Genomic DNA, 144,179 nt, shown 5'->3' on the forward strand with positions numbered 1-144,179 from the left:
GGGTTGGCACGAATCGAGACTGGGATTTGTCACTCCGTATGACGGAGAGGTATCTCTGGGCCCACTCGGTAATGCATCATCATAATGAGCTCAATGTGACCAAGTTTTTGGTCACGGGATCATGCATTACGGTACGAGTAAAGTGACTTGCCGGTAACGAGATTGAACAAGGTATTGGGATACCGACGATCGAATCTCGGGCAAGTAACGTACCGATTGACAAAGGGAATTGTATACGGGATTGATTGAATCCTCGACATCGTGGTTCATCCGATGAGATCATCGTGGAACATGTGGGAGCCAACATGGGTATCCAGATCCCGCTGTTGGTTATTGACCGGAGAGTCGTCTCGGTCATGTCTGCATGTCTCCCGAACCCGTAGGGTCTACACACTTAAGGTTCGGTGACGCTAGAGTTGTAGAGATATTAGTATGCGGTTAACCGAAAGTTGTTCGGAGTCCCGGATGAGATCTCGGACGTCACGAGGAGTTCCGAAATGGTCCGGAGGTAAAGATTTATATATGGGAAGTCCTATTTTGGCCACCGGAAAATGTTCGGGATTTTCGGTATTGTACCGGGAAGGTTCTAGAAGCTTCTGAAGTGGGGCCCACCTGCATGGGGGGACCCACATGAACGTGGGTAGTGGGGGCAAGGCCCCACACCCCTGGTCAAGGCGCACCAAGATCCCACCTTAGAAGGAATAAGATCATATCCTGAAGGGATAAGATCAAGATCCCTAAAAAAGGGGATAACAATCGGTGGGGAAGGGAAATGATGGGATTTCTTTCCCCCACCTTTGCCAACGCCCCAATGGACTTGGAGGGCAAGAAACCAGCCCCCTCCACCCCTATATATAGTGGGGAGGCGCATGGGAGCAGCACCCCAAGCCCTGGCGCCTCCCTCCCTCCCGTGACACCTCTTCCTCCCCGCTTGCGCTTGGCGAAGCCCTGCCGGGATCCCGCTACTTCCACCACCACGCCGTCGTGCTGCTGGATCTCCATCAACTTCTCCTTCCCCCTTGCTGGATCAAGAAGGAGGAGACGTCCCCGCTCCGTACGTGTGTTGAACGCGGAGGTGCCGTCCGTTCGGCGCTAGGATCATCGGTGATTTGGATCACGACGAGTACGACTCCATCAACCCCGTTCTCTTGAATGCTTCCGCTCGCGATCTACAAGGGTATGTAGATGCACTCTTTTCCCTCTCGTTGCTAGAAGACTCCATAGATTGTTCTTGGTGATGCGTATAAATTTTTTTAATTTCTACAACGATCTCCAACAGTGGCATCATGAGCCACGTTTATGCGTAGTTTCTATGCACGAGTAGAACACAAACTTGTTGTGGGCGTAGATGTTGTCAATTTTCTTGCCACTACTAGTCTTATCTTGTTTCGGCGGCATCGTGGGATGAAGCGGCCCGGACCGACCTTACACGTACGCTTACGTGAGACAGGTTCCACCGACTGACATGCACTAGTTGCATAAGGTGGCTAGCGGGTGTCTGTCTCTCCCACTTTAGTCGAATCGGATTCGATGAAAAGGGTCCTTATGAAGGGTAAATAGAAGTTGGCATATCACGTTGTGGTTTTATGTAGGTAAGAAATGTTCTTGCTAGAAACCTATAGAAGCCACGTAAAAACTTGCAACAACAATTAGATGACGTCTAACTTGTTTTTGCAGCATATGCCGTGTGATGTGATATGGCCAAAAGGATGTGATGAATGATATATGTGATGTATGAGATTGATCATGTTCTTTTAATAGGAATCACGACTTGCATGTCGATGAGCATGACAACCGGCAGGAGCCATAGGAGTTGTCTTAATTTATTTATGACCTGCGTGTCAACATATAACGTCATGTAAATTACTTTACTTTATTGCTAAACCGTTAGCCATAGTAGTAGAAGTAATAAATGACGAGACAACTTCATGAAGACACGATGATGGAGATCATGGTGTCATGCCAGTGACAACGATGATCATGGCGCCCCGAAGATGGAGATCAAAAGGAGCAAAATGATATTGGCCATATCATGTCACTATTTTATTGCATGTGATGTTCATCATGTTTTACATCTTATTTGCTTAGAACGACGGTAGCTTAAATAAGATGATCCCTCACAATAATTTCAAGAAAGTGTTCCCCCTAACTGTGCACCGTTGCGAAGGTTCGTTGTTTCGAAGCACCACGTGATGATCGGGTGTGATAGATTCTAACGTTCGAATACAACGGGTGTAAGCCAGATTTACACACGCAGTACACTTAGGTTGACTTGACGAGCCTAGCATGTACAGACATGGCCTCGGAACACGGAAGACCGAAAGGTCGAGCATGAGTCGTATAGAAGATACGATCAACATGAAGATATTCACCGATGTTGACTAGTCCGTCTCACGTGATGATCGGACACGGCCTAGTTGACTCGGATCATGTTTCACTTAGATGACTAGAGGGATGTCTATCTGAGTGGGAGTTCATTGAATAATTTGATTAGATGAACTTAATTATCATGAACTTAGTCTAAAATCTTTACAATATGTCTTGTAGATCAATTGGCCCATGCTAATGTTGCCCTCAACTTCAACGCGTTCCTAGAGAAAACCAAGCTGAAAGATGATGGCAGCAACTATACGGACTGGGTCCGGAACCTGAGGATCATCCTCATAGCTGCCAAGAAAGATTATGTCCTAGAAGCACCTTTAGGTGACGCACCCATCCCAGAGAACCAAGACGTTATGAACGCTTGGCAGCAGCGTGCTGATGATTACTCCCTCGTTCAGTGCGGCATGCTTTACAGCTTAGAACCGGGGCTCCAAAAGCGTTTTGAGCAACACGGATCATATGAGATGTTCGAAGAGCTGAAAATGGTTTTCCAAGCTCATGCCCGGGTCGAGAGATATGAAGTCTCCGACAAGTTCTTCAGTTGTAAGATGGAGGAAAATAGTTCTGTCAGTGAGCACATACTCAAAATGTCTGGGTTACACAACCGCTTGACTCAGCTGGGAGTTAATCTCCCGGATTACGCGGTCATTGACAGAATCCTTCAGTCGCTTCCACCGAGCTACAAGAGCTTTGTGATGAACTTCAATATGCAGGGGATGGAAAAGACCATTCCTGAGGTATATTCAATGCTGAAATCAGCGGAGGTGGAGATCAAAAAGGAACATCAAGTGTTGATGGTGAATAAAACCACTAAGTTCAAGAAAGGCAAGGGTAAGAAGAACTTCAAGAAGGACGGCAAGGGAGTTGCCGCGCCCGGTAAGCCAGTTGCCGGGAAGAAGCCAAAGAATGGACCCAAGCCTGAGACTGAGTGCTTTTATTGCAAGGGAAGTGGTCACTGGAAGCGGAACTGCCCCAAGTACTTAGCGGACAAGAAGGCCGGCAACACCAAAGGTATATGTGATATACATGTTATTGACGTGTACCTTACCAGCACTCGTAGTAGCTCCTGGGTATTTGATACCGGTGCGGTTGCTCATATTTGTAACTCAAAGCAGGAGCTGCGGAATAAACGGAGACTGGCAAAGGACGAGGTGACGATGCGCGTCGGGAATGGTTCCAAGGTCGATGTGATCGCCGTCGGCACGCTACCTCTACATTTACCTACGAGATTAGTTTTAAACCTCAATAATTGTTATTTAGTGCCAGCTTTGAGCATGAACATTGTATCAGGATCTCGTTTAATTCGAGATGGCTACTCATTTAAATCCGAGAATAATGGTTGTTCTATTTATATGAGAGATATGTTTTATGGTCATGCCCCGCTGGTTAATGGTTTATCCTTAATGAATCTCGAACGTAGTGTTACACATATTCATAGTGTGAGTACCAAAAGATGTAAGGTTGATAATGATAGTCCCACATACTTGTGGCACTGTCGTCTTGGTCACATTGGTGTCAAGCGCATGAAGAAGCTCCATGCTGATAGACTTTTAGAGTCTCTTGATTACGAATCATTTGACACGTGCGAACCATGCCTCATGGGTAAGATGACCAAGACTCCGTTCTCTGGAACAATGGAGCGAGCAACCAAATTATTGGAAATCATACATACTGATGTGTGCGGTCCAATGAGTGTTGAGGCTCGCGGTGGCTATCGTTATGTTCTCACTCTCACTGATGACTTGAGTAGATATGGGTATGTCTACCTAATGAAACACAAGTCTGAGACCTTTGAAAAGTTCAAGGAATTTCAGAGTGAGGTTGAGAATCAACGTGACAGGAAAATAAAATTCTTACGATCATATCGTGGAGGGGAATATTTGAGAACGAATTTGGCACACACTTACGGAAATGTGGAATAGTTTCACAACTCACGCCCCCTGGAACACCTCAGCGAAATGGTGTGTCCGAACGTCGTAATTGCACTCTATTGGATATGGTGCGATCTATGATGTCTCTTACCGATCTACTGCTCTCATTTTGGGGCTATGCTTTAGAGACTGCCACATTCACTTTAAATAGGGCTCCGTCGAAATCCGTTGAGACGACACCGTATGAATTATGGTTTGGGAAGAAACCTAAGCTGTCGTTTCTAAAAGTTTGGGGATGCGATGCTTATGTCAAGAAACTTCAACCTGAAAAGCTCGAACCCAAGTCGGAAAAATGCGCCTTCATAGGATACCCTAAGGAAACCATTGGGTATACCTTCTACCTCAGATCTGAAGGCAAGATCTTTGTTGCCAAGAACGGGTCCTTTCTAGAGAAAGAGTTTCTCTCAAAGAAGTAAGTGGGTGTAAAGTGGAACTTGATGAAGTACTACCTCTTGAACCGGAAAGTAGCGCAGCTCAGGAAGATGTTCCTGTGGTGCCTGCACTGACTAGAGAGGAAGCTAATGATGATGATCAAGGTACTTCGGATCAAGTTACTACTGAACTTCGTAGGTCCACGAGGACATGTTCCACACCAGAGTGGTATGGCAACCCTGTCCTGGAAATCATGTTGTTAGACAACGGTGAACCTTCGAACTATGAAGAAGCAATGGCGGGCCCAGATTCCGACAAATGGCTAGAAGTCATGAAATCCGAGATAGGATCCATGTATGAAAACGAAGTATGGACTTTGACTGACTTGCCCGATGATCGGCGAGCCATAGAAAATAAATGGATCTTTAAGAAGAAGACAGACGCGGATGGTAATGTGACCATCTATAAGGCTCGACTTGTCGCTAAGGGTTATCGACAAGATCAAGGGGTTGACTACGATGAGACTTTCTCACCCGTAGCGAAGCTGAAGTCTGTCCGAATCATGTTAGCAATTGCCGCATTCTATGATTATGAGATATGGCAAATGGACGTCAAAACGGCATTCCTTAACGGCTTTCTTAAGGAAGAATTGTATATGATGCAGCCGGAAGGTTTTGTCGATCCTAAGAATGCTAACAAGGTATGCAAGCTCCAGTGCTCCATCTATGGGCTGGTGCAAGCATCTCGGAGTTGGAACATTCGATTTGATGAGATGATCAAAGCGTTTGGGTTTACACAGACTTATGGAGAAGCCTGTGTTTACAAGAAATTGAGTGGGAGCTCTGTAGCATTTCTCATATTATATGTGGATGACATATTGTTGATGGGAAATGATATAGAATTCTTGGGAAGCATAAAGGACTACTTGAACAAGTGTTTTTCAATGAAGGACCTTGGAGAAGCTGCTTATATATTAGGCATCAAGATCTATAGAGATAGATCAAGATGCCTCATTGGTCTTTCACAAAGTATGTACCTTGACAAGATATTGAAGAAGTTCAATATGGATCAGTCCAAGAAGCGGTTCTTGCCTGTATTGCAAGGTGTGCAGTTGAGCACGGCTCAATGCCCGACCACGGCAGAAGATGAGTGTCGTCCCCTATGCCTCGGCCATAGGGTCTATTATGTATGCCATGCTGTGTACCAGACCTGATGTAAACCTTGCCGTAAGTTTGGTAGGAAGGTACCAAAGTAATCCCGGCATGGAACACTAGACAGCGGTCAAGAATATCCTGAAGTACCTGAAGAGGACTAAGGATATGTTTCTCGTTTATGGAGGTGACGAAGAGCTCGTCGTAAAGGGTTACGTCGATGCTAGCTTCGACACAGATCTGGATGACTCTAAGTCACAAACCGGATACGTGTATATTTTGAATGGTGGGGCAGTAAGCTGGTGCAGTTGCAAGCAAAGCGTTGTGGCGGGATCTACATGTGAAGCGGAATACATGGCTGCCTCAGAGGCAGCACAAGAAGCAATCTAGGTGAAGGAGTTCATTACCGACCTAGGAGTTATTCCCAATGCATCGGGCCCGATGACTCTCTTCTGTGACAACACTGGAGCTATTGCCCTTGCCAAGGAGCCCAGGTTTCACAGGAAGACCAGGCTATTCAAGCGTCGCTTCAACTCCATTCGTGAAAATGTTCAAAATGGAGACATAGATATTTGTAAAGTACATACGGACCTGAATGTAGCAGATCCGTTGACTAAACCTCTCCCTAGAGCAAAACATGATCAACACCAGAACTCTATGGGTGTTCGATTCATCACAATGTAACTAGATTATTGACTCTAGTGCAAGTGGGAGACTGTTGGAAATATGCCCTAGAGGCAATAATAAAATGGTTATTATTATATTTCCTTGTTCATGATAATTGTCTATTGTTCATGCTATAATTGTGTTATCCGGAAATCGTAATACATGTCCGAATACATAGACCACAACATGTCCCTAGTGAGCCTCTAGTTGACTAGCTCGTTGATCAACAGATAGTCATGGTTTCCTGACTATGGACATTGGATGTCATTGATAACGGGATCACATCATTAGGAGAATGATGTGATGGACAAGACCCAATCCTAAGCATAGCACAAGCTCGTGTAGTTCATTTGCTAGAGCTTTTCCAAATGTCAAGTATCATTTCCTTAGACCATGAGATTGTGCAACTCCCGGATACCATAGGAGTGCTTTGGGTGTGCCAAACGTCACAACGTAACTGGGTGGCTATAAAGGTGCACTACGGGTATCTCCGAAAGTGTCTGTTGGGTTGGCACGAATCGAGACTGGGATTTGTCACTCCGTATGACGGAGAGGTATCTCTGGGCCCACTCGGTAATGCATCATCATAATGAGCTCAATGTGACCAAGTGTTTGGTCACGGGATCATGCATTACGGTACAAGTAAAGTGACTTGCCGGTAACGAGATTGAACAAGGTATTGGGATACCGACGATCGAATCTCGGGCAAGTAACGTACCGATTGACAAAGGGAATTGTATACGGGATTGATTGAATCCTCGACATCGTGGTTCATCCGATGAGATCATCGTGGAACATGTGGGAGCCAACATGGGTATCCAGATCCCGCTGTTGGTTATTGACCGGAGAGTCGTCTCGGTCATGTCTGCATGTCTCCCGAACCCGTAGGGTCTACACACTTAAGGTTCGGTGACGCTAGAGTTGTAGAGATATTAGTATGCGGTTAACCGAAAGTTGTTCGGAGTCCCGGATGAGATCCCGGACGTCACGAGGAGTTCCGGAATGGTCCGGAGGTAAAGATATATATATGCGAAGTCCTATTTTGGCCATCGGAAAATGTTCGGGATTTTTCGGTATTGTACCGGGAAGGTTCTAGAAGGTTCCGAAGTGGGGCCCACCTGCATGGGGGGACCCACATGAACGTGGGTAGTGGGGACAAGGCCCCACACCCCTGGTCAAGGCGCACCAAGATCCCACCTTAGAAGGAATAAGATCATATCCCGAAGGGATAAGATCAAGATCCCTAAAAAGGGGGATAACAATCGGTGGGGAAGGGAAATGATGGGATTTCTTTCCCCCACCTTTGCCAATGCCCCAATGGACTTGGAGGGCAAGAAACCAGCCCCCTCCACCCCTATATATAGTGGGGAGGCGCATGGGAGCAGCACCCCAAGCCCTGGCGCCTCCCTCCCTCCCGTGACACCTCTTCCTCCCCGCTTGCGCTTGGCGAAGCCCTGCCGGGATCCCGCTACTTCCACCACCACGTCGTCGTGCTGCTGGATCTCCATCAACTTCTCCTTCCCCCTTGCTGGATCAAGAAGGAGGAGACGTCCCCGCTCCGTACGTGTGTTGAACGCGGAGGTGCCGTCCATTCGGCGCTAGGATCATCGGTGATTTGGATCACGACGAGTACGACTCCATCAACCCCTTTCTCTTGAATGCTTCCGCTCGCGATCTACAAGGGTATGTAGATGCACTCTTTTCCCTCTCCTTGCTAGAAGACTCCATAAATTCTTTGCACCAAGTAGAGATACTACTTGTGCTTCCAAATATCCCTTAAACCCAGTCTTGCCATGAGAGTCCACCATATCTACCTATGGATTGAGTAAGATCCTTCAAGTAAGTTGTCATCGGTGCAAGCAATAAAAATTGCTCTTTAAATATGTATGACTTATTAGTGTGGGAGAAAATAAGCTTTATACGATCTTGTAATGTGGAAGAAATAAAAGCGACGGACTACATAATAAAGGTCCATATCACAAGTGGCAATATAAAGTGGCGTTCTTTCGCATTAAGATTTTGTGCATTCAACCATGAAAGCGCATGACAACCTCTTCTTCCCTCTGCGGAGGGTCTATCTTTTACTATTATCTTCTACCTTATGCAAGAGTCATGGTTATCTTCACCTTTCCTTTTTACATTTTATCCTTTGGCAATCATAGTGTGTTGGAAAGATCCTGATACATATAGCCAATTGGATGTAAGTTAGCATGAACTATTATTGTTGAAATTACCCTTGAGGTAAAAGGTTGGGAGGCAAAATTATAAGCCCCTATCTTTCTCTATGTCCGATTAAAACTCCGTAACCACAAGTATTGCATGAGTGTTAGCAATTGTGAAAGACTAAATGATGGTTGAGTATGTGGACTTGCTGAAAAGCTCTTATATTGACTCTTTCTGATGTTATGATAAATTGCAATTGCTTCAGTGACTGAGATTGTAGTTTGTTAGTTCTCAATGAAGTTTCAGATTCATAATTGACATTATGAATAGATTATTACTTAAGCATAAGAAATCATATGACGATATCCATATATGTTGCTGTTATAAGAATGATCATGATGCCCTCATGTCCGTATTTTATTTTATCGACACCTCTGCCTCTAAACATGTGGAGATATTTATCGTTATCGGCTTCCGCTTGAGGACAAGCGAGGTCTAAGCTTGGGGGAGTTGATACGTCCATTTTGCATCATGCTTTTATATCAATATTTATTGCATTATGGACTGTTATTACACATTATGTCACAATACTTATGCCTATTCTCTCTTATTTTACAAGGTTTACATGAAGAGGGAGAATGCCGGCAGCTATAATTCTGGGCTGGAAAAGGAGCAAATATTAGAGACCTATTCTGCGCAACTCTAAAAGTCCTGAAACTCCACGGAAGTTATTTTTAGAAATAATAAAAAATATTGAGCGGAAGAAATACCAGAGGGGGCCACCCACTAGGCACGAGGGTGGGGGGCGCGCCCCCGTGCCTCGTGGGCCACCTGGTGGCCCTCCGGTGGCCATCTTCTGCTATATGAAGTCTTTCGTCCGAAGAAAAATCATAAGCAAGCTTTCGGGACGAGACTCCGCCGCCACGAGGCGGAACCTTGGCGGAACCAATCTAGGGCTCTAGCGGAGCTGTTTTGCCGGGGACACTTCCCTCCGGGAGGGGGAAATCATCGCCATCGCCATCACCAACGCTCCTCTCATCGGGAGGGGGCCAATCTCCATCAACATCTTCACCAGCACCATCTCCTCTCAAACCCTAGTTCATCTCTTGTATCCAATTCTTGTCTCCGAGTCTGGGATTGGTACCTGTAGGTTGCTAGTAGTGTTGATTACTCCTTGTAGTTGATGCTAGTCGGTTTATTTGGTGGAAGATCATATGTTCAGATCCATTATGCATATTAATACCCCTCTGATTATGAACATGAATATGCTTTGTGAGTAGTTACGTTTGTTCCTGAGGACATGGGAGAAGTCTTGCTATTAGTAGTCATGTGAATTTGGTATTCGTTCGATATTTTGATGAGATGTATGTTGTCTCTCCTCTAGTGGTGTTATGTGAAGGTCGACTACATGACACTTCACCATTATTTGGGCCTAGAGGAAGGCATTGGGATGTAATAAGTAGATGATGGGTTGCTAGAGTGACAGAAGCTTAAACCCTAGTTTATGTGTTGCTTCGTAAGCGGCTGATTTGGATCCATATGTTTCATGCTATGGTTAGGTTTACCTTAATACTTCTTTTGTAGTTGCGGATGCTTGCAATAGGAGTTAATCATAAGTGGGATGCTTGTACAAGTAAGGACAGAACCCAAGCACCGGTCCACCCACATATCAAATTATCAATGTACCGAACGCGAACCATATGAACGTGATGAAAACTAGCTTGACGATAATTCCCATGTGTCCTCGGGAGCGTTTTCCTTCATATAAGAAATTGTCCAGGCTTGTTCTTTGCTACAAAAAGGATTGGGCCACCTTGCTGCACTTTATTTACTTTTTTTACTTGTTGCTCGTTACTAATTACCTTATCACTAAACTATCTGTTACCTATAATTTTAGTGCTTGCAGAGAATACCTTGCTGAAAACCGCTTATCATTTCCTTCTGCTCCTCGTTGGGTTCGACACTCTTACTTATCGAAAGGACTATGATAGATCCCCTATACTTGTGGGTCATCAGAGGTCTATCGTTCCGGTGCCATAAAAATCAACAACTTTGAAGGCGCAAATCCGAAGGTGATAAACGGTCAAAGAATCAAACATTATATCTCAGGTAATCCCATAAATATTGAAACTAATGTTATTGAAACCGTAACACCGGAGGAATACATAAGAGACACTTTCCAGAACGTTTCAGACTCCGAAAAGGAATAGGTATGTGGTACGGTAAGTAAACCGACTCCAAAACAGTTCTAATGGCAACTTTTCTTCGTTTTGGAATATTAGAAAAATAGGAAAATAAGAAGCAGCCCGGGAAGGACACGAGGCCTCCACGAGGGTGGAGGGCGCGCCCTACCCCCCTGGGTGCGCCCCCCTGCCTCTTGCGCACCTCGTGCACTCTCCGGACTCCGTTTTCTTGCACGATACTTCTTTCGGCCGGTAAAAATTCATTATATAATCTCCCGAAGGTTTTGACTCCTGTATCACACAAATATCCTCTGTTTTCGTTTCGAGCTGTTTTCCTGACAGATCTAGATCATCATGACGTCTCCAAGCGCCCCCAAGGACAAGTTCTTCAAGAAGGTCATCAACCCCTACCTCGCGGAAGTGCTGCAACACCCTCAAACCATTGAGATGCGTGATGGGTTGCTGCACATCCGTGATGTTGAGGGACCAAGGAGGACCGGAAGCGTGGAGACGAGGCTCAAAGCAATGGAGCAACAAGTTTTCAAGTGCCAGGGGATGGTGGAACGTGGACTCAACGCCAACCACATGATGATCGCGGAGTTCACCAACAACCACAAGCTGGATGCCAATAACATTGGGGACACCATCTTCAAGCTTCACGAGAAGATCGAGCATCTCCAAGCCCAAATCTATGACCTGCAAAACCAAAACTGTGAGTATGAATATAGATTCAAGAGGATGAGTTTGGCTGCAGATTTGAGGATCCCGGAGACTCGATCATCCTTCTATGATGGTGAGCCTATGCCTTGGAAGATGGACGACAAGCCCACATCATCAACAACTCCACCATCTTCTTCACCAGCAAAGGAGATATAATCACATGGGTATGGGCACTCCCCTTGGCAACTGCCAAGCTTGGGGGAGGTGCCCCGGTATCGTATCACATCACATCTCTATCTTTACCGTTTTTCTTAGTTCGATCCTTTTAGTAATATCTTGATCTAGTAGAATAAAGTTTCAGTATGATTTAGCTTTGAGTTTTGAGTTTTGCTTTATGACCCCTCTATGTAATTGAGCCCGTGAGCTATACATAATAAAGATTAGTGTTGAGTCAAGGGCTTGATTATCTTGCTATGATCTTGAGTGAATAAAAGAAAAAGAAAGAATAAAAAGAAACAAAGAGATCATATTGATCTTATGGAGAGTAATGACTTCACATATAAAGAGTACGATGGTTAAAAGTTGTTGAGAGATTGACAAACATAGTTTTGGTCATCGTTGCAATTAATAGGAAGTAACAAAGAAAGAGAGGTTTCACATATAAATATACTATCTTGGACATCTTTTATGATTTTGAGCACTCATTAAAGTATGACATGCTAAAGAGTTGATGTTGGACAAGGAAGACAACGTAATGGGTTATGTTTTCTCATATCCAAAATAAAGTATATTGTCATGGATCATCCAACATGTTGAGTTTGCCTTTCCCCCTCATGCTAGCCAAATTCTTTGCACCAAGTAGAGATGCTACTTATGCTTCCAAATATCTTTAAACCAAGTTTTGCCATGAGAGTCCTCCATATCTACCTATGGATTGAGTAAGATCCTTCAAGTAAGTTGTCATTGGTGCAAGCAATAAAAATTGCTCTCTAAATATGTATGAGGACAAGCGAGGTCTAAGCTTGGGGGAGTTGATACGTCCATTTGCATCATGCTTTTATATCGATATTTATTGCATTATAGACTGTTATTACACATTATGTCACAATAGTTATGACTATTCTCTCTTCTTTTACTAGGTTTACATAAAGAGGGAGAATGCCGGCAGCTGGAATTCTGGGCTGGAAAAGGAGCAAATATTGGAGACCTATTCTGCACAACTCCAAAAGTCCTGAAACTCCACGGAAGTTATTTTTGGAAATAATAAAAAATACTGAGCGAAGAAAATACCAGAGAGGGCCCACACCCTGGCCACGAGGGTGGGGGGCGTGCCCTAACCCCCTGGGCGCGCCCCCTGCCTCTCGTGGTCCCCCTGGTGGCCCTCCGGTGCCCATCTTCTGCTATATGAAGTCTTTCGTCCGAGAAACAAATTGAAGGAAATATGCCCTAGAGGCAATAATAAAGTTATTATTTATTTCATTATTTCATGATAAATGTTTATTATTCATGCAAGAATTGTATTAACTGGAAACATAATACATGTGTGAATACATAGACAAACATAGTGTCACTAGTATGCCTGTACTTGACTAGCTCGTTGATCAAAGATGGTTATGTTTCCTAGCCATAGACATGAGTTGTCATTTGATTAACGGGATCACATCATTAGGAGAATGATGTGATTGACTTGACCCATTCCGTTAGCTTAGCACTTGATCGTTTAGTATTCTGCTATTGCTTTCTTCATGACTTATACATGTTCCTATGACTATGAGATTATGCAACTCCCGTTTACCGGAGGAACACTTTGTGTGCTACCAAACGTCACAACGTAACTGGGTGATTATAAAGGTGCTCTAAAGGTGTCTCCAAAGGTACTTGTTGGGTTGGCGTATTTCGAGATTAGGATTTGTCACTCCGATTGTCGGAGAGGTATCTCTGGGCCCACTTGGTAATGCACATCACTATAAGCCTTGCAAGCATTGTGACTAATGAGTTAGTTACGAGATGATGTATTACGGAACGAGTAAAGAGACTTGCCGGTAACGAGATTGAACTAGGTAGAGATACCGACGATCGAATCTCGGGCAAGTAACATACCGATGACAAAGGGAACAACGTATGTTGTTATGCGGTTTGACCGATAAAGATCTTCGTGGAATATGTGGGAGGTCATCGAGTTGAACGTGTGCAGAACTCGGAGGTGCCGTGCGTTCGGTACTTGATCTGTCAGATCATGAAGACGTACGACTACATCAACCGCGTTGTGCTAACGCTTCCGCTGTCGGTCTACGAGGGTACGTGGACACACTGTCCCCTCTCGTTGCTATGCCTCACCATGACCTTGCGTGTGCATAGGAATTTTTTTGAAATTACTACGTTCCCCAACAGTGGCATCCGAGCCTGGTTTTATATGTAGATGTTATATGCACGAGTAGAACACAAGTGAGTTGTGGGCGATACAAGTTATACTGCTTACCAGCATGTCATACTTTGGTTCGGCGGTATTGTTGGATGAAGGGGCCCGGACTGACATTACGCGTACGCTTACGCGAGACTGGTTCTACCGACGTGCTTTGCACATAGGTGGCTGGCGGGTGTCAGTTTCTCCAACTTTAGTTGAACCGAGTGTGGCTACGCCCGGTCCTTGAGAAGGTTAAAACAGCACTAACTTGACGAACTATCGTTGTGGTTTTGATGCATAGGTAAGAACGGTTCTTGCTCAGCCCGTTGCAGCCATATACAACTTGCAAACAACAAAATAGAGGACGTCTAACTTGTTTTTGCAGGGCATGTTGTGATATGATATGGTCAAGACGTGATGAGATATAAGTTGTTGTATGAGATGATCATGTTTTGTTGAAGTTATCGGCAACTGGCAGAAGCCTTATGGTTGTCTCTTTATTGCATAAGATGCAAGCGCCAAATAATTGCTTTACTTTATCGCTATGCGATAGCAATAGTTGCAAGAGCAATAGTTGGAGAGACGACCATGTGAAGACACATTGATATAAGATCAAGATGATGGAGATCATGGTGTCATGCCGGTGACGATGGAGATCATGACGATGCTTTGGAGATGGAGATCAAAGGCACAAGATGATGATGGCCATTTCATGTCACATATTTTGATTGCATGTGATGTTTATCTTTTATGCTTCTTATCTTGCTTTGATTGACGATAGCATTATAAGATGATTTCTCACTAAATTATCAAGGTATAAGTGTTCTCCCTGAGTATGCACCGTTGCGAAAGTTCTTTGTGCTAAGACACCACGTGATGATCGGGTGTGATAGGCTCTATGTTCAAATACAACGGGTGCAAAAAAGTTGCACACACGGAATACTCAAGTTAAACTTGACGAGCCTAGCATATGCAGATATGGCCTCGGAACACTGGAGACTGAAAGGTCGAGCGTGAATCATATAGTAGATATGATCAACATAGTGATGTTCACCATTGAAAACTACTCCATTTCACGTGATGATCGGACATGGTTTAGTTGATTTGGATCACGTGATCACTTAGATGATTAGAGGGATGTCTATCTAAGTGGGAGTTCTTAAGTAATATGATTAATTGAACTTTAATTTATCATGAACTTAGTCCTGATAGTATTTTGCAAATAATGTTTTAGATCAATAGCTCGCGTTGTTACTTCCCGATTAATTTTTATATGTTCCTAGAGAATACTAAGTTGAAAGATGTTAGTAGCAATGATGCGGATTTGATCTGTGATCTGAGGTTTATCCTCATTGTTGCATAGAAGAATTATGTCCTTGATGCACCGCTAGGTGACAGACCTATTGCAGGAGCAGATGCAGACGTTATGAACGTTTTGACAAAAGCTCGATATGATGACTACTTGATAGTTAAGTGCAGCATGCTTTACGGCTTAGAACCGGGACTTCAAAAATGTTTTGAACGCCACGGAGCATATATGATGTTCCAAGAGTTGAAATTGGTATTTCATACTCATGCCCGTGTCGAGAGGTATGAGACCTCTGACAGTACTTTGCCTACAAGATGGAGGAGAATAGCTCAACTAGTGAGCATGTGCTCAGATTTTCTGGGTACTACAATTGCTTGAATCAAGTGGGAGTTAATCTTCCAGATAAGATAGTAATTGACAAAGTTCCCTAGTCACTATCACCAAGTTACTAGAACTTCGTGATGAACTATAATATGCAAGGGATGGCGAATCAATTCCCAAGCTCTTCGCGATGCTAAAAACAGCGAAGGTAAAAATCAAGAAAAACATCAAGTGTTGATGGTTGACAAGACCACTAGTTTCAAGAAAAAGGGCAAAGGGAAGAAGGGGAACTTCAAGAAGAACGGCAAGCAAGTTTCTGCTCAAGTGAAGAAGCCCAAGTCTGGACCTAAACCTGAGACTAAGTGCTTCTACTGCAAAGGGACTAGTCACTGGAAGCGGAACTACCCCAAGTAATTGGCGGATAAGAAGGATGGCAAAGTGAACAAAGGTATATTTGATATACATGTTATTGATGTGTACTTTAGTAGTGTTTATAGCAGCCCCTCGGTATTTGATACTGGTTCAATTGCTAAGAGTAGTAACTCGAAACGGGAGTTGCAGAATGAACAGAAACTAGTTAAGGGTGAAGTGACGATGTGTATTGGAAGTAGTTTCAAGATTGATATAATCATCATCGCACACTCCCTATACTTTTGAGATTAGTGTTGAACCTAAATAAATGTTATTTAGTGTTTGCGTTGAGCATGAATATGATTTGATCATGTTTATTGCAATACGGCTATTCATTTAAATTAGAGAATAATTGTTGTTCTGTTTACATGAATAAAACCTTCTATGGTCATACACCCAATGAAAATGGTTTGTTGGATCTCAATCGTAGTGATACACATATTCATAATATTGAAGCCAAAAGATGCAACGTTAATAATGATAGTGCAACTTATTTGTGGCACTGCCATTTAGGTCATATTGGTGTAAAGCGCATGAAGAAACTCCATGCTGATGGGCTTTTGGAATCATGTGATTATGAATCACTTAATGCTTGCAAACCATGCCTCATGGGCAAGATGACTAAGACTCCGTTCTCCGGAACAATGGAGCGAGCAACTGACTTATTGGAAATAATACATACTGATGTATGCGGTCCGATGAGTGTTGTGGCTCGCGGCAGGTATCGTTATTTTCTGACCTTCACAGATGATTTGAGCAGATATGGGTATATCTACTTAATGAAACATAAGTCTGAAACATTTGAAAAGTTCAAAGAATTTCAGAGTGAAGTGAAAAATCATCGTACCAAGAAAATAAAGTTTCTATGATCTGATCGTGGAGGGGAATATTTGAGTTACGAGTTTGGCCTTCAGTTAAAACAATGTGAAATAGTTTCACTACTCACGCCACCTGGAACACCACAGTGTAATGGTGTGTCCGAACGTCGTAACCGTACTTTATTAGATATGATGCGATCTATGATGTCTCTTACCGACTTACCACTATCGTTTTGGGGTTATGCATTAGAGACAGCTGCATTCACGTTAAATAGGGCACCATCTAAATCCATTGAGACGACACAGTATGAACTGGTGTTTGGCAAGAAACCTAAGCTGTCGTTTCTTAAAGTTTGAGGTTGCAATGCTTATGTGAAAAAGTTTCAACCTGATAAGCTCAAACCCAAATCGGAGAAGTGCGTCTTCATAGGATACCCAAAAGAAAATGTTGGGTACACCTTCTATCCCAGATCCGAAGGCAAGATATTCATTGCTAAGAATGGATCCTTTCTAGAGAAGGAGTTTCTCTCGAAAGAAGAGAGTGGGAGGAAAGTAGAACTTGATGAGGTAACTGTACCTGCTCCCTTATTGGAAAGTAGTTCATCACAGAAACCGGTTCCTGTGACACCTACACCAATTAGTGAGGAAGCTAATGATGATGATCATGAAACTTCAGATCAAGTTACTACCGAACCTCGTAGGTCAACCAGAGTAAGATCCACACCAGAGTGGTACGGTAATCCTGTTCTGGAGGTCATGTTACTTGACCATGACGAACCTACGAACTATGAGTGATGATGAGCCCAGATTCCGCGAAATGAATTGAGGCCATGAAATCTGAGATGGGATCCATGTATGAGAACAAGGTATGGACTTTGGTTGACTTGCCCGATGATCGGCAAGCCATAGAAAATAAATGGATCTTCAATAGGAAGACGAACGCTGATAGTAGTGTTACTATCTACAAAACTAGACTTGTCAAAAAAAGTTTTTTGACAAAGTTCAAGGTGTTGACTACGATGAGACTTTCTCACTCGTATCGATGCTTAAAGTCTGTCCGAATCATATTAGCAATTGCCGCATTTTATGAAATCTGGCAAATGGATAACAAAACTGCAATCCTTGATGGATTTATTAAAGAACAGTTGTATATGATGCAACCAGAAGGTTTTGTCAATCCTAAAGGTGCTAACAAAATGTGCAAGCTCCAGCGATCCATCTGTGGACTGGTGCAAGCATCTCGGAGTTGGAATATACGCTTTGATGAGTTGATTAAAGCATATAGTTTTATACAGACTTGCGGTGAAGCCTATATTTACAAGAAAGTGAGTGGGAGCACTACAGCCTTTCTGATAAGTATATGTAAATGACATATTGTTGATCAAAAATGATGTAGAATTTTCTGGAAAGCATAAAGGAGTATTTGAAAGGAGTTTTTTAAAGAAAGACCTCAGTGAAGCTGCTTACATATTGAGCATCAAGATCTATAGAGATAGATCAAGACGCTTGATAAGTTTTTTCAGCAAGTAAAGACCTTGACAAGATTTTGAAGTAGTTCAAAATGGAATAGTCAAACAAAGAGTTCTTGCCTGTGTTACAAGGTGTGAAATTGAGTAAGACTCAAAGCCCGATCACGGCAGAAGATAGAAAGAGAATGAAAGTCATTCCCTATGCCTCAGCCATAGGATCCATAAAGTATGCCATGTTGTGTACCAGATCTATTGTATACCCTACCACTGAGTTTGGCAAGGGAGTACAATAGTGATCTAGGAGTAGATCGCTAGACAGCGGTCAAAATTATCCTTAGTGGAATAAGGATATGTTTCTCGATTATGGAAGTGACAAAAGGTTCGTCGTAAAGGGTTACGTCGATGCAAGTTTTGACACTGATCAAGATGACTCTAAGTCTCAGTCTGGATACATATTGAAAGTGGGAGCAATTAGCTAGAGTAGCTCCGTGCAGAGCATTGTTGACATAGAAATTTGCAAAATACATACGGATCTGAATGTGGCAGACCCGTTGACTAAACTTCTCTCACAAGCATAACATGATCACACCTTAGTACTCTTTGGGTGTTAATCACATGGCGATGTGAACTAGATTATTGACTCTAGTAAACCCTTTGATTGTTGGTCACATGGCGATGTGAACTATGGGTGTTAATCACATAGTGATGTGAACTATTGGTGTTAAATCACATGGCGATGTGAACTAGATTATTGACCCTGGTGCAAGTGGGAGACTGAAGGAAATATGCCCTAGAGGCAATAATAAAGTTATTATTTATTTCCTTATTTCATGATAAATGTTTATTATTCATGCTAGAATTGTATTAACCGGAAACATAATACATGTGTGAATACATAGACAAACATAGTGTCACTAGTATGCCTCTACTTGACTAGCTCGTTGATCAAAGATGGTTATGTTTCCTAGCCATAGACATGAGTTGTCATTTGATTAACGGGATCACATCATTAGGAGAATGATGTGATTGACTTGACCCATTCCGTTAGCTTAGCACTTGATCGTTTAGTATTCTACTATTGCTTTCTTCATGACTTATACATGTTCCTATGACTATGAGATTATGCAACTCCCGTGTACCGGAGGAACACTTTGTGTGCTACCAAACGTCACAACGTAACTGGGTGATTATAAAGGTGCTCTACAGGTGTCTCCAAAGGTACTTGTTGGGTTGGCGTATTTCGAGATTAGGATCTGTCACTCCGATTGTCGGAGAGGTATCTCTGGGCCCACTGGGTAATGCACATCACTATAAGCCTTGCAAGCATTGTGACTAATGAGTTAGTTACGAGATGATGTATTACGGAACGAGTAAAGAGACTTGCCGGTAACGATATTGAACTAGGTATTGAGATACCGACGATCGAATCTCGGGCAAGTAACATACCGATGACAAAGGGAACAACGTATGTTGTTATGCGGTTTGACCGATAAATATCTTCGTGGAACATGTGGGAGCCAATATGAGCATCCAGGTTCCGCTATTGGTTATTGACCGGAGACGTGTCTCGGTCATGTCTACATAGTTCTCGAACCCGTAGGGTCCGCACGCTTAAAGTTCGATGACGGTTATATTATGAGTTTATGTGTTTTGATGTACCGAAGGTAGTTCAGAGTCCCGGATGTGATCACGGACATGACGAGGAGTCTCGAAATGGTCGAGACATGAAGATCGATATATTGGACGACTATATTTGGACACCGGAATGGTTCCGGGTGAGATCGGGATAATACCGGAGCTCCGGGAGGTTATCGGAACCCCCCGGGAGGTATATGGGCCTTAATGGGCTTTAGTGGAAAGGAGGGGAAAGGAGCACGGGAGGGCCCACCCCAAGCCCAATCCGAATTGGGAAGGGGGCCGGCCCCCCCTTTCCTTCCTCCCTCCTTCCTCTTCCTTCCCTCTCCCTCTCCAAATAGGAAAAGGAGGAGTCCTACTCCCGGTGGGAGTAGGACTGCCCCCTTGGGCGCGCCACCTCTCCCTGGCCGGCCCTCTCCTCCCCTCCTTTATATACGGAGGAGGGGGCACCCCATAGACACAAAAAATTGATCCTTGATCTCTTAGCCGTGTGCGGTGCCCCCCTCCACCATAATCCACCTTGATAATATCGTAGCGGTGCTTAGGCGAAGCCCTGCGTCGGTAGAACATCATCATCGTCACCACGCCGTCGTGCTGACGGAACTCTCCCTCAAAGCTCGGCTGGATCGGAGTTCGAGGGACGTCATCGAGTTGAACGTGTGCAAAACTCGGAGGTGTCGTGCGTTCGGTACTAGATCGGTCGGATCGTGAAGACGTACGACTACATCAACCGCGTTGTGCTAACGCTTCCGCTTTCGGTCTACGAGGGTACGTGGACACACTCTCCCCTCTCGTTGCTATGCATCACCATGATCTTGCGTGTGCGTAGGATTTTTTTTGAAATTACTACGTTCCCCAACAAAAATCATAAGCAAGCTTTCGGGACGAGACTCCGCCGCCACGAGGCGGAACCAATCTAGGGCTCTGCCGGAGCTGTTCTGCCGGGGACACTTCCCTTCGGGAGGGGGAAATCATTGCCATCGTCATCACCAACGCTCATCTCATCGGGAGGGGGCCAATCTCCATCAACATCTTCACCAGCACCATCTCCTCTCAAACCCTAGTTCATCTCTTGTATCCAATTCTTGTCTCTAAGTCTAGGATTGGTACTTGTAGGTTGCTAGTAGTGTTGATTACTCCCTGTAGTTTATGCTAGTTGGTTTATTTGGTGGAAGATCATATGTTCAGATCCTTTATGCATATTAATACTCCTCTGATTATGGACATGAATATGCTTTGTGAGTAGTTACGTTTGTTCCTGAGGACATGGGAGAAGTCTTGCTATTAGTAGTCATGTGAATTTGGTATTCGTTCGATATTTTGATGAGATGTATGTTGTCTCTCCTCTAGTGGTGTCATGTGAACGTCGACTACATGACACTTCACCATTATTTGGGCCTAGAGGAAGGCATTGGGAAGTAATAAGTAGATGATGGGATGCTTGCAATAGGAGTTAATCATAAGTGGGATGCTTGTCCAAGTAAGGACAGAACCCAAGCACCGGTCCACCCACATATCAAATTATCAAAGTACCGAACGCGAATCATATGAACGTGATGAAAACTAGCTTGACGATAATTCCCATGTGTCCTCGGGAGCGTTTTCCTTCATATAAGAAATTGTCCAGGCTTGTCCTTTGCTACAAAAAGGATTGGGCCATCTTTCTGCACTTTATTTACTTTTGTTACTTGTTACCCGTAACAAATTACCTTACCACAAAACTATCTGTTACCGATAATTTCAGTGCTTGCAAAGAATACCTTGCTGAAAACCGCTTATCATTTACTTCTGCTCCTCGTTGGGTTCGACACTCTTACTTATCGAAAGGACTATGATAGATCCCCTATATTTGTGGGTCATCACCAGGACAGCTACCTGGTCCAAGGGAGGCGCACGTCTCTTCGTCAGCTAGATTCTTCCACGACGCCCGCAAGCTGTTCGATGGTTTGCCCCCAAGATACAAATGGAATCCGCCAACGAGTTGTTTTTCCACAATTCCCCTGCGACTCATATGATTCCTTATCCGATGATGAGGAGATGGTGGTTGCTGTGTTGGTTGACCAGGACCATCTTAGTAAGAAGCGGCTGTTGTTCCAGGGCTTGATCTCGGGGCACACTCCGGCGTTGAATCGCAACCGAGAGAGCGGCCATTTCCTTCTTTGGAAGGACTACTCTGAGACACCCAACCCGTTCTTCAAACATCATCAATTTTGCTGCTGTTTCCGTATAGCTAGGCACGTTTTCAACTATATTCGGGAGGGGGTGGTCCGATATGATAAGTATTTCGAATGCAAGGAGGATGCCCTTGGAAAGATTGGCTTCTCCTATTATCACAATGCACTGCAGCTGTCCGGATGCTTGCATCTCATTGATGAGTACATCCGTATGAGCCATTCTACGTGCCTAGACTCCATGTACAAGTTCTGCAAGGCTATGATTGCAATGTTTGTCCCGGAACACTTGAGAGAGCCAAATGCTGAAGATATAGCCCGCTTGTTGGCGATGAATGCCATTAGGGGCTTCCCAGGGATGCTTGGTAGCATAGGTTGTATGCACTGGGAGTGGAAGAACTGCCCTTCTAGTTGGCAAGGGCAGTATAGGGGCCATGTCAAGGCTTGCACTATCATTCTTGAGGTCGTGGCCTCGCAAGATCTCTCGATCTGGCAATCTTTCTTCGGCAAGGCCGGATCGCACAATGATATCAACGTGCTTCAACGCTCGTCGGTGTTTGCAAGGCTTGCCGAAGGCAACTGCCCGCCGGTGAACGTTAACATCAACGGCCACAACTAGAGCAAAGGCATGTCTCTATCCTCAGTGGACTACTATTGTGAAGGTAATCTCCAACCCTATAGGAGAGAAGAGCTGGAAATTTGCACAAGAGCAAGAGAGTGCTAGGAAGGATATCAAGTGTGACTTGGGTGTTCTTCACTCTCGATGGGGCATCGTTCGGTTCTGCTAGAACTTGGAGCACCAAGAAGTTATGGGAGGTGATGACTGTTTGTGTGATCATGCACAGTATGATCGTAGAGGATGAGCGCCCGGAATGTATCTAGGACCAAGGGTTTCAGTTCCAGGCTGAAAATGTTGTGCCTAAGCATGGAGCGACAACGTTTGCACAGTTCACCTAATTTCATCATCAAATGTGTGATTGGAAAATTTATATTCAGCTGCAAGATGAGTTGGTTGAGCATATGTGGGCTCACATTGTCAACCAATAGATGTATCTTTTTTAAATCTATTTGAGACAATTTAATTTTTGTTTGGCTTGTAAACTATTATTTGGCTTGTGAAACTATGTAAAATCTTTGTATTTTATTTGAATTATGTCTGAAAAACGACGGCAAGCCGGCCGCGTTAGCAAAAATGGGTCCGCGCGGTGGGCGCACTGCCGACTCAAATGAAAAAACGGGCGAACGGCGAGCGGACAGCCAACCCAAACGGAAAGTGTACGTCCGTTTGGGTCGGCGCGTTGGAGTTGCTCTAAGTGTTTCCCAAACCTATATGTGTATCAGCATTTGTTCAATGCTTCCTTTCTTTTAGTGGTGTAATCAATGCTTTCATATTTGCACATTTTTTTGGACAAAGAGAATATGTTAATATCGCGAAGATATTCGTATTTGCACATACATGCCTTGGTTTTAAGGTTCTAATGCTTAGGTGAAATTTTCAGTAATATTTACAATTCTTGTCTTATAAGTCTATATGTAATGGGAAGCAAAGGTGAAAATGAAGTACAATTTTGTACAAAAGATTGATTTAGTTCTAAAGCATTGTTTTTTCAGGAATACGCAAAGCTTGCTTATCATTGCATTGATAGGATAAATTAGAATGAGTACATACGGTTTCTCGCAAAATAAGATAAAGAATGATTACAGAAGGTGGTACAACATATGACACGGACGCATGGGGCATGAAAATGGTGCCCAAAAAAGAGAAAGACACATAAGATACTCAACCCAAACAAAGAAAAACACCGCTAAACTACCCGACCAGAGAAACAATCCAACCAACAACTGACAACCAAAAACTCTAAAGCCGGCATCATGGACGCCGCGAGCAACCAAGACAACACCTTCAAGAAGGAGAATGACGCTGAGATGCTATATATCGTCGTCTGTTCCAGAAAACCAGACCTTGGGTTTCCCCTGATACTCGAAGAGGGGCCCACAAAACGGCCATGGCAGCACCTCCAAGAAGGGAACGACATTTGCGGGTGTCGCTGCTGCCAGCGTAAGGTGCGGGGATTTCACCATGTTCAATTCCAAGCAATACCAAGCCGTCTGAGCATGAATCGAAGAGGAGGTCGTCGGTCGTAGGATGGAGTTGCGACTATAGGAAGCGGAGCCGCGCGCGACGCCGAAGGAGGCATCGGGCTCCATCGGACGTGCAAACTCCAGGGGAAGGCGAAGTTGCGTGGTTACGCGGAGTGAGAGGCGGGGATGATGTCTGTAGCCCCAGATGAGCCAAAATCTGGGATGGATCGCAGATAAGGGACTAGAGCTGCAAGGGCGTCGATAGGCCTAGGGAGCTGGAAGGGGAAGCAGCTCCCGGAGTGTGCCGGAGACAAGGATGCAACGGGATGGACGGCCAACCAAAGCACCAATAGGTATGCCACCGTGGCTAAAATAAATGACCATTCCCCACCATAAAAAATGTTTGGCATGCCTCTGACTTGCCTTAAATCCTCAATTGGATACTTTATTATTGTTGGGTATGTCTAGGGCATATCTAGCTGTGCTCTAGTTATTGCACATATAAGTGACTCAATCAAAATAGAATGAAAAGGAAAAAAGATAAAATAATTTTTTTTGCACGAGTCTTAGCGTAAAATCAATGACATATGACTTAGATGTGCAATACTTAGAGCGCATCTAGATGTGCTTTAGGAAAGCTGATTATTTGTTCTACAAATCAAACTTTTGATTGTATGACTAAAGTTATTTGAATTTTCTCAGCATGATTATGTTCTTAACTAGAAAAAGAAAGTCTTGACCTGAAACAACTTTTATTCAATGCTTTAGAACTGTATTATGTTTATCTACTTTTTTAAGCAATTAAGAAGAAAGATTACACAAATGCATCAGAATTCTACACACATGTACATTATTGTGTTGGTCTTTTTTCGGAATGGAGGATTACCCTCGGCCTCTGCATCAAAATGATGCATACATCCATCTTTATTCATTATTCAACAAGGTCTTACAAAATAAATACACAGATCAATCCAAATCCACTTTCTGGCGAAAACTATGGCCCTACCTACAAGCTGACGATGTGCCCTGACCGGGCTCCACACACACAAAGAAATCCGGTGGCCTCACCAAGCCTCCCGCTGGCTAGCCAGGAGCACCAACCGGTATAGCAGACCCTGAGCTAGCGTGCACCGCATTCACACACGGAAGAATCCGTCACCACGTTCTTCCACAATCCAATCTCCAGGAACAATCAATGCACTGATCTTGCTAGACCGGTCTACCGTCGACGCCAACACGATGTCAGAGAGCAACAAGCTCCTGCGCACGGCCATCAAACGGTATCCAGCGTCGAGACACCGCTGCACCTTGCCATCAAAACTCGCCATCGTCAATACTTTAGATGGCACACCGCTTGACCTTGCTCATTGCATGAGAAACAAGCGGAGACCTCCGCCCAGCCACCCCACTAGCCAGTAGGTGCTCCAAAACGATGTCCCCAGGATGTAGAACGACGCCGAACGTCGCCATTGTCCGATCCGGGAGGCCCAGATGTAGCGTTTCCCCTGGAGCAGCCCGAGGGAAGAGACAAGAGCTGCACCGATGATGCCTTCAGTATAATCATCATCTCCTTGGATGTAACTTAGAGTGTGAAGTGTGAACTACAACACCAGCTAGTAGCATGTTTTACAAAAGTAGTTCAAATTGCCATGATAAAAAAAATCTATCAAGTTTCTGCACTCTTTGCATAGCGTTTGTATAAGTGTATGCATGATAAAAAATGATGTTCCATTTGTAGTTTTCTTTTTCCCTTGGAAGAATTTGCAATTATAACTTCAATCGGTTGGGTGCAGGCGCTGAAAGTTGATCCTTCTTATTTCAAGATGCTCGAGAGCCGGAGCCACTGTTGGCTTCACCTAAGCGACGAAACAAAGCGTCGAAAGATGCAAACAAATGCAAGAGTAGGTATGTAAAGCTAAAGTTGCATTTTAATTATAAACCACAACATTGTCGGCTTTCCACAGCATTTGGTTGACCATGCATGCACACGTGACGAATTGTGTCCATTTCAGTAGCATGAGTAAGTTTGGGAGTCGTCGGGTGGGCTCGAGCGCGACTAACTGAGTTACCATAAAAGTCACAAAGAATTCTACATGGGAAAAGTCACAAAGAATTCTACATGGGAAAAAATGCCATGGGCGCTGGTTACCATAAAGACATGAGCGATTGGAAGGAATAGATATGTGATCGAAATATGAATATGAATAGGGATATGGATATGACCTGTTTTTATATAATCGGATGTAAGTTCCTTATTTGTTTGGATCGATGTCTTGTAAGACGGTAAAAAGAATCCAGAGCCTTATGAATGTCGGTAGGCGCCGAAAATTTAGATGGGTTAAAGAATGCCAAGGGGAAGCCAAATCCCGGATATGAGTATGGATATGATCTTGTAAGCTGAAGTGATCCCATGCTCCGATTCCAATGGTTGCTTCCATCTAATGAACTATTTATACGCATGATCTAGGCTGGTTCGTTTGCATCAACACAACATTGTCCATCCATCGTTTGTCTTGGTCCAAGTCCAAGTCCAACAATGGCATCATCATCGTCCCAGTTCGCATTCTCCCTGCACGACGGCAGCCTCACCGTTGGCGGAACCGTGCTCCTCTCCGGCGTGCCGTCCAACGTTGCGCTCTCCCCATTCCAGTTCGACCCGTCGTCCTCTGACGCGCCGGCACACCTTCTCGAGCAGGCCACGGCCGCCGCAGGCCGCGGCGCCTTCCTCGGCTTCACGGCCCCGGCCGCCACCGACCGCGCGCCGTGCCGCATCGGCCTGTTGGCCGGCCGGAGGTTTCTCAGCGTGTTCCGCTTCAAGACGTGGTGGAGCACCATGCGCGCCGGCGACCGCGGCCGCGACGTGCAGCCGGAGACGCAGTGGGTGCTCCTCGACGCCCCTGAGCTCGGCCCCGGCGGGTGTGTCTTCGTGCTCCCGCTCGTGCAGGGCAGCTTCCGCTCCGCCATCTTCCCCTCCGAGGACGTCGAGGACGGACTCGTGCTTTGCGCCGAGAGCGGATCGCCGGCTGTCACCGGCTCGGACTTCCGGCGCATAGCCTACGTGCACGCCGGCACCGACCCATACAAGGTCATGCGCGAGGCCTACGTTGCCGCCCGGGTGCACCTCGGCACCTTCAAGCTCATCGAGGAGAAGGCCCTTCCTCCCATGGCGGAGCGGTTCGGGTGGTGCACCTGGGACGCGTTCTACCTCACCGTAGACCCCGCCGGCGTCTGGCAGGGCGTCGCGGAGTTTACCGACGCCGGCGTGCCGCCCCGCTTCGTCGTCATCGACGACGGCTGGCAGAGCGCGAACCGTGACGACGACCCGCCACATGCCGACACGCCGGGGCTCGTCCTCTGCGGCGAGCAGATGACAGCACGCCTCTACGGCTTCGACGAGGGCGAGCGGTTCCGCCGGTATCGGGAGGGCGATCTGTTGCGGTGCCCGCCGGAGCTCTTCTACGACAAGAACCTGCCCAAGACCGTCGTCCGCAAGGCCTGCGAGATCGAGGGCATCGTCAACGCCAGGAAGAAGGCGGCGGCCACCGAGATGTCAAGCTTGGACGCCAAGCTCGAGCAGCTGCGGCGGGAGCTGGAGCAGCTGCTCGCCAAGAGCGCGGACGTCCTCGAGAAGCTCCGCAACCGCGATGGCGGCGACGGCGGTGAGGTGGGGCTCAAGGCGTTCCTCAAGGACATGAGGCAGAAGTTCCCCTCACTGGACGACGTGTACGTGTGGCAGGCGCTCTGCGGCGCGTGGGGCGGCGTGCGTCCGGGCACGGCGGCACTGGACACCGTCGTCGAGGCCGCGCGTCTCTCCCCTGGCCTGGCGGGCACCATGGACGACCTGGCCGTGGACCGCATCGTGGAGGGCGGCATCGGGCTGGTGCAGCCGCAGCACGCCGGCAAGCTGTACGACGCCATGCACTCGTACCTCGCCGGCGCCGGGGTGACGGGCGTGAAGGTGGACGTGATCAACACGCTGGAGTACGTGTGCGCGGAGCATGGCGGCCGCGTGGAGCTCGCCAAGGCCTACTACGGCGGGCTCTCTGATTCCATCGCCGCCAACTTCGAGGGCACGGGCATCATTGCCAGCATGGAGCAGTGCAATGACTTCTTCTTCCTGGGGACGAGGCAGGTGGCCATGGCGCGCGCCGGCGATGACTTTTGGTTGGGCAACGGCGACGACGCCTACTGGCTGCAGGGCGTGCACATGGTGAACTGCTCCTACAACAGCCTGTGGATGGGCCAGTTCGTGCGCCCGGACTGGGACATGTTCCAGTCGGACCACGTGTGCGCCGCCTTCCACGCCGCCTCCCGCGCCGTCTCCGGCAGCCCCATCTACGTCAGTGACTCCCTTGGCTGCCATGACTTTGCCCTGCTCAAGACCCTCGTGTTCCCCGATGGTACCCTTCCGCTCTGCCTCCATTATGCATTGCCCTCTTCAAGAACCCTCTCTCGGATCAGGAGACTGTCCTCAAGATGTGGAACCTCAACAAGGTACGAAATTATATTTCAGTTAATTTTGATTTTCAATTGATTACAACATCAAATTTTAATTTTGCCACGGCAACCGCACTTGACATTAATTTAAGTTAATTGTTATGCCATGGCATCCAAACTTGTGTTAGAATTAAATCTTGACATGTGTGCATTATTGCATGTTAGTGGTCAGAGATGGCCGTAGTCGTTGAGTCACTTGTGTAGTACTAGCGTGAGTCTAGGAGTTTGTTAGTGGAGTAGTTCAAGTACTCTGCCTTTTCATTATAGTAGGGAGAAAACTGTACAAAGCTGTTCTACCACTCCGTAGTTGTTAGCTGCATGTGCATGCATGGTTTTGGTCTGGTCGTGGTGTCTAGCAGAGCGATTCTAGCAGAATATCAAGTCAAGTTGATAGCTGAACACGGCTGGGTAGTGTTCGGCCGTTGAGGAATAGTGAGCAGTGTTGGACATAGGCGTACGGGCATGTGTTAGTGGTGTTAATTGGAGTAATGAGAGAAAAGGGGCCGTGAGGGCTAGTTTGCTCCATGGTGAACGTGTGTACGTGTGGGTTTCTCGTCATGAGAGAAAAAAACAGAGTTGTGTGAGGCAACCAAGAGGTAGAAGAGGAGGCGATTTGTATCTAAATTATTCTGAAGCAAGTGTATAACTGAATTATGCCATGGTGTTATACATTCCATTTTGACTTAATTATGCCATTGAGTTTTCAGTTTGTTTGTATCTGAATTACCTAAAACTTTGCGTGTTTTTTTTTTGCAGTTTGGAGGTGTGATTGGGGCGTTCAACTGCCAGGGAGCAGGATGGGACCCGGCAGAGCGCCGCATCCGAGGCCACGCGCACTGCTACAAGCCGGTCTCCGGCGAGGTCCACCCAACTGATGTCGAGTGGGGGCAGAGGGAAGAGACGGCAGCCATGGCCGACGCGGCGGAGTTCGCCGTGTACAAGCACCACTCCGGGGAGCTGGTCCTGATGACCCCTCAGTCGGAGCCCATCCACTTCACCCTGCAGCCATCCTCGTACTCTTCACATTTGCTCCGGTGACGATGGTGGCAGGTGGGGCCGCCCAGTTTGCGTCTCTTGGCGTGGTCGACATGCTCAACTGCGGTGGCACCATTGCTGATGTTGTCGTCGGGGCCGATGGCGCGGAGGTGATGGTCAAGGTGAAGGGGGCGGGGAGGCTCGAGGTCTACTCGTCGACGAGGCCGGAGAGGTGCACGGTGGACGGGTCTGAGGCTGCGTTCGAATGGGGAGTTGGCGGGAAGCTGGAGGTTGCTGTGTCTTGGAACAAGGACAAGGAGGGCGTCTCTGAAGTGGTCTTCTCCTACTAGCCACAATAAATAATGAATAATGTTTGCTATTGTGCTGTGTGATGAGCGCACGCACGCACGCAGTATTAGTACAAGTTTGTTTTCACTCTAGATATATCACATTTTGAAGCTGCAACTGCAACTATATTATTGGTTGAAAAGATGGTTATGTTTGGGTTGATGAGAATTTACTTGTGTTATGGTCTTATGTCACTGCAGCCTTGACTAGCACACTTTGTTTTCCAGCTCACTACTGCAACTGTCTCACTTGATCTGAAAAAAAGAAACTCCCTTCGTCCACAAATAGATGATGTATAAACTAAGTTAAAATTTTAGCAAGCCGTCATATCAATATCACTATATATATCCACCATTAGATATATTTTCATATTGTATTTGGTTCAACACAGTAGTTGTTAGTTTTTGCTATGAGTCTGGTCCAACTTAAAATATTATGCTTTCTAACTTCGGAAACCTTGTCCAAGCTGGGTGGAACTCAAAAACTTAAAAAACGCTCTTATATTATGGGACGAAGGAAGTTTACTCCCAATCGGTTCGCATGGCTAACTCACATCTCACGTCTTTTTTATTTTGTTCTTGTTTTGTCCTTGTCTTCTCTCATCATAGACGCGGGCAAGACCAATTTCACTACAACAAGAACATACATACACCAACGCATCGTTAGCAACGGAGAGACAACATGTGTTGTTGGGCCGTGGCCTCAACCTCTGCCACCTCCCCACGAATAGCTAACCTCCTCCCCCAACTCAAAAAAAAAAAAAAAGCTAACCTCCTCCCCTTCCTCCACCTGCTTATCCTGGAGCAAGGTACTGAGATGCAGGGTCGTGAAAGGAATAAGAAACGCCAGCGGAAGCCCCTCACCCAAATCTTTCTCGCAGGAAATTTTGGATCTGATTTCCATGGTACCTGGTGGTGCCACCGGTGACCATGATCTGGGGGGACGGCGAGGACATCTTGAACACTGACCTATCAAAGTTTGAGATCCGGCCCAGATTCGTGTCTGGTACGCCGTCCGCAACAGCCGTGAAGATGGTGTGCCAGTTCAAGCGCAGCCTTCGAGGTCTCCCTCCTCCTCCGCCACCAAAACATCATCACCATACCTACTGTAATACTCCTCTTTTCTCAGTCCAACATTTTCTCAGCCGCCATCTTCATCGATCAGATCCACCAGAGTGGCCTGGCGAACGTGTCCACGTTTCTCTGTTGGATCCTCTAGTTCTTAGTCTATTTATTATTTCAGTATATGCACTAGGATTTTCCTCTATGGTGTTGTGGAGCACGGAAGGCCCAAACATCCGCTTCTCCATTCTAAGAGTTTCAGTTTTAGGGCATGCCTCTTTAAAAAAATTCTATCAGTTCGCCATGTGCAGGTTGTTGCTTCTAAGCTGACTGGTTTACATATATGCGACCATGGATACCTTTGTTAATTTACGAAGAATATTTGCATCCTCTTTTTCTAACAAACTGTTTCTTGTGATGCATTAGATTTTTTATTTCTTGCTGCTATGTAGGTGAGTAATCAATCAATATTTTCAAGTGAAGTTGATCATCACAGAACCGTTCAATTAGGTACCAATATTATCTCAGATTTATCCTAGCTAGGACCATGTCATCAAAGAGCATTCCATCACATATCAATAGGTCAACACTATTAACATCACCTTATTAGTGTTATGGATGTTCACTAATTTCACTGACACACTTTGTACTAAAGGAATGAGCCCCACATACACATGTTATCTTGTCCTCTAGGTTCTGTATGTTTCCTGTGTCGTCCCAGTTCTCACCTATTTGGTGTCCGCATCATCAGTAGACAATTACACCAATACCATCCATCTGGTTACACTTCCAGCCGTCCACCATGATAGGTTTTTTGGGTTAGAATTTGGTTTAGGTGTCAACGTGCAAGTCAGGGACGATAGCTCCTTGATGGACAGTAGCGGTGTTAGGTGCGGCTCCCTGATCTGCAATAGTGGCTCGGCTGCTCTGTGCTGAATATCATGCAAGATGCAATAGTTAGAAGTTATACTGATATATGGTGTACTTGCAGCTACTGATTTAGTACTGTTAACTGTTTGGCAAAGGAGGTAAAGTTCTGCACGTACGGGTACTAGGCAAATCAAAATGATTAACTTCCTGGATCTTTTTTCTGCAATTCCCATCTCATTTATCAATGTACTTGAAACTGATTGCAGAGTATTCTACTTTGCACCAATTTTTTGGTTCAAACAACACTAATTGTTACTGAAAAAAGCAGTTTGCAAATTAGGATAGTAATCATTTACGTGAAATATTGAACCATGTCCCTTTACAATGTTTGTTTATTTCTTAAATATATTTTCAGCATACTAACATCACTTCCTCATTATTTTAGATTAACTCAGAGTTCATATTCAGTATACAATAAATTAGAAAATGAGATGAACAATTTGGGCTTGTGACCAGTGTATGAATAATGATGTATTGACGACTCGCAACCAGTCTACATTGTGTTTTGTAAGTCTAGAACTTAATTTTGTTTGTCCAATTCACTAAGTTTGTTATTGGCTTATGAAAGTTAAAAAAAATCCGATCGAGCAAACTTAATGTTAGCATACATATATTGTACAGGTTTCTGGTCTTCTAAATTACAAATTCTTTTGTTAAATCTGCAGGTTACAGAAACTGGATATATAATCTGCGTACCGAGCTACTATGGTGCCCCTCGTTTATATTTTGCCTCCTCTATTAACCTGATTTTTTATTGTAATTTACTCACCTCATTTTGTTGTTGTTGTGGATTGCAAGCTAAGTTGACGATTCACGGCTAAGATGTTGATTGCAAGGTCGAGAAAGAGGCTACTACTAGATAATTAGAATGTCATTTCCAGGGCCAATGTTTCAAACCTTGTTGTAGATTGCAAGGTCTAAAACTGGGCTACTACTAGATAGTTTTACATTTTGTAATCTTTGGATCACGATCTTTGTATTGCAACACAATCGATTTAATTTATGAATCTTTCTGTTTATTATATTGTGGCTCCTATTCACTATCGGTGTTGACCTAATAATTCTGGATGGAATATAGAAAATGCCATTAATTGTTCATACTACCTAACAAAGTTCAATTTGAAATTCTTCCTAAAAAAAGTTCCATTTGAAAATCTTTTTGTGCATGGTAGCCAACAATGCATGTGGTTTGTTGTTAGGCTCTAGATCTATGCGTTGCTATCTTACAACACATCTACATGCCGTTTACCAACGCATGCATATACGTTGTTGTAGACCCTTGCAACGCCACCAACGACAACGCATTCTAATCCGTTGGTGTAAACCTTAGCAACGAATATATGGACATACAACAACACATCAATGCGTTGCTAAAGGGGGGTTCTTGTTGTAGTGTTTTAAGATGGATGTGATGTAGACTTTGTAAAAAAGCAAGTGCAACAGGTACAAGATTTGTTTTTTTACAATTCAGTGCCCCGGCCTCTCCCGCATAATGATGCAGAAAACAATGTTTATACTTAGTACGGTTGCTAAAACTCAGAGCTGCCAAGTTTTCTCATTCACGCTGCCGAGATCTGAAGGCGCAGAGATTCATGCGGGTTGTTTGTTCCTGGTTCTCGGGTTATGGGCTGGTGTTAGTCGATTATGACCCTTTTCCTCTTTTTTTGGTTTACTAGGTAAGTGCCTGTGGGTTGCAACGGGACACGTATATTCTATTGACTCAACGCTAATTGTGGGTAACATATACATGTAGAATCTGTGTGCACATTAGATGACAGTGTCGTCCTTTTTACCGCTAGCATGAGATGACACTGTCGGTTTTTTTCTTATCGCTAGATCACTTTCCTTCTTCCTCCTCGACCCACTATCTCCGTCATACAAATCTAAAGTGTACCACCTTTGACAATGGTGTAGGCAGCTCACAATCGCCCTTCCACTTCACCATACAGTTGTTTAATTTATCCTTGTTCTCGTCTTAGCAAATCTCTCTCTCCCTCTAAGCTCTAATAAACATGCAAGGGTAACCGTAGATAGAGATTTCCTTTGCTCATCCTTGTTAGGAGGCAACTATTTAAAATTCTCGAAGGGTGATAGTGTAGACATTTCTTTGTTCCCATGACAAAAACAAATTAAATAGAACAGAGTGTAAGAGCATCTCCAACAGCGGCGGCAAAAAACCCCGCGCGCGGTTGCAAATTTTTCACGCGCGGGACGTTTTCGCGCGGTCCAGCGGAGGCGGGAAACTAGGGCGCGCGGGAACCGATTGCGCGCGCGGTGAGAAAAGCAGGAGGTCTTGCGCTAGATTTGGCACACCGCTTCCGGCGCGCCTATAAATTACGGCGCCCGCCACGCGGCCTCCCATCGCTATCCACATTGCCACGCGCTCTCTCCCCGCTTCCTCTGCCGCTTCCTCGCCTCGCCACCGACGCGCCACCATGCCGTCGGGGATCTTCGGGCTACCGTGGCGTCCGCCAGCGCCTTCTACGCGAAGATTAGGTCCGGCGACGTCCGCCTCGGCCTCAGCATGTTTGAGACCACGCACGAGGCTGACCGCGCTTATGACGCGGCGGCGTGGCGCCTCCAGAGGCCTCGCGCGCAGATGAATTTCCACGACGTCTGAACGCGCGAGCAGGCGCAGTCCGTCGCCCCTCCGCCTCGTCTTATAACAGACCAGGACCGTGAGGAACACCGTCGGCGGCTGCGCCGCCTCCTTATCACCGAGGAGGACGAGCGAGTCTTGGCGGAGTGGCCCCGACGCTACCCGCAGGACGTCGCCGACGAGAACGCCTTCTGCGCGGCGAGGACGGAAAGGCGCCACGCGGAGCGGGCGGACAGGCGTCAGTTGAAGGCACTCGCGGAGGCGCAGTGCGATCTCGTTAACGTAGGTGGGGAGTCGTTCTTCGACTCAGACGATCCTCGTTGGGAAGATGCGTGGCTCTCTACCTCGGACGACACCAGCAAGAATGATGATGACGACTCGGAGTAGGTTCTATTTGCACCGTAGTTTTTATCTATCTATGCTATGATGAACTATGTAAGCATTGTGAAATATCTATGTATCATTTTCTTATCTATTTTATCTATGCATATGTTTTTTTAATATTAGTTCGGAGTGCATATGTTGTTTGTGCGAGAGCGCGCGCGCAGTATTTTTGCAGCGCTTGCTGGAGCTACTCACGCGCGCTAAAGTTTACAACGGCCGCTGGAGCCAGCGCTCTGCGCCGAACAAAAACAGGCGTTGTGCGCGCTGCAAACGCTTTTTTAGCGCGCCGCGCGTTGGGCGGCTGTTGGAGATGCTCTACGGGAAAGAGTTTATTTGTTCCGATGACAAATGAATTAAATATAATATAGTGCAAGGGAAAGAGTTTATTTAGGAATAGCCCGTAGGCAAGTGTTGTAATCGTGAATTGCAAGGGAAAGAGTATATTTAGGAATAGCAACTATGCTCGTATGAAACAATTGTTCCAATAAGTTGAATTGTATGAATGTGTATCCGAACTATATAAACAGACCTTCATTGTGACACTTTTTTTTACGACGATAACTGCCGCACGTGTGAGCGTTAAGGAGTCTGCCCACACGTTTTGTGTGGTGCCTAAAAGGACTAGCCCACACGTCTACGTGTGGGCAAAACAACTAGCGCCCACACGCCTTTTTTTTTCTTTGTGGTCCCTCTCACACATCTACGTGTGGGCAAAATGCATCACACCCACACAACCTCTCTCAGCCACCTACCTCATGGTCCCGCACACCCCGCGTGACAGTCATCACGCGTCCCCGCAGTTGCCATGGTCCGGGCCCTATTCAATGTCCGTTTAACTGCAGTTGTCATGTCGCTGAATCACAGTTGCCATGCCGGACAGCTACAGTTGCCATGGTTGCTCAACTGCAGTTGCCATCTCGGGTCAAGTGCCAGATGCCATTTTGGACAATTGCAGCTATTGCCATGTATAGTCTGGTTTACTATAGTTGTCATGATTTGAAAACTTTAGAGGTTGCCACCTACTAACACTAAGCAGTTGCCATGTATGGTCTGGTTTACTACAGTTGCCATGATTTGAAAACCTTAGGAGTTGCCACCTACTAACACTAGGCAGTTACCGTGTAGCGCTACAAAAAGACATGGCAAAACAACATGTTCGGGTAAAAGAGAGAGTTGTCATCTGCTTACAAGCACACTAGGGCAGTTGCCGTACGTGTATCCTGCAAAACACATGGCAACTGACATGTTCGGGTAAAAAAAAAAGAGTTGTCATCTGCTTATAAGCACACTAGGGCAGTTGCCATATACACTGCAAAACACATGACAACTGGCAGCTTGGATGTGGGAGAGGAGACGGGCGTGTGCGCGAGATGACAAATGCCCACACACCAGCCCTTGTGCGTGAGTGAAAACTGGCGTGTGGGCGAACTGCTAAAGGCCCACACACCGACCCCTCCGTGTGGTGAAACGGACATGTGGGTGACCGGGTTAATGCCCACACACCAGTCCAGTCCTACGTGGCACCACAAATATGGCAAGATTCGTGCACCCACAAACGGATGCGGATCCACACGTGTGGGCGAGATGCAAACGCCCACACGTGTGGGCGTTAGTGTTTCCGTTTTTTTTCATTGTGACAATTTCTTCCCAAATAAGTTAGCTTAGTGGAAGAAGAGCGACAGACATTCATTGTGGCACTCTTTTGCATTCAAATTATAAAGAAGAAACCACATTAAACAGATGCAGCTAGCTCAGAAGTGAAGCAATATGTGATTTATGAAATAAGCTGCAACCTCTGATCTAGATCGTTTCATATGAGTGAGGCCCTCTAGCTGCCAGTAACCAATACACCTAGCATAGGTGCAGCAAAAAATGTTAGACAAATAGAATCACGAGCCATATATCGAATTCAGTATAGTGGCACGCTAGTTGGCTAAATAGAATGCACATGTAGTTTAATCTACTGTACAAAAGCTGCAGACTACAGAATGAGGCTAAACTGCTAATAGAGCTCTTCAGGTAAATTAACTGAACTAGTCGTCAACCCGTGCATTCGCACGGGCTAGTGTGTGTGTAGTTTCTTATACAAACTGAATTATAAAAAACCAATTGCATAAAACACATACTCCAAAAAGCTGTTATGTCTTCATATCAAAAACACTTCCCAAGTAGTACCACATAATGATGCTCTATATTACATAAATCACCTAATGTTAGTTACTTCACATACATTTCAAAGGTAGCAACGATTGTTCACAATTTTTTTTGTGGTTGGCTCAGATACTTAATATCTTATTTGTTATAGAATTAGTTATAAGCACCAAGTGATAACATATTTAACTATAAGCACTAAGTAATAACATAGTTAACTATATAGTAACAATTAACAAACATAATATCTTATCAGTCTCAATAAATGCAGAAGTATACTCACTAATGGCATGTAAGGTATATTGCCAGATCTAATCGTAATCTTATTGAGAGTAAGCAACAACTTGTGAACTGATATGCTGACAATAATGTGGTGTGTTGTAATCTAGTGTGCCTAAAAATTGCATGAAAATATTTAATATAGGTATAAAATAGGTACAATAGCTAGGCTCCCATGTAGGTGATGCCTATATACTAACCGCTAGGCTTTTGAGGTTATTCTACAATATATTTTGCAACCACCAAGATTTGATGTACATACTCATGTTATGTGTCCTCTTTTGAAAGCAAGTTAATATCCACCGTACCTATCGTGCATGCCATTTTTTATTTAAGTAAGGGCTCCCCCACTTACCCTTATAACATGTTGTGAAGCAGTTTTAGCACAATCAGTTTTGTGATATGAGTGCCTTGCCATGGAGTCCCAGAAGTCATGTCTTTTAAATCAAGAAATACATGCAACAACGATTAGAAACCTCAATGAAAAACACAGGTAAGATATATCAAAAGGCCAGATCTTACATTTTCCAATAGGATAATTCGATGGGATAAAGAGTTCAATTACAACCCACATATATAAAGGCAAATAATGGTTACAACATCCTCTGCTGCAAAATCCGTCTTTTTTGGCAGCTCTGGGATAATCCATCTTAGGACACCAAGAACAAACGGGCATGCAATCATGAAGTCTAATAGAATTTCAAGTCTGTAGATCTTGTAGTCCTTTGCATCAACAAAAAAAATATTAGCTTCCACTGGAATCTAAATCCGAACAATTTTCTATTATTATCTAAGTGCATGAATGGATTTAGCGATTCAAAGTCATACGATTTCTCATAGATATTACCTTCTAGACTAAAACCCATCTAAGATACTGGGTGCCATCATGTATCGTGGTCGTCGTAAAAATTTGCATGGAAAGATTGGCTAGGTTCGTCAAATCTAAAATGCTTGAGAAGAACAACTAATGAAGGTATATGGGAAACCTCAAGGGGCAACATCTTATATCTTACAATTGGAAAGTAAATTGGGAAAAAAAGTACACTTACAACCCTCATATATGAAGGCGAACAATGGTGACAGCATCCTCTCTTAGATAATCCATATTTTGTTGTTGACAACTCTTTGATATTCCATACAACATAATGGGCAAAACGGTTCAACATGTAAAGCGTGTAGTGAATTAGGACTGCAAGTTTGTAAAACCTGCGGCCTTTTGCATCAAGAAAAATACTATATTAACCTCCATTGGAAGTTGGAAACCAAATCCAAACAGCAAATAATAATAATAAATCTAAGTTCATGGAAATTGACTATCAGATTCAAAGCAACATGATATTTCTCACATAAACATTAGTAGTTTATAAAGTTGAGGAGAACAATAATATAAACCTCATTGTGAAACTACGTAAATTGTACAATTATAAATTTACCTGGGAAAGAATATCTACTTACAATCCACATATACGGCAAAGAAATAAGGGTGAGTAAATCCTCTCTTGGAAGTTCAATCCTTTTTTTGGCAGCTCTGTGATGTTCCATCTTATACGACATAAATAGCAAAACAACACTTACATGCAAGGCGTGCAGTCAAATAGCAACATATCCGCAGGTCCATGGCAGCAACTCCTCCTCATCATGAGAACCTAGCATGCGAGCCCCAGTCACCTCTCGTAACACACAGATCAGTAGAAAATCGTGAAGGAAATATGCCCTAGAGGCAATAATAAAGTTATTATTTATTTCCTTATTTCATGATAAATGTTTATTATTCATGCTAAAATTGTATTAACCGGAAACTTGATACATGTGTGAATACATAAACAAACATAGTGTCACTAGTATGCCTCTACTTGACTAGCTCGTTAATCAAATATGGTAGAGTTTCCTAGCCATAGACATGAGTTGTCATTTGATTAACGGTATCACATCATTAGGAGAATGATGTGATTGACTTGACCCATTCCGTTAGCTTAGCACTCGATCGTTTAGTATGCTGCTATTGCTTTCTTCATGACTTATACATGTTCCTATGACTATGAGATTATGCAACTCCCGTTTACCGGAGGAACACTTTGTGTGCTACCAAACGTCACAACGTAACTGGGTGATTATAAAGGTGCCCTACAAGTGTCTCCGAAGGTACTTGTTGGGTTGGCGTATTACGAGATTAGGATTTGTCACTCCGATTGTCGGAGAGGTATCTCTGGGCCCTCTCGGTAATGGACATCACTTAAACCTTGCAAGCATTGCAACTAATGAGTTTGTTGCGGGATGATGTATTACGGAACGAGTAAAGAGACTTGCCGGTAACGAGATTGAACTAGGTATTGAGATACCGACGATCGAATCTCGGGCAAGTAACATACCGATGACAAAGGGAACAACGTATGTTGTTATGCGGTCTGACCGATAAAGATCTTCGTAGAATATGTGGGAGCCAATATGAGCATCCAGGTTCCGCTATTGGTTATTGACCGGAGACGTGTCTCGGTCATGTCTACATAGTTCTCGAACCCGTAGGGTCCGCACGCTTAAAGTTCGATGACAGTTATATTATGAGTTTATATGTTTTGATGTACCGAAGGTTGTTCGGAGTCCCGGATGTGATCACGGACATGACGAGGAGTCTCGAAATGGTCGAGACATGAAGATTGATATATTGGAAGCCTATGTTTGGATATCGGAAATGTTCCGGGTGAAATCAGAATTTTACCGGAGTACCGGGAGGTTACCGGAACCCGCCGCGGACTTAATGGACCATAGTGGGCCTTAGTGGAAGAGAGGAGAGGCGGCCAGGGCAGGGCCGCGCGCCCCTCCCCCCTAGTCCGAATAGGACAAGGAGAGGGGGGCGGCGCCCCCCTTTCCTTCCTCTCTCCCTCCTCTTTCCCCCTCCACTCCTAGTCCAACAAGGAAAAGGGAGGGCCCCTTGCTCCTTTATATACGGGGGCAGGGGGCACCCCTTGGAGACACAACAATTGATCGTTTGATCTTTTAGCCGTGTGCGGTGCCCCCCTCCACCATAGTCCACCTCGATAATACTGTAGCGGTGCTTAGGCGAAGCCCTGCGTCGGTAGAACATCATCATCATCACCACGCCATCGTGATGACGAAACTCTCCCTCAACACTCGGCTGGATCGGAGTTCGAGGGACGTTATCGGGCTGAACATGTGCTGAACTCGGAGGTGCCGTGCGTTCGGTACTTGATCGGCCGGATCGTGAAGACGTATGACTACATCAACCGCGTTGTGCTAACGCTTCCGCTTTCGGTCTACGAGGGTACGTAGACAACACTCTCCCCTCTCATTGCTATGCATCACCATGATCTTGCGTGTGCGTAGGAATTTTTTTGAAATTACTACGTTTCCCAACAAATCAAGAGGAGACTATAACAGAGACACTTGCACAGACAGTACAGGCCACACACAGAGACATTCATTCGTCGATCTTGCTGCGACAAACACGTGTTGTTGGTGGAATGGTGGTTCCCGCGCAGCTCGTGTTCAGTAGCAAGGCTAGTGCGAACCCTAGTGGCATCAGCAGCTCCCTACCCGGCCTTGCCGGAGCTACCAGGAATCCGGTGGCAGCGACGCCTGTTTTGGCCATGGAACAGCAGGAACAATCGGGCCTCCGGTGGCAGCGGAGTCTATTGCGGCCAAGATGGCGATTGCTGCCAGTTAGATTTCCATCACAACACGGCTCTCGATGGTGCGTCAGAGAAGAAGAGATATGGAAACAACTCCACCTCATTACCGATCTTGATATAGGCTTAGTTGTGTTGTTGGTCTATGGCGTAGCCTTTGAATAAAATCTTTTCTCCAAATTAGCCCAGGTTTTCCCATTAGAGATCGCCTCGCCAATCGGAGTCTTGCGGTTGCGGCCAGGGTACTGAATTATTCTCAACTTGATTTTCTCCACTGCATCGTTCAACGTCAATTTCTGTTTCGTCGGGGCATAGAAGCTGAGGCGATTGAAGGACCTCCTCCTTAGCCAACATGAATTGCATCGTCGTTGGGGACTTGGGATAGAGGAGATGCATACGGTAGTAGAAGAAGGAGATTGGGAAGAGGCTGGTTGGATCCCATTAGATGATTGTTTCATCAAGACTGCAGATGGGACAAGAGGAGGACTCCAATGAGGTTGAGCGCTGGGGCTCTCTCTAATGGCAGACGGGAGAGGAGGAGGAGGAACGATGAGGAGGAGGAGTGCTAGGACTATCTTCAATCGGGGGGAGGAAGAAGTCTCGTAGGGAGATGTTTTTTTTTTCATAAAAGAGCTGAATGTGGGACAACGACCTAGGACTCCTATGATAGCTCATCCAATGGCTGTAGGTAATTAATTTGGAGATGAACGGCTTGTAAATTCTGATTAACATGATAATTTTTTAGGAGTCCGTAATTAGTATAGGTAGGTATATAGAATAGATAAATAGATGAACAGGTTACAGCCTACCATGGAACTAACGGAGAATTACTCAAGGAAAACCAGCCAAAGGCCACACTGACGCTAACTTCTTGTTTTGTCTGTGAATGCATCACCGTGGAAGTGGCAACGCCATCCTCCATTTCCACCCAGCCCGATGCGCCGTGGCATTCACGCAGGCCCTCGTAGTCGTCCTCGCAGTAGCTGGCGCGTGATCTCCACACCAACCCCATCGGCCATCGTCTTCGTCATCTGCGCCTGGTCTCTCGCCGCCCAGGTGCCGATGACGTCAATGTCACACAGGCCGGCGAAGCAGTCGTCCACGATGTAGCCCTCCATGATGAATGCCCTTGCCAGCGGCTGTGGTCGGTGGGGATGAGTTGAATATTAGAGAGTCATAGTTTTAAATAGCGCGCTAAGCCTCTTAGCGGCGGACCTCTTCTAAATGCTGTAGCGTGCTATAGCGAAGCTATTTAAAATGTTTGTTCATTTGTTTGGACCAAAGTCTCTGGGCTCATGCCCTTGGTCCTATTGGACCATGTCGTGTGCTGGTGGATCGTCTATCTCCTGCCTCCCAAGCTAATGGGCCCCCTTTCTACATGGTCATGATAGGTTTACTCGGCGTCCAATCAGGAGATGTGTCAAGCACGTTTCTTGGCTGACACACCTAGATTTCAACATGTATGGCGCTACTACAAGCATTCATCAGACAGTGGTTACCAATCCGTACACCTCTCCTAGCACAACTAGAATTTCCATCTTCTCATATCCCAAACATGGCTCACACTATCCCTATCCCCAATCTTTGTCACATTTTGTTCCCCTAGGAGTCTAGGACCCATGGCCATGGGAGTTGGAGGGGTAGCATAGTAGATGAGGAGTTTGTGTTGGGTCTTAGCTACCAGAGTGGTCGACCATGGCTCAAGGTAAGGCATTCACTATGGGTTCAAGGCCCATGGACGTTGCAGATGTGCAAGAATCAAGACGATGGGAAGTCAGGAAAAAAAGCCGATGTTGGCATGTACCATCATGCAACATCACACCATGTGAAGGACACAATGGTGAAATGGAATATGGAGTTGGTCATACTGGGGCCCTATCCAAGATGGGGAGTGGTGGGAAGTGGGATCAATTGCCTAATGATTGGTGCGGCCTGAGGTACTATATGGATGATGAAGGTGGTGAACCTTGGTAGTTGGAAATATGATGGAGGGACACATGGGAATGGGACCTCGAAGACGTGTGAAACGCCATGAGCATGAAGAAGAGGAAGAGCGCTTCCCAATTGTAGTTGCAGAAAAACTCATCGATGCTAGTAAGGGAAATTCTCTGTCATTACTCCAGGTAAAACATCACTTTCCGGCACTTGATATCTACTGGACTAGCAGTGTCGAGTGCTGCCCTAAATCTAGCCATGATTTTGCGCTTGAAAATGAGGTTGTTTTTGTCACTGGCCTCGTAGGTCAGGTTAAAATCAGAACCAGCCATAGTTCAGACAATGGTGGAGGCAACCTAGGTAGCTCGGCCAGCAAATGATCTTTTCTCGCATCGTCGACAGGACAGTAAACTGTGGATAGCCAGAAGCCTGTTGATTGCCTTAACAATGTTACTTTTTTCATGGTCGCAAAAGAGCGTGGGAGACAATGATGGCTACATCTTTGTTCCAGAAGATTACATCTCCTCCGCTCGAGCCGATGTCCGGAAGGACAATGCATGTCGTCGTGCATGCACCTTCGACCTCCCTAACTAAGCTTCCTGACCATACATTGATTATAGTTTCCTGAAGACAGAGGATTGCAACTTTTTGCGAGGCAATGATCTTGCACACAACCACACACTTCGCAGGTATATTCATTCCATGCACATTCCATCTCATAATCGGATAGGGGGGATCACTCATGGGGAAACAGGAAGATACTCCAATGACTAAATGATTAAATACCCTAGTGCCCAGGAAGTTCACCACCAACCTAACAGGGGCACATCAACATCCACCAATAGGCCCCAAAGCATGCCAGCATGAATCTAACAACCATAGAGAACATGTATGATAAAAAATAACACCAAACTCGAACCGTCAGCATGCCTGCACCAACTGAGACTAATGCAAAGAGTAGCTAACATTACTGATCCCTAGCCTCCTCGGCAGCTCCATGAGGCCAAGCAAGGCCAGTGGTGTCGTGCAGTGCATCCTTGTCGGGGCGCATGAGCTTCACAATTGCAGCGATGTCTTTGTCCATTAGCAACGCAACGAAACGGTGAAGCAATGCCTCAACCACCTCCGCCATCATCTTCTCTTTTGGTCCAAGCAGTCCCAGCTCCTTGGTGATGCATAGTGAGGCATGCTGCATGATCGGGAACTTGGATGTGTTTGCAACTTGGCGAGCACTGTAGTGAACTAGTACCGAAGCGGTGCGTGACTTGGGTGGGGTCAAGGGGCGATGAGGTTGTGTGTTGCCGAAGATTCGAGACAGGGCATTGCGGCAGACACGGTGAGGCATTTGGGTTCCTTCCTTGTCGGCGATCTCTAGCTAGCTGACATGGTGGTTGACAGCACCCAACTGCACCTCCATTATGCGTGCAACAGATGGTGCGTGGTGGCTGAACTAGTCCGGGCTGGAGTCTGGGCCAGACAGTATTGGTCGAAACACATCAAGCTGCCCCATCAGTCCCACGTTCTCCTTTTGTTGACCATTGTCGAAGAACAGGGGTGCTACCACCATGGCGTCCACTGTGGCATGCAGCTCGGCCGCTAGGTAGTTAGCAGCACCCTTCGCCGATAGTGGCTTCTTTGCAACAGCTAAAAACTCATCCACTGGGTCGATGTTGGTGCCGCCAACATCCACGACAGTCGTCTTCGACAGCGCCGCCTGTGGGGGATGCGGTGGAGGTGTGACTGGGCGTTGACAGAAGGGTGCAGTCGCCTTGCTCAAACGCCGTGCGTCGTGTTATCGTCCTGTGAAGGAACTGGAGTGGCGACAGCCTAGAGGTGAGTGGTTGCGCTGCTATGCACCCGACGAGCCCTCGGATACGTCCATTTTGCATCATGTTTTTGTAATGTTGTTTATTATGTTTTTGATTGTTATTTAACTTTATGATGCAATTCTTATGCCTTTTCTTTATTATTTTGCAAGTTTCACATGAAGAGGGAGATTACCAGTAGCTAGAATTCTGGACCGAAAAAGGCTACGGCAAAGATAGCTATTCCACACAACTTCAAATGACCTAAAAAATTACAGATAATTGTTCTGGAATATATAAAAAATATTGGCGTAATAAATACAAGGAGAGAGCCCACCAGGGAGGAACAAGCTCAGGCGGCGCGCCTTACCCCCCCTGGGTGTGCCCTGTAAACTTGTGGGCCCCCTGGCAGGCCTCCGTTGTTCATCTTCTGCTATATGAAGTCATTTTCCCTAGAAAAAAAAATAAGGAGAAGACGTTCAAGACGAAGCGCCATCGTCTTGAGGCGGAACCTGGGCAGGAGCACTTTTGCTCTCGGAAACTTCCCTCCGGGAGTGGGAAATCGAAACCATCGACATCACCAATGATCTTCTCATCACGGGTGGACCAATATTCATCAACATCTTCACCAGCACCATCTCATCACAAACCCTAGTTCATTTCTTGTACTCAATCTCTGTCACGAAACCTCAGATTGGTACATGTGGGTTGCTAGTAGTGTTGATTAAATCTTGTAGTTGATACTAATTGGTTTATTTGGTGGAAGATTAAATGTTCAGATCCTTAAGCATATTCAATACCCCTCTGATCTTGAACATGAATATGATTTGTGAGTAGTTACTTTTGTTCTTGAGGACATGGGAGAAGTCTTGTTATAAGTAATCATATGATGTTGGTATTTGTTTGATATTTTGATGATATGTATGTTGTTACTTCCTTTAGTGGTGTCATGTGAATGTCGACTACATGACACTTCACCATACTTGGGCCTAAGGGAAGGCATTGTGGACTAATAAGTAGACGATGGGTTGCCAGAGTGACAGAAGATTAAACCCTAGTTTATGCATTATTCCTAAGGGTCTGATTTGGATTCATATGTTTCATGCTATGGTTAAATTTATCTTAATTCTTCTTTCGTGGTTGCGGATCCTTGCGAAAGGGGATAATCATACGTGAGTTGCTTATTTAAGTAAGAACATCACCCAAGCACCGGTCCACCCACATATCAAATTATCAAAGTAGCGAACGCGAGTCAACTAAACATGATGGACGTGAGTAGTGTGTCCTCGAGAGCACTTTGCTTTATATAGGAGAACTTTACGTCTTGTCATTTGCTATAAAAAGGATTGGTCCACCTTGCTACACCTTTGCTACTATTGTTACTTGTTACTTGTTACGAATTATCTTACAACAAAACTATCTATCACTATTATTTACAACACTTGTAGAGAATACCTTACTGAAAACCGCTTGGCATTTCCTTCTGCTCCTCGTTGGGTTCGACACACTCTTACATACCGAAAGGACTAAGATTGATCCCCTATACATGTGGGTCATCACACTCCTATGATGCCTATTGTGCCGGTGTGCGTCCACGCCCCAGACAATATCCTTCCAGGACCTGTGGTGGCCGCCGCCCTCGCCATCGTGGTCACAACGCGTGCCATCCCGGGGCATGCCGCGGCAGCTAGCATGTGCCATGGGCACGCGTGCCTAGCATTGATGATGCTCCGTGCGCTGGCCACCCTCGACCTCCATCATCCACGTTCACAATATCACCTGAGGGAATGGGGCATCATCTTGGACGTAGTCCGATGATGGCATGCCACTGTTCGTTGAATGTGATGAGTGTGGGGAGGTGGGCATCCAATCTTCCACCCGGTTGACGTGGATCAGCATGTCGTACGGCGTGGCGCCTGGCCGCAGTGCGACATGGTGGTCTGACAGGAAGTAAGCTTGTATCTCCTGCATCCTTCCAGCGCCGCGGAGGAGCACCCAGAACGTATGCTTGGTTGGGATGTGGACGATGTCCTAGGCCCAAAGCCAGCAGGCGAACGTCTTGGTGTGGCCGTGCTCCAGTGTCTAGCTTTCAAGGCGGTCCACGTGCACCTTGCGCCCGAGGATGTCCTTCACATCTTCCAGAGACCAATACTGCATCGACACCTTCACGATGACGACCCTGACGTGGAAGTTGAATATGTCGAAAGCCACGTGGTCTTGCTCGTGCCACAATGCGATCTTGAAGACGATGTCGTCGACCCGAATGGAGCCATGCCTGACGGCGTTGTCATGATGTGCCGGCTGGTTGAAGAAGATGAAGTAGTGTTCCGGGTGATACGCCGTCACCCACAGCTGGTGTCGGGGCACACACAACTCTGACCCGAGAGCCCTTCCCATCGCCACGGGTTATGTCGCGTATACTCCATCCACAACGCGCATGGTGCTGGCTTGGTGGCGCAAGAAGAAGATGGCCTACCCAGCCACCGAGGAGGTCATGGCCACCTTGTGGCTGGAGCGCGGACGGCAGGCAGGGTCGACTTGGTTGAGCATGGTCGAGAACGGAGCAGGCACGGTCAAAGCGGCATGAGGCGCAGGGAAGCGAAGGCGGTCACACACGGGAAGAGCCAAGGGAAGCACTGGGCGGAGCCTATTCTTAGCACTACCACCCGGCACTGATTTCTGGGATTTTGGGGCCATTCCTTGCCGAAATGGCCCGGTAGCTCGCAGATGATGCAGTGGATGGGGTCGCGGCAATCCTTCCGGTAGAGGTGCTTGATGAGGCATCTGATGCAGCGCCCTCTGAAGCGGCTTAAGAAAGTGTTGTGGCCTGGATCTGCATTGAAGCTCCTATAACTAGATATTGACTCTTTCTAAAATAGGATTTTATCATGCCTAAAATGTTAAACCAACTAGAGATATACACAACAGATATGTTTATTCACGTGCTAATTAAATTTTAGAAAGCATATCTTCACCCCCACAACTTGTAGATGTACAACCTACGAGTACTACATATCTTGGGCATGGACGCATGGTGGCCAACATCAATCTCACTCCATACACATCTTCTTTAGACCCAACCTACATCGTGACGTCGATGCTACCATCAATCTCGACCTCAGTAGTGACAGGCACTGTCATTTCTCCCTCCTCCGTGCCATCGTGCCCGATTGAGAGCCCCTTGTGGTGCAGCCGCAGCAGCACGCCGTCGAGTATGCCTACCACCCGCGTCGGCGCGACGAGCTGGGGAAAGTGCCCAACGGACTCGACAATCTCCACGGCCACGTCTGTGCATGCCTTCGTCATTCTCCGCTCCATGTACTCGGCCACGACCGGCGGTGCGGCAAAGTCATGGCGCACCCCAACGATGGTGCACTGTGCTGGCACGGCGTCGAGGGCCGGGCGCTGGTCGCCGAGGAAGATCATCCTGGCCACCCCGAGAGCCACGGCCGGGTCCATGGCCAGGAAGCTACGCTCCAGGGGCTCCACAGTTGCGGCCGCCATGTCGTCGGCAGCGCCACCGGCGGCGTTGGGGACGAAGCCCTTGACCCAGGCTTGGAAATCGGACTCCATGGCCCTCAACATGCCGTGGATGGCCGCCCCCTCGAAGCCCCCCACGTACCCTTCCTCCTCCGAGTTGATGTACCTGAAAGGCATTGAAAACGAATTTCTCATTTTCTCACTTAAATACGCCGAGAGTTCATTCAGATAGACTCTGTCACGAAACCAGCATCCACAGCAGTTGAAAGTCCAACCATGCAAGCACAACGGGTAGTCACAGTTTTCTCAGGGTAAATAGATCTTTTGTTGCTAATTCTAAATCACCATATAAACTTTTAAGTCCATATAGATTTCTTAATAGACAAATACATTTCTAGTTTAATGAAAAGTACTACAACTCACGGCACCTTTTAGAATCGATTTAGACATAGAAGAACTCAGTGGACTTATTTAGACGTAGGTAGACTCAAATGGATATACTCCTAGCTGGTACTAACCTTCGTCTTCAAATGTAAGACGTTTTTGTATGCTAGCACTAGATATTTTTGAGCGACATGTGTTGCCATGCCACGTCCCAATCGACTGTAGTTATTGGGCGGCCGGCACCCGGCGGTGATGTCCACAATTTGGCGCCATGAGGGGGGAGATGAGTGGATAGAAAAGATTTCCCCGTGGCTACGGCGATCGTGACTTATGCATGTAGGCTCGCCGACGTGGACGGCCAGCCTCACGTCTCGCGTCTCGCCGCTACCGGCGAGACGCATCGGTCGATCTCCGGCGGTGGATGTATGATGTGCCGCATGCATGCATGGATGACGCAGAGTCGACGTAGGTACGTACCTTGGGGAGGCGCAGAGGAGGAGGAGGTGCGCGAAGAGGTCGGGTCGGCGGGCGGCGGCGATGCAGCCGACCATGGCGGACATGGAGTGCCCCACCAGCACCGCGCCGAGGACCTCCCTCTCGTCCATCAGCGCGATCAGGTCGTCCGCGAACCGGCCGAACGTGTACCTCGCCTCGTCGTCGTCGTCCTCAGCGCCCTCCGCGCCGGCGGTGAAGTCCCAGTCGAAGAGGAGCACCTGTGTCCAGAGGCCGGCCGGTCAGCTGCCGATTTACCGACGTAGGCACCACATGTGCATGCGTGTGTACGAACGTACCTTGTTTGCTTTGGTGATGGAGGGCAGGATCTTGTCCCATGACGCCTGGTCCATGCCGTAGCCGTGCGCGAGCACCACCGTCGGCCCCTCGCCGCCGGCGACGACCACCTCCCTCGCGTTCGCGCACCACGGCCGCATCCTCGCCTCCCTGAACTCAACCTCCAACTCACTAGATTCCACTCGCGTCTCCTCTCGTGCGCACATGTGGGGAGAAGGAGATCCATCGGTGGTGCAACTTATAGAGGTAGACCACGCGTCCCCATGTGGATGTGGTGGGTGATGTGCGCGTCAGCGTGTGTATACAAAATCCGCTGGGTCTGCCCCGACCGGCAGCCAGAGCCAGGCAGGCACCATCCAGAAGAACGGTAGGAAAATGGAGATTCCGTTCACTAGCCTGGAAAGTGCTTCTTTGTCGTCTATCAGACCTGGCACGAACGCATCGTTGGTTGGTACAAAGTCGTACTCTCCTACACGTACATGTCATCCTCCGACGACAATTGACACAACAGAAATCTAGTTAATCAGATTCGGGTGGAAATTTGCACTTTACTTTGTGTAGTTTGGAACAGTCAAACCGGACCAAAATTCTATGTTTTGTAAGTTATCTTCATCAAAACCCTAAGCTATATTCATACATGGTCATTACTTTGCAAACAGGGTGGGGCGCCCATTCTTTGTGCAACTGATGGGAAATGATCTCTCAGGATTTGTTCGACCGATTTTGGTTCACGGCCTACTAGTAGGATTTGGCATTATTTACTACTTTTTCTTTTCTTTTGGAAGCCTCTATTCATAGGTAACTGGAAAAACTTATGAACCGTCTGATCTTCATTCAACTGCCCCAAGCAAATCTAGTATTGTTCATCTTCAACCTCCCTTCCTTCTTCCTCCTCCCGATCCCCCAGCCTACCCTGCCCCATCCGCCGGTCTCCAGCGCCCCCCTCCCCACCCCCCGCCCGCGGGCACTACCGCTCGTCGCGCCGCCCTCCCCTCGACCTCCCCCCCCCCCCCCTCCCACCTTTGTTGCTGGCCGCCACCCTGGCCATCTCTTTAAACCCCGCCACACCAATGGAGAACTCCCGCGATCCCCTGCACCCCAACCCTAAGATAGATAATGGGGCCATTACTTCACCCAAAATAGATGGTGGGGCTTCCTCTTCTCGGGCAAGCTTGTTTCGTCTCCAGCGAGGTCTGGCCAACAGGGAAGAAAGAAGGAGAAGGAAGGAAGAAGGAGAAAAGTGACTGCGTGAAACGGAATTGCAGGCACATGAGAAATAGCAAATCCATTTTCTCTTTTATTGCCATTGAGGCAACCATGTGTGCCAGTTTATCTTATGAACTATATTGCACTTGGATAATCAACTTTGAAATAATCAATAAAAGGCAGCGTGCATCGCGATGCAGACGGCGAAAGGGTTGCCATCTTTTTGTAAGGAAAAAAATCAAGATTATCAAGGTTTCATCTAGTAATTAAGAGAAACCGCCGTCCAGTGCTGCTGACTGACATTGAGGTACCAACCGATGATCACTGTTTTTGTGGGTATGATGAGCGATGGATCGAGCCGTTTCAATTCTAAAAGTATAGACGATGTGCCTAGCTAACCAACCGAGAAAGTGACCATTAATTAACCAACTGGTAATTGATTTCAAAAGTTGAACAGGACCGGGCTCACAATCGTACTAACACTTTTTGTTTAAGGATCATCAGCTAATCTCTAGAGACAAATTAAGAAGGAAGATAATCGATGGATGTGCATCCGTGAGACAAAGAGGAGGAAAGGGTATGCACCCGTCAAATCAGCAATCAATAGCTAGCTAGCTGATTAGTTGTTGAGTATGGAGATAAGAGTCTCGTACAGCCACATAAATTAGATTACAAAAGCTGGAGAGAGTGGACGTTGGAGAACATGCGAGAGATATGGTGGATCAAGTCCTGTCTGTATGTCACCGCAAGTTGCCAAGTTGTTGCCGTCGTCTATCCAGCTGATGCATGCTCGTCCAAAACTAAACTTTTCGTGCATTAAAGAGGCGCCGGCCGGCAGGCCAGCGTTTTTTGTCGCAATCATACAACAGTCGTATATATACATTTTGGTTGACGGTTGAAGAATTGCAGTAGTGCTAGTGCTCAATCATGCATCCTCCCAACCACCATGGGCGTCACGACTTAATCGTGCCTGATTTTCGTGGTGATTTTTTTGTAGTCTCTATCACGAGTAATGAGCTTTTTTGAGTTTTTGCATGATAATGGACAACTTCAACAATTTTTTTTCCGTATAATAGGCCTAGACACCCTAGAAGCTTAGCGAAATGATCTGTGGCATGGAAATATTTTACGCGAGAAACACGAAATAGAAATCCTAAATGCTCATCAATATACTTTTGCATGATATAATAGGGGTATATAAATTTCAAAAATCACGACGCATACAATAATATGGCTTATATCTGATTAATAACTTCTCGGTCTAGACACGGACGGCTAAATGCAGCACCGCAAAATGAAAGATGAAATCACAACAAATATTAAACTATTTCGGGGCCTGGGTAGGGGTAAGTCAACTCAAAACCAATTTGGGTCACTTGATTTTTTCTGAATAGTTAGCAAACTGGTCTTGTTCCACCTTCCGCCCTCTTCTGTTTATCGTCTTTCCCAAACTAGCCACGACCACCGGCTGAACTCTGTCAACCTCCGTCACCCGTGCTCCTGCGCCAACCTCGCCGCCCCGTCCTCCCCTCATCACCGCCCATCAACGTGTTGGCGCTACCCCTGGCGATCCCTTTAAACCGGCGCACCACCAGATTTTTCCGACGAGCCGGCCTGCCCCCCTCCAGCCCCCATTACCCAAACTGCCAACCTTTGTACTTTCCTCCACCAGCTCGCCGCTGGCTACGGCTTTGGCGGCCTCGGTGCTATGCCTCATCGTCTACTACCTTCTCCGTTTAATCAACCAAAACAAATTAAAAAAAGCAAGCAACTTGAATTTTGCTAGACTGATTAGTCTGACACCCTAATATCGTGAGAAATATACCATCCTGCTAGGCGTCCATCCAACAGGTGGGTTGGGTTCTCCATGCGTGTGATTAGTTTCAATCATGCACACAACTACTACCTCTATCTGAAATTACTTTTCGCTTAAATAGATGTATCTAGCACTATAATACGTCTAGATACTATGATGACTAGGTAATAGGTCAAACCGCTATATAGCTCCACTTGCATGCCCGATCCATACGTTGTTTTCCACGTACGACTATATAGTGCAAAGGTCAAAACGCTATATAGTTCACTGTTTACACGAGGAGAGGGATGGTTGCGTGTGTGCATGCGTGCGTCCCATTGATTTTGATGACTGCTCGATCGAGCATTAGCGCCCGAGCAGATGCATGTGTACACGTACGGAGCACGTACGGCGCAGTTATGCGACGGCGGCAGCGGCGGCGAGACGACACACGCGCTCGCCGGAGCCAGCTAGCGTACACATGCATGTGCTTCTAGAATCTTCATTTTGTGCCCGTGGTGTAAACGTACATGGAAGGCTGGCAGGAGCTGGGCTGGGGCCTTCCTGCCAGACCGTGTGGCGCGGCGAGCTCTCTGCGTCGTCGTCGCCGTTGCCGTCGACGTCGCTCGAGTCATTCATTTCTCGGTTGGTCCAAAGCCATCCATGGCTAGCTGGCGCCGGCCAACGTCTCTACCATGGCACGTCCGTGCGTGCGCCGGCCTTCCCGTTGTCCCCGTCGACGTCCGTCCTCTGGCCAAGGCTAGCTCAATGCCGCCGATCCTGCTTTCGCACGCACGAGCCTGGCACGGAAGATTTTTTCGGCACAGGATCTCAACGAGTCATCGATCGATGGCTACGGCGCAGGATCCATCGTTCGGTCGGTCGGCTTGCATGCATGCGTTTTTGTATGATTGTTAATTGCACCGATGACCGTAGAACAAGTGTCAAGTATTTCCGAACGGATGTAATATCTGATAAGATGTGGGTTTGAAAATATTAATGTTTTTCCTCGAAAGTACAAATTCGAATGACTTTATGATTCAGCTTGATTCGACTCGACGAAGCATGCTCTGATTTTTTTTTAGGCAAAAACATGCAAAGCTTTTATTTAGACGCCACAATGTTTATTGGGACAAAGACAAGATCACCAGGTTGGTCTAACCAGACATGGTGGCCGACCCCTAAAACTTAAGCGTGCTTAGCAAGACTATGGGCCTTCACATTTGAGGTCCTGAATTCATAACAAAAAAATCATGAAGATAAAAGACCAATGTGATATTTCATGTATCACTGCACCATAAGTAGATGCACTTCCCTCTTTATAGCATCGATCACCACCTTGCAAATCGAAGCGACGAATATCCTCTGGATATAGAGATCATGAGAGAAAATCATGCGGACACCAACATTCAAAGAAAACTTTGCGAAAACCATGTTTGTAAATTAAAAAAATCTAAAAATATCTGGGTTGTTAACAGGATGAAGTTCTATTGTCGTGTGAAATTTCAAGTAAAAACATATTGCGGGATGCGGGCTATAAAAAGACAAATTCAGCAATGAATAGTGTCGTTACTTTTTGGCACTATTTAATGCTGATTTTGTATTTTTAATAACTCACATCCCACAATGCATTTGAACTTGAAATTTAGCATGGAAATAGAACATCACCTTCTTAACATCACTTTTTTTTAAGGTTCTTTTAGAAGTTCAAAACATCGTTTTCACGTGGTTTTCACCGGTTTCCACCGAATGTTGGTTTCCGTATGATGTTCTTCCTAGAGATCATGGTGGTGGTGCATGCATGCATCCATGCGCTTTATTCTCTTTTTGTTAAACTGTCAGCCCTTATTCTTGTTCTAGGCCGATGAAAGAAGAAGTAACGGGCCATCGGCCTAGCAACGTTTGAGTCTAGGAGAAGTTATTAGTTACACCTGAAAGAAAGACCAGGTGAAGGTTCACTTTCAAATTTTGATAATAACAAGGACACATCATAGCGAACTACCTTTGCCGGTCTTGCTCTTTCTTATTGTTGCCTTATTCATTTTTCCTAGTTATAAGGCATCGAACGGACAAGGCGACGCTGAGGCGAGCGCAATTAGTTGGCCAGTAAGTGTGCTACCTTTGTTTCTGTAACCATCGAGGGTTGGACAGGTTTTTTGTCGGTTTATTCATTTTTATTTGGGTTTATAATTTTTTTTCTTATTTTCATGCACACAATTTTTAATACACAAAAATGAATTTGTATTTCAAGAAAATGTTGAACGTGTATTAGAAATGTTCACTTTATTTTTTAAAATTGTTCAACATGTATTGAAAAATATTCGCCGTAAATTAAAAAGTTCATCATGTATTAAAAAAGTTCAACAATGTGTATTAAAAAGTTCACCATATATTTGAAAAATCTTCATCATGTTTAATAAAAAAATTCACTATGTATTCAAAAAAGTATTGACCATGTTCATAGAAATTGTTTGCCATGAATTAAAATTTTGCTTACCATGTATTGCAGAAATGTTCACCATGTATTAAAATAATGTTCGCCGTGCATAATAGAACTGTCACCATGTATTAAAAATAAAAAGAATGGAAAAGTAAATTTTGGAAGGAAAAAATAGAAAACAGTAAATCAAAAAAACAAAGCTGGAAAAAATCACAAGAAGAAGGAAAAAATGTCGAAGCAGCACAACAAATGAAACTTTGGGAGAACACCAAAAACAAAAGACCAGAACAATAATTTAAACAAGAGTGCAACAAACAAAATTGCAGGAAAACCCGAAACAAAATCAACAAGGAATAACCAAAAACAATGCTTCAAAAGTGTAGCAAACGAAACAAACACCAAAGTGGGCTATGAAGGAAATATGCCCTAGAGGCAATAATAAAGTTATTATTTATTTCCTTATATCATGATAAATAATTATTATTCATACTAGAATTGTATTAACCGGAAACATAATACATGTGTGAATACATAGACAAACATAGTGTCACTAGTATGCCTCTACTTGACTAGCTCGTTGATCAAAGATGGTTATGTTTCCTAGCCATAGACATGAGATGTCATTTGATTAACGGAATCACATCATTAGGAGAATGATATGATTGACTTGACCCATTCCGTTAGCTTAGCACACGATCGTTTAGTATTCTGCTATTGCTTTCTTCATGACTTATACATGTTCCTATGACTATGAGATTATGCAACTCCCGTTTACCAAAGGAACACTTTGTGTGCTACCAAACGTCACAACGTAACTGGGTGATTATAAAGGTGCTCTACAGGTGTCTCGGAAGGTACTTGTTGGGTTGGCGTATTTCGAGATCAGGATTTCTCACTCCGATTGTCGGAGAGGTGTCTCTGGGCCCACTCGGTAATGCACATCACTATAAGCCTTGCAAGCATTGCAACTAATGAGTTAGTTGCGGGATGATGTATTACGGAACGAGTAAAGAGACTTACCGATAACGAGATTGAACTAGGTATTGAGATACCGACGATCGAATCTCGGGCAAATAACATACCGATGACAAAGGGAACAACGTATGTTGTTATGCGGTCTGACCGATAAAGATCTTCATAGAATATGTGGGAGCCAATATGAGCATCCAGGTTCCGCTATTGGTTATTGACCAGAGACGTGTCTCGGTCATGTCTACCTAGTTCTCGAACCCGTAGGGTCCGCACGCTTAAAGTTCGATGACGGTTATATTATGAGTTTATGTGATTTGATGTACCGAAGGTAGTTTGGAGTCCCGGATGAGATTGGGGACATGACGAGGAGTCTCGAAATGGTCGAGACGTAAAGATCGATATATTGGACGACTATATTCGGACATCGGAAAGGTTCCGAGTGATTCAGGTATTTTTCGGAGTACCGGAGAGTTACGGGAATTCGCCGGGGAGTATATGGACCTTATTGGGCTTCAGGGGAAAGAGAGAGGAGAGGCTGCGCGCCCCCCCAAGGCCTAGTCCGAATTGGACTAAGGGGACTCCTACTCCTACTACTTGGAAGGGGGGAATCCTACTCCCGGTGGGAGTAGGACTCCTCCTAGGGCGTGCCATAGAGAGGGCCGGCCCTCCCCCTCCTTCACTCCTTTATATACGGGGAGGGGGGCACCCCTTGGAAACACAACAGTTGATCTCTTGATCTCTTAGCCGTGTGCGGTGCCCCCCTCCACCATAATCCACCTCGATAATATCATACCGGTGCTTAGGCGAAGCCCTGCGTCGGTAGAACATCATCATCGTCACCACGCCGTCGTGCTGACGGAACTCTCCCTCAAAGCTCGGCTGGATCGGAGTTCGAGGGACGTCATCGAGCTGAACGTGTGCTGAACTCGGAGGTGCCGTGCGTTCGGTACTTGATCGGTCGTATCGTGAAGACGTACGACTACATCAACCGCGTTGTGCTAACGCTTCCGCTTTCGGTCTACGAGGGTACGTGGACAACACTCTCCCTCTCGTTGCTATGCATCACCATGATCCTGTGTGTGCGTAGGAAATTTTTGAAATTACTACGTTCCCCAACAGTGGCATCCGAGCCTGGTTTTATGCGTAGATGTTATATGCACGAGTAGAACACAAGTGGTTTGTGGGCGATATAAGTCATACTGCTTACCAGCATGTCATACTTTGGTTCGGCGGTATTGTTGGATGAAGCGGCCCGGACCGACATTACGCATACGCTTACGCGAGACTGGTTTACCGCCGTGCTATGCACACAGGTGACTAGCGGGTGTCAGTTTCTCCAACTTTAGTTGAACCGAGTGTGGCTACGCCCGGTCCTTGTGAAGGTTAAAACAGCACCAACTTGACAAACTATCGTTGTGGTTTTGATGCGTAGGTAAGAACGGTTCTTGCTCGGCTCGTAGCAGCCACGTAAAACTTGCAACAACAAAGTAGAGGACGTCTAACTTGTTTTTGCAGGGCATGTTGTGATGTGATATGGTCAAGGCGTGATGAGATATAAGTTGTTGTATGAGATGATCATGTTTTGTTGAAGTTATCGGCAACTGGCAAAAGCCTTATGGTTGTCTCTTTATTGCATAAGATGCAAGCGCCAAATAATTGCTTTACTTTATCGCTATGCGATAGCAATAGTTACAAGAGCAATAGTTGGCGAGACAACCATGTGACGACACATTGATATAGATCAAGATGATGGAGATCATGGTGTCATGCGGAGACGATGGAGATCATGACGATGCTTTGGAGATGGAGATCAAAGGCACAAGATGATGATGGCCATATCATGTCGCATATTATGATTGCATGTGATGTTTATCTTTTATACATCTTATTTTGCTTAGTTCGGCGGTAGGTTTATAAGATGATCTCTCACTAAATTTCAAGGTATAAGTGTTCTCCCTGAGTATGCACCGATGCGAAATTTCTTCGTGCTGAGACACCACGTGATGATCGGGTGTGATAGGCTCTACGTTCAAATACAACGGATGCAAAACAGTTGCACATGCGGAATACTTAGGTTAAACTTGACGAGCCTAGCATATAACAGATATGGCCTCGGAACACTGAGACCGAAAGGTCGAGCGTGAATCATATAGTAGATATGATCAACATAGTGATGTTCACCATTGAAACTACTCCATCTCACGTGATGATCGGACATGGTTTAGTTGAAATGGATCACGTGATCACTTAGAGGATTAGAGGGATGTCTATCTAAGTGGGAGTTCTTTAAGTAATATGATTAATTGAACTTTAATTTATCATGAACTTAGTCCTGATAGTATTAGCATATCTATGTTGTAGATCAATAGCTCGTGTTTAGCTCCCCTGTTTTATTTTTGATATGTTCCTAGAGAAAGCTATGTTGAAAGATGTTAGTAGCAATGATGCGGACTTGGTCCATGATCTGAGGATTATCCTCATTGCTGCACAGAAGTATTATGTCCTCGATGCACCGCTAGGTGACGGACCTATTGCAGGAGCAGATGCAGACGTTATGAACGTTTGGCTAAGCTCAATATGATGACTACTTGATAGTTTAGTGCACCATGCTTAACGGCTTAGAATCGGGACTTCAAAGACGTTTTGAACGTCATGGACCATATGAGATGTTCCAGGAGTTGAAGTTAATATTTCAAGTAAATACCCGAGTTGAGAGATATGAAGTCTCCAACAAGTTCTATAGCTAAAAGATGGAGGAGAATAGCTCAAGCAGTGAGCATGTGCTCAGATTGTCTGGGTACTTGAATCGCTTGAATCAAGTGGGAGTTAATCTTCCAGATAAAATAGTGATTGACAGAATTCTCTAGTCACCATCACCAAGTTAGTAGAACTTCGTGATGAACTATAGTATGCAAGGGATGATGAAAGTAATTCCCGAGCTCTTCGCGATGCTGAAATCGACGAAGGTAGAAATCAAGAAAGAGCATCAAGTGTTGATGGTTGACAAGACCACTAGTTTCAAGGAAAGGGCAAAGGGAAGAAGGAGAACTTCAAGAAGAACGGAAAGCAAAGTTGCTGCTCAAGTGAAGAAGCCCAAGTCTGGACCTAAGCCTGAGACTAAGTGCTTCTACTGCAAAGGGACTGGTCACTGGAAGCGGAACTGCCCCAAGTATTTGGCGGATAAGAAGGATGGCAAAGTGAACAAAGGTATATTTGATATACAGATTATTGATGTATATTTTACTAGTGTTCGTAGCAACCCCTCGGTATTTGATACTGGTTCAGTTGCTAAAGAGTAGTAACTCGAAACGGGAGTTGCAGAATGAACAGAGACTAGTTAAGGGTGAAGTGACGTTGTGTGTTGGAAGTGGTTCCAAGATTGATATGATCATCATCGCACGCTCCCTACACTTTCGGGATTAGTGTTGAACCTAAATAAGTGTTGTTTGGTGTTTGCGTTGAGCATGAATATGATTTGATCATGTTTATTGCAATACGGTTATTCATTTAAGTTAGAGAATAACTGTTGTTCTATTTACATGAATAAAACCTTCTATGGCCATACACCCAATGAAAATGGTTTGCTGGATCTCGATCGTAGTAATACACATATTCATAATATTAAAGCCAAAAGATGCAAAGTTAATAATGATAGTGCAACCCATTTGTGGCACTGCCGTTTAGGTCATATTGGTGTAAAGCGCATGAAGAAACTCCATGCTGATGGGATTTTGGAATCACTTGCTTATGAATCACTTGATGCTTGCGAACCATGCCTTATGGGCAAGATGACTAAAGACTCCGTTCTCCGGAACAATGGAGCGAGCAACTGACTTATTGGAAATAATACATACTGATGTATGCGATCTGATGATTGTTGAGGCTCGCGGCGGGTATCATTATTTTCTGACCTTCACAGATGATTTGAGCAGCTATGGGTATATCTACTTGATGAAACATAAGTCTGAAACATTTGAAAAGTTCATATAATTTCAGAGTGAAGTGAAAAATCATCGTAACAAGAAAATAAAGTTTCTACGATCTGATCGTGGAGGAGAATATTTGAGTTATGAGTTTGGTCTTTATTTCAAACAATGCGGAATAGTTTCGCAACTCACGCCACCTGGAACACCACAGCGTAATGGTGTGTCCGAACATCGTAACCGTACTTTATTAGATATGGTGCAATCTATGATGTCTCTTACCGATTACCACTATCGTTTTGGGGTTATGCATTAGATACAGCTGCATTCACGTTAAATAGGGCACCATCTAAATCCGTTGAGACGACACCTTATGAACTTTAGTTTGGCAAGAAACCAAAAGTTGTCGTTTCTTAAAATTTGGGGTTGTGATGCTTATGTGAAAAAATTTCATCCTGATAAGCTCAAACCCAAATCGTAGAAATGTGTCTTCATAGGATACCCAAAGGAGATAGTTGAGTACACCTTCTATCACAGATCTGAAGGCAAGATATTCGTTGCTTATAATGGATCCTTTCTAGACAAGGAGTTTCTCTCGAAAGAAGTGAGTGGGAGGAAAGTAGAACTTGATGAGGTAACTGTACCTACTCCCTTATTGGAAAGTAGTTCATCACAGAAATCTGTTCCTGTGACTACTACACCAATTAGTGAGGAAGTTAATGATGATGATCATGTAACTTCAGATCAAGTTACTACCGAACCTCGTAGGTAAACCAGAGTGAGATCCGCACCAGAGTGGTACGGTAATCCTGTTCTGGAGGTCATGTCACTTGACCATGACGAACCTACAAACTATGAGGAAGCGATGATGAGCCCAGATTCCGCGAAATGGTTTGAGGCCATGAAATCTGAGATGGGATCCATATATGAGAACAAAGTATGGACTTTGGTTGACTTGCCCGATGATCGGCAAGCCATAGAAAATAAATGGATCTCAAGAGGAAGACGAACGCTGATAGTAGTGTTACTATCTACAAAGCTAGAATTGTCGCAAAAGATTTTCGACAAGTTCAAGATGTTGACTACGATGAGAGTTTCTCACTCGTATCTATGCTTAAGTCTGTCCGAATCATGTTAGCAATTGCCGCATTTTATGAAATCTGGCAAATGGATAACAAAAACTACAATCCTTAAATAGATTTATTAAAGAAGAGTTGTATATGATGCAACCAGAAGGTTTTGTCAATCCTAAAGGTGCTAACAAAATATGCAAGCTCCAGCGATCCATCTATAGACTAGTGTAAGCATCTCGGAGTTGGAATATACGCTTTGATAAGTTGATCAAAGCATATAGTTTTATACAGACTTGCGGTGAATTCTGTATTTATAAGAAAGTGAGTGGGAGCACTACAGCATTTCTGATAAGTATATGTGAATGCCATATTGTTGATCAAAAATAATGTAGAATTATTCTGCAAAGCATAAAGGAGTGTTTGAAAGGAGTTTTCAAAGAAAGACCTCGGTGAAGCTGCTTACATATTGAGCACCAAGATCTATAGAGATAGATCAAGACGCTTGATAAGTTTTTTCAATGAGTACATACCTTGACAAGATTTTGAAGTAGTTCAAAATGGAACAGTCAAAGAAAGAGTTCTTGCCTGTGTTACAAGGTGTGAAATTGAGTAATACTCAAAGCCAGACCACGGCAGAAGATAGAAAGAGAATGAAAGTCATTCCCTATGCCTTGGCCATAGGTTCTATAAAGTATGCCATGCTATGTACCAGATCTATTGTATACCCTACACTGATTTTGGCAAGGGAGTACAATAGTGATCTAGGAGTAGATCACTGGACAGCGGTCAAAATTATCCTTAGTGGAATAAGGATATGTTTCTCGATTATGGAGGTGAAAAAAAGGGTTCGTCGTAAAGGGTTACGTCGATGCAAATTTTGACACTGATCCAGATGACTCTAAGTCTCAATCTGGATACATATTGAAAGTGGGAGCAATTAGATAGAGTAGCTCCGTGCAGAGCATTGTAGACATAGAAATTTGCAAAATACTTATGGATCTGAATGTGACAGACCCGTTGACTAAAATTATCTCACAAGCAAAACATGATCACACCTTAATACTCTTTGGGTGTTAATCACATAGCAATGTGAACTAGATTATTGACTCTAGTAAACCCTTTGGGTGTTGGTCACATGACGATGTGAACTATGGGTGTTAATCACATAGTGATGTGAACTATTGATGTTAAATCACATGGCGATATGATCTAGATTATTGACTCTAGTGCAAGTGGGAGACTGAAGGAAATATGCCCTAGAGGCAATAATAAAGTTATTATTTATTTCCTTATATCATGATAAATAAATGTTTATTATTCATGCTAGAATTGTATTAACCTGAAACATAATACATGTGTGAATACATAGACAAACATAGTGTCACTAGTATGCCTCTACTTGACTAGCTCGTTGATCAAAGATGGTTATGTTTCCTAGCCATAGACATGAGTTGTCATTTGATTAACGGAATCACATCATTAGGAGAATGATGTGATTGACTTGACCCATTCCGTTAGCTTAGCACACGATCGTTTAGTATTCTGCTATTGCTTTCTTCATGACTTATACATGTTCCTATGACTATGAGATTATGCAACTCCCGTTTACCAGAGGAACACTTTGTGTGCTAGCAAACGTCACAACGTAACTAGGTGATTATAAAGGTGCTCTACAGGTGTCTCGGAAGGTACTTGTTGGGTTGGCGTATTTCGAGATCAGGATTTCTCACTCCGATTGTCGGAGAGGTGTCTCTGGGCCCACTCGGTAATGCACATCACTATAAGCCTTGCAAGCATTGCAACTAATGAGTTAGTTACGGGATGATGTATTACGGAACGAGTAAAGAGACTTGCCGATAACGAGATTGAACTAGGTATTGAGATACCGACGATCGAATCTCGGGCAAATAACATACCGATGACAAAGGGAACAACGTATGTTGTTATGCGGTCTGACCGATAAAGATCTTCGTAGAATATGTGGGAGCCAATATGAGCATCCAGGTTCCGCTATTGGTTATTGACCAGAGACGTGTCTCGGTCATGTCTACCTAGTTCTCGAACCCGTAGGGTCCGCACGCTTAAAGTTCGATGACGGTTATACTATGAGTTTATGTGATTTGATGTACCGAAGGTAGTTTGGAGTCCCGGATGAGATTGGGGACATGACGAGGAGTCTCGAAATGGTCGAGACGTAAAGATCGATATATTGGACGACTATATTCGGACATCGGAAAGGTTCCGAGTGATTCAGGTATTTTTCGGAGTACCGGAGAGTTACGGGAATTCGCCGGGGAGTATATGGACCTTATTGGGCTTTAGGGGAAAGAGAGAGGAGAGGCTGCGCGCCCCCCCAAGGCCTAGTCCGAATTGGACTAAGGGGACTCCTACTCCTACTACTTGGAAGGGGGGAATCCTACTCCCGGTGGGAGTAGGACTCCTCCTAGGGCGTGCCATAGAGAGGGCCGGCCCTCCCCCTCCTTCACTCCTTTATATACGGGGAGGGGGGCACCCCTTGGAAACACAACAGTTGATCTCTTGATCTCTTAGCCGTGTGCGGTGCCCCCCTCCACCATAATCCACCTCGATAATATCATACCGGTGCTTAGGCGAAGCCCTGCGTCGGTAGAACATCATCATCGTCACCACGCCGTCGTGCTGACGGAACTCTCCCTCAAAGCTCGGCTGGATCGGAGTTCGAGGGACGTCATCGAGCTGAACGTGTGCTGAACTCGGAGGTGCCGTGCGTTCGGTACTTGATCGATCGTATCGTGAAGACGTACGACTACATCAACCGCGTTGTGCTAACGCTTCCGCTTTCGGTCTACGAGGGTACGTGGACAACACTCTCCCCTCTCGTTGGTATGCATCACCATGATCCTGTGTGTGCGTAGGAAATTTTTGAAATTACTACGTTCCCAACAGGCTAGCCCAGTTTGCCTGATACGTGGGCGTTGGGACACCTAGAGCTTTCATGTTTTCTCACAAAAAAAAACTAGAGCTTCTATGTGACGGGCTTTGCATCGAATCTTCCGAAATCACTGGTTAAGGGATACCCATTGCAAAGGTCATCCCATCTTCCTAAATCACTTGTCACAACCTGGTCATTTTCTTTTTTTTCGTAAGTTCGTTTATTCAAAATATTTAACTCTTGAACCGTGCGTCCAAATACTGAATCGTCTTCACTGTGTATTTCTCGCATGAAGATCTTTGAAAATATATCCCATGTTAATAGATTTCGACGAATGTTTTTTAATAAAAAAACAAAAACAAAAAAATGAATACCGAAAAAACTATTTCGCCAATAAAAGAAAGAAGAAAACCGGAGCCTGAAAGTATAGTTGTGGTTTTTCACTTTTTTGGAGCGAAAGAAAATCTTGTTTCTCGCGGAAGCTTTTTTTTTAGAGAAACACAGCTGTGCTTCTCGCTAAAGCAAATCTTGCACCGTTATGGTGGTCGGTCGGTTGATCGACATGCGAGCTTTGTCTGATTTTGCACCGTTGCGGCATACAAAAATTGTACAGAAGATGTCGTAAGGGTAGATTCCAAACTACATCACTTACGACATTTTCTCATCCGACTCTTGTACGAGTAGAAATTCAACGCTATGCTACTCTTCAGTCTGACCTACGGATGGCTTAATATGTAGCGACGTAAAAAAAAAATTGAACAGAAGATGCCGTAGGTGTAGCATGATTCCGAATTTATCAACATGAGTGAGAAATGGGTTATCAAACAATTTGTGATTCATCTCGATCGAGGTAGGACACCTAGGGGATTGGACTCGAAGAAGCATATGTGTCCGTGGGAATATCCTATTTGAGGCTTAAGGCGTCAAATAGTTCTTTTTTTGTGCACACCCGAATCGCTCCTTCTTCATCAAACAGACTGGCCCATATAACATATAGTTATCCAGGTTTTCGGAACATTTCAGAATTTTCTATTGCCTAGTTTTTTCTTATTCATTTTCTTTTGGTGTTTTTTATTCACGGCTTCCCTGGTTTTATATTTCTGGTTTTCTTTGTTGTTTGTTTTTTCTTTTTCTCTTTTGTTTTATTTTTTATTTTTCATTTGCTTTTCAAAATTTATCAGCATTTTGAAAATTTGTGAACTTATATTGAAATCCTCTAATTCATAAAAATATCTAGATTTTTCTATATTCACAAATATTTTAAAGTTCAACGTGTAATGAATTAATAAGTTAGCTAATTAGTGAACATTTTTTTAATTCGTGAATAATTTTTAATCATGAGTAAGTTTTAGTCCGTGAACATTTGCTAAATTCGTGAATACTTTTTCAGCCAATAGTCGATTGTTTAAACCAGTAGTTGCATGTTTGTTAGAGGAACAAGAGGGGGTTACTAAGTGATGGTAATCAGCACCTTAAGAGGACATTGGTATCTCCATCCCACCAGTGTTTAAGTCCTGATGCTCGCATTATTTCTAAATTTATTTTAGGATTTTCGGCGATGCTCGTTCAGTGCGAGGAGACGTTCCAGTCGACTACAAGGCGCCTGTGGTGACTTCGTCAATCTCAAGATGATATGGCGGCTCAGTCTCTCTGAGATGCATGCTTACAAGGGCAGGGTCTGCATGTGGGTTTTCATAAAGAGGAGTGTATGCGTGTATATATGAGCATCTGCATCTGTACTGTGTTTTAAAAAAAGTGTTTTATAGGAGGTCCCGTGCACACGTGGTATTCCCTATTCGGTGCTTATGCAAAAGTAGTTCTTTTTTTCTTAAAAAACTAATGCCCACACGTGTGGCATCTTGCACATCACCCACACGCCTCCACCATCACTCATTTTGTCATGTATGAACAGATGACATCAACAGGAATCTTTTTGGTTTTCGGCTTAAAAATGTTTTATCTCCAAATTAAAAAATCGAATTAAAAATTTGTTTTCACCATTAAATCCTTCTCGACGAGATCTTCAAAACTAGACCCCATGTTAATATGTTGCAACGGAATTTTTTTTTTGCCCAAAAGTTGCCATGATGTTTACATTGTAGTTGCCATAGTGCTTAAACTAAAGTCGCCATGTGGCAATTTTAGTTTGTAGAACATGGCAATTTTAGTTTTTTGATGATGGCAATTCCAGTAGTTTGATCATGAAAATTATTTTTTGTATGAACCATGGCAATTTTAAGTGCATGTATCATGGCAATTTTAGTTTCTGGTTCATGGCGAATCTAGTTTCTTAGTTTTCCGTTTTATAATATGTCAAAATTTACTTTTAAATGTAGAAGAAAATAGCTGAAACATATCATGTCAAATTCAGTGTAAACATCATGACAATTCATGTGCAATAGACATGGCAACTTTTAACCCAAAAAAATTCGTTGAAATATATTGATATGTGATCTAGTTTCGAAGATCTCGTCGCGAGGGATTTAATGGTGAAAACGGATCTTCAATCGGAATTTTCATTTAATAGATAAAACTTTTAAAAAACTGAAAATCCAAAAAAATTCTCACATGCATGCATGCGATGATGTGGCATAGTCTGTGTGTTATAGGGTGTGCGGGCGGGTTTGGCTCCCACCCATGTGGGCGTTAGCGTTGTCCTTTTTTTTAGAAATACCCACACTTTATTAATTCAAAGAAAAATTCAAAGGGATACAAGAGGGGTCATGTGGAGTTAACGGCCACAAGTGGTGACCCTAAGGGAGCGATACCGAAAATTTTATAAGGTTGTGTGCTTCCTGGTTAGAGAGAGCAACTAGTTAACGAGCGCTCCTTCGGGAGCCTCGCAACGATCAGCACCACTTGGCGCGCTCTCAACCATTCGCCACGTGTCGCGCTCTGGACGCTCCTCCGGATTTTTTTTTATTTTTCTGCACGCGTTTTCGGCTTTTTAAACGGGTTTTCCGGGTTTTTTCAACGTTTTGGTTTTCCACCGGTCTTCCTTAGCTTTTCAATCAAAAAAAAAGTTTTGCATGAAAAACGCGTTTTTTTCCTTTCGCGAGAGTCACGGTTTTGCTTCCGCGAGAGGCACGGTTTTGCTTTCGCGAGAGTCACGGCCGTGCCTCTCGAAAACGAAAAAAACTCATTTTTTGTTTTTTTTTCTTTCGCGAGAGTCACAGTTTTGCTTCCGCGAGAGCCACAGGTGTGCTTTCGCGAGAGTCACGGTCATGCCTCTCGGAAACAAAAAAAAACGCGTTTTCTGTTTTTTTTTCTTTCGCGAGAGTCACGGTTTTGCTTCCGCGAGAGGCACGGTTGTGCTTTCGCGAGAGTCACGGCCGTGCCTCTCGAAAAGAGAAAAAAAGCGTTTTTTATTTATTTTTCCTTTCGCGAGAGTCACGGTTTTGCTTCCGCAAGATGCACGGTTGTGCTTTCGCGAGAGTCACGGCCGTGCCTCCTCGGAAAAGGAAAAAAACACGTTTTCTTTTCTTTTCCTTCCGCGAGAGTCACGGTTTTGTTTTCGCGAGAGGCACGTTTGTGTCGTGAGAGGCAGGGCGTGCCTTTTTCGGAAAAAAAATAAACCCGTGCTCCCGGTTCGGTTTTTCATCCTTTTTTTTTTGTGAAAGAAAAAGTTCGTCAAAACCTATCAATAATGGATCTAGTTTTGAAGATCTCGACGCGAGGAATCCAACGATGAAAGCGGTTCGAGGTTTGGACACATGGTTTGAGAGATAAAACGTTTTGAATAAACGGAACTATGAAAAAAGAGAAAACTCCATGTTGCGACAAGTGGCGCGCTGCATGTGCGCCACTTGTCGCAACTAGGGAAATTACAGTGACGAGTACTCCTTAATTAGTGATTTCACTGGTTAGAAGCCAATTTTGAGAGTTGTGATTTAATGCAAATGTAGTGTGTTAGCGGTATGCAACAACTACACCACGGTCGTATGGGCCGGCCCATATGCTCCTCCGATCTCAGTTTTTCTTAATTTTAGAGAGCTTCTGGCCTGATTTTTCTCTACCAGTCCAGTTTTGGGAATCTTTTTCGTACAGGCTTTAACTTCCTGTCCGGCACGTGTCCATATCGGTACGGATTGCCAACGCTCGTGCTGATATAGATACCTATATACGACACGTCTGCGCGATGATGCTACGTGATTACTGGAGCAAGAAAAGGAAAAGCTCGAACAGTCGATCTATCGATTCACCTCCGACTAAATTCAGCAATGGCGGCGATCCGATGTGCTGCTGCTGGCATCGCGCTCCTCCGGCGAGCAGCAGCCGGCGGCGAGCGGGCAGCGCTCCAGAAGATCTTCCCCTCTCTGCGACCTCGGGGGATTCACAGCCTCCTCGACCGCCCCCTCGGCGCCGGCGCCCTGTCGTCGCCGACGACGTCCATGGGACCAGCTCGCTGCGTCTTCCCGTCCAACAGATACATGAGCACCAGCCGCCTCCAGGTGATTAATTTCCTAGTATCCAACGTATCTCTCATCAATCTATACCCAAAGTACATATGTGTATGCCTTTGCAAAGTCCAATATATTTGAGCAAAATATAGAATAAATAAAAGTCTTATCTAACTCCTACACTCGTTGATTAATAACCAAACAAACAAATAAAAAGATTAAAAAATCCCTACGAATCTCTTATATATACAACTTTTTTTTAGATCTAGTACTAGCAATTCTTTCCTTTTCTTTTTCTTGCGGGGAGACATCTATTAGTAAAGTTATAGTTATACACCAGCTATTAATCATTTGTATTGATCGTGTTTCAGCAGAAGGGGGGACACAGTGCGCCAACTTATCAGGAGCCTAGTGCCAAGCTTCTCTGCCTGCTAACGCTCACGGCATCATTGATGTATGATGCGTGGGATTCTTACGATGGGTTTGCAAGCCGTTTCGGCGAGTTTTCGACGTGCGAGTTCTCGCGGGAGCAGATTTCCCAATTCCCAACAGCTGCTTGGTCGATACTGGACAAGACCAGTGACTTGATGCTGGAAAGAGAGCCCCCAACTTCAACCTGAGCAAAAACTTTGGCACTTGTCATACTAGTAATTTTTTGTACATGCTTTGCAAGTTGAGAACTTCGGATTGATATATGTCCACATATTTTTCCACAAAAATGTAAAGGCCCCTTCGAGTGCATTTGCTCCCTTTTCAAAAAATAACTTTCACTTTTCCTACAACAAAAATATATCTCACATTCGAATGAATCAAGTTTTTTTATGTAGAAATTGTAAGATGCGTAGAATATTGTGTTGTTGTATGTTGTATTGATCTGACCCTCATATGGGGCATATATAGGAGTACACCATGAAAAAGGATTGGAGTACAAGGCAAGTAATTATTGGTCTAAACCAAATCTATCTCTATCTCTCATAATCCCGAACTATACGTTTATACTTCCGACAGATTACAGTATCAAAGGTTCGTGAAAGATGCAACTCATTTGTGAGCCAGAAAAAAAATAACAAACCCAAACTTTTTTCTTTCAAAATATGAAAATGCTACCCTAGTTCCCCACTTTACTTTTCACCCAGACCGGAAAATTGATTAATCTTTCAAAAACAAGTTACACGTGCATGACTCACTCCAATATATACACATTTGATTTATTTTTTTGTCTTTGAAACTTTTCAAGTCAGTTTTAGAATTCTATGAAACAAAGGGAACATATATGCTCACCTGGAGCACATAATTAGCATTTCCCTTGGCAGTATAAATTGGAATCCGAATTCAGCACATGAACTCGGATCGCAGTGTATGCCATAAAATTATTTTTATATGCACCATGTTGCAATCCATTCCCATCCAACTTAGTGTGATCGCTAATGTCTTTGTATTCTTACACATAAGAATTTTTTTGGTGTCACATTTTCATGAACTAATCTCTTCTCTACAACCTAAAAGAAACGCAACGTTCCGTTTTCCCACTTAGGTTCGTCCGACGCCAGATTTTCGCTCGTCGCTCCTCGATCATCCGCACATGGGCCAAAGGCCAAAGCCCAGCCCGAGGGAGCCAGCCTACGCACAAGCACACGCACTCCTTCCTCCTCACGGCCTCAAACGGGCGACGCAGGGTTTCGCCCAGCCCCAGCCTCGACCGCTGCTTGTCACGAACTCATCTATGCTGGATCGGATCCGGGAGGGGAAAGGGGATGAGAATGAGACTTGGGAGAGAAGCTTTCCTTCCAAGGGAGGAGGTACAGATTAGGTGAGAGTTCAGATTCATATACACACAACTCGCATGCCCTGTCTACTGGCCTACAGCTGGCTAAATAGCTACGCGCCACTTGTCCACTCTGCCTTACAGGTGGGTCCATGCCACATGGCAGAGGGGTCCCACCATCATGCGTCCACCACATCATCTCCTGGTGATGTAGGTGTGACATTCCCCACTCCTTCAGAACAGGCGTCGTCTTCAGGTTCGGCGTGCTGCTCCGCGTCGCCGGCGGATGGTGCGTCCCATGCCGGGGCTTGCAGAAAACGGCGGCGAAGGGTGTCGTAGTCCTCCCAAGTCATCGCCGTCTCGTCGTTGCGCCATCGCACCTTGATCTGCACCAGAGCGTTGTTGCCGCGCTTGACCATGCGCCGCTCCAGGATCTCCACCGGTTCGTCGTCGTGGCCGGCGAGGTCTGGAGGTCGTGGCAGCTCGGAGAAGACCGGAGTATAGATGGGGGTGAAGGGCTTGAGCTGGGATACGTGGAAGACTGGGTGTATCTTGCTGTCCGTCGGCAACTCCAGTTTGTACGCCATTTTGCCGATCTTGTCGAGCACCGAGAAGGGTCCGAAGTACTTGTACGCTAGCTTGGCGCAGGGCCTGTTCGCCACCGACGACTGCGCGTAGGGCTGGAGCTTGAGGAGAACAGCGTCGCCCACCTCGAAGGAGCACTCCGTGCGGTGCTGATCGGCCTGCTTCTTGAATCTGTGCTGGGCACAGAGAATGTGCTCGCGCAGCTGCGCCGTGCGCACGCCCCAGTCCCAAGGCTCGCCGTCGATCATGGGCACCGTCTTGTCATCCCAGAGTGCCATGGCGCCCAGGTTGGGCTCGATGCTGTAAAGAGCTTTCAAGGGGGAGCATTTTATCGAGGAATGGAATGAGAGTTGTACCAAAATTCTATGGTTGGCAGCCATTAACGCCATTGCCGGGGCGCTCGTGCACGGCGCAATGCAAGTACATTTCCATGCAGTAGTTGACGCGTTCGCTCTGGCCATCCGTCTCGGGGTGGTATGCCGTGGAGTAGAGCAGTTTGGTGCCTGCACTGGCTAAAAGCTTGCGCCAGAGTGAAGACGTGATCGCAGTCAGAGACGATGGAGCTCGGAATGCCGTGCAGCTTGAGCTTGACGACCTGATCCCAAAAGACCTTGGCCACCTGAGGGGCTTTGAATGGATGACGAAGCGGAATGAAGTGCGCTGATTTGGTGAGCCTGTCCACGACCACCATGATATAATCGAAGCCCTCCGACGATGGCAGGCCTTCCACGAAATCCATGGTGATGTCACACCAGGGAGCTGACGGCACGGGCAAGGGTGCGAGCGTGCCTGCTGGCTTGGATTGCTCGTGCTTGGCATGCTGACACATTGGGCACCGCCGCACGTAGTCGGTGACGTCGGTCTTCAATCCGTCCCACACGAAAAGTTTCTTGATGCGCTGGTAGGTGGCCGTAGCGCCGGAGTGACCACCGAATTCGTTGTCGTGCAGAGCGCTGATGATCTTGGTACGCAAGGCCGTGTTCTTGCCGATCCACAAGCGCTCCTGCTTGCGGATGAGCCCCTTGTAGAGCTCGTACCCGTCGTCGTCGGGACCGTGGATCGCGAGACGCGCCAGGCGATCTTGCGCATCGGCGTCCGTGGCATAGGATTTGGCCACTTCTTGAAACCATGCATGGGCGCAGTGGTGTCGAAATAGGGATGCGCCGGGAAAAAAATGTTGTTGATGACGCGTCGCGGCGGGTTTGCCAAGCCCGGGGACACATCATGGACGAAGGCACGCACCGGTGTTGCCAGCACCGGGCATGCGTAGACGGGCGAAGACGAAGTTGACGAAGCGCCGACCAGGCTTGCCAGGCCCGGGGACACGTCGTGGATGAAGGCACGCATCAGTGTTGCCAGCACCGGGCATGCGTAGACGAGGGACCTGCACGAGTTGTACGCCATGTCGGAGAAGTCGGAGGGGCCAGCAGAGAAGAACTCGACGACGATTGCGGCGTCCATCGGCACGGGGCCGATGTCACCAACGGTGGTCGGAGTAGACGAAGTATCGGTGTAGGTGACGGTGACGCTGGCGACGGGCTGGTGCTTGGACGAAGACGAAGGGGGTGGACGGGCGGCGGCGACGGCTACAAAGGTAGTGGTGGCGGCGGCCTGAAGGCGGTGGCGGCGGCTAGGTTAGGAGTGCGACAGCGGTGCTCGAAGGAGGCGAAGAACCCTGACAGCATGACGAAGACCGGCGCGGACGGTGGCGTTCCCGCGCCAAGGGAGACGGCGCAGTGCATACCACGGGTAGTCAACGCACGTGGACGACGAAGTGGACCGTGGGCCGCCGCGCTACGGCCCTAAGGGGCGACGCAGCGGCGGCAGGCGGGTCGGGGCGACGGCGGGAAGACCTCGGGGCGGCGGCGGGGACCGCGGGCCACGGCGCGACAGCCCGAAGGGGCGGCGCGGCGGAGGAGCGCGAGTCGGTGCAACCGCGGGGGCGGCCTCTGGACGGCGGCGTGGACCGCGTGCCACGCTTGCTACGGCCCGACGGGGCGACGCAGTGGCGGCGCGAGGGTCGGTGCTGCCACGGGGACGACCTGGAGCGGACGGCCTTTGGGCGGCGGTGGACCGCGGGCCGCGGTACTACGGCCCGAAGGGACGACGCAGCGGTGACGCGGGTCGGTGCAGCCGGGAGAAGAACCACGGGGCGGCGGTGCTGCGGCCTGATGGGGCAACGCAGCGGCAGCCCGTTGCTCGATCGGTAGAGGGACGTGCTGAACTCGGGACGGTCTTCACGGGGCCTGCGGAGGCGCGCGCAACCGACGGGCCAGGTCGGTCGCACGGCGTAGATGAGGCGGATCGCGACGGCGGGCGGGTGGTCAATCCGATCGCGCGCGAGGTCGGGGATGCCGCTCGGTGGAGGCGCGGTGGCGGTGGAGTCCGAGATGAAGCCGGCGGCGGCGATCAGCAGGGCGGCTATGATTGGCCGCTGCATGACGCGAGGCCGTCGTGTCGGGGTGATGCAGGAGTCCCTGTCAGAGCAGGGCGGTGACGGCCGGCGTAGATCGACGGGCGGGCTGGCGCGCGAACAGCGGCGGCGAAGGGCCGCCGCAGGGCGACCGGCGGGCCGACGCGCGAGGCCGCCGTGTCGGGGCGACCGGCGGGCCGACGCGCGAGGCCGCCGGGTCGGGGCGACCGACGGGCAGAAGCGCGGACGACGCGCGAGGCCGCCGGGTCGGTGAAGAAGCCGGCCGATCGCGCCGGTGTTGGAGTAGAGGCGCACGGGGTCGACGGCGGCGGTGGGCGACGCAAACCGGATCACATAGACCGGAAAACCAAAAAGTAGACGCCGATCAAAGCGACCGGCGAGAGAGAGAAAACCCGGATCAAAGGATCGGGAAAAAAGACTCTCTAGGGCACCGGCCAACACGGCCGGCGGACGAACCCTAGGTACGGGCGGCGCGGCCCCCGGCGGCGGTCATGGAGGCCGACCGCCACGGGGCGGCGCGCGGGTGCAGAAGCGGCGGTGGCTAGGGTTTAGGATCGACTTGCGATAGATACCATGTTAGAAGGGAGAGAGAGAATTGGTGGAATAGTTCGTTGTATTGCTTAAGTCTCGTGGGCATATATATAGAAGTACAAAAATCAACTTAGAGTATAAGACAAGGCAGGACCAAATCCTAGTTATCCTATACTTCCTAATAATCCTTATACTCAAGATCGTGTAACTTCAGAATTGAGTGTTCAATAATCATGTACTACAAGTTCATACCTACTTGATCGATGCTGTGACGGCCGGTACAATCGGGGGCACCGCACCGAGGCGGATAGAGCTGGCCGGCAGGCGGCAGTCCATCAGGATCAGCGCAGCGTGGATGGAGAAGGAATGTCTACGATGGTATGATTAAAACGGCGAGCTGGGCTGTAAATGTTCGTGGGCTTCTAGCCATACGCACGTAGCTATACAGGCCAGCCAATATAGATTCTAGTACACATATACGTACGTACGTATTGTTGAGGGGGGCCGATCGGGGTGTGGGGGGGGGGGGGGGGCACTGTCTCCGCCCCTGTCCCCGTCAAGTCGACCCTTTGGCTATTTTTCTTACGCCGACGTACGTACGTACGTGCACGTATATGAAAGCTAAACGAGTTGTACTGGATCAGGAATTCTTGTCGTTCCTTACCCTAGACTCCTGCACCTAATGCACGGGTAGCCTTGTCACGGGTTCCTTGGACTTCGCAACATACTTCCATATATACGGGTCGCCCGGGCAGATTCCCCTATATGCCAATCACCCTGCGTCGCCGTTTAGTAACATACGTATGTACGAGAGGTTCTGTCGTCGTTGCTCGAGCAACACGTCAGGGAAGAGGTAAAAATCTCCTTTCCTCATCCTTGCCATCGCATCTTGCATAGCCGTCACCCCTTCTTTATCCTTTACCACGTTATTTGCTCACGTAGTTGCATGTTTTTACATCAGGGAAACATGGGCCGCAAGAAGCAGTTGAAGGAAGGGACCAGCTCCGACCAAGTCCAGGACCCCAAACGGAAGGCGTCTGTCGACATCAGCGGCAAATTTGTGAGCCGTGGAGCCCTTCCACTGATCCAAGACCTCGCCTCGGAGGATGGAGCTTCCTGTCCCGTCGGTAGGCATGCACATAACCTTTTATTCTTGTATTGTTATGATTATTCGGACTTAGACACGTGTGTGTCCTCCTCTCAATTTCTTGCTGCCTGAACAGGACAAATTGGAGGACGTACTGAAACTTGGTATGACAGAAGATGAGTTGGTGCAGGAGCTAACGAAGCCCCTGACCACAAAAAAGTCAGCGCTGCTGGAGTAGGCAACCGAGCGCGGTCCGTCGAGCCCTAGCCGAATGCCAACACTGACGCTGTGCTTTTACCCTCACCTGCAAGGGAGAAAAACAGCCCATGTCACCCGATGGGCGTCAGGTATCTCCATCTTCAAGTGATCGCACACGCACTCCCACCAGTTTTTGTATAGAGTAAGTTGACAAAAGCATAATTTAACGGAATCAATAAGTACCGAACGCACCGTATTTTGGCGTTTTGGCCCGAACGCCTCCTGAACCGTTTGGTTTCTAGCACAATTCTTATAGCGTGGATATCAGCCATGTCATGTTCTTTTTCGTTCCGTAGAACAACGACTCGTCCCGAACGCCTGTCGCTATCTTATCCTCTCCCAGTCCCTTCTCCACCGCTCACTCGCATCCCACACACTCGCCTCGCGGAGAACTGTCTTGCGCTGGCGACGTCGGGAAGGAGCTAGGGGACGACGGAGACGAGGAGCTGGAAGAACGCCGTCTAGCAGCTCCACCGGACCCAACATCGGGGGTGTCCCGCGGCGGAGACGAGGCGGGCTGCGCCATCCTCGAGGCGTTGCGGCTTGCGGCCATGGGAGAGGAGGCTGAGGAGGCCCCCTGGTTGTGCTCCGACGGATCCTGGATGGAGAGCCCGAGCGCTAGCGTGGAGAGGAACCGCCGGTTGTAGCGGTGGCGACGGAGAGGAGGCGTGGACGAAGGAGTTGTGATGGAGGCGGCCGGGCCTAGGTGCGGCGGGGGCAGGCGGAGAGGAGGCCCGGCGAAGGAGCTGTGATGGAGATGGCCGCGCTTAGGTGCGGCGGGGGCGACAGAGAGGAGGCGCGGCGAAGGAGCTGCGCTGGAGATTGCCGCATTTAGGTGCGGCGGGTGTCGAGATGCAGCCGGAGACCTACGCTGCATGGTGGCACTGCTTCCGTCGGCGCTGGCCACGCACTTCCTGGTGGCCACCACGGAGCTCCACCTTGGCGTTCACGAGTTTGAACTGCGCAAGGACGGGGCGGCTCGCTGGACTAGCCATGCCATGTCTACTACCAATGGCGCCCGAGCCGGCTGTCAACGAAGAAATGGTGTCCTGAGGTATGCCATGTTTCTCAGTTGTTTTCATACGAACTGTGCATAGCTCTTGACCACGGAGATTACAAGTTCGCGCATCTACTAAGCGTGTGAGAAGCTCATCTGGGTCTGGTAGAGTGTGGAGTTAAGGGCTTTCGACCAAGTTCATGTCAAAATGTTGGCAACACGTTCTATATTTCAATGGCAAATATCAGATGGCAAGATTTAGAAATTGTTTGCCTTGCATTTTTGAAATATAACCAATTTGAATCAAAATCCATGGCAAATTTGCATAGTTGGGCAGTGAAATGTAAAGTTAACAATTCTGGGATTTTGTACATTATGCTATATTACAACAATAAAAAACAAAAAATGTGCCATCACTTCAGATTTGTTTTGTATGTATAGGTGGGGAGGAAAACATCCCATAGCTGATATATCGTTCATTGACAAAAATGATAGTAAAATGGTTTATAGTCGTGACAATTGCTAGACATTATTTAGTATTGGTATGATGGCAAGTTAAAATTTTATTCTTATAACAAATTTTCAAGTTTTGCCACTCTACTGACTGAAAATCATTTGTTTTGTATGATCTGAACAAAACAGAGATACATACTAGTCTTCCAGGACAGAATGGTATTTTTTGTGTCCCTAGATTTTGTTGTAGTGGTGATAGGCTATGAGTTTTGAGAAAAAAATAAATGATTTGTGGCTGGATTGATCAGGCTGCTATGTGTGCTGAATCTGTAGTGGGGAAAGGGATTTTTAGAGTTCGTGGTCATCTTCGTTGTACAACATCAGCGATAATTAAACTGAAAAAGGATATGGAGTAATCAAAGCTTGATTTTCATTTAGAGAGAATGATTCAGGACTAAACATGTATGTACGATACATTTTTTCTTAAATTTGCCGTCTCATTGTACAATATTTTTAAAATTTTCGTGGAAGATGGGAAATATAGTTATCAAATGATGGTAAATTCAGTTCTCGGATCATGAAAAAATCATTGCTTTCTTGCCATGGCAACTTTCGATATTGGATCATGGCACAAATTTGCTGTTTTCTACCATGGCAACTAATCTTATACTTTTTGCCATGTAAACATCAAAAAATTAGTTGATTGATCATGGCAAAATTTAGTTTACGCATCATAGCAAACTTGCTTCCTGTAAGATGGCAAGCATAGTTATCGAATCATGGCAAATTTAGTTCTCGAATCATGGCGAATTCATTGCTTTCTTGCCATGGCAACTTTTGATTTTTTAAATTTTCGTGGCAATTCTTTAAATTGTCGAAAACAACAAAAATGGCAAATATTGCCATGGCAAGTTTTACTAATTATTTCACCTTCATTAACATGACAAAATTACCTAAATCCCCATGGCAATTTTAACAATTTATTGCCATGGCAAGTTTTACTATTTATTTTCCATGGCAAATTTACCTTTATTAACATGGCAAATTCACCTAAGTCCCCATGGCAATATTTAACTTTTATTGCCATGGCAAGTTTTACTATTTTTTGGACTTTTATTAACATGGCAAATTTACCTAAATCGCCATGGCAATATTGAACTTTTATTGCCATGGCAAGTTTTACTATTTTTTGGACTTTTATTAACATGGCAAATTTACCTAAATCGCCATGGCAATATTGAACTTTTATTGCCATGGCAAGTTTTACTATTTATTTGCCATGGATAATATACCTTGGTTCAGGGTGTTGTGTAGTTGATACTTGCAAAGTTCATGGCAATTTTATCTATGTCCTTGTTCATAAACAATAGCAAATTTATACTGTATAAGGCTCTATATGACAAAATTCATGTGATTTGCGGTTGCACCTTTTTATTTGAAAAACATGGCAAATTTAATATGGCAAGATATGATTTTCAGAAACATGGCAAAGTTTATAGATGTTCAAAAACATGGCAAACTTGCCATGTCAACTTAGTATGTTCAAAAACATGGCAAACTTGCCATGGCAAATTAAGATGTTCAAAAAACATGGCAAGTTAATATGTACAAAAACATGGCAGTTTTTGGGCCTACAAATATTGTAATTTGTTTTAATTTCTTGAAGGCAATTGTGTTTCTGGGCTGGGCTGGTCCGCTGGAGGGGAGGGAGAGAGGTCGTTCAGGAAGCAGAGCTCTTTCGATCGAACAAAAACGTTCGTAGCGAGGGAGTTGATTTACCGAACAAAAGGTTCGGTTTGGGATGCCCCAGACCGAACGGTCGGTGGTTATCGGGGTCCTAATTTAAATTGTGCTCTCGCTTTCCTTTTTTTAGGTGATGGAGAGGGCTTCCTTTTCCCTCGCGGGAAAAGGCTTAGGATCATCCAGGGAGGTTACGTTCAGACTCTGATAGAGGATAGTCCGAAGCTTCCCTTGTGAAGGCTCGATGGATCGTCAAAGCACCGGAGAGGCGAATCCTTCACCTCCCGATGCATTTATTTTGACACAAGGCTGAACGCTATGATTATACACTTCGGCTTGCAAGAGATCCAGAAACATCTACCGGCGAAGCGGCTTCCCAAAGATCGCGTGCTGGAGGCGATCGACATGACCACATCTCTTTTTTTTTTAGAACGAAAGCTAAGGGGGAGCCCGACTTTGAATTAACAAAGCCATCAACCGGCCAGGATTACACAAGGCACCAAGCAAGAGCGACCGAAAGATACAAGGGAGCTGACAGAGCAGTTTACAACGCAACGCACACTACTGCACACATAGATATACACCTGAGAGCTCTGCAAGTAATGTCGAAGCCCATAGCACATCGGCACCAAGAGGCAGGGAGCAGAGTAGCGTCAAGGATCAGCCAAAGGCCAGCAAGAACTGCGCGCAGCCGGTTCGTGTGGTTGGGATCACGAAACCTGTCTTCCAACGCCGAAGAGGACCCCAATCCTCTCACCTAGGCTCGAAGGCGCCGCACCGTCGGGTCGTTGGGCGCTCACCCGAGAGCAAGAGCAGGTGCCGGTCGGAACCCAGAGCAGGCATATCACACCGTCCTCACCACGTCGAAGGCACACCACTAGCTGCACTGGCACCTGCCCGGGGTCACCGAGAGCAGAAGGAAAACCACTGGGAGGATTGGCGAAGAAACAGGCTGCAAGGACCCAAGGTCGAAGCTTGGGAAGCCTCTACTTGGACTCGCAGCCGACGAGCACTCTCCTGTCTCGGCACCACTCACCCGTAGAACCAGACAAACCCAAGGCGGCGCCTCCAAGGAGGGAACGACGTGCAGGACGCCGCCACCGCCCAACCCGAGACGAGTTTTGGGCTTTCACCCGGGATCTGGGACGGGGATGGATACGGGAGACCTCCGCGGTGCCTCGAAGGAAGAAAGGCGATGCGCGCACGCACCCTCACCGCCGTGGTCGGAGAACCGACCAAGGGTTTCCCCCGGACTCGAGATATGCCACCGGCACCCCGCCAGCACCGGAACTGACAGCAAAAGCTGCAGATCGGACACAGCCGGAGGGGAGGAGTGAGCAGAGGAGGAGGAGGAGCTCGACCTTCAGATCTGGAGCGGAGGGACCGCGCCATGACCACCACCCGCCGGATCCGCGCCGCCCGAGCAGCCGACGACTCCGGCCGTCACATCCCGCGCACGCCGCCTCGCCGTCCGGGGCCGCCGCCCCGGTGTCCATGGTCCTTCGCGCGGGAACGAAGCGACGAGAGGCCTCGCCGCCACCTTCATCGGCAGCCGCCGGGGCTTGCCAGGCGTCCCTCAGGTGGCGGCGAGGGGAGGGGATGTTGGGGGGTGGCGGCGGCGGGGGGAAACCCTAGTCGCCCCTGGGTTGCCCGCTGGGGACGACACGGGAGCCGGGGGGGGGGGGGGGGGGGGATTCTGAGAACATGACCACATCTTCCTGGGCTGCTCAGAACAAGGGATCTGCTCCGGTCGAATTACAGAGGTTGACGTGCGTTCTTGAGGGACTGTGGAAGAGCCTAGAATGCAAGGCCCCAACAGATGACCTGAGAAGGATATTTTGAGACTTGTCGACCAAGAAATTCTCCCATTGGCATAGCAGCTTAAGGATGCATGCACGAAGTCAGCAAAAAGCACGGATCCTTTTAACCAGAAGGGCCCCGCCTTGGAGAAGCATCTCTCACAGATGGACAACCTTCAAAAGGACCAAGAGCAAGAGGTGGAGAAGCTCAAAGCGCTAGTTGCAGAGGCACGTAAGAAGGCGGAAGAGACTCGCGTCGGAGCCGGTGCTGATCGCGTCCGATCTTGAAGACGCGGCGATGTGCACCATGTACGTGGTCATTCCATGCCACGTCCAAGCTATCGTTGTCCAAGCCATGGAACGGCCATATGCATGTAAAGTAGGGTCTAGTATATTGTCCTTATACACGTATTTGTATACGTATGTAATTGTAATTATGATCATCTATATATTGAGACGTGAGGCTGGATGTCAACCACCCACGCAAATCTAAACCCTATGTTTCAACCTGGTATCAGCCAGGTCGGGCCGCCGCCGCCGCCAGTACCTCGCGCCGCCGCCCGAACCACTCTCCGCGCAGCCACTGCTTCCGATTGCAAGCTAGCCATCCATCAGCGCCGCGTAGCTAGCTATCCATCGGCATCCATCCGCCCGCTGCTGTTGCCGCGCGAGACGTCTAACCGCGCCGCCGCTTCCGATCGCAGCTGCCGCGTGAGCCATCTTCCGCGACTTGCTCCGCTGCCGCCGCGCGTTGTCCCTTCCGCGCCGCCGCTGTTGGAAATATGCCCTAGAGGCAATAATAAAATGGTTATTATTATATTTCCTTGTTCATGATAATTGTCTATTGTTCATGCTATAATTGTGTTATCCGGAAATCGTAATACATGTGTGAATACATAGACCACAACATGTCCCTAGTGAGCCTCTAGTTGACTAGCTCGTTGATCAACAGATAGTCATGGTTTCCTGACTATGGACATTGGTTGTCATTGATAACGGGACCACATCATTAGGAGAATGATGTGACGGACAAGACCCAATCCTAAGCATAGCACAAGATCGTGTAGTTCGTTTGCTAGAGCTTTTCCAAATGTCAAGGATCATTTTCTTAGACCATGAGATTGTGCAACTCCCGGATACCATAGGAGTGCTTTGGGTGTGCCAAACGTCACAACGTAACTGGGTGGCTATAAAGGTGCACTACGGGTATCTCCGAAAGTGTCTGTTGGGTTGGCACGAATCGAGACTGGGATTTGTCACTTCGTATGACGGAGAGGTATATCTGGGCCCACTCGGTAATGCATCATCATAATGAGCTCAATGTGACCAAGTGTTTGGTCACGGGATCATGCATTACGGTACGAGTAAAGTGACTTGCCGGTAACGAGATTGAACAAGGTATTGGGATACCGACGATCGAATCTCGGGCAAGTAACGTACCGATTGACAAAGGGAATTGTATACGGGGTTGATTGAATCCTCGACATCGTGGTTCATCCGATGAGATCATCGTGGAACATGTGGGAGCCAACATGGGTATCCAGATCCCGCTGTTGGTTATTGACCGGAGAGTCGTCTCGGTCATGTCTGCATGTCTCCCGAACCCGTAGGGTCTACACACTTAAGGTTCGGTGACGCTAGAGTTGTAGAGATATTAGTATGCGGTTAACCGAAAGTTGTTCGGAGTCCCGAATGAGATCCCGAACGTCACGAGGAGTTCCGGAATGGTCCGGAGGTAAAGATTTATATATGGGAAGTCCTATTTTGGCCACCGGAAAATGTTCGGGATTTTTTGGTATTATACCGGGAAGGTTCTAGAAGGTTCCGAAGTGGGGCCCACCTGCATGGGGGGACCCACATGAACGTGGGTAGTGGGGGCAAGGCCCCACACCCCTGGTCAAGGCGCACCAAGATCCCACCTTAGAAGGAATAAGATCATATCCCGAAGGGATAAGATCAAGATCCCTAAAAAAGGGGGATAACAATCGGTGGGGAAGGGAAATGATGGGATTTCTTTCCCCCACCTTTGCCAACGCCCCAATGGACTTGGAGGGCAAGAAACCAGCCCCCTCCACCCCTATATATAGTGGGGAGGCGCATGGGAGCAGCACCCCAAGCCCTGGCGCCTCCCTCCCTCCCGTGACACCTCTTCCTCCCCACTTGCGCTTGGCGAAGCCCTGTTGGAATCCCGCTACTTCCACCACCACGCCGTCGTGCTGCTAGATCTCCATCAACCTCTCCTTCCCCCTTGCTGGATCAAGAAGGAGGAGACGTCGCTGCTCCGTACGTGTGTTGAACGCGGAGCTGCCGTCCGTTCGGCGCTAGGATCATCGGTGATTTCGATCACGAGTACGACTCCATCAACCCCGTTCTCTTGAACGCTTCCGCTCGCGATCTACAAGGGTATGTAGATGCACTCATCTCTCTCGTTGCTAGATGACTCCATAGATTGATCTTGGTGATGTGTAGAAAATTTTAATTTCTGCTACGATCCCCAACAGCCGCTGCGATGTCGTCCGCCGCTATGTCCGTCGCCCAAACTAGCGGCGCCATCATCTCTTCTCCCGTTGCCTCGATCCACACCACGCTCGCCGTCCCGACAATCTTCGTCCGCCTCGGTCGCCACAACTTCATGCTCTGGGGGGGCATCACCAACACGGTTCTTGCCGGTGCCAACCTCCACGGACACCTCGATGGCACCAAGGCGGCACCGGCCAAAACACTCGTTGTCGGCACCGGCGACGCTGCTACCACCGTCGCCAACCCGAAGTACCACCAATGGTGGGTTCAAGATCAGCGCGTCAAGGGGCTTCTTCTCACCTCCATGGATGAGGATATTGCATGCCAACTTATTGGCTGCGAGTCGGCCCATGCGGTCTGGACAGTCGTCGTCGCCATGTTCGGCGCCCAGAGCCGCGCCAATGTCCGCCACATCCGGCGGCAACTTCAGTCGCTGAGGAAGGACGATCTGTCTTCCGCGGAATACATGCACAAGATGAAGGCCCTGGCCGACACTATGGCCGCCACCGGCTCTCCGATCCGTGATGATGAGCTTATCGATCACATCCTCACCGGCCTCGGCTCCGCCTACAACTCCATCGCCGCCTCCTTGGGCGTGAGTAACGCACCCATGCCCTACTCCAGTTTTTACTCATTGGTTCTGTCCTTCGAGGCGCCGCAGGCACAACAGAGTGCGGTGGAGGGGTGGTCTCCCTCCACGAACGCCGTGGCCTGTTCGGGTTCGTACGGCGCGGGCGGACGCGCGCCCTACTCCGATCCCTATCCCTCCCACGGGAGGGGGGGGGGGGACGCCCGGCTGATGGACATGGCCAGCCCGGGCAGAGCTGCCAGGGCGGTAATGGCGGCAACACCGGCGGCCGTGACCGCAACGCTGGTTATGCCGGCAACGGCCGGCAAGGTGGAGGGGGCAACGCCGGCAACAACGGCGGAGGCGGTGGGCGTTGCAACCGCTGGCGTCCCCGGTGCCAAATTTGCAAGAACTGGGGCCATGAAGCCGACGACTGTCGCAAGCGCTATGATCAGGATCACAACTCCCGCTCCGCCAACTCGGCCTCCACCAACACCGTCGACTTTCCTTGGGTGTTGGATACCGGGGCTACGGATCACTTGACTAATGATCTTGAGCGCCTCCAGGTTCATGAGCGCTATGACAGCAAGGATCAGGTTCAGGTGGCCAATGGTGCAGGTTTGTCTATTTCACACATTGGTCATTCGCGTTTACCCGGTTCATCTCTTAAACTGCGTAACATCCTTCATGTTCCACACATCTGCCAGCATCTTCTCTCTGTTTATCGTCTTCTTTGTGATAATGACGTGTTTGTTGAATTTCACCGTCGTTTTTTCCTTGTTAAGGACAAAGCAACCAGGCGCGTCATCCTTCACGGTAGAAGTTACGGGGGGGGGGGGGGGGGGGGTCTATCCGGTCCCCTTCGCTCGTGTGTCATCTTCATCGTCTCACCGTGCCTCCTCCGGTGTTCGAGTTTCGTCGTCGCAATGGCATCAACGTCTTGGTCATCCTACAAATAATGTGGTCACTTCCATTGTTCGGAGTCATGAACTTCCGTGTTCTAGTTCAAATAATTCATCGTTAGTTTGTGATGCCTGTCAGCGTGCTAAGAGTCATCAACTACCTTATTCTACTTCGTTTCACATCACTACCGTACCTCTTGAATTAATACATTCAGATGTTTGGGGTCCCGCTCTTGCTTCATCGGGAGGGTACAAATATTATGTTAGTTTTATTGATGACTACACGTGCTTCACCTGGATTTATTTGCTTAAACACAAGTCTGATGTTGAGCAAGTTTTCTACAACTTTCAGGCTCATGTAGAACGCCTTCTCGATTATAAAATCAAAGCCGTTCAGTCCAACTAGGGTGGTGAATACCACAAACTCCATCGCTACTTTCAACGCACGGGCATCTCTCACCGAGTGTCATGTCCGCATACCTCTCAGCAGAACGGTATTGCCGAGCGCAACACCGACATTTGGTCGAGACCGGTCTTGCCTTGCTTGCGCACTCCTCTCTTCCACTTCGGTTTTGGGATGAGGCTTTTCTTACGGCATGTTACCTCATCAACCGTATGCCCACTCCGGTTCTCAACAAGGACACACCTTTGTTCCGTCTGTTTCATGTTCAGCCCAACTACTCCTCCCTTCGGATTTTTGGGTGTGCTTGCTGGCCTAGTCTCCGCAAGTACAATGCTCACAAGCTTGAGTTTCGGTCCAAGATGTGTGTTTTCCTTGGCTATAGTCCTTTGCATAAGGGCTATAAGTGTCTTGACCGTACCTCCGGACGAATATACATCTCTCGTGATGTTGTTTTCGACGAGATTGTGTTCCCTTACTCTCAACCCGGCGTTTCGGTTGATCCTGCTTCTCTTAAACATGCACTCACTTTTCCCTCCGATGAACCGGTTCCGGATGTCCATGTGCGTAAATATGACCTGTCCTCTTTGTCATCTAACTTGTCTTTTGCAGGTGATATTGCTTTGAGTTCCCCCCAGGTACATGTTGTTGCTCCGACGCCTCCTGATGCGCCCGACGTGTATGTCCCGCCGCCCGAGGCGAGCGCGGTTGCCTCGCCTGATGGCGTGACCGCGGACGCGGCTGGGTCGCCACCCTCGCCCGGCGCGGCTGGGTTGCCACCCTCGCCCGGTCCGTTGCCCGGGCCACCGCCCTCGCCTGGTCCGGTCCAGCACACCATCGTCTCTTGGCCCGTGTCGCCTCTTGCTAAGGTCCCCTCAGCCGCGACACCCTCGGTCGAGCCCTCGTCGCCTTCGTCTTCTCTTACTAGCGATGCAGCTCCGGCGCATGCTATGGTTACACGCCATCGTGATCATACGCGCAAGGAGAAGTCTTACACTGATGGCACGGTTCGGTACGACTCTCGCTGTCGTGCCTTCTTCGCCGCGCCGGTTTCCCATCGTGATGCTCTGGGTGAACCTGCCTGGCGTGCCGCCATGTCCGAGGAGTTTGCTGCTCTCCGTCACACTAACACCTGGGTGTTGGTGCCTCGGCCACCTGGTGTTAATATTGTGAGCTGCAAGTGGATTTTCAAAACCAAGCACCGTCCGGATGGGTCTGTTGATAAGCACAAAGCTCGTCTTGTTGCTCGTGGTTTCACTCAACAGCACGGGATTGACTACGGAGATACTTTTAGCCCAGTGGTGAAGCCCGCCACGGTTCGCTTGGTTTTGTCTCTTGCTGTGTCTCGTGGCTGGAGCCTCCGACAGATTGATGTGAGCAATGCCTTTTTACATTGGTTCTTGGCCGAAGATGTGTACATGCAGTAGCCACCTGGGTTCGAGGATGCCACTTATCCCTCTCATGTCTGCAAACTTCAACGGTCTATTTATGGTCTCGAGCAGTCACCCCGTGCCTGGTATGCTCGTTTGAGTCAGCGCCTTTCGCAGCTCGGTTTTGTTGCTTCCAGATCAGATGCATCTCTGTTCATCTTCTCCCAGGGTACTATACAGATATACATGCTGGTGTACATTGATGATATTGTGATTGCTGGCTCTACCCCCGCCGTGGTGGATCGTCTTGTGCAGTCGTTGTCTGCTAGCTTTCCCATCAAAGATTTGGGTCGCCTCGAGTACTTTTATGGTTTGGAAGCGTCCTTTCATTGAGGGGGCATGACCTTGACACAGAAAAAGTATGCTTTAGATCTTCTTCATCGCGTCAACATGGAGAATTGCAAGGCCACTTCCACTCCGCTTGCTACATCCAAGAGTCTCTCACGTCATAGTGGTGCACTACTGGGTAGAGATGACTCCATTCGGTATCGCAGTGTGGTTGGGGCACTTCAGTATTTGACCCTCACTCGTCCTGATATCTCCTTCGCAGTGAACAAAGTGTGTCAGTTCCCGTCTCAGCCAACGGAGGATCATTGGGAAGCAGTCAAGCGTATTCTGAGATATGTCAAAGGTACGCTAGACAAGGGACTACGGATTCGTAAGTCCAGATTTACTAGAGTGAGTATATTCATCGATGCTGACTGGGCAGGCTGTGTTGATGATAGGTGAAGGAAATATGCCCTAGAGGAAATAATAAAGTTATTATTTATTTCCTTAAATCATGATAAATGTTTATTATTCATGCAAGAATTGTATTAACCGGAAACATAATACATGTGTGAATACATAGACAAACAGAGTGTCACTAGTATGCCTCTACTTGACTAGCTCGTTGATCAAAGATGGTTATGTTTCCTAGCCATTGACATGAGTTGTCATTTGATTAACGGGATCACACAATTAGGAGAATGATGTGATTGACTTGACCCATTCCGTTAGCTTAGCACTCGATCGTTTAGTATGTTGCTATTGCTTTCTTCATGACTTATACATGTTCCTATGACTATGAGATTATGCAACTCCCGTTTACCGGAGGAACACTTTGTGTGGTACCAAACGTCACAACGTAACTGGGTGATTATAAAGGTGCTCTACAGGTGTCTCCGAAGGTACTTGTTGGGTTGGCGTATTTCGAGATTAGGACTTGTCACTCTGATTGTCGGAGAGGTATCTCTGGGCCCACTCGGTAATGCACATCACTTAAGCCTTGCAAGCATTGCAACTAATGAGTTAGTTGCGGGATGATGTATTACGGAACGAGTAAAGAGACTTGTCGGTAACGAGATTGAACTAGGTATTGAGATACCGACGAGCGAATCTCGGGCAAGTAACATACCGATGACAAAGGGAACAACGTATGTTGTTATGCGGTTTGACCGATAAAGATCTTCGTAGAATATGTGGGAGCCAATATGAGCATCCAGGTTCCGCTATTGGTTATTGACCGGAGACGTGTCTCGGTCATGTCTACATAGTTCTCGAACCCGTAGGGTCCGCACGCTTAAAGTTTCGATGACGGTTATATTATGAGTTTATGAGTTTTGATGTACCTAAGGTTGTTCGGAGTCCCGGATGTGATCACGGACATGACGAGGAGTCTAGAAATGGTCGACACATGAAGATTGATATATTGGAAGCCTATATTTGGATATCGGAAGTGTTCCGGGTGAAATCGGGATTTTACCGGAGTACAGGAGGGGTTACCGGAACCCCCCGGGGGTTTAATGGGCCATAGTGGGCCTTAGTGGAGAAGAGGAGGGGCGGCCAGGGCAGGCCGCGCGCCCCCTCCCCCTCTAGTCCGAATTGGACAAGGAGGGGGGCGGCGCCCCCCTTTCCTTCTTCTCCTCTTCCTCCTTCCCCCCTTCTCCTAATCCAACAAGGAAGGGAGGGAATCCTACTCCCGATGGGAGTAGGACTCCTCCTGGCGCGCCTCCTCCTGGGCGGCCGCACCTCCCCCCTTGCTCATTTATATACGGGGGCAGGGGGCACCCTAGAGACACAACAATTGATCTGTTGATCTTTTAGCCGTGTGCGGTGCCCCCCTCCACCATAGTTCACCTCGATAATACTGTAGCGGTGCTTAGGCGAAGCCCTGCGTCGGTAGAACATCATCATCATCACCACGCCGTCGTGCTGATGAAACTCTCCCTCAACACTCGGCTGGATCGGAGTTCGAGGGACGTCATCGGGCTGAACGTGTGCTGAACTCGGAGGTGCCGTGCATTCGGTACTTGATTGGTCGGATCGTGAAGACGTACGACTACATCAACCGCGTTGTGCTAACGCTTCCGCTTTCGGTCTACGAGGGTACGTGGACAACACTCTCCCCTCTCGTTGCTATGCATCACCATGATCTTGCGTGTGCGTAGGAATTTTTTTGAAATTACTACGTTCCCCAACAGTGGCATCCGAGCCTGGTTTTATGCGGAGATGTCATATGCACAAGTAGAACACAAGTGAGTTGTGGGCGATATAAGTCATACTGCTTACCAGCATGTCATACTTTGGTTCGGCGGTATTGTTGGATGAAGCGGCCCGAACCGACATTACGCATACGCTTACGCGAGACTGGTTCTACCGACGTGCTTTGCACACAGGTGGCTGGCGGGTGTCAGTTTCTCCAACTTTAGTTGAACCGAGTGTGGCTACGCCCGGTCCATGCGAAGGTTAAAACATCACCAACTTGACAAACTATCGTTGTGGTTTTGGTGCGTAGGTAAGAACGGTTCTTGCTCAGCCCGTAGCAGCCACGTAAAACTTGCAACAACAAAGTAGAGGACGTCTAACTTGTTTTTGCAGGGCATGTTGTGATGTGATATGGTCAAGGCATGATGCTATATTTTATTGTATGAGATGATCATGTTTTGTAACCGAGTTATCGGCAACTGGTAGGAGCCATATGGTTGTCACTTTATTGTATGCAATGCAATCGCCCTGTAATTGCTTTACTTTATCACTAAGCAGTAGCGATAGTCGTAGAAGCAATAGTTGGCGAGACGACAACGATGCTACGATGGAGATCAAGGTGTCGCGCCGGTGACGATGGTGATCACGACGGTGCTTCGGAGATGGAGATCACAAGCACAAGATGATGATGGCCATATCATATCACTTATATTGATTGCATGTGATGTTTATCTTTTATGCATCTTATCTTGCTTTGATTAACGTAGCATTATAAGATGATCTCTCACTAAATTTCAAGATAAAAGTGTTCTCCCTGAGTATGCACCGTTGCCAAAGTTCGTCGTGCCTAGACACCACGTGATGATCGGGTGTGATAAGCTCTACGTCCATCTACAATGGGTGCAAGCCAGTTTTGCACACGCAGAATACTCGGGTTAAACTTGACGAGCCTAGCATATGCAGATATGGCCTCGGAACACTGAGACCGAAAGGTCGAGCGTGAATCATATAGTAGATATGATCAACATGGTGATGTTCACCATTGAAAACTACTCCATTTCACGTGATGATCGGTTATGGTTTAGTTGATTTGGATCACGTGGTCACTTAGATGATTAGAGGGATGTCTATCTAAGTGGGAGTTCTTAAGTAATATGATTAATTGAACTTAAATTTATCATGAACTTAGTCCTGGTAGTATTAGCATATCTATATTGTAGATCAATAGCTCGCGTTTAGCTCCCCTGTTTTAATTTTTATATGTTCCTAGAGAAAACTAAGTTGAAAGATGTTAGTAGCAATGATGCGGATTGGATCCGTGATCTGAGGTTTATCCTCATTGCTGCACAGAAGAATTATGTCCTGATGCACCGCTAGGTGACAGCCCTATTGCAGGAGCAGATGCAAATGTTATGAACGTTTTGACAAAAGCTCGATATGATGACTACTTGATAGTTAAGTGCACCGTGCTTTACGGCTTAGAACCAGGACTTCAAAAATGTTTTGAAATCCACGGAGCATATAAGATGTTCCAAGAGTTGAAATTGGTATTTCATACCCATGCCCGTGTCGAGAGGTATGAGACCTCTGACAGTACTTTGCCTACAAGATGGAGGAGAATAGCTCAACCAGTGAGCATGTGCTCAGATTGTCTGGGTACTACAATTGCTTGAATCAAGTGGGAGTTAATCTTCCAGATAAGATAGTAATTGACAGAATTCTCTAGTCACTATCACCAAGTTATTAGAACTTCGTGATGAACTATAATATGCAAGGGATGACAAAAGTAATTCCCGAGCTCTTCGCGATGCTGAAATCGACGAAGGTAGAAATCAAGAAAGAGCATCAAGTGTTGATGGTTAACAAGACCACTAGTTTCAAGTAAAGGGACAAAGGGAAGAAAGGGGAACTTTAAGAAGAACGGCAAGCAGTTGGTGCTCAATTGAAAAAGCCCAAGTCTAGACCTAAGCCTGAAACTGAGTGCTTCTACTGCAAAGGGACTGGTCACTGGAAGCGGAACTGCCCCAAGTATTTGGTGGATCAGAATGATGGCAAAGTGAACAAAGCTATATTCGATATACATGTTATTAATGTGTACTTTACTAGTGTTTATAGCAACCCCTCGGTATTTGATACTGGTTCAGTTGCTAAGAGTAGTAACTCGAATCGGGAGTTGCAGAATGAACAGAGACTAGTTAAGGGTGAAGTGATGATGTGTATTGGAAGTGGTTCCAAGATTGATATGATCATCATTGCACACTCCCTATACTTTCGGGATTAGTGTTGAACCTAAAATAAATGTTATTTAGTGTTTGTGTTGAGCATGAATATGATTGGATCATGTTTATTGCAATACGATTATTCATGTAAGATTAGAGAATAATTGTTGTTCTGTTTACATGAATAAAACCTTCTATGGTCATACACCCAATGAAAATGGTTTGTTGGATCTCGATCATGGTGATACACATTTTCAAAATACTGAAGCCAAAAGATGCAAAGTTAATAATGATAGTGCAACTTATTTGTGGCACTGCCGTTTAGGTCATATTGGTGTAAAGCGCATGAAGAAACTCCATACTGATGGACTTTTGGAATCACTTGATTATGAATCACTTGATGCTTGCGAACCATGCCTCATGGGCAAGATGACTAAGACTCCGTTCTCCGGAACAATGGAGCGAGCAACTGACTTATTGGAAATAATACATACTGATGTATGCGGTCCGATGAGTGTTAAGGCTCACGGCAAGTATCGTTATTTTCTGACCTTCACAAATGATTTGAGCAGATATGGGTATATCTACTTGATGAAACACAAGTCTGAAACATTTGAAAAGTTCAAAGAATTTCAGAGTGAAGTGGAGAATCATCGTAACAAGAAAATAAAAGTTTCTACGATATGATCGCAGAGGTAAAATATTTGATTTACGAGTTTGGCCTTCAGTTAAAACAATGTGAAATAGTTTCACTACTCACGCTACCTGGAACACCACAGTGTAATGGTGTGTCCGAACATCATAACCGTACTTTATTAGATATAGTGCAATCTATGATGTCTCTTACCGATCTACCACTATCGTTTTGGGGTTATGCATTAGAGACAGCTACATTCACGTTAAATAGGGCACCATCGAAATCCGTTGAGACGACGCCTTATGAACTATGGTTTGGCAAGAAACCAAAGTTGTCATTTCTTAAAGTTTGGGGCTGCGATGCTTATGTGAAAAAGCTTCAACCTGATAAGCTCGAACCCAAATCGGAGAAATGTGTCTTCATAGGATAGCCAAAGGAGACTGTTGGGTACACCTTCTATCACAGATCCGAAGGCAAGACACTCGTTGCTAAGAATGGATCCTTTCTAGAGAAGGAGTTTCTCTCGAAAGAAGTGAGTGGGAGGAAAGTAGAACTTGATGAGGTAACCGTACCTGCTCCCTTATTGGAAAGTAGTTCATCACAGAAACCGGTTCCTGTGACGTCTATACCAATTAGTGAGGAAGTTAATGATGATGGAACTTCAGATCAAGTTGTTACTGAACCTCGTAGGTCAACCAGAGTAAGATCCGCACCAGAGTGGTACGGTAATCATGTTCTGGAGGTCATGTTACTTGACCATGACGAACCTACGAACTATGAGGAAGCGATGATGAGCCCAAATTCCGCGAAATGGCTTGAGGCCATGAAATCTGAGATGAGATCCATGTATGAGAACAAAGTATGGACTTTGATTGACTTGCCCAATGATCGGCGAGCCATTGAGATTAAATGGATCTTCAAGAGGAAGACGAACGCTGATAGTAGTGTTACTATCTACAAAGCTAGAATTGTCGCAAAAGGTTTTCGACAAGTTCAAGGTGTTGACTATGATGAGAGTTTCTCACTCGTATCTATGCTTAAGTCTGTCCGAATCATGTTAGCAATTGCCGCATTTTATGAAATCTGGCAAATGGATAAACAAAACTGCATTCCTTAATGGATTTATTAAATAAAAGTTGTATACGATGCAACTAGAAGGTTTTGTCAATCCTAAAGGTGCTAACAAAATATGCAAAGCTCCAGCGATCCATCTATGGACTGGTGCAAACCATCTCGGAGTTGGAATATACGCTTTGATAAAATGATCAAAGCATATAGTTTTATACAGACTTGCGGTGAAGCATGTATTTAAAAGAAAGTGAGTGGGAGCACTACAGCATTTCTGATAAGTATATATGAATGACATATTGTTAATCGGAAATGATGTAGAATTTTCTGGAAAGCATAAAGAGTGTTTGAATAAGAGTTTTTCAATGAAGGACTTTGGTGAAGCTGCTTACATATTGAGCATCAAGATCTATAGAGATAGATCAAGAAGCTTGATAAGATTTTTCAATGAGTACGTACCTTGACAAGATTTTGAAGTAGTTCAAAATGGAACAGTCAAAGAAAGAGTTCTTGCCTGTGTTACAAGGTGTGAAATTGAGTAAGACTTAAAGCCCGACCACGGCAGAAGATAGAAAGAGATTGAAAGTCATTCCCTGTGCCTCAGCCATAGGTTCTATAAAGTATGCCATGATGTGTACCAGATCTATTGTATACCCTACACTGATCTTGGCAAGGGAGTACAATAATGATCTAGGAGTAGATCACTGGACAGCGGACAAAATTATCCTTAGTGGAATAAGGATATGTTTCTCGATTATGGAGGTCACAAAAAGGTTCGTCGTAAAGGGTTACGTCGATGCAAATTTTGACACTGATCCAGATGACTCTAAGTCTCAATCTAGATACATATTGAAAGTGGGAGCAACTGGCTAGAGTAGCTCCGTGCAGAGCATTGATTACATAGAAATTTGCAAAATACATACGGATCTGAATGTGGCAGACCCGTTGACTAAACCTCTCTCACAAGCAAAACATGATCACACCTTAGTACTCTTTGGGTGTTAATCACATAGCAATGTGAACTAGATTATTGACTCTAGTAAACCCTTTGGGTGTTGGTCACATGACGATGTGAACTATGGGTGTTAATCACATGGTGATGTGAGCTATTGGTATTAAATCACATGGTGATGTGAACTAGATTATTGACTCTAGTGCAAGTGGGAGACTGAAGGAAATATGCCCTAGAGGCAATAATAAAGTTATTATTTATTTCCTTAAATCATGATAAATGTTTATTATTCATGCTAGAATTGTATTAACCGGAAACATAATACATGTGTGAATACATAGACAAACAGAGTGTCACTAGTATGCCTCTACTTGACTAGCTCGTTGATCAAAGATGGTTATGTTTCCTAGCCATTGACATGAGTTGCCATTTGATTAACGGGAACACATCATTAGGAGAATGATGTGATTGACTTGACCCATTCCGTTAGCTTAGCACTCGATCGTTTAGTATGTTGCTATTGCTTTCTTCATGACTTATACATGTTCCTATGACTATGAGATTATGCAACTCCCGTTTACCGGAGGAACACTTTGTGTGCTACCAAACCTCACAACGTAACTGGGTGATTATAAAGGTGCTCTACAGGTGTCTCCGAAGGTACTTGTTGGGTTGGCATATTTCGAGATTAGGATTTGTCACTCTGATTGTCGGAGAGGTATCTCTGGGCCCACTCGGTAATGCACATCACTTAAGCCTTGCAAGCATTGCAACTAATGAGTTAGTTGTGGGATGATGTATTACGGAACGAGTAAAGAGACTTGCCGGTAACGAGATTGAACTAGGTATTGAGATACCGACGAGCGAATCTCGGGCAAGTAACATACCGATGACAAAGGGAACAACGTATGTTGTTATGCGGTTTGACCGATAAAGATCTTCGTAGAATATGTGGGAGCCAATATGAGCATCCAGGTTCCCCTATTGGTTATTGACCGGAGACGTGTCTCGGTCATGTCTACATAGTTCTCGAACCCGTAGGGTCCGCACGCTTAAAGTTTCGATGACGGTTATATTATGAGTTTATGAGTTTTGATGTACCGAAGGTTGTTCGGAGTCCCGGATGTGATCACGAACATGACGAGGAGTCTCGAAATGGTCGAGACATGAAGATTGATATATTGGAAGCCTATATTTGGATATCGGAAGTGTTCCGGGTGAAATCGGGATTTTACCGGAGTACCGGAGGGGTTACCGGAACCCCCCGGGGGTTTAATGGGCCATAGTGGGCCTTAGTGGAGAAGAGGAGGGGTGGCCAGGGCAAGTCGCGCGCCCCGTCCCCCTCTAGTCCGAATTGGACAAGGAGGGGGGGCGCCCCCCCTTTCCTTCTTCTCCTCTTCCTCCTTCGCCCCTTCTCCTAATCCAACAAGGAAGGGAGCGAGTCCTACTCCCGGTGGGAGTAGGACTCCTCCTGGCACGCCTCCTCCTGGCCGGCCGCACCTCCCCCCCTTGCTCCTTTATATACGGGGGCAGGGGCACCCTAGAGACACAACAATTGATCTGTTGATCTTTTAGCCGTGTGCGGTGCCCCCCTCCACCATAGTTCACCTCGATAATACTGTAGCGGTGCTTAGGCGAAGCCCTGCATCGGTAGAACATCATCGTCGTCACCACGCCGTCGTGCTGATGAAATTCTCCCTCAACACTCGGCTGGATCGGAGTTCGAGGGACGTCATCGGGCTGAACGTGTGCTGAACTCGGAGGTGCCGTGCGTTCGGTACTTGATCGGTCGGATCGTGAAGACGTACGACTACATCAACCGCGTTGTGCTAACGCTTCCGCTTTCGGTCTACGAGGGTACATGGACAACACTCTCCCCTCTCGTTGCTATGCATCACCATGATCTTGCGTGTGCGTAGGAATTTTTTTGAAATTACTACGTTCCCCAACAATAGGCGCTCCACTGGTGGTTTTGCTATATTTGTTGGACCTAACCTTGTATCTTGGAGCTCGAAGAAGCAACCCACAGTCTCGAGATCAAGCACCGAGGCAGAGTATAAGGCATTGGCCAATGACGCGGCTCAAGCCATTTGGATAGACTCAGTTCTCACAGAACTTGGAGTCCCACGGCAGCGCACTCCTGACGGGAATCCAGTGTTTCATGCTCGGACCAAACACATTGAGATTGATTTCCACTTTGTGATAGAACGAGTAGCTGCTTGTGAACTGGAAGTCAGGTTTATTTCTACAGATGATCAGTTAGCGGATGTATTTACTAAACCCGCTACTAGACAGATGCTAGACCGTTTTAGAACCAATCTGAATCTTGTATGTAGTTCAGATTGAGGGGGCATGTAAAGTAGGGTCTAGTATATTGTCCTTGTACATGTATTTATATACATATGTAATTGTAATTGTGATCATCTATATATTGAGACTTGAGGCTGGATGTCAACCACCCACGCAAAACCCTAAACCCTGTGTTTCAACTGTGCATGACGCACGTCGCCGCGTTATCAAGATTGGACGTGGTCAGCACTGGCTCCACCGTTGCGCCGCGAGTCGCTTCTACTTTCTTCCGCACCTCTGCCACGAGCACTTTGAGCTTCTCCACCTCTTGCTCTTGGTCCATTTGAAGGCTAGCCTAAGAGCTGCTTCTCCAAGGCGGACCCTCCTGGTTAAAAAGATCCATTTTTTCTGCCGCTTTCAAGCATACATCCTTAAGCTGCGGTGCCAAAGGGCGAGTTTCTTCGCCAGCAAGTTTCAGAGTATCCTCGCTCAGTTCATCTGTTGGGGCTGCCTTGCCATTGAGGATCTTTGACAGTCCCTCAAGAAGGGACATCAACCTCTGTATTTCGGTCGGAGCTGATCCCTTGTTCTAAGCAGCCCAGGAAGATGTGATCTTGCCGATCGCCTCCAGCACGCGATCTTTGGCAAGCGGCTTCGCCAGTAGATGCTTCTGGATCTCTTGCAAGTCGAAGCGTATAATCGTTGCGTTCAGCCTTGAGTCGAAACCATCCATCGGGAGGTGAAGGATTCGCCTCTCCGGTGCTTTGACGATCCGTCAAGGCATGAAGCTTTGGACTATCCTCTATAAGCGTCCTGAACATAACTCTCCAGCATGATTCTAAGCTTTTTCCCGCGAGGGGAAAGGAAGCCCTCGCCATCATCTATTGAATTGAACTCAAACTGATCCTTACACATGGCTGCGATCCTGCTGCTTTTACTGAAAGAGATCCAGTGCATTCCCTGGCAACTAGTTGGGTCGACGGTTACTTTGTTTCAGAAAAGTAAATTTGGGCACGGCCAGCTTGTCCAATGCATTTTGCTAGAGCTAGTTTCCTCGATAACTGCTTATGTGTATGTTGTAGTGTACGCGTTTGATGAATTGTGTGAGCCAAATATAAATATGGGGGTTTAAGTTTTAGGGGATCTGCTAGCTCAAGAAAACTTTAATACCTCAAAACATTTGTGTTTTTGAGATAGGGAGAAGGTTTGAGGGATTAAGTTCAGCCATCTGGTGAGTTGCGCTTATTGCGGCCCAGTGCTGTGGCTACAATGCCATCTTGTTAAATCTGCATTCCTTCCTTCCTATATGCTGCTATTGCCTTGTCAGTTCTCTCTATTTTCTTCTCTTCTATTGAGTTCAAGACTTGTGTGTATATGCAGAAACATGTACGAGTGCCATCAGGTTCAGGACAAGAAAGTACGGTCCTTGCCAACCAACCTGAGAGCGAGTCGACAACAGGCATCCATTGTCATGCAACATCCCAACTGAAAGTTGAAGTCCCTCTTCAATATAATCACCTTGCAGCATCAGTACGCGAGCATCCTTAAACAACGAATTAGGCTTTTCTTCGCATATTTCTTCAATGTCCATTATTTGTTAAATTGGTAGCTGCAGAAGCAATATAAGACGTTTCTGTCAGTCATACACTATCGTTACTGAGGAGCATCGGCTAAAAAAAACTAGTTAACGAAGCACACCGAAAGTACAATGCTAACCCTGATGGCCTGGTAAACATATTGTAGAGCATAGGCTTCAGGACATGGAAAATACACAGGAGCTCTCATGTGCTCCGCACCCCTATACGAAAAATATTCATAAAAAATTCCCAGAAAATCAAAAAATCCAAAATTTCGGGATGTCAAACCTGGTTTCCCAATCTACTTCCGTGTGAATTTCGTGAAAAAATACCAAAAAACGTATCAGTGGCGAAGGAATTACTGCCCGGAAAAAATGTACCCAAACAATGTTTTGCTATACATAAAAAAAATTGTCTTTTTTGTCGCGAATACGTTTCCTGGTATTTTTTCATCAAATTTCAGACGGAAGTACATCGGGTACCCACGTTTGATATCCCCAAATCCCAATTTTTTTTTCAAATTTCTCGGTATTTTTTTCTGGTATTGTACGTATAGGGGTGCGGAGCACACGAGAGCTCTAAATCCTCATCCTTTAGGACACCCCCTTTTCTAGCCACTTATTTTTGCATCGCGATTCGTGCAGGTACTTTTATCTTTTTTGTTTCTCCCATATAAAACAGCATATGAACTTCAAATTTGGCAGCTCAACAAAACATTCTTACTAGAATGTGGGTGAGAATGTGGGAAAAAAATTCGAAATTTTTCGTGCATAATAAATATTACTAAAAAGTACATTTTTCATTTAAAAAAATCTCATTTTGTATATTTATGTTGGAGCAACACGGTGGCCTTCACACACCATGAACTACTCAATATTAATCGTTGAAGGACTTAAGGCGGCCAGAAAGCGGGTCAATCATGCGGTTGACGACTCTGAAAAGTGAACATCCACTGTTATCTGTTGTACATTGGGTGGGAAGTAGCCGACTGCGATTGAGCCGAAAAGTTGGACCGAGTTTCATCCGGCCTGTTTCTGAGCAATTACAAGTTTCACACACACACTCACACACAAAAAGGAGAAACTTCTTTTTCTTCTGTGATGGAATGGAGTTGTACCCTCTACAGGTGGACTGGGGGATTCTAAAAATAAAGTGGACCGGGTGAGTGGTGCCCAAGAATATCTTGAAAAGATATCATGATCACTACTCGCTCCATTCCTAAATATAAGTTTTTGTAATTGGTAGGACTAGGGTCCCTACAGGCTCTACTCCTTAGGTTATAAGGGCAGAACAGCGGAGGTTCAGGGCGAGGACGCGAGCTCCGGCGTTGGCGCCGTCGCGAGGAAGGAGGATGGCGGCGGCGGCTAGGGTTAGAGGCGGCTAGGGTTCCGGCTCCTCTGGGAGCCGGGCAATAGAGATAATATTCTTCTTATTGCTTAATTCCAAAAGAGTCTTACAGCCTATATTTATAACCTAGATAACTTGCATAAGAATTAACCTAAGATAACTTGCATAAAAATTAACCTAAGATAACTTGTGGGCCAAGCCCCTAACTACTGCCCTGTGGGCCTAGCTAAACCGGCCATAACATATCTCCCCACCTGCACAAACAGCTCGTCCTCGAGCTGTAAGGTGGGGAAGCGCTTGCTGAACTGCTCGAGATGATCAACCAGCGTCAAACACCTTCGCGACAACTGGGGCGGCAAGGTCGGCGGCGATGGCGTCCTCCGGAATGTAGTCTGCAACCTCCAGGTAGAAGAGTCGCGGGCAGGCGTGGCCGAGCGTGTAGGGCTCGTCGCAGTTGAAGCACAACCCTTGGTGGCGACGCTCGAGTAGCTCGGCCGAGGTGAGCCGGTGGAACGGGCGCGCCGCGGTCGCGGCGAGGGGTGCCGCTGAAGCCTGAACAGGCCGACCCGGAGCGGGATCTGGCCAGGGTAGCGACCCAGTGTCCCGGGACGGTGACTCCTGCTGGACGGCCACCGCGCGGCGCTCGAACGCGCGGGCATAGTACATGGCCGTCTGGATATCCTGGGGTCCCTGAAGCTCCACGTCCACGCGGATGTGATCCGGAAGTCCACCGACAAAGAGGTCGGCCCGCTGCTGCGCCGTCACGCCCGACGCGTGGCATGCCAGGGCCTGGAAACGGTCGGCGAAGTCCTGAACCGTGGAGGTGAAGGGAAGGCGGCCTAGCTCCGCCAGGCGGCTCCCGCGGATCGGGGGCCCAAAACGAAGGAGGCAGAGCTCGCGGAAGCGCTCCCAAGGGGGCATGCCGCCCTCGTCCTGCTCGAGGGCGTAGTACCAGGTCTGGGCTGCACCGCGGAGGTGGTAGGATGCTAGCCAAGTGCGCTCCGACGCGAGTGTGCGCTGTCCACGGAAAAACTGCTCGCACTGGTTGAGCCAGTTAAGCGGGTCCTCCGTGCCGTCGTAAGTGGCGAAGTCGATCTTGGCGAACCGTGGTGGCGTCTGGGTCGGCGCGCCATGGCCGACCGGCTCGGCGGTGCATTGCAGTGATGATGACGGCGCCCGGTCAACGGTGGAGAGACCGTCATAGGCCCCCGCGGAGCCGGACGAGGCCCCAGACTGCAGCGTGGGTACCGGTGGGTCCCCGGCCTCCGTGTAGACTGGCGGTGCCGATGTCCCGGTGAGACAGGCAGGAATCGGAGAAGGCGACGGTGGAAACCGCACCTACTGGATCGGGAGCCCGCCTGGAGTGGCCTGACTCAGGCCGGCGCTGGGTGGCGGTGATGGCGTGTGGGCTGGCGCAGCCGGCGCGGACGGAACCGGCGCGGGCCAGACCGGCCACGGGGCTGGGGCGGGCGCAGCAGCCGCGGCCGTGTGGGCCGGCACAGCCGGCGCGGACGGAACCGGCGCGGGCCAGGGCGGCCACGGGGCTGGGGCGGGCGCGGCAGCCGTGGGCAGCGCCGCGGGCGCTGGCGCGGGCCACTGCGGCCAGGCCGGCGCTGGAGCGGACGGCGGCGGTAGCGTCGGGTAGCCTCCGGCGAGGGCCGCGGGCACCGCGTACCACGGAAGAGCCGGCGGTCCGGAGGGCACGGGCGGCGGAAGCGGCGGTGACGGCCCGTACGAGCTGGCCAGGTAAAGCCGGATGCCCTGGACCGCGACGACCAGGTCGTTGAGGACACCGGCCATGGCCTCCGGGGAGTATTGGGCCGGCAGAGTCGATGGAGCTGGTGGCGTAGTGCTGACGGGGGGCGGCAGCAGGCCGGTGGACGCGTCGGAGATGAGATCCAGCGGCGCCGACGGAAGGGCCAGCGGCCCCGTGGCGATCGGAGATGACGCGGCGGCGGCGGTGGTGGTAAGGGGCAGCGACGGCGATGGTGGTGATGACATGGTCGAAACCCAGGTATCTGATACCAAATTGGTAGGACTAGGGTTCCTACCGGCTCTACTCCTTAGGTTATAAGGGCAGAACAGCGGAGGTTGAGGGCGAGGACGCGAGCTCCGGCGCGTTGGCGCCGTCGCGAGGAAGGAGGATGGCGGCGGCGGCTAGGGTTAGAGGCGGCTAGGGTTCCGGCTCCTCTGAGAGCCGGGCAATAGAGATAATATTCTTCTTATTGCTTAATTCCAAAAGAGTCTTACAACCTATATTTATAACCTAGATAACTTGCATAAGAATTAACCTAAGATAACTTGCATAAGAATTAACCTAAGATAACTTGTGGGCCAAGCCCCTAACTACTGCCCTGTGGGCCTAGCTAAACCGGCCATAACAGTAAATATTTCATTATGAGCCACATACGGATGTATATAGATGCATTTTAAGTGTAGATACACTCATTTTGCTCTGTATGTAGTCTATAGTGAAATTTCTACAAAGACTTATATTTAGGAACAGAGGGAGTACATTTTATTCTCAATTAATAAATATTGTGATGCTCATAATGTCACCATATCATAAAAATGCTATGGCCATTTGTTTTGTAGCATTAATACTCCCAACGTCTCATTCTTGTTGGAGGTGATGAACCAACAACTTTCGGTGGTGACCTATAGGCCATGAAATTTCAAGGAAGTTTCATTGGTGCTATCCTATATGTCAAGAGATTTCCAGGAAGTTTCGTTCACAGGGTCAAACCTTAGCCTTCTGAAGTCATCTCTGGTATATGTGAAATAGTGCTCAGGAAAGGACAAGAAGAACAATAAATAAGATATCCAACTTCCTATGAATTTCTCCCAATTGATGATGAAATGGTCTTCCAATGATACATATCCCAAGTAGTCATGGACCGGCCGGCTATATATACATGCCAATGCCTATGAGCCTGGAAAATGTTCCATTTGAAACCACAGCCTATATCAAGCTACATAGATTGCATTCTCTCTCTTTTTTGATGTGGGCGATGGTGATGATGGATCAAAACGTCCTAACTTCTCTCCTGATGTTGATCTTGGGGCCATTGATCATAGATGTCATCCTGGTAAGCAAAAAGATCTGGAGCTTCTTGCACACACTTACAAAATACCTAGCGCATGATGACACCCTCGTCGTCGACTCTGTGGTGCTTGATGATAGCCCCGCATCGCCGGCGAAAGTAACTGGCGGTGGAGGATTAACATCTCGTGAGATAGAATTTGTCACGGCGAGGCTAGGTCTTACCGGCTGGAGGTACCAAGGGTGTGAAGGAATTAGTGTCGTAGATGAGTTGTTGGACGGTAAGCAAGCGAGCAAGGGTGAGCTGGAGGAGGCCTTCTGTGTTTTCGACCGTGATGAGGACGGGTTCATATGCGCCGGTGGGTTGTGGAACGTGATGAGGAGGCTTGGGTTGAAAGAAGGGGCCATGTATGAGGACTGTGTGAGGATGATCCGCCCCTTCGATGAGGATGGAGATGGTAAGATTAGCTTCATAGAGTTTAGAAAGATGATGGAGAATGCCGTTTAGTTAAATAGAATGTTTTTGTTTGTGTAAAATAAGCCGTTATAAACAGTTGTATGAACAATGTGTGTCAGTATGCAACTTTTTGGCATTTAATTAAGGTTTTGACCTCACTATTTGTTCGCACTATTTTGGGCCAAACAATTTGGCAAATATGTAAAGTATCAAACATTGCATCTCGCTACCAAACAGCTCATACATAAAGTAGGAAAACGCCAACGTTTTACTCTCTAAAGTTTCGAGTTTGTCTCGATAGCCTTTGGTTTTGTCCATTTACCCCTCCAAGTGTATGGGATGCTATGTAAAAAAACACTGTCAGAACTAGTGCCGTAGATTGATGTGATCTGGCATTGATAATTTGCAGGGTAAATCTAATGAAGCAAAAGGGTAGTTTATGTTGTGAATAAAGAAGTAAACTGCGGATTAAAAACATAGAAGAGAATTTGGATTCCAATTCCTGTTCTTTGGCACATGGTGCATGATGTGCGAATGTGCATGAGTATATGCGGCGCTTACAAACCAAGAAAAGGACATGCATTTGCTTACCTGCATGTTGCCGCCCCCCTATGTCAGTCCAACAAGAAATGGAAAAGAGAAATTATAGGTCACTATCTAAGAGCACGAAAGGTAACAGTTATGCCAAACGTGTCAATTCATTATATGGAAAAGCTTTGCTCTACATGCATCGACTGTATAGAAATTAATAGAAGGAAATGAAGTTATGGATACTTCAGTAGGACATGAATCGACCTTTTGGCCTGAAAATTAAGAAATTTCTACCTGGTAATTATTATGTACTGCCATCCCATAACCTGTGATTTCACAACATATTTGATGAAGGTGATTAAACTCAAACTCACGGTCAATCGTCTTACTAGGACGAAAGAAACATGTGTCAAACGATATTTGAAGTAAAATGTGCCATCAGAGCATCTTCAATAAATCCCCTTTCCCTGACTAAAAACTGGCATAGAGGGAGTTGGGCCAAAAAACCTGCTCCAACATATCCCATAAACGAGAAAAAAAAAAATCAGAGGACCACTTATAATCAACCCAAGCTCGCCTCTATCTAGGGGAAATGGGTCATCCATAACTTTCCCCTCATACTGGCAGGAGGCAACAGCTGAACCACGTCCACCTCCACGCCCGTGGGCGAGCCGCGGCCCAGCAGACGACCCAAATCTTTATTGGTGGCAGTCCACCGCCTTGCCCCACCTCCCGGCCGCACCGCCTCAACTCTCTGTAGCCCCGCCATCGCAGCATCTCGCCCCACTGCCACGTAATCCTAGCCGCCTCGCCAGGCCGCCTCTACACGCTGACCCGACCACCTCTCCCAACTATACTTCCCGAGCTCACTGGACCTTCCCCGACCAGCCGCACCGCCTCAACTCTCTGTAGCCCCGCCATCGCAGCATCTCGCCCCACTGCCACGTAATCCTAGCCGCCTCGCCAGGCCGCCTCTACACACTGACCCGACCACCTCTCCCAACTATACTTCCCGAGCTCACTGGACCTTCCCCGACCAGCCACCACTTCCTCTAGTTTGCATCGCCTTTGGATCCGCAATGTGTTCAATGAATTTCCTCACCCTTAAACATATAAGGTTGGACGAAGAACAAGCGGACAACGGGACCTTGCGTCTTTTTTAAGTAGGAGAGATATTTGATGGATTTGATCCGACTCAAACTCGTAGTGAATTATATTACTAGGACGAAATAAACATGTATCAAATGATATTTACACGAGTCAGGTAGGTGTACGCATGCAAGTGTTAGCACCCATTTTATTTACTAGATAATTGCACGTATGTTACAACATGGGCATTATTGTATTTGTTAAACACTTATTGGGTAAGTATTTAGTGGCTTACCAAAGAAAATATTATTTGATTTGGTCAGTCAATAAGAGGTGAGGCAGTTGAAGTGATTTTCGTGTGAAACCGGTGCACAAAATCAGAAGTGGGAGGGAAAAAATCAAAACAAAGGGAGAGCGTGAGTGAAGGTAAGGTTGGACGACTAACAGAACCTTACGTATTTTTTTAAGTGGGATAGGAAGAGATAAGATAAGTCAATAAGAAGTGAGCCAATTGAAGCGGTTTTCATGAAAAACTGGTGTGAAAAATCAGTGGTGGGAGGTTAAAAACTCAAAATGAATGGATGTGGGTGGTGGGGGGGGGGGGGGGGGGGGGGGGGGGGGTAAGTAAGGTTCAACAAAGGGCGAGCGGACGATAGAACTTTTACGTCATTTTAAAGTAGGATAGAATAGAGAGAGAAAAATCAGGGTTTCTCGTGCCGCCGTTGTCGCCGCCATCTGAGAAATTTTGGTCCCCTCGCCTCCAACTGCCATCTTGGTGCTAAGAGGTGGGGGGACCTCGGATCTTCAAGACCTCTATGTTCTTGTCAATGCCTAGTGATCATCATAGTTTTGTGAGAATAAACTTCCTCTCATTCTTTTGACAATGCCATGAGGTTAGAAAGTTTTCCGTCCTCGCGGATTCGATTATTCGGATCTGATAAGTTTATATTGCTATTTTCAAGCTTTTTTGTTGGTTTGATTCTTTGCGGAGGTGAAATCTTTCATCGACACCATGGTGAAGATATAGTGATTCGGCGGCCTGCGCTTCTAGGGGATCATCCCGGGCCCAAGTACGTTCATCAGTCAAGGCTTCCCATCTATTTAAGATGGGCAACTCAAGGCGATTTCAAAAACCATTATTGGTAACGTTCGTGCGGGTGAAAGAGTGACAACGTTGTTTCTCCAGTTTAATTGCAGCCTCTTTACCGAAGTCTTTGGAGTATCTCTTCGAGTAAAGATTGCTATCGCGGAGAAGGTGTTTACAAGAGATTTCATTGTAATTCTTAGTCATGGGAGTTATTTTGTATTTTCTTGGATCTTAGGTCCAAATCGGTTTACCTGTAATTGTTATGATCAATAAAGTTACAGGTGTTTCTAAAAAAAGTAAAATTGAAGAGAAGAGACGTGTAGTTTAGACCATGATTTACCTGCACTTATTAGTGTGATTTGACCATATTAAAGTGTTGTGTAAAATGTATTTTTTTAACTAAATATATAATTTTAGTTGGTAAACACATATTGACACATCAAAGTAAACATAATTCTATGCGATATATCAATAAGAGGTGGGGGCAGTTGAGGCGTTTTCATAAAAAGGCAGTGTAAAAAATCAGGCGTGGTAGAAAGAAAAGCAAAATGGAGAAGGGAATAGGAAATAAGTGTATGGTTGGGTGAAAGTCCAGCGAACTGACATAACTAGTGTGTTTTTAATTAAGTAAGAGAAGATTGAAATTAGTGAAAGCCACATGGCACGTGGCCGTCAAAGAACTCATAAAGTTGTTGCAAGATATGCCTTCCTTTGGATGCAATTACTCTCTCCGATACATATTATTTGTCTTAGTTTTCTCTAAATACAAATGTATCTAACACTAAAACATATCTAGATACATCCGTATTTAGACAAATCTAAAACAAGTAATATTGATCAAAGTGGTAAGAAAGTTTCGGACAGTGAACACAACTAAGAAACATGTCAATTATTGTTTATTTAGTTATTACTATGGAAATGATTGAGAGAGAGAGAGAGAGAGAGAAAGAGAGAGAGACACATGCAAAATAACATGGTCCCACCAATCAAAAGAAAAAAACAGTCTAGATTTGTTCAGTGCTCTGACCTCTTAGGAGGTAAGTTGGAGTGGAATAAATGAGCTCTGTCAAGAAATTTTAGCTAACATATTTTCAATACTAGCCATTCGGTTAAGACTTGGCACAGATGCCCATATTTCTTGGATTTATTTAAGCTTTTCAATGGTATTATTTTGATGGTATACTTCATCAACTATACGAAGTGTTTGTGATGATTAAATCAATCTCAAGGTATGTTGGATCAGTCTCTCAGATGTGCTGATAGAGAGGTACGTAGGGCAGTGACGTGGCGAGGAATTTTAAACAGGGTGGTCCAATAAACAAAAATAATAATATTGGTGTGGATAGCTCTCGTCTAGATGAAAATTAACTAAGTCTTCTCTTACTCCTAACCCATTTGATCTGATGTGGAGATTCATGTGGATTGTTTTGTTTGATTAGTCAAATGGTATACGTGTTAGATGAGAATTAGGCAAATCCACATTTTGTTGCCACAAATAGAAACATAATTTATACTGTTATATAGTTTAACAAAAGGATATATCATTAAAAACTTGCAAGTATACAAAATTCACAATTAATTTGAAATTCAAAAACATGATGTCTTTAGTCTTCTTCATTTTGCAATAATTCTACAGTCAAATGTTCAATTGATACATTTACACATGCATCGAAATTTTAACAAATGCACTTGGAGTTTTAACAAATGTTAAAAGTATATCAAATAAATGTTTCACAAATATGTGAAAAATGTACAATATTTATGAAAAAGAGACATCAAACATGTTAATCCTTGTATTTAAAAATGCCTATAATAATGTATGAAAAATGTTAAACATCTTCTTGATGCATACGAAAAAGGACATCAAGAACATTTATTTTTTTAAATGTTAGTTGTGTATTTCAAAAATATTTCACGTGTATAAAAAGATTGTTTCACATGTACATGAGAAATGTACATAGGAAATAGAGGAAAAATGATAAAACCAACACATAGAAAAGAAAAAAGGTCAACCGAAAAGGTTCTAAAACCAAAGAAAAACTGATGAAAACCTAAAGAAATACATATAAGAAGAAAGAGAGAAACCCGGAGAAAAACGTTGAAAAAGAAAGAGAAGTGAAGAAAACTAGGGAAAATCAATGAAAACAGAAGAACAAAGAAGAAAAGAAAAAATGGTGAAAACCAAGGGAAAATGAAGAAAACAGAAGGAAACAAAAGGAAAGAAAGAAAAGAAAAAATAGTGAAATCAAAAAATCAGGAAAACATAAGTTATAACAAAGGGAAAAGGAAAAACTGAATAAAATTGGTGAACAAATTAAAAGAACCGAAGAAAAAACAAAAGAAAAGAAAAAATAAAAAGTATCGGAGAAAACCAGATAGAGCAAACCTATAGCAAACGAATCCCGCTAATAGGCCAGCCTTCTCCATCTACGCCTGACGCGATAGCTACTTCCATCCCGCTATAAGAAAGATAAAGCTCTCGATCCTGAGCATTGGCAATTATGTACGACTGTTGTAGCTGGAAATGATCAGGCATGTGAGCTTGCCAGGTTGGATAAGATGATCTAGCATATGTTGTATTTTTTTCAGGGCTTACCACTATAGCCCGGCAAAAGGGCAGTGCGTTGCCTGGCCAGCAACGAGATAGAAGAACCGATCGCCTCTGACAACCTCTGTTTTTCTTTTTTTCCATTATTATTATACACATTTATGTAAATAGAAAATATATAACTTCAATTATATATGCTAGATAGCGGTGCATCGAGTCCCGTGAGCCGGTGTGTACCCCATGCCCTACTCTCTCTCGCCGGCCACTAGAGCAATACGCGAGGGGGGTAGCCGGCCGCCGGACATGGGCACGGCAGAGTCAGACGTCGTTTAGATTAAGTTTCACGTTGCATGTAATTGTATGGATTTGAGATTTCATAATTGAGGTATCCGGTTGTGGAAATGATTATTTGAGATGTGATAGGTCACTGGATTTGCCAAGTCCGGCTTTAGATACTCTAATGACTGCTTCATGTGAAAAGTTCATGTGAAATCCATAGCCTCTGTTGGGAGGGAACTCCAGTAAACTCTCAAGGAGATGGTTACACAAGTATAACTAACTTGCAGAGTTTTGTTTGTTAGTGTTTGTATTAGTGGCCCAGGCGAGGGAGTCCTAGCTGTCACGGCCGCAGGCGACCTGCCGTGGGATTCTCAGCTGCTGGGGGCGTCATGGACACGTCTGTCCCATCTGCACCGGTGATTTCAGCGCCGCTCATGACGTATGCCACCTCCTGTTCGCGCACCATCACCACCGCCCGCTCCCGCTCCTGCGGAGTGGCATAGTCTGTCTGTTGGAATGTACTGATGGCACAGTTGCCTGGTTTGCAGCTTGTATGCTATCTCGGATCCAACCTCTGAACCCGTCATTATCAGGCTACTATGAGTATTCCACCTGAAGGATTGCTATATATGGAATAAGAGTATCGTGCTCTCTTTCCCAATAAAACATTGCATTTGGTTCCTCCTCCTAGATGTGTTAATATCATTGATTCCAAATAGGTATTTAAAGTGAAGAAGCATTCTGATGGCTCCATTGAGCACTAGAAGGCACGCCTGGTTGCAAAAAGTTTTAAGCAACACTATGGTCTTGATTACGAGGATAAATTCAGTCCAGTTGTCAAGCCTGTAAACTTTGGTGGAAGCATTGAACCCTTTGCTCGGGCCGCATCTCTATTTATATCATATGTGTGCCGTGGCTTACAAGAGATCGAGAGAGATCGATCACGATCGTTACAGGAGATCAGGGAGGATACAACAGAAGAAGAGATAGAAAGATACAAGTTTAAAACACCTCTCCTACCTCTATACAATATCATCTAACACTCCCCCTCAATCTAAACCTCAAGAAACTTTCGCAAGGTTAAGATTGTACTTGAACTCATCCAACCTCCTCATAGTAAGGGGTTTTGTGAAGCCATCACCAAGTTGATCTCCAGTAGGTATAAACCGAATGTCAAGTAGCCTTCGAGCTACCCTTTCTCTAACAAAGTGGAAATCAACCTCAATATGCTTGGTACGTGCATGAAAAATAGGGTTAGCTGAAAGATAAGTTGCACCAATATTATCACACCATAATCTAGCAGCTTGTGGAGCCTTGATTCCAAGTTCATAGAGCAATGTTTGTATCCACATTACTTCTGCTGTAGCATTAGCCAAAGCTTTATATTCAGCCTCTGTACTTGACCTTGAGACAGTAGCCTGTTTTCTTGCACTCCATGACACAAGATTAGTTCCCAGAAACACAGTAAAACCACCTGTAGATCTTCTATCATCAGCACACCCTGCCCAGTCTGCATCAGAGTAGGCAGTAACAAGTAGAGAAGGAGACTTGCTAATCTGAAGCCCAAGTCCTTCAGAAAATTTTAGATACCTTAAAATCCTCTTGACTGCAGTCCAGTGAGTTGTTCTAGGTGCATGTAAATACTGACATACCTTATTCACAGAGTAAGAAATATCAGGACGTGTAAGAGTCAGATACTGCAAAGCACCCACAACACTTCTGTAATTAGTTGCATCCTCTGGTCCAAGTGCTTCTCCACTCTCAATTGTAAGTTCTTGAGAAGTTGAAATTGATGTACTCACAGGTTTACAATTGTACAAACCTACTCTCCCGAGTATATCAGTGGTATATTTTTCCTGTGTAAGAAGTATACCATCCTTGATCTGCTTCACTTCTATGCCAAGAAAATAGTGAAGATCTCCCAAGTCTTTGAGAGCAAACTCTAACTTTAAATCTTTAAGCAAACAAGTGGTAGCATCTGAACTTGAGCTTGCAACAATTATATCATCAACATAAACAAGCACAAATATAGTAATATTGTCTTTATGATAAAAGAACAATGAGGTATCTGCTTTGGATGATGTGAACCAAGTTGTTGTAACTGCATGCTCAACCTTGAGTACCAGGCTCTAGGGGCCTGTTTCAAACCATATATGGCTTTATCCAACTTACAGACATGATGAGGTGTGCTTTGGTTTTCATATCCAGGTGGCTGCCGCATGAACACTTCTTCCTCAAGAACCCCATGAAGAAACGTGTTCTGAACATCTAGCTGACGTAAACTCCAACCTCTGGAAATAGCAATAGACAATATAAGTCGAATAGTGGCTGCCTTAACAACAGGACTAAATGTATCTTCATAATCAATACCAAATCTCTGCTTAAAACCTTTGGCAACTAATCTAGCCTTGTATCTCTCTATGCTTCCATCAGGTTTTCTTTTTATTTTATATACCCATTTGCAGTCTATAACATTGCTACCTTTCTTTGGAGGTACTAAATGCCAAGTTCTATTTTTCATGAGAGCATCATATTCATTATCCATAGCCTCCTTCCATTCTTTATGAGCTAGAGAATCATGCAAATGATTTGGTTCTCCAACACTACTAAGAAAAGCACGTTTGATTCTGTCATATCGTACCGTACCATTAGTATACTCCTTTTCTTTGATAATACCTGACTGTGAATCGAGTGTGTCGACGAGGAGGCTGAGGTAGTGTTGCTGACGTAGCCACAGGAGATCCAGAAGCAGCAGTAGACACCTCCACTGAGAATCCAGGCACCGGATCCAAGGCAGATTCTGCCCCTGTAGCTGATCCTGACGCTGCCGACGCGGGTGTGCCCCTGTCACCAGTCGCGCCAATCGTCGCGTCGTCCCCGCCCGCGCCTGGGCTGGCGGGCTCCACCCGGGAGCGGCTGTCGGCCACATGCGCACTGGCGCCCGCGCCTTGGCCCACGCCTGGGCTGGTGGGCTCCACTGGTGGCGGCTGTCGGCCACGCGCGCACCTGCGCCCGCACCTGGGCTGACGGTCTCACCCAATCGCGAGGCGAGACAGGCGGGGTCCGCCTGATCGGCCACTCGTGCGCCAGCGGATGCATGCAGAGGAGGAAAATCCTCCTGGGATTGTGCGCCACCAGAGACAGATGGGCTGACGCGAGGATCTACATGGGATCAAGCGCCGCTGCCAACCGAATCAGCAGGGATCTCGTGCCTGTTTCGTCCGGATCTGCACACATAAAATGACGGCCACAATCTGCAGAATTGCAATTTTCTTTGGAATTTTCCACATGATCAGCTTTATTTAATTCACCCCCGTGATCTGGAAGCAAGGCTATTTCAGCACGAAGAAGGGCTCCTGTGTTGGGATTAAGTTTGGCAAAAGGAAACAAAGTTTCATCAAAAACAACATCCCTCGAAATATAGATATGTTCAGTAGCAATTTCCACGCACTTATAGCCTTTGTGAAGACGAAAATCCATTTCTGCACCCGCGCCGACGAAAAAAATCAAAACAAATACTAGAAAAGTTCAAATAATATTTGTGTGGTAGACAATTTGATGCGTGAGGCCCGCTCCAAATTTCAAGTCATTTGAACATATGAGTAGTTCTCAGCAAAAAAGACAAATTGGGGGTCTGTAAAAATGTTTACTGTTCATGTACTGTTTTGGCCTGATTTGTCTTTTTTCCTGAGAGCTGCTCATATGTCCAAATGACTTGAAATTTGGATCAGGCCTCATGCATCAAATTGTCTACCACACAAATTTTATTTGGAATTTTTTGAATTTTTTTTGAATTTTTTATGATTTTTTTCTAACCGGGTGTAGATGAGCCTGGGCACCAAAACGCCCTGCTCTTGTGAAGATTACTATAGCCAAGAAAAGCACATTGAGTAGAACGAAACTCAAGTTTATGACAATTGTATGGACGGAGATTGGGATAGCATGCACACCCAAAAAATTTCAGAGAGTTGTAATCAGGTTTTTGATGATAGAGACGTTCCAAAGGAGTAGAGTTGCCAATGACTTTGCTAGGAAAACGATTAATAAGATATGTGGCAGTGATGAAAGCTTCGTCCCAATACTTGAGAGGCATGGAAGCATGGGCAAGCAAAGAGAGAGCAACTTCAACAATGTGGCGATGTTTACGCTCGGCCTAGCCATTCTGCTGATGAGCATGAGGACAGGACACATGGTGTGCAATGCCTATGCTACGAAAGAAGGAGTTGAGCTTCTCATACTCCCCTCCCCAGTCACTTTGGACTGTCAAAAAATTTCTGTCAAAGTGACGTTCGACAAGTTTTTGAAACTCTTGAAATATAGAGAAAACTTCAAATTTATGCTTGAGTAAGTGAATTTACTATAATCATCAATGAAACTGACATAGTATTTTTTTCTTCCAAAGGAGTCTCGGGCATGGCCCCATACATCACTGAAAATAAGCTCTAAAGGAGCATGAGATATACTATCTGACCTAGGATAGGGAAGTTGGTGACTCTTGGCACATTGACAAGCTTCACAAACTGAATCACTAACATAGCTATGTGACAAAGAAAGATTGCCTTTATTGACTACTTGCTTAACTATGACTGAAGAAGGATGTCCTAATCGTTGATGCCACTGTCGGTGTCAAAACCGGCGGATCTCGGGTAGGGGGTCCCGAACTGTGCGTCTAAGGTCGATGGTAACAAGAGTCGAGGGACACAATGTTTACCTAGGTTCGGGCCCTCTCTATGGAGGTAATACCCTACTTCCTGCTTGATTGATCTTGATGAATATGAGTATTACAAGAGTTGATCTACCACGAGATCGTAATGGCTAAACCCCCAGAAGTCTAGCCTGTATGATTATTGTTATCCCTGTTCGGACTAAGCCCTCCGGTTTATATAGACACCGGAGGGGACTAGGGTTATACAAAGTTGGTTACAGAGAAAGGAATCTTCATATGTGGTCGCCAAGCTTGCCTTCCATGCCAAGGAGAGTCCTATCCGGACACGGGAGAGAGTCTTCGGTCTTGTATCTTCACAGCCCATCAGTCCGGCCCATGTCCAACAGGCCGGACGCCCGAGGACCCCTTAGTCCAGGACTCCCTCAGCCACCTTGCCAAAGAGGGCTTGATGACGGAGTAGACCTGACGACGCTTGCGACTAAGTGCTCCGGATGTGATGGGGTAGAGGCCTCCAATGCATCTACCGTGGTGTAGAAGTTCCCTCGTTGCCCGATCCTTGGTAAAAAAGTAACGACGGTGAGTTTCAAAGAAGATATTATTATCAGTGGCTAAACGAGACATAGAGGCAAGGTTTTTATCAGCTTGAGGAACATGAAGGACATCTTTTAGGACTAGATCACATTTAAGCATAGGGGAATTAATATAAGCTTGACCAATGTGTTGAATATCCATACCTCCACCGCTTGCGGTGTGAATCTGATCATTGTCGTGGTACTGCTCACGGAGGGCAAGTTGCCCCAACTCACTTGTGACATGATCCGTGGCACCGGAGTCAACATACCAGACGCCATCTCCTCCTTGCTCACGCAGGGCTGCAGCAACATGGCGAGCATCGGGCACATAGTTCTCATCGAAGCAATGCCAGCAGTCCATCACCTCATTGTCGGCCTTCTTGCAAAGTTGACAGCGGGGGCGACCACGGGAGGAGGAGGGGGCGGATGTTGTTTGTGTTGATGCCACCACCCCCTGATCGATTGCCGGTGTTGTTGTAGCTGCTGCCGCCGGCGTTGTTGTAGTAGTTGTTGTAGCCGTTGTTGCCCTGAGCGTTGCCGTGCCCGCGCCCACCGCCGCGTTGCACGTGGTGACCGCGCCCACGGCCGCGTCCACGCGAGACGGCATTGGCAGAGGATTGGCGAAAGCTGGCACCATGAAGGAGGCTGAGGCGGGCGTCGAAGCTGAGGAGCTGGCTGTACAACTCCTGAACGGTGATCGGCTCCACCCGGGCGGCAAGGGCCGAGACGACTGGATTGTAATCCATGTCCAGTCTAGCCAAGATTTTGGACACGATCTCCGGATCGGAGAGCGCGGCAGCAGTGCAGGCAACTTCATCTGTAAGGCTCTTAATCTTTCCAAGGTATTCGGCCATAGTCATGTTACCTTTCTGGAGATTCGTGAGCTCGATGCGTGTATTGATAGCTTGGGCTTGGCTCTGGGCGGCGAACGTGTCGTGGATGGCGCGCCAGACTTCAGCCGGTGTCTGGAGCGTGGCGACTTGAGCAAGGATGTCGCGGGAGAGGGAGCCCATCAGGTAGCCTTGGAGCTGTTGCTGCTGTGCAAACCAAAGGGATCTCGCAAAGTTCAGTACCTGTTCTTCTTTGCCGTCCTTGGTAATGGTGAGGGTGGCCGGCGGTGCTGGACTCTTCGCGTCGAGATGGTGTTCCATCTATGCCCCTTGATCTGGGGTACGACGATGGCCTTCCAGAGCAGGAAGTTGCCCCTCGCCAGCTTCTCTTGCGGCGGTGATCCGAGGAAGGGGTTGGTGGAGGTGGAGGTGGACGATGACGCAAAAGTGGAGGAGGTGTCGGTGGTGAGCGCACCCATCGTGCTGGCCGTCATGGCGGCGGTGGTGGTGGACATGGTTGCGGTCGCCTGGGTAGCTAGATGCCATCTCTATCCAATCTATCGAGGAAGAGGCTCTGTTACCATGTAAACTTTGGTGGAAGCATTGAACCCTTTGCTCGGGCCGCATCTCTATTTATATCATATGTGTGTCGTGGCTTACAAGAGATCGAGAGAGATCGATCATGATTGTTACAGGAGATCAGGGAGGTTACAATAGAAGAAGAGACAGAAAGATACAAGTTTAAAACACATCTCCTACCTCTATACAATATCATCTAACAAAGCCCACCACCATTCGTCTCTTGCTATTCTTGGCAGTTACTCATGGTTGGTCTCTCCAACAGTTGGATTTCCAGAATGCCTTTCTTCATGGTGTGTTAGAGAAGGAAGTTTACATGAGGCAGCCACCAGGTTTTATTGATCCGGATCATCCTCATCACCTTTATCGCTTGGACAAAGCACTATATGGTCTAAAGCAGGTAGGGATGGCAATGGGTACCCATTACCCGCGTACCCTGTGGGTAAAAACCCTATTAGGGTAAGGGTATGGGACAAAAAATTACCCATGGGTACTTAAATGGGAAAATATCATACCCATCGGGTAGAGAGGGTACGGGTATGGGATCGTATAACCCATGCCCGCGTACCATGTACCCATCTAAAATGTTGACAGGTGGGTTTCCTTTAATATCCCAATGTATTCATTTCCCCTCTAATCACGCTAGGTAAAAACTCTAATGTGTATTCAAATTATCTCTATAATTTATCATGATTTCGTGAACTTAAAGTGTATGTGTATATGTTGTTATTTATGATTATGTGTTGTTGTTTAACATTTTTATATGTCACTTTATAGGCAAGTACTTTTGTTTATTAGAATATGTTGTTGTTACAATATGTTGTTGTACATTGTTGTTTAAGATGTGTTGCTATTAATAATTTATGATTATATGTTTCTTTTTACAACTATTTTCTACTCAATTGATGTGTTGCAAACGCGGGTATTTTTACCGCGGGTACCCATCACTAGTAAAAAACTGGGCTTTGGTCACAGGGCAATATTCACATTAGTCCCGGTTCAGTCACGAACCGGGACTAATGTGAGCATTGGTCCCGGTTTGTGCGGCCAGGGGCCTGCCGGGCCTCGTGGGGGCATTGGTCCCGGTTCGTCCGGCCCCTTTGGTCCCGGTTGGTGGGACAAACTGGGACCAAAGGGCCACGCTCCTGGCCCACCACCCTTTAGTCCCGGTTCATACCACAAACCGGGACTAAAGGGCTGGTCCTAGTTGCGGCGAGTGTTTAGTCCCACCTCGCCAAACGAAGGGCGCTCACACCAGTTTATAAGCCCGTCCCTCTCTGCCTTTTAAAGTGAAAATAGATGCCCTTATACAGGGAATTTGACCTAAATTCACAGTAAATTTCATAGAAATTTATTATGAATTTAGGTTTAATTTTCTCTATAAGCGCATCTATGTTCATTTTTTTATATTTATAAAATAAATAAACCTTAATAAAATAAATAAAACTAAATAAACCTTAATAAAATAAAATAAAATAAACTATATTAACTACAATAAATAAACCTTAATAAATTAAGTAAAAATAGCAGCAGTAAAATAAATAAAAATAGCAGCAGTAAAATAAATAAAAATAAAATAATTAAAGTAAAATACATAAGTAATTAGAAATAAAATAAATAAGTTTTTTGTTGTAAGTAGAAACAAAACAAAACAAATAAAGTAAAAGAGAAAAAAACAGAGGAAAAAAATTATGCCACCTACTGGGCCACCACGGCCTGGATATGACTAGAAACCCATTCATGGGCCAGGATTCAGGCCCGCAGAAGGCCCAGTAGGCCCCACAGGCAAAGAGAACAGTTAGGCCCGAAAGCCTGCAGTTGAGAGGAGTTCGAGAGGGTGGGCGCAGCAGCGCTTATAAACCACTCTCGAGCTCTCTCAACTAGCGAGGTGGGACTAAACTTTTGACGCGGGGCAGCACCAGGCCTTTGGTCCCGGTTGGTGCCACCAACCGGGACTAAAGGGGGCATTGGTCCCGGTTCGTGGCACCAACCAGGACCAAAGGCCTTTAGTCCCGGTTGGTGCCACGAACCGGGACCAATGAGTTCCCTATATATACCCCATCGCCACAGCAGAGCACTCCAGAGTGCTCTGTTTTTTCTAGCCGGCGAGGGGAGGGCATTTGGGTGCTCTAGCTCACCTCCTATGCACATGAGGTGTTTGATGAAATGTCTGAGCCACACTAGTTAATTTTTCTCCTCTCGAAACTCGACCTCCGAGCTCCATTTTCCCCGAGATTTGTCTAGGTTTAGCGGTCCGTCACGTCCCGTCCCCGTCTTCACCGCCGTCGATCGCCCGCGCCGATCTCGTCGCCAGCACCACCGTGGTGAGCCTCTTGTTCTTATCTTCTTTCTGAAAGAAAAAAATTCTTACTTTAGATAGATACTTGTCTAATTTTGTTACTTTTATTATTCCTTCTTATTACATAGTGCGATGGTTTTGGTATCCGCCCCCGTCGGCCCTCGTCCTGTCTATGATTCGGATGTGGTATATATTATCTTTTTATAACTATTTGGTTCATTTATTGTTTATGACAAATATGCCGACCAACGTGACATAGATTTTATTTATCTAGGAGGTGGTTGAACCGGAAATTCTAACCGACCCTATTGTCGAGAGGTTAAATTTAGTTGAAGAAGAAAACAATTACTTGAAGGAAAAAATAAAAAAATTGAGGAGGAGAAGATGATATTGGAGTTGCATGTTGCGGATGTCGTCGATGATCACAAGATCAAGATGGATGCAATGCGCTTGAAGATTAGAAAGATTAGAAAATATGCCATTCATACCGAGGCTTGGTATCATAATGCCGTTGGATCAATTGTTACCTTGGTTGCGATTATGATCGCATTTGTTTTCGCATTGAAATGTTTTACATAGTTTCAATGTATGGTTTAATTAATTAGATGCTCTGGAGAGCTATATATATGAAAAGTTTCATGAAATTCCTCACTTCAAAGTCAAGGCTGACCCAAGCATCCTGATAAACGATGAAGATTATCCATGGTTACGGCGCAATAAGCAAATGACACAAGCGAAGAAAAAGTGAAGACTTTCTCCCGCAACTATTATGATGATACCATGCCAACTTTGTAATAGACGAGTATGATACCATTGTCCGTTTTGTACAAGAAGTGCATCTAGTTTTTGCCGTAACCCTCTCAACTTTCTTGCACATGCTATGTGGATGAAATGATGATACCATGCTAACTTTCAACCTTTTCAGAGTTCATTTGAAATGCTTTTCAATTTTAGGTTCTTATAGCTCAAAATAATTAGTAAATGCATGAAAAATAACAGGCCAAAAATTAAAAATTATGCCACCTACTGGGCCACCACGGCCTGAATACGATTAGAAACCCATCCATGGGCCAGGATTCAGGCCCGCAGAAGGCCCAGTAGGCCCACAGGCATGTACAGAGAGGTTAGGCCCGTAAGCCTACTTTAGAGAGGAGCTCGACAGCTCAGGCGCACCGCACCTTATAAACAGGTGTGGCTCTCTCTTAGCTAGCGAGGTGGGACTAAACTCACCACCACGCCGCTGTGCAAGGCCATTGGTCCCGGTTGGTGGCACGAACCGGGACCAATTCCACCCTTTGGTCCCTGTTGGTGCCACGAACCGGTACTAATGAGGCTGTGGCCCCACGAGCACCTTTAGTACATGTTCGTGGCACGAACCGGTACTAGAGTTTCTTACTAAGCAGTTTTTTAGTCCCACCTCGCTAGCTGAGAGGCACTAGGAGCGGTTTATAAGCCCTGAGTGCAGAGACGATGAAGAAGAGGCGCAATGCTCACGTTGCTTAGCTTCAAGCCTTGAGGAATAAGGTAGACTACATCGAGCTATGTGCAGTGCAGTCTACACTATTCCGAAAGGCTTGAAGCAAATCAACAAGCATTGCGCCTCTTTTTTATTTTTAATAACTTATTACAACTCCGGACTTCTTGTGTTCCGACAAAATAAAATAAACTTTAATAAAATTTATGAAACTAAAATTAACAAAGTATTTTCTGTTCAAAACATTATAAGAAACCTCTATTATTATTGAAACTAAAATCATATAAAATTGATGCAACTAAAATTATCGAAGTATTTTCTGTTCAAAATCATTAAAAGCAAAAAGAATTTTCATAAAGAACTTTTTTTGATAGAAACTTTAATAGCAAAAAGAATTATCATAAAGTAAAATAAATAAGTAATTAGAAACAAAATAAAATAAAATAAATAAGTTTTTTGTTGTAAGTAGAAACAAAACAAAATAAATATAGCAAAAAAGAAAACAAAAAAACTAAATACAGCAAAAATAATTTTCATAAAGAACTAATGGCACTAATAGAAAGTTTATGTTTTTTCTAAAACTAATGGCACTAACAGACAGTTTATAATTTTGCTGACCTAAAAGCAAAAAGAATTAAAAAATAAAGCAAAAAACAAAAGAAAATAAATAATGCAAAAAACAAAAAAAAACTATTTTTATACTAAAGTTAATCACAAACTTGTGATTCACACAAATTTCAAAGAATTCAAATTTTAACAATTCAAATTTGAAAACTAATGGCACTAATAGAAAGTTTATATTTTTTCTAAAACTAATGGCACTAACAGAAAGTTTATAATTTTGCTGACCTAAAAGCAAAAAGAATTAAAAAATAAAGCAAAAAAGAAAAGAAAATAAATAATGCAAAAAACAAAACAAAAAACTGAAGAAAAAAAAACTATTTTTATAGTAAAGTTAATCACAAACTTGTGATTCACACAAATTTCATAGAATTCAAATTTTAACTATTTAAATTTAAAAACTAATGGCACTAACAGAAAGTTTATAAATTTTCTGACCTAAAAGCACAAAGAATTAAAAATAAAGCAAAAAACAAAAGAAAATAAATAATGCAAAAAACCAGAACCAAAAAACTCGAAAAAAAATTAAAAAAACTGCCACCTATTGGGCCACCACGGCTTGAATACGACTAGAAACCCAACCTGGGCCAGGATTCAGGCCCGCAGAAGGCCCAATAGGCCCACAGACAGCACAGTGTGACATTAGGCCCGTAAGCCTGCATTTGAGAGGAGCTCGAGAGGGCAGCCGCAGTGGGGCTTATAAACCACTCCGAGCCCCTCTCAACTAGCGAGGTGGGACTAAACTTTTGGCCGCGGGCAGCGCAAGGCCTTTGGTCCCGGTTGGTGGCACCAACCGGGACTAAAGGGGGCATTGGTACCGGTTCGTGGCACCAACCGGGACCAATGCGCCCCCTTTAGTCCCGGTTGGTGCCACCAACCGGGACCAAAGGCCGCCGCTTCCCGCCCTTTGCGCTGCTGAAAAGGGACCTTTGGTCCCAGTTGGTGGCACCAACCGGGACTAAAGGGTGGCATTGGTCCCGGTTGGTGCCACGAACCGGACCAATGCCCTTGCTATATAACCAGGACTTGTGAAAATTTCACATCTCCCTCGCCTCCCTCGCCAGTTGCCCCCGCCGCCAGGCTGCCCAAATCGCTCGCGCGCTCCTCGTCGCCGTCGCCGCCGCCGGCCGCCATCCCCGTCTCCCCGTGCCCCTGCCCCACGCCCGAGCCCACGCCGGCCGCCGCCCCGTGCCCCTGCCCCGTCCCCGAGAACGCACGGCCGCGCCCCTGCGCCCCGGCCTGCCCCCACCATTGTCGTCGTCGCCGGCGCCCGCCCCCACTGCCGCCCCTGCCTCGACGCCGCCCCTCCTCCCCGTTCGGTCCGGCTCCGGCGACCCCCTTTCCTCCCTGTCCCCTCGATCCTCTTCATATAATTTTTTCATAAAAATTTTTTTCATAAGCATATGTTGATTATATGGATGGATGGATGATGTATGCTTTTTTTTCATATAATTTTTTTGTGTATGTATGTTATGTTTATATGTATGTATGTATGTTCATATGTATGTATGTTTATATGCAAAGAAAATGTATGAATGGTCATATGCAAAGAAAAATGTATGTATGGTCATATGCAAAGAAAATGTATGTATGTATGTTCATATGAAAGAAAAATGTATGTATGTATGTTCATATGCATATGCAAAGAAAATGTATGTTCATATGCATATGCAAAGAAAATGTATGTTCATATATATGATGATATATGTTCATATAAAAAGGAAAATAAGAAGAGGAAGAAAGGAGAAGAAGAGGAGAGGAAGAAGAGGAGAAATAAATAAGAAGAGGAAAAAAGAAGAAAAAGAAGAGGAGAAGAAGAAAGGAATAGAAGAGAAGAAGAAAAAATAGAAAAAATTCTATTTTTTCTTCTTCTCTCTATTCCTTTCTTCTTCTCCTCTTTTTTTTTCTTCTTTTTTTTCTTCGATCTTCTCCTCTATTCCTTTTCTTCTTCTCCTCTTTTTATTTCTTCTTCGTTTTCTTATGTTTTATCGGGTCTGTCGTCGTCGATATACCCCTCTCCCGATAACTTCAACACGAGGGGGGGTCGATATACCCCCTCCCCGATAATATTATTTTCCCATGTACGTATGTCGTCGTTGTTGATATAACCCCCTCCTGATAACTTCAACACGTGGGGGGGTCGATATACCCCCTCCCTGATAACATTATTTTCCCATGTATGTATGTCGTCGTTGTCGATATATATAACTCCCTCCCAGATAACTTCGACATGATGGACGGTCGATATTTATACCCCCTCTCGACCGTGATAACTTATACCACGGGAGCACCCCCCGGCCCTCTCGCTCAACCAAAACTCTCGAGGACACCCAAACCCTAGAAAAAAACAATGTCGGTCTCCTACCCCCTCCCGCCACGCCCCTACCCTTGAAGCGTTGCCTAGGCCACCCCAAACCCGGAATAAGCTAGGTCTATGTTTGCACTAATATATCCACCTGCTGTCATGTTTGTGTAATAATTGTCATGTTGTAATATTTGCAGAAACAATGGAGCACGGACGAGATGAGCAAGCAGAAGAGGTGTTGGGGGACATAATCTTAGCCGGAGGTGATATCTTGTCGTATCTTAACGAAAATGATGGTCTGGAAGAACAGGGTGAAGAAGCAGGCTACGGTGATCGAAGAGTGGAGGAGGAAAGACATGATTATGATGGCTCCGGTGACCCAATGCTGGTGCAAGAAGGAGCCCGTGGTGACGGCTCCGGTGACCGAACAGAGTCCGGCCAGGTAAATATATTAGTTAAGCCTGTGCTGACTAGCTAATTGATGCATTCATTGTTTTGGTATGTACACATATTAATTAACACTCGTCTTTCTTCTTTTTTCTAGCCCTCCGGATCGAGCACAACTGCGGTAAAGAGACGAGGCCCGAAGAGAAAGTTGCGCTCGGATGAAAGGTTTGAGATCACAGCAATCGCGCGCGACGGCCAACCGATTGAACCCATCCGGACAAAGGATGCATTTGCTGCTCAGTGCGGGGTTCTAGTTAGGGACAAGATCCCGATCAGCATCCACCAATGGTATAAGCCTAAGAAGGAAGACCCTGAGGTGTCTTATGTCAATGATATGCAGAAAGATGATCTTTGGGCTGAGCTGAAGGCAAATTTCACCCTACCTCCAGAGGAGGATCCGGAGAAGCCAGTTATAGAGCAATTAATCAAGTCTCATGCTCTTAAGAAGATGGCAGACCTATTCAGGAGGTGGAAGAATGAGCTGAAAACGTTTGTCGACAAAGAAGAGACACCAAAATTCATCGGCCGGTATGAGAAGATCAGAGATCACTGGCCCGCATTTGTGGCCCACAAGACATCGGAAAAGAGTAAGAAGATGTCAGCGACAAACAAGAAGAATGCTGCGAAGAAGAAGCTTCACCATCGCACGGGGTCAGGTGGCTACCTCAAAGCCCGACCTAAGTGGGCCAAGGCTGAGAATGATCTGCTTGAAAAAGGGATCGAACCACAGACAATGAACTGGACAGACCGTTGCCGGACTTGGTTCTTCGAGGCTGGCGGAACCTTGGACCCTGTATCAGGGAGGTGCGTTTGGACGAACGAGCTTTTGAGAATACCAGTCAAGAAGATTCAGCAATATATCGATGCAGCGCAGGAAGGGACGTTCGTTCCAGACAGAGAGAACGACGAGCTCACAATGGCCCTCGGGAATGCTGAGCACCCTGGACGGACACGAGGCACGCCAGGCTCCGTTCCGTGGAAGGCTGGTTTTCCGGACGCGGGCGGTTACAAAACCCAGGAGAGGAGGAAAAAAGTGGAGCAGATCCAAATTCAGAAGCTGCACGAAAGGGTTCAAGCGCTAGAGGAACGAGACGGCAATCGACATGCCGAAACTGCCCCCGAAGCTACACCGCCATCTCAGCGGAGAAGTAGCGTGGCTTCCACCGAGCTGCTTCAGCTGGAGCATGCGGCTCCTGCTAGCTACCCCGTGGATGCTATCACGGAGTCTCAACATTGCCACCTTATGGCGGAATGGCAGAACTTCAAAGTCAAGGCGGCTGTTGGCTCTATTTTACCTCCTGAACCCGGCGCAACCTACCACTGCCGGTCGATTCCAGAAGGATATGCTAGGGTGATGGTGGATGAAATAACGGAGGGATTTGAGGAGCTCCAGCTTGACCACCCTACCGGTGAAGGGGAGACTCGGCTGGGTTCTGCTCTGAAGACTCCATGCCTATGGCGGAAGGAGCTCATCAAGCTTCCGAACTGGACGGCTCCGGCGAGTAAGGGCACTCTGCCTCCTCCTCCGCCTCCTCCTCCGGCGAGTGATCAGGGCACTCAGCCTCCTTCTCCGGCGCGTGACGGCACTCCGCCTCCTTCTCCGCCAGCGCCGGCGGGCCAGAGCAGCCAGCCTCCTCCTTCTCTGCCTCGTCAGCAAGGGCAGAAGAGACCCGCCGCCGCTGCGGCTGCTCCGGCGCGTCGTAGTCCTTCTCCTCCGCCTCGTAAGCAAGGAAAGAAGACAGCCGCAGCCGCTCCGTCTGCTCTGCCGGCGTCTAGCAGTACAGCTGCCAGAGGCGGGAGGCAATACAGATTCGGTCCTTCTCTGAAGACTCCAGAGAAGTTACCATACGAGAGGACCGAGGAGGAGAACGCGAAGATCGTGCGAGCCGAAGTGAAGAACTTCTTTGAAGTGGTGAAAGCAAAGAAACATCCACCTCCGGAGGAGAAGGTAGATCCGGTGAAAGCAAAGCGCACTCTGGCTGCCCTGACAAAACCACCAAAGTCTCCGCCGAGAGGCAACTATGAGCGCATTCTTGCAAAGACATATGCCGAAGCGGAGCGGTCGGGAAGTACTGTCAGTGATAAAAGGTTAAAAGAACGACGAGCTGGGAAAAAAATTGCCCAGCTCGGCGAACAAGCGAACCAATCGTGCCCCCCGCTCAAGGTGTCAAAAGACATCGTCGCTAATGATCCGAGTATGGTGCCCGGTTATAGCAATCTTGGAGATTACCTGCCCGACGATGTACATTATGAAATCATGGAGGTGGACGAACACAAATACCATTACGGGAAGCCTCTCGTCAAAGATGAAAGATCTCTACCAACGATGATGCGAAGACTACATGATTGGTACATGAAAACCTGCAGAGAGTCTGATGGGATGGATACTTTGATGCTGAGAGTTAAACCGGAGCATGACCTCGTTGGAATTGATCTGCTGAATGTTCCATTTAAGGATTTCTTCCAGTTTTACAATCAAAAGGCCCTCGATAAAACAACGATCACTTGCTATTGTCTGTAAGTAGTACTACTTCTATCATTAAGTCTCTCTATATAGGTCAGCTCTTTCATTGCATGTATTTATACTTATCCTTACTATATTATGCAGATTGAAGATCGCCGAATTGAAGAAAAGACAAATCGGTGATATTGGGTTCATTAACACAAATCTCATAGATGCATATACGGTTGAAAAACATCCCAAAGAAGCCGAGGCCAACTTGCTACAATCGTTGGTATTAAATCAAAACAAAGATATAATACTCTTTCCTTACAACTTCAAGTGAGTGTTACTGTCTTGTGCATATTCGGTTTCCCTTATTAGTCCAGGTTATGGTAATGTAATTGATGACTTATGCATGCATGCGCAGCTTCCACTATATTCTCCTAGAGATTAAGCTTGAGCAGGGAGTAGTAACCGTCTTAGACTCGAGACGAAAAAATCCCCAGGACTATGCGAACATGACTCAAATGCTCGAGAAGTAAGTTAAATCGATCATTATCCACCATATCGGCAACTTTGTTCATTTCCTGATATCAAGTAATTGTTTTCTTTGTCTCGCAGGGTTTGGAGAAAATTCACCTCAAAAGCTCCGGGACTGCCGAAGAAGCTGCAATTTAATCACCCGAAAGTAAGTACTATAGTAGCATGTTCCGCGCATCTCCTAGTGATTCAAGCGCTAGTTTCATCAATACCATTTAGCATGCTTGCTTATCAGTTTGATTGACCTCTATTTCTTGTAAAGTGGTTGTGGCAGGAACCCGGGAATAATTACTGTGGATACTACGTTTGCGAGTCCATCCGCTACACGACCTGTGAGCGGGGCTACACTGAAGAACAATATGAAGTGCGTAAGCAATAATATTCACAATTTTATTTTATTACCATCATTTGTGTTGAGTTTCATTTATTCATATATATATGTATTGACCCCCTTCTTCAAATTAGATGTTTCGGAAGCGGGATGAACTCCTAGCACCAGATCGTATGCGAGGAATTCAAGAGGAATTGGCGGCATTCTTCCTTGACCACGTGATCGCTGAAAACGGAGAATACTATGTGGACTCTGTGTTCCTACAATTTAATTAGGAGATTGTATTGTAAGAGATAATTATTGTATATATGTAGCCGGTAGTGTCAGATAGATATACGAGAACTTGTTGTTCGACCAATATCTCCGAGAAGGAGAGGTGGTCGATATCACTTCTCTCTGTATGCATATGTTCATGACGATCTTCTGTTTCCTTCATTTGATTACTAGCTAGCGTGTCTACTCCTCTCCATACGTATATAGTATGTAGCGTCGACCAAGCACGGAGATAAGAGAGGACACTTCTCTCTATTAATTAGCTAGCTAACACAATATATGAAACACCTAAATTAACCCCCCAAAACCCCTAAACCACCCCCTTTCAAAAAAACAAAAACCTCAGCTCCTGCCAGCTGCTGACGCGTGGATGCCTATTGGTCCCGGTTGGTGACACCAACCGGGACAAAAGGCCCTGCCTATTGGTCCCCTGCCTGGGCTGGCAGCAGCGGCCACGTGGAGGACCTTCTGTCCCGGTTCGTGTAAGAACCAGGACTAAAGGGGGGGAGGCATTAGTAACGACCCTTTAGTCCCGGTTCGAGAACCGGGACAAAAGGCCCTTACAAACCGGGGTAAAAGCCCCTTTTCCTACTAGTGCATATACCCTGTCAGGTGACGAGTATGGGAAAAAATTGTACCCTTAACGGGTATGGGTATGGGTGATGGGTAAACTCACGACGGACGGGTAAGGGTATGGGGTAGCTCCACCCGTACCCATACCCTGCGGGTGCCATCCCTAAAAGCAGGATCTTCGTGTTTGGCATGCGCTTCTTGCCAGTGCTTTCCGTGTTTGCTAGTACCTACATGCACCTCGAGACTAACATCGATCTGCTATCAAGCACATTCTTCGTTATGTTCGCCTTATAGCCTATTATGGATTACATCTTCGGCCTGCTCCCTCCCGTGTTCTTTCAGCTTTTCCAGATGCAGACTGGACAGGCAAGCTGATGATCAGCGATCCACGAAGGTATATGTGGTATTTCTTGGTCCTAACTTGATTGCCTGGAGTGCTCGCAAGCATGCCATGGTATCTGGCAGCAGTACAGAGGTTGAGTACAAGGTTGTAGCCAATGCGGCCGCATAACTTATTTGGATATAGTCTCTGCTTCGTCAGTTGTGAGTACCTTAACGACAGCCATCGGTTCTTCGGTGTGATAACATTGGTGCTACATACCTTTCTTCCAATCCGGTAATTCATGCACGGATAAAACAATCAAAGTTGAGTACCACTTTGTCAGAGAACATGTTGCACATAATCTACATCAGAGCAAGGTCATCTCCTTTAAAGACCAACTTACGGACATCTTCACCAAGCCATTGCCGTTACCTTTGTTTTTTGAGCATTGTCAGCATTCCAACTTGTGTAACACGGTTGAGATTGAGGGAGGGTATTAGACTTCATATATGACTTGTACTCTGAATACAACTCGTACATGTACATGTAACCTTGTTATATATATGAATACAAGGCCACCTTGAGAGGTAGAGCAGTTGACCCAAAATCATCTAAACCAAGTGTTAATAGTTTGAAATCAAGTTTGCAGGAAGGAACTTTTGGTTGAATATTGATATACAATTATGAAGAAAAAATCTAGCTTCTTCCATTCTTAACTTATAAATTGAACAGCTTTTATACTGTATTTTTTTTTACTTTGTACCCCACACCTGAAATTGTATATACGTATCTTATGTTTATACATAAATAAGAGTGGAGTAGAGGTTCAGGTATGCCGGCCAGAACATGCCGTGCAGCTCTAGCGCAGTTTTTCGCAAACTAGAGTACACCAGCTCCTTAGGAGCATGGCGATCGTAAGAGGGTGCAGCGTCAAAAGCCTGCTCTTCCAGCTGATACAGAGTACCAGCAGGACGACGGTGTTGGCTAACCTGCGGTGCAGATGACGCAGCGGGGATCAAAGCATGGAGGGGGCCGCAGATGTCCTCAAGGGAGCCGGTCGCAGCGGCGCGCAGAGCGATACGCCAAGGGCGCCGTATAAGCCGGCGAAGAGGTGCACAGCATCTTCGTCCTCAACTGTGCAGAAGGGGCAGGCAGCGGCCGAGGCAATGCCGAGGCGATTCAGAAAGCTTCGCGTGAGTGTTACCATGCGGAGCAATCCAGAAGAAGATCTGGACCTTTTTGGGAGCAAAGCACTCACCACGGTGGTGGAGAAGAGTGTAGACGCCGGCGGTGAGGGTTGCTTGGCGAGTGAAGATCGACGACTCTCAAATGTGAACATTTTCGCTGTACATCGCGAGGGAATCAGCAGCCTGTGAGCGATTGGGCCCAAAACTTGGACCGAGCTTCTCCCGGCCTGTTTCCGAGCAATTACAAGTTTATTTACATCGCTTTTTCCCCTAAAAAAACTTGTTTCTTTCCTCTTTCTTTCTTTCTGTGGAATGGAATTGTACCTTCTACAAGTGGACGGAAAATTCTAAAAAATAAAGTGGACCAAGAATATCTTCAGAACGATAATTGTATTTTACTCTTGGCTAATAAATACACTGATGGTCATAATGTCACCATATCACCAAAATGGTGCGATCCTTAATGTTGTAGCATTAACTCTCACATGTCTCGTTCTTGTTGGAGATGATGAACCAACAACTTTCGGTGGTGTCTCATATGCCATGAAACTTCCAGGAAGCTGCATCGGTGGTGTCCTATATGTGCAAGAGATTTCCAGGAAGTTTCGTTCAGGGTCAAACCTTAGCCTTGTGAAGTCATCTGTGATATATGTGAACTAATGCTCGGGAAAGGACAAGGATAGCAATGAATAAGATATGGCGCCATCTTCTGCTGAATTTCTCCGAACTGATGATGGAAGGCATCTTTCAATGCTATATATATGCCCATGTCTCTGGGCCTGGAAAATGTTCCATTTGAAAACCACTGCCTACATCAACCTACATATATTTCATTCTCTCTTTCTCATGTGGGCGATGGTGATTATGGGTCAAAACATCCTAATCGCATTGGTGTCATCTCTCCTGATGTTGATCTTGGGGACATTGATCATAGATGTAATCCTGGTAAGCAAAAAGATCTGGAGCTTCTTGTGCACACTTACAAAATACCTAGTGCATGACGACACCCTCGCCGTCGACTCCGTGGTGCTTGGTGATAGCTGCGCACCGCCGGCGCAACTAGTTGGCGGCGGCGGATTGACCTCTGATGACATAGAAATTGTCACGACGAGGCTTGGTCTGACCGGGTGGAGGTACCAACGGTGTGAAGTAATCGGTGTCGTAAATGAGTTTATGGACGGTAAGCAAGCGAGCGAGAGCGAGCTGGAGGAGGCCTTCTACGTTTTTGACCGTAACGAGGATGGGTTCATATGCGCCGGGGAGTTGTGGAATGTGATGAGGAGGCTAGGGTGGAAAGAAGGGGCGATGTATGAGGACTGTGTGAGGATGATCCGCACCTTCGATGAGGATGGAGATGGGAAGATCAACTTCCTAGAGTTTAGAAGGATGATGGAGAATGCCGTTTAAGTACCATGTTCTTCGTTACTCTGCTCTTACTGTAATAAGCCGTTGTAAAACCGCATGGGACATGTGGTTAGCAAAAAAAATAAGCCGTTGTAAAATGAGGCATGAACAATGTGTGTTGGTATGCTATAATTTTTGGCATTTAAATAAGGTTTTTACCTCACTATTTGTTAGCTCTGCTTTTTACCAAGTAATTGGGCAAATATGAAAGTATCGAACATTGCATCTCGTCCGCAACCAGTAGTAGGAAAAGACAAGCTTTACTCTCTAAAGTTTCGACTTTGTACCCGCGAAAGGTAACAATTGTAGTGAAAGTACCAATTCATTATATGGAAAGGCATTGCTCTACCTCTACGTGCATCCACTGTATTAAATTAGTAGAAGGAAATGAAAGTATGGATACTTCTGCGGGACACCGAGTTGACCAATATTTTGGTCGGATATAAATACTTTCCAACGGGTAGGTTTTTATATATACGTGACAACATTTTGCATGCTAGGTGACGATATTTTTCTATTCAATTCCGATACTTAGTGGCTGGGGCTCTCATCTGAATGAGAGTTAACTAAGTCTTATCTAACTCCTACATCATTTTATTATACCCGTAGATTTGTGTGGATTTTTTCTTTTTCTTTTTTTAATTAATCAAGTGGTATAGGTGTTAGATGTGACTTTGCTACTTTTCATCTAGATGAGTAAAAATTAGCAAATCCAATAATCAATATAACTACCATATGTTTTCGAAAAAATAATTATCTCATAACAAGTAACTTCACAACATATTATCAGACTCAAACTTGCAGTGAATCGCGTTACTAGGATGATGTAAACATGTGTCATAACGATATTTATAAGAGTGTGGGTTGTGTATCGCGTGTGTTAACACCCTTTTTATTTCATGATCTTCAATTAATGGAAGGAGCCTGGCCTGCCGGCAGTTAAAAAACTCATAATGTTGTTTGTAAGGCATGCCTTACTTTGGATGCAATTAGTGAAGAGGTTTTATTTTGGATCTTTTATCTAACAACCTAAAGCGTCATAACTTAATTTCAAATATGAGGTTGTTTACCACACATACTGTGTGATAATTACTAAAGAGATTTCTGACCGGTCAACACTGTTAAGAAACATGCCAAATTTTCTTTCTTTAATAACTATCAATCAAATGGATTGAGAGAGGCAACGTACTACAATAGGGGTTATAACAGACGTGCAAAAAACATCGCCCCACAATAACAAGAACAAACGGTCTAGATTTGTTCGGTGATCTTACCTATTAGGAGGTAAGTTGAAGCGCATAACAACAACTCAAATCGAAGAAATTTTGGCTTTTGCACTCTGCAAAGTATGGCATGACCTGAAAACGCGCTACTCAAGATGCTATCTCCCAATACCCAGCTGCCCATCCCTCCCACTGACGCATAAGAAGTTCCATCTCTCCCCCGGTTTCTCTACGGCCCTTAGTAGTGCGGTTGATCCCTGTCCGGCAGGAGGGCTTTTGTTCCTTTATTAGTTAGGTTTAGTATCTTTTTCGAGGAGGTGAGCCGACGATGTCTTGGTGGTGTGTCCAGTGTTGTTGGAGGGCGTGTGAAGGTTATATTGTGCTCGGTATGGTTAGATCTTATGGCCGGAGGGACCGGACCCCGGAGGGCTCGGACTGCCTTGGAGCCTTAGGCCCCTATTTCTTGAGGAAAACTGTTACACATTTAGGGTTTCTTTCTCAAGTAGTGGTATATTTTGTAGGTGCATATTTATCAGTGTATGTGCAGTTGATTCTATCCAAATAGTATCGTTTCTCAAATGACTCAAGTAAAGTGTAAAAGGCATCATGATACTATTTTTTTCCTTTTTGGAAATGGGTGGGGGTGTCTAACCATCCATGTTCCTCTTTCGAATGCAGTGGCACTGTTCATAGACTTAAGCACATGGTTAGAACAACAAATTATGTTGTCATTAGCACAAAAAATAATTAAGGCCATAATGCCCTTTCACCTAGTCGGTGTACCTCTTGACCTAGACGATCCGCCACCACGGCCAGAGCCCTGGCTATCAGATAGGGGTTCCCGTAGAAGCTATCAATCATGTGCCATACTCTGTATACTAAGGGGCATTAACCCCATCTCTGTATTCCTCCAGGATGTGACCAAGAATGCCACACACTTTGCAAAAAAAATCCTATCTTTACATATTTGACAGCCAAAAAAACCGTCTCCTTCCCATTAAGGTTCAAGGGTGCAAATCGTACCAAAGGTTTGGCAAACTCGTTCTTGCCACTGACATGTACATAATCTCCATATCCAAACTCCATACCTATCCAATTGTCCTACTTGATCAACAATAGCTTGGGATCCGCAGAGATAAGAGATTTTGTTTATCTGCACCCAGACTCAAACACTCTCGAGCTTGCCTGCATTCTGCCTTGCCTTCCTATCATATTCCTCTATCTTCACAACAAGGCCACGAAATATCTATACACCTTGATGAACCACTGTAACCAATCTCCTAAGAGGAATACTTGAACCACAAACAACTTGACATCAACCTCGCGGATATCCGGCTCATAGGCGTACCATGTTTCTTTTTTCAGAATCACTTGCGGTTTTATTCAAACTCAACAATCACAACATGTACAATGCTTTCGATCATAGACCCAAGAAAATACAGAGTAACTCCTATTACTAAGAATTACAATGATATCTCTTGAAGACGCATTTTCCGTGGTGACAATCCTAGCAACATGAACTGCTACCAAGGCTTCAAAAAAGATAATGCAATCAAACGGAGTTGAGGCACCGCCATCCATATACCTACACAAACGTGACTACCTTCAAGGGTTTCTGAAAACCCATGATTCACCCACAAGATGGGAGGTTGTGAGCATTGGGCCGCGGATGATCCATTAGTAGTGCAGGTCATCGAACCACACAATCTTCACCAAGATGCCAGAGAAGCATGCCGCAACCAAAAGAGATCAGACAAACAAAAGCACAAGACACTAATATAAACTCATCATATCTCCATAACGCATCAGCGAGTAGTAAAACCAAATTTCCACAAGTTCAGGCATATGAAGGCATGACATCTTTGGCTCTATGGCACTATCAGGTAAGGGATCGTCGCAGGAGAAGAAACGGAGTAACTTGTTGTCACCGTACTGCACCCTCCACAAGAGTATCACCAATGAAGACCATAAAATAAATATTTGGCCACTTCTAAATATGCTGCAAGGACCTGAGGTCTCCCCGCCTAACCGCATGCGGATCAGGCAACGGGTAAGATCACAACCACTAGTCAATACCCCAATCGCCGACGTATTTTACTTCATGTTTCGTATGATGGTGCATATAGGTGCGCGACAGCTAACCCACTAGGGCGAAGCGAGTTGTGTTTTGTAGCACGCGACATAAAAATCCCCAAAAAGCAACGCGCATGCGAGGGAATCGAATTCGCAACCTCCCAATCATGAACACGTGCTATTAGCCACTTCAACTATTCGCTGCTAGTGAATGATGATAAGCGCTACATATTTAAGAACACAGCACAACGTCGACATTTAAAAACACTTTTTATAGTTTCTAAACCATTTCTTGAAAATGGAAAATTATGAAATGTTAAACATTTTTTGAAAATAGAAACATTTTCTGAAAATGTTAATATTTTCTAAAATTAAAAAAATCAAAATTCACACTTTTTAAAAATATTTTTTTTCTTAAATGGTGACAATTATTTGAATCCTGAACCATTTTTTAAAATGTGAGCAACTTTTTCAAATCCCCAAAACACGAAACATGAACAATTTTCGAGAAAATATGAACAATTATTGAAAACACGAAACAATTTTATTTTATTTTATTCTGAAAGTGCTAACTATTTTTAAACTTCGACTAAAATTTGGAAAAGGCGGACATTTTTTGAATATGTGGGCAATTTTTAAAACGAGAACATTTTTTAAACTCCAAAAATAATTGAATACGAGGACATGTTTAGAAATTATCAATATTTTTATAAATCGCAAGTTTTTTATAAATTGCGAAAAATAGAAAAATTCAGCGAATAAATGAAACAATTTAAAAACGAGAAAACAGTAAATGAAAAAAAAAACAAAAAAGACGGGCGGCTCGCACAATGGTGAAGCTCAAAAAGTGTGTCGGCCTATCTCGCGCGTTCGGGGGGTGCACCCATGCGTTGCGTTGCAAGGCAATGAGCGGCGAATTTCGTGTTTAGTTTTTCTCCTTTTTTGTTTGATTTTTCTTTAAACAATTTCCAAATTCCTGATTTTTTTTGTATTTCAAGTGCTTGGGCTTTTAGCGCTGAATATTTTTCTTAACTATTTACAAATCTGAGTGAGCTTTTTCATATTTTGTGAACTTTTTCAAATTTAATGAACTTTTTTTGAAAATTCATAAACATTTTCAAATTTGATAAAATTTTAGCTCAGTACTTTTTGGCAAATTCGTGAAAAAAGAATAAAACTTTGTTTTTAGAATGTTTTTCAAATTATTTGAATCTGAATTTTCTTGTTTGTTAAAAAAATTGTTAACTTTTACAAATGTCTTGAGTTTTAAAAATTAATGATAGTTTTTTAATTTTTTTCCTAATTTTGTGACTAGTTTAAAAAAGTGAATTCTTTTCATATTGATGTTTTTTTGTACTTTTATGAACTCAACGGTGAATTGGTCAACCAGCCGACCAGCAAGTTATTTTTTTAGGGAACAAAAACTTTATTGATCAACTAGTTTCGGAGGAACGATTACAGAGTCATGTGGCTTAAGTAGCCACGTATGTCTACCAGTTTCTAAGTGCAAAGAATATTTTGCTAAACTACCAACTTCATGATTCCTTGATCTACTTTCTCGAATGAAATTGCACTCCTCGAAATCTTGTGCACGAATTCTGATCTCCCTTACAATAGCTTGATGTGCATCTCCAGTGTTTGCCTTTACATCATTAATTACCTGGAGACAATCCGATGAGACCAGAATCTTTTTAAGCATTAAATCATCAGCTGTGGCCAAAGCTTCCCGCACTACTAAGGCCTCCAGAACCATCGGGTCTGAAATTCGTGCCCAGGTGATCGAAGAAGATCCTAAATATTTTCCATATGCATTCCGACAAACAGTAACAAATGCTCCTCGATCTCCATGCACAGAAGTAGCTCCATTGACGTTACATTTAGCGATTCCCAGAGGTGGACGAATCCAGGGTTGTCTCGCTAGCTTGGGAGGCCCGGTAGGTGATGATGTTGGAGCAAGAGCCTCAAGCTCTGCGATGAAGGGAATAACGCTCAAGATCCAGCATCACCGCATCCAACCACCAAAGACCAGATTATATGTTTTCACCCCAAAGAACAAGTTTGATCATTTCTGAGCAATGTCTTCAACAAGATTAACGATGCAAAAGACATCACCAATGACAGATATAAGCAACTCAGGTCGGACCTAGGTTTTTCACCCAGAGCTCGGGACCGGGTACTCGATAAGCATCACTAAATTAAAATCAATCATGTGTTGTCGCTATCACTTTTCTGCGATCCCAGCAGTTACATGTGCTGGGCTAGGAATCACACCGCCACCGCTGTACAATCATACCCTGTGTCTCAAACCATCATCCATAGATTACATCTCATCAATTAAGGAAACTGACCAGAGTAAGAGCCGCCAAAACCCACAAAGCAGCCTTTTGGTTGCATCCCACAACTTTGTCGGTATGAGCCGCCGACAGCAGCCAGTGGATCTGGAGAAAGGAATCCTCCCGAAGACCCTTCGATGGCCACTGTAATCCACAGATCGAGAAGCCGGCCGGTGCCGCCAGTATATGGTCTGATGGATAATACTGCTGCCGAATGGCGTTGGTCACATAGAGGGTGCCGCCGCAGGCAGACAGCCGCTGACCTGAGCAAGGAATGGCGAACATGGACTGCCCCCACCGACAATGAACTGGGCATGCAAAACCGTCGTCTTCCACGACCCCAACCTCAAGGGTTGCGATTGGGTCGAGAAGAAGATCATTCCTCACGGTCTCGTCCATCCCGATCTAACCATATCTGGGTAGGGGAAAGGCACGAGGCGTCGGTGGGAGACCGGCGGGCTAGAGCAGGGATCCGAAGGCCATCTTGGCTAGGACTCCATGTTCCAGGCTGGAGTTCCTCTAGCACAAACCGAGAATGGTGAGCCATTGGTGACTCACTCAGGGAGGGAGAGAGTGACAACCTCAGGTGATGCAAAGGCGGGCATCTCGAGGGGAGAGAAATCCCTCCGTCCTGAACTGATAAATGATGTTGCACTAGTCGGCACTCCGCAGCTAATCCAACATCCAGACTACTCCCTCCGTCCGGTGAAAAGTGTACATCTAAAAAATTTAGGACAAATTATGGAGCTAAGTAAAAGGTGCATTGGAAAGGTGCAAGCCACCATCTCTCTCCTCTTTAATTACCCAACCTCTAATGAGCTAAGTGCATGTAGAATTAAAAAGACATGTGTAGATTACTATTGGTCTTGATTACCGTGTGATGAGAGAGAAGTATTTTTTTCTACTTTAAAGTGCATTGGAAAGATAGAAGTACACTTTTTTGTGGACAATTTTTGAAGCTAGATGTACACTCTTCACCGGACGGAGGGAGGAGGCCCTATGCCTTTCTCGTTTTCTTTGTAGGTCATATTTTTCAATACTGCTCTTTTCCTTCTCCTCCATATTTTTCTCATATGAGAAATATTAGTAAGTAAAAGATTGTTTTTATTGAGAATAGGAATTGCATATCTCGTTTTTCTTAGCAATGACTCTTTTGTCCACTCTTTAATTTAGCAACTGGATAAATGGTAAGGCCAACTCCAGCGTGTGACCCCATCCTATCCGGGTGCGTCTGTTTGGGGTAAAACAGACAAATCAGACGGCCCAGCACGCGGACGCAAACGGACTTTTGTCCATTTTCGGTCCGCTTTCGACCCATCCCAGCCCAAGTTTGGGCCACTTTTGGGGTGAAATGGACAGTGCGCGGATAGGCTGGCCGTGTGCGCGTGTCCTCCCCTGGCCCGCCCGTCGGTGACACATGGGCCCCTTTTTCTATCCACCCCCTCCCCCCTCCAGCCGCACCCCCTCCACTCTTCTTCACACTCTTGCCCTCGCCGCCGCCGCCGCCGCCACTGTCATTGCAATTGTGCAGCTCGGACGCACGCTCACCCAGCCCCCTTCCCCTCGACGTCCTCGAGCTACCCAACCACGGCCACCTGATTTGCGCACCCCGCGGCCGGATTTGGAGCGGATCCGGTCGGTCTTGAGCTCGCCCGGCTGGGGGGCGCCATGGACTGGCCGGGCACCGGGCCGGAAGTCCCCGGTAAGGCTGTGCAGGTAGTGGCTCCTCCTCTAGCTGCTCGGATCTACACTGTCGGTGGTCCGCCGACAGATACACGAATGGTGGTCGACCGGGCTCGGTGCTAGCCCAAAAACTCGTCGGCGCACCGTTGCCACTCATTAAGTGCGATGACTACCCAAAGAAGGTCGTGCGCCGCGTGTCTACAACGCTGGAACATCTCGGATGGGTGTTCATCAAGTGCTTAAACGATGGGGTATGTGGTACTTTAGCTTCGGTTGTGCTCTCGGATTTGACTAGTTGTGCTAACTGAAAATTTTATTGTGTAGAATGGATGCAAGTTTTGGTATTGGGAAGAAGAGTACATCGATATATATTGATACATCGCAATTTAGTAGATGTTCGTGCACTTGCATAGAGGCTAGAGATGACACTAGTGCACTAGTTGCTAGAATAGAGGCTAGACATGAGACTAGATGTGAGGAAGCAACGTCTACTTCTTTACACTCGAAGAAGAAAGAAGCACGCAAGATCAAGGAGCCTCCGCAGATCAACAATGAATGCATCGAGAAGGCACTAATCCAACTTACAGGAGTAGTTATGGAAGTTGGATATCTTCTAAAATGTATTCTTGTGGTTCTTGTTTTCTTTGGTCTTACTTTTTTAGTCAAAATTTGATGATGTATTCTCATGTATCAAAAATCAATGATGAAAAAAATTATGGACTTGCAAAAAAAAATGTACGCGGACAGGATGCGGCCGGGATGCGCCGGCGCATCAGACGGACGGCCACCGCATCCTAGAAACTGACCGGACACGACCTCATTTCCCTACCCAAACGGACAGAATCCGGGCTAAACGGACGTCCGTTTGGGATCGTGCGCTGGAGTTGGCCTAAAAGCGGCGCTAGAATTTTGCAAAGCCCCCGGCCGTCCTAGGCAGCCTTTGGTCACTGTAGCATTGTAGCTACAGTATTTTACTACTATGAAGTATGAACAAAGGAAAGTGCCCTCAAGCCCCAGGCAGCAGCCCACGCTGCCTGGGGCCTGTCTCCGCCACTAAAGGGGTTTGTGATCTTTGCAGAAAACTAGTTAAGACAAAGGTATACTCTAGTGTGTGATTTTTTGGTGAAGTTTGCGTTGATTTTGCAGGACACTACGACAACAATTGTGACGGTATTTTGCACAATGGAATATATCAAGTCTGATTTGCGCAATAGAATAGGCAATGATCTCATGTATCTTCGTCTCGTTACTCATTACTTATATTGGAACCTATGTAGATTGCATTCATATCAAATTTTGCATAACCATATAAAGGACTGCTACCATAACAAAGTACATTCTTTTCTGTTCCTCCTGTTTAATTTGTCTACACGGTTTTCGGTCAGAAAATTTTGACATCACAAGGTTTTGAACCTAGCACCGCCACAGGTGGTCAGCCCATGACCTAAACAAATCAAGTAGATGATCTATAGATATAACACATGGAACCATGCAAGAGTTCGTTCAAGCTTCTTTGTGCCGCCTAGCGCTGATCGATCAGGGTCTCGGTGCTTCGGCGGCTGGTCCAGCCGGTTTTTGGTTGAGAAGGGGCTGAATCGCCTTCACAACGATCGTCATGTTCGGTCTGAAGTCGGATTCGTACTGCACGCACAGCGCTGCCACTGCTGCTAGCTGAACACATGAAAACACAACCTCGGTACAGACACGTACTGTTAAATTTTACAGTTTGCCGGATTTACTACAGTGTCATACCTTGGCGACGGCTTTTGGAGGGTAGTCACTGTTGAGCTTTGGATCAACGCATTGCTTTACTTTATCTTCGCTCAACCTTGGAGCGGCCTGCCTCAGAGGATCAAGAAACACCTATATGTAAGACCATGCATGACAATACACCGATAAGTTTATCCAAAGGTTATTAAATACGATACCCAAGTAACAAGACTTTGCTGCCCTTTCGGCATGGTGTGATCGACCGGTTTTCTTCCCGTCAGTAGTTCTAGTAGGATCACGCCGAAGCTATAGACGTCACTCTTTTGGTTGATTTGCCCTGTCATAGCATATCTGAATATTACCAAATCCCAAACAGCAATATGTGAGCAAGGTAGCAAAACTGAGAGAATATATGAATTAAGAAGAAGAATTCATAGGGTCGGTCTTACTCTGGTGCGTGGTATCCAAATGTTCCTAGCACACGAGTGGAATGTAACCGGGCAGCGGTGTCCGTGCCCTGGTTTGTCAGGTTGAAGTCCGCAATCTTGGAGCTGAATTCGTCGAATATTAGGACGTTACTCGACCGAATATCTCGATGAACAATCGATGGTTGGACTTTTTCATGTAGGTACTCTAGCCCCCTTGCCGCTCCGTAAGCTATCTTCACACGCTGAGCCCAGTTGAGCACCGGCCCGGGTTCAGCGCCCTGCACTCCTTTCTTGCCTGCATGGGCCGGTAAGAATCGATCGGTAAGTTACAGTTACAGTATGTTAATTTAGCAGTCACCTTGACATATACTGTAGATCAAAATTAAAATTGTGGTAGAGTAGACGCACCGTGCAAGATATTATGCAAAGAGCCCATGGTTGCAAATTGATAGGCCAGCATGCGGTTCCCATCCTCCATGCAATAGCCCAGGAGTTCCACGAAGTACTCGTTCTTAAGCTTGGAGACCATTGCTAGCTATGGCAATGAGATCGATCAATCATGAGAAGGAAGAATCCAAAGGAAATAAATCAACCAATATATTTGACCAGATTAACTTGCTGCGGCAACGTGGCATCATCATCGATCGGATATTCAGATGAGAGGATGATGATTGGCACGCACCTGAGCAGAGAATTCTGAGTCCGACTCCGTTGAGGCGCTGGGATCGAGCTTCTTGATGACGGCGGGGCGGCCATCGCTAAGGGTACCATTGTAGACGCGGCCGTAGGAGCCCTCGCCGATGAGGGCCTTGTCGTTGAAATTGTTGGTCATCTTGTTGAGCTCGTCTAGCGGGATCGCCGGCACGTCGATGGTGATCACCTTGGGCGGCCCTCCGGGCCTCGTGGCGCCGGGCCCCCTCGGCCCGCCTCTGTTGCCTGCGCCAAAGTCGTTTCGTTCATAAAAAAACTCACACGGGAGACGTGAAAAGTGAAATGAGCGGCGACGATGAGTGGATACCGGGAGCGTTGACGTTGGGCGGCGGAGCGGCTTGGTTCGCCGGCGGGCCGTAGGTGTCCTCCTCGGCGCTGCCGCAGCAAGACATTGTTCTCGCCGGCCGGACACGATGGGTTGATTTGGGGGCGGTCAGAAGATCATGACCTGGATGGACGTACGCATTCCCAGCAACAGAATAGGATCGATCAACACATCCTCCAATCCAGAAAGAAAATAAATTGGATCAACGAGTACAATGTGGAACAGACGATCTGATCCAGAACTAACTCAATCAAGATTTGGAAAATCTTGCAATGTGCCAATGTGGATCTTGCTAGATTCTCCAATCCCGAAAGAAACTAGTAAATTGGATCAACGACACAATGGAAGAATAACAACCAGGCGATTTTCAATCTAGTATATGAGCATTACCTCCCCGAAAAATTCCCACCGGAGAATGGTCGTCGGTGGATCAAGAACAGCGGCGGTGTTTTGTTTCCGGGTAAGAGATTAGTGGTGGCCAAGGGTGGGGGCTCCTTTTTTCGCGCCAAAGGAGGCTCCTCTTCCGCTTTAACTGGCTCCTTTACTTTGTGCTCCTGCCGTATCCTATTATTGGCATGCGAGATGTTACATCATGAGACTGAGAGCGCCGTTCCATGCAAAATGGTCGTCTTCCTCCTTGAGGATTTTATATTGTTATTATTTGTCGACATAAGTTCGAGCATTTGAATAGAGCTCATGTGTTTGGAGAAAGTTCATGAAATTTTTAAAAAGTTGGGGATGAGAAATGTTCGCGGACTTTCAAAAAGTTCATGCATTTTATAAATAGTTCGTGAATTTGGAAAAGAAACCAAGCATTTTTTTTAAAGTTAACATATTTGAAACAAATTTAAGCCTTTGAAAAAAATCGTATTAAAAAAATCGTGAACTTTAAACAAAAAATTTATGAAATTTAATATGAACTAAAAGACAAACTAAAAAAATAAAAAGAGAAAAACAAACAAAAACTAGTTGGAAGATTCTAGAAGTTTCAAAAAACTGGAACTAGGAGCTCATACATGGGCCGGCCTGTTGACCACACGTACGTTTACACGGGGTGTGCGCTACGAGAAGAGATGTAACCAGTGCTACTTGCGCCAAATAGGGTTTCACGTGACTATCTACGTTAGGTGCCAGAGCCGGATCGCTCATGTGAATTGAACTGGTTATTGCTAGACGTAAAATGCAGTCAGATTCTTGTAAAACATAACAATCAATTTTTGATTTTAGAACATGAGCCCGCGATCAGAAATTAATATCTTCTACTTCCTCCGTCCCACAATATAAGCCATTTTTGCAAGCTAACATAGCTTGCAAAAACGTGGGACCGAGGGAGTATTTGGAAAGATTTAGTTCTTTTCTTCTATACCTCTCCTGCTCATTGTTTCTCCTAGCTTTTTCTTTTGTGGCATCTACATCTTATTTTGTGAATAGAAAAATGGTGGAATGTACTTTTAATTAGCAGAGAGTTGAGTATTTGAATCAAACACATAATGTGGATCTAGACGAATTCGAAATATGTACTACTTTACTTTCTCTGCTTCATGAGGGTCATGTCTCGCTCTTTCCGAGATAGAGCTCCCTTTTCGGCTCAAACGCATGGTAGGATGGGCTAGCCCAATAATGTGGAACCTTTCACTGGTTTTCACCTCTTTTGAGAAGGTTTCAAGATTTTTTTGGTCATTTTCTGCACTTTTCTTTAAGTTTTTTTTTCGAGTTACTGTGTTCCTTTATTGCTTTTTACATTTTTCTTTGTCTCAAATGCACATATACTTTTTAAATACATGTTATTCATCATGCGTATACACATGGAATATTTTTTATACACTTTGAACATTTCCAACATCATGACCATTTTTTCAAATATAAGTTTTAGTTTTATGAATAAATGCTCAATATTTTTTCAAACACACGTTGAACACTTTTTTTAATGGTGCTTAAATATTTTTAAAATTATGTGAACATTGTTCTACATTGTATTAACATTTAAAAAATATGAACATATTTTTGAAACATGTGCACATTTTTTTTAAATGACCTGAATTTTCTTAATTTTTATAATACTTTTTTACAATTACTTGATTATTGCGTTTGCACTGAAACATTTTTAACAAATGTCATGAAATATTTTCTGAGTACATGTTAAACATTTTTTCATATACACGTTGAACAATATGTTTTGAATGGTACCAAACATTTTGCTAAAATTACACAAACATTTTTTTTACATTGTACTCCCTCCGTTCCTTTTTACTCCTGCATATAATATTTGTGTCTACTCAAATTTTATAAACTTTGACCGAATTTGTAGAAAAAAATATCAACATCTATGATATCAAATATACATAATATGAAACTACATTCCATAATGAATCTCAAGATATTCCTTTGGCATTGTAAATGTTGATACTTTTTTCTATAAGTTTGGTCAATCTAGATATACTTTGACTTCAAACAAAAGTTATATGCAGACTAAAAAGAAACGGAAGGAGTATTAACATTTAAAAAATATGTCATGAACATATTTAAGAAACGTGTGGATTTTTTTCTTGAATGGTACAAATATATTTTTAAATTACATCAGTATTTGTTAAATGTCGTGAACATTGTTTTTCAAACACACGAAAAATTGTTTAATGGGATGAATTTTTCTGTAAAACAGTGCAAACAGTTTACGTTGTGTTAACATTTTTCCAAATTCAGGGTGAATGGTTTATCAAATTTGAAGTAAATTATGTATTGAAATATATGTCTATATAATAATTTAATATATTAATAAAAATAAATAATAATACAAAAATAAAAAACGAATGAACAAGAAGCAAAGAAGAAAAAACGAATGATCAGGCAGAGAACAAAGCTACTGTGCGGGGTGCCCTCCTAAGGAGAGACACCCTTCTGTCTCGTTGCGGCTGAAACAAAGCAGTGCCCACTCTTCTCCCCATTCTCCTCCTCCGAATCTTCTTGGGCTCACCACGTCTTCAGTCTATCTACTACATGGTCCAATAGGTATCAAGTATGGCATTTTTAATGGGAAGGGTGACACAATGGTTCAAGATCAACACCGTTGCTGCAGCTGCAATAATTATTAACAACGAAACATGTTGCAGCCATTGGATATAGGAGACCAACGGTTACGATTGTTGATGCATGTCCAATTCAAAATTGATACACTATGTAGTAGTCTATATAAGAGCACCTTCATAGCTGCCCTATAATAAGGCACAAAAAAGTGCTTGGAGTAAATTTTGGGATACCCAAAGGTGATTTTTACGGCACCAAATATTGAGCATCACCAACAGCTGGCCTAAAATAGAGCACTCACAACAGCGGATGGTCATTGCGTACATAGTTTATATTGATCACCCGAGCATAATTTTCTCTTCCTTCCTATTTTTCTTCTGCACTAGATTCATTAAACTTTCAAAAAAATCACATGAGCATGATAAATTTTTCTTCTTTGAACCATCTCCCTTCTCTCAAAACAAGGATGTGTGGTGATTGAAAGGCATGAGGTGATGTCGCGCTCATGCAATACAATTTTTTTTATCACTGCTCGCCAACCTAAAAGTCAACTCATATAATTGTTAACTATAGATATTTACTACTTTATCACTGCTTGACTCGCCTTCTTCTCTCACAAAGTTTCTTGGAGTATGTAGTTTGCCTTCCCGCAAAAAAAAGTACCTAGTTTGCCTTCCCGCAAAAAAAAGTACCTAGTTTGCCTGGCTAAACAACATGCCTGACTACTCATTTGTACTTTCCTTCTCTTGAAGAGGTTTTTCCCAAAGTTCTATGAACATGTGTTGTCTCTTGACCCTTCTGATCAGTTCCGTGTGCGTGCTTGTTTTCGCATTATATGTAACTAATGATACACATGATTACCTTTAAAAACATGAATGAAAATCATCTAAGGATCATATAAAAACTAAATATAAGTAAGACAACTGCTTAGAGAAACAAACCATTTTTTTCTCAAGCGCAAGTGCTTACTATATCTCTTCTGATTGTTTATAAGCATGCTTGTATCTCCAGGTCACTAATTAGACCAACAAAATACATGTAAAATGCCACAAAATTATATCACTCAATTTTTATTCTAAAGAAGTTTCTAATTGTATGGTTTTCGGGGATATATAGCTTGCACTTCCTTGGTCAGATTGATGACCTATGGTTATACACATGCCTTATAAATCCGAAGAGGCGGTATTTGGGTAGTAGAGGAGACGAAATAATCGCCTACATTTTCTAAAAGAAAAAGCTTGGGACAACTGTTGAGCATATATATTAGTTCCGTGCGACACTAGATACACGCCACTAGTAGAAATCTTACTAGTGGCGTGCGGGTGGTGGAGCCCACCACTAATAAGGTTTTATATAAACGACACTGTACGCCGGCATAACAGTCCTGGCATTTCTCCTACCTCTGCTAAGCCTCCCCTCCTCCATGTTCACCTAGCTTCCCTACGTTGGTCGTCTCTGTCATTGCCACAACTCTGGCCTAAGATCTCCTCCTTGGTACCGCTGGCCAGCCTCCCTCACCTCATCCCCTTTGCCACACACTCACTAATGTGTGTGGGTCCGCCTCTCGTCATTATGAATGTGATACGGTGGTGGTCGCGCCACCCAGCCACCTATAACGGGGAGGCCGGGGTGATGGTCCGAGAGGTGGTTGTCGTCGGCTCGATGGAGCGACGGCGCAGTCGATGCAGGCATAGGTTGGCATTCGTGGAGCAACATGGTCGGACGGGTTTGACACTGGTGCGACGGTGAAGATCACCTCGGAAAAGGCTTAAAATTTGTGGGCACGTGTTTATAAACCAAACACAATACTCCAGGAAAAACTTCCATCAAAAAGGATGTCTAATAACCCGTTCAAGAAAACTATGAACTTAGGTCGGAATCGTTTTCGCGCAGAAAACAGATCCGAATATTGATGCACTCATCAGATGCTTCTTGGAATTTGAACCATTGGATCAAGCTGAAATTTTGAGGGGTTATCAACATAGGAGTTCCTCAGTCGATCAACGGCTGAAATTTTGTTGCGGTGAGGGAGATTGCAACAACGGCTCAGTTGCAAAAACCTAGTCTATGTGATAGGTTGCTCCGGAGCAATGTGATTAAGATCAGATCCAACGGCCACAAGGACGCACGCGTCGTAATCGGTCGGGTGATGCCAATCATTTCCCATAAACAATCAGAAAAGAAATTAGGACAAGCCAAGTTTCAAAACCCTACAAAAAGAACTATATACAGTAAAAACAAAAATACAGCAAATTAGCTCATCTGGAAACGACGTACAGTGAATTGCAACGTAGGAGGCACGGCTACATCTGAGCAACACTAGCTAGTAGCTACATCTTCCATCCACGGTGTGTATATAACAAATATATATCAGCAGCAAAACAAAAAGTTATAGTAATGATTAACAAAAAAGCCAACATAGCCATTGGGAGAGACGAACAAAAAATGTGTAGCTACATATTGTACACACATCACACAGGGGGCAAGAGAGAGAAAGAGAGATTAAAGACCGAAGACGGATGAAAAGTACAAGCTGGTGTCAACCATGACAAAATTGTGACCGGGCACTGTGCAGGGACAAATCTACTGAATCACACACTCGCATTTCTTGAAGCCGCCATTCTCCCCCTCGTCGTCCG

General features: G+C 45.8%; 7 protein-coding genes and 1 pseudogene across 9 annotated transcripts in view; 5 read left to right on the top strand and 3 right to left on the bottom strand.

Moving 5' to 3' along the window:
• Positions 1-21,912: 21,912 nt before the first annotated feature.
• LOC120972888 (uncharacterized) lies at positions 21,913-22,665 on the top strand. The gene has a single exon (XM_040398441.1). It carries the CDS (start codon positions 21,913-21,915, stop codon positions 22,663-22,665), a length of 753 nt encoding a protein of 250 aa, XP_040254375.1.
• Positions 22,666-26,664: 3,999 nt separating this feature from the next.
• On the top strand, positions 26,665-29,663 carry LOC109769028 (stachyose synthase-like; annotated as a pseudogene).
• Positions 29,664-47,652: 17,989 nt separating this feature from the next.
• LOC109769026 (probable esterase D14L) lies at positions 47,653-49,883 on the bottom strand. Its single transcript, XM_020327765.4, has 3 exons — positions 49,392-49,883; positions 49,078-49,313; positions 47,653-48,382 (listed from the first exon to the last, which is right to left on the bottom strand). Exons 1-3 carry the CDS (start codon positions 49,593-49,595, stop codon positions 47,818-47,820), a joined length of 1,005 nt encoding a protein of 334 aa, XP_020183354.1. The 5' UTR covers positions 49,596-49,883; the 3' UTR covers positions 47,653-47,817.
• Positions 49,884-82,267: 32,384 nt separating this feature from the next.
• On the top strand, positions 82,268-85,911 carry LOC141039212 (uncharacterized). Its single transcript, XM_073506544.1, has 4 exons — positions 82,268-82,877; positions 82,940-83,464; positions 84,761-85,464; positions 85,651-85,911. Exons 1-4 carry the CDS (start codon positions 82,268-82,270, stop codon positions 85,909-85,911), a joined length of 2,100 nt encoding a protein of 699 aa, XP_073362645.1.
• Positions 85,912-101,096: 15,185 nt separating this feature from the next.
• LOC109769029 (calmodulin-like protein 3) lies at positions 101,097-102,811 on the top strand. Its single transcript, XM_020327770.4, has one exon. The coding sequence runs from the start codon at positions 101,136-101,138 to the stop codon at positions 101,682-101,684; it is 549 nt and encodes a 182-aa protein (XP_020183359.1). The 5' UTR covers positions 101,097-101,135; the 3' UTR covers positions 101,685-102,811.
• Positions 102,812-127,413: 24,602 nt separating this feature from the next.
• On the top strand, positions 127,414-128,199 carry LOC109769030 (calmodulin-like protein 3). The gene has a single exon (XM_020327771.4). The coding sequence runs from the start codon at positions 127,416-127,418 to the stop codon at positions 128,034-128,036; it is 621 nt and encodes a 206-aa protein (XP_020183360.2). The 5' UTR covers positions 127,414-127,415; the 3' UTR covers positions 128,037-128,199.
• An 8,682-nt stretch (positions 128,200-136,881) lies between these two features.
• Positions 136,882-138,586, bottom strand: LOC109769032 (probable protein kinase At2g41970). The gene is made up of 7 exons (XM_020327772.2): positions 138,502-138,586; positions 138,166-138,419; positions 137,892-138,018; positions 137,505-137,778; positions 137,274-137,406; positions 137,098-137,184; positions 136,882-137,016 (listed from the first exon to the last, which is right to left on the bottom strand). The coding sequence occupies exons 1-7, from the start codon at positions 138,584-138,586 to the stop codon at positions 136,882-136,884; spliced, it is 1,095 nt and encodes a 364-aa protein (XP_020183361.1).
• A 5,355-nt stretch (positions 138,587-143,941) lies between these two features.
• LOC109769027 (uncharacterized) overlaps positions 143,942-144,179 on the bottom strand; it is a 5,659-nt gene continuing 5,421 nt past the window's right edge. For all 3 annotated transcript variants that reach the window (XM_020327768.4, XM_020327766.4, XM_020327767.4), the window contains one exon: positions 143,942-144,179. This exon is cut by the window's right edge and continues 14 nt beyond it. In XM_020327768.4, coding sequence (XP_020183357.1) covers positions 144,124-144,179 — 56 coding nt within the window. In that variant the 3' untranslated portion in view covers positions 143,942-144,123.

The sequence above is a fragment of the Aegilops tauschii genome, chromosome 1, assembly GCF_002575655.3.
Source record: "Aegilops tauschii subsp. strangulata cultivar AL8/78 chromosome 1, Aet v6.0, whole genome shotgun sequence".
NCBI classification, from domain to species: domain Eukaryota; kingdom Viridiplantae; phylum Streptophyta; class Magnoliopsida; order Poales; family Poaceae; genus Aegilops; species Aegilops tauschii.

Excerpts from the sequence above, each read along its gene's own strand:
- LOC120972888 (XM_040398441.1), top strand. The coding sequence starts at position 21,913 with ATGGTGGTTGCTGTGTTGGTTGACCAGGACCATCTTAGTAAGAAGCGG.
- LOC109769026 (XM_020327765.4), bottom strand. The coding sequence starts at position 49,595 with ATGTGCGCACGAGAGGAGACGCGAGTGGAATCTAGTGAGTTGGAGGTT. Across the intron at positions 49,314-49,391 it reads CCATCACCAAAGCAAACAAG|GTGCTCCTCTTCGACTGGGA; the intron begins GTACGTTCGTAC and ends CTCTGGACACAG. Across the intron at positions 48,383-49,077 it reads CTCCTCTGCGCCTCCCCAAG|GTACATCAACTCGGAGGAGG; the intron begins GTACGTACCTAC and ends AATGCCTTTCAG.
- LOC141039212 (XM_073506544.1), top strand. The coding sequence starts at position 82,268 with ATGTCGTCCGCCGCTATGTCCGTCGCCCAAACTAGCGGCGCCATCATC. Across the intron at positions 83,465-84,760 it reads TCAGGTGGCCAATGGTGCAG|GTGATATTGCTTTGAGTTCC; the intron begins GTTTGTCTATTT and ends TGTCTTTTGCAG. Across the intron at positions 85,465-85,650 it reads CAGTGGTGAAGCCCGCCACG|TCACCCCGTGCCTGGTATGC; the intron begins GTTCGCTTGGTT and ends GGTCTCGAGCAG.
- LOC109769029 (XM_020327770.4), top strand. The coding sequence starts at position 101,136 with ATGTGGGCGATGGTGATGATGGATCAAAACGTCCTAACTTCTCTCCTG.
- LOC109769030 (XM_020327771.4), top strand. The coding sequence starts at position 127,416 with ATGTTCCATTTGAAAACCACTGCCTACATCAACCTACATATATTTCAT.
- LOC109769032 (XM_020327772.2), bottom strand. The coding sequence starts at position 138,586 with ATGTCTTGCTGCGGCAGCGCCGAGGAGGACACCTACGGCCCGCCGGCG. Across the intron at positions 137,779-137,891 it reads TTTGCATAATATCTTGCACG|GCAAGAAAGGAGTGCAGGGC; the intron begins GTGCGTCTACTC and ends CGGCCCATGCAG. Across the intron at positions 137,185-137,273 it reads AGCAAAGTCTTGTTACTTGG|GCCGCTCCAAGGTTGAGCGA; the intron begins GTATCGTATTTA and ends CCTCTGAGGCAG.